This window comes from Mytilus galloprovincialis, chromosome 8 (assembly GCF_965363235.1).
Source record: "Mytilus galloprovincialis chromosome 8, xbMytGall1.hap1.1, whole genome shotgun sequence".
Classification (NCBI taxonomy): domain Eukaryota; kingdom Metazoa; phylum Mollusca; class Bivalvia; order Mytilida; family Mytilidae; genus Mytilus; species Mytilus galloprovincialis.
In genome coordinates this window covers 73656985-73772971 of record NC_134845.1, presented here as the reverse complement: position 1 = coordinate 73772971, position 115987 = coordinate 73656985, and the positions used below count along the sequence as shown (strand labels likewise).

At 32.2% G+C, this 115987-nt stretch overlaps 3 protein-coding genes and 3 long non-coding RNA genes across 12 annotated transcripts; 3 read left to right on the top strand and 3 right to left on the bottom strand.

Annotated features, from left to right (window-relative positions):
* Positions 1–15289: 15289 nt before the first annotated feature.
* LOC143042542 (sodium-dependent proline transporter-like) lies at positions 15290–71794 on the top strand. The gene is made up of 15 exons (XM_076214915.1): positions 15290–15628; positions 56586–56706; positions 60709–60840; positions 61170–61394; positions 62474–62633; positions 62804–62942; positions 64032–64166; positions 65366–65469; positions 66204–66328; positions 66754–66869; positions 67624–67755; positions 68783–68882; positions 69508–69617; positions 70574–70726; positions 71052–71794. The coding sequence occupies exons 1-15, from the start codon at positions 15614–15616 to the stop codon at positions 71247–71249; spliced, it is 1965 nt and encodes a 654-aa protein (XP_076071030.1). The 5' UTR covers positions 15290–15613; the 3' UTR covers positions 71250–71794.
* On the bottom strand, positions 16477–22053 carry LOC143042540 (uncharacterized). Of its 3 annotated transcripts, none has more exons than XR_012968039.1 (3): positions 21028–22053; positions 18275–18459; positions 16477–16866 (listed from the first exon to the last, which is right to left on the bottom strand). It is a non-coding gene; the product is annotated as an uncharacterized LOC143042540 (long non-coding RNA). The 3 variants fall into 3 exon arrangements; XR_012968037.1 differs by lacking the exon at positions 21028–22053 and adding an exon at positions 20489–20805; XR_012968038.1 differs by lacking the exon at positions 21028–22053 and adding an exon at positions 20518–20805.
* Positions 25753–28149, bottom strand: LOC143042925 (uncharacterized). Its single transcript, XM_076215432.1, has 3 exons — positions 27934–28149; positions 26373–27722; positions 25753–25785 (listed from the first exon to the last, which is right to left on the bottom strand). Exons 2-3 carry the CDS (start codon positions 27375–27377, stop codon positions 25753–25755), a joined length of 1038 nt encoding a protein of 345 aa, XP_076071547.1. The 5' UTR covers positions 27378–27722; positions 27934–28149.
* Positions 31726–37104, top strand: LOC143042539 (uncharacterized). The gene is made up of 3 exons (XR_012968036.1): positions 31726–32199; positions 35426–35513; positions 36389–37104. It is a non-coding gene; the product is annotated as an uncharacterized LOC143042539 (long non-coding RNA).
* On the bottom strand, positions 58072–81700 carry LOC143042543 (uncharacterized). The gene is made up of 3 exons (XR_012968040.1): positions 81559–81700; positions 70572–70682; positions 58072–58161 (listed from the first exon to the last, which is right to left on the bottom strand). It is a non-coding gene; the product is annotated as an uncharacterized LOC143042543 (long non-coding RNA).
* A 1454-nt stretch (positions 81701–83154) lies between these two features.
* LOC143042538 (sodium- and chloride-dependent glycine transporter 1-like) lies at positions 83155–114986 on the top strand. Of its 5 annotated transcripts, XM_076214910.1 has the most exons (16): positions 85462–85585; positions 88162–88194; positions 95377–95497; positions 95782–95913; positions 96349–96573; positions 96854–97019; positions 98843–98981; positions 102501–102635; positions 104732–104835; positions 105771–105895; positions 108628–108740; positions 109732–109863; positions 110501–110600; positions 110821–110930; positions 111989–112141; positions 113372–114986. In XM_076214910.1, exons 1-16 carry the CDS (start codon positions 85571–85573, stop codon positions 113573–113575), a joined length of 2007 nt encoding a protein of 668 aa, XP_076071025.1. In that variant the 5' UTR covers positions 85462–85570; the 3' UTR covers positions 113576–114986. The 5 variants fall into 5 exon arrangements, with proteins under 5 accessions (XP_076071029.1, XP_076071026.1, XP_076071028.1 ...); XM_076214914.1 differs by lacking the exons at positions 85462–85585; positions 88162–88194 and adding an exon at positions 83155–83225; XM_076214911.1 differs by lacking the exon at positions 88162–88194 and having other exon boundaries at positions 85430–85585.
* Positions 114987–115987: the final 1001 nt, after the last annotated feature.

The window sequence follows — 115987 nt, the reverse complement described above, 5'->3', positions numbered from 1 at the left end:
TTCAAATGGTGGTTATAAGAAACAATTACTGGCAATTGCCAAAAAGTTAAACTGAAAACTGAATAGCAAACAGGTCATACTAACAACAACAACAAACAAATAAACCAATAAACACGAACTAGCGAAAGTTGAAAAAATAGGAAAATAAACAGACAAGAAGCAAAACAAAACATGCATAGCAATCAGCAACAGAAAGAGAACAGGAAGAGATAAATATACATTTGATTAAAGAATTATGAATATCTCCACCCATTTGTCGGATGATTCAATATGAAGCATGACTGAAATGTAGTTATGGACTGTAATTGTTTGTTGGCTGATAAAAAGGAACAATGCTAGGTAAAATATAATCACTGTGATCACAGGATAGCATCATTTGACGAAACGCGCGTCTCACGTACATACAAAATTTAGTCCTGGTATCTATGATGAGTTTATTGATATACACTCTTTTCTCTTGATGAGTACTTGATATGTAAAATTAGTCTCATATAGAGTTATTAGAATTGTTGGAATCGAAGAGAAATGGTTCCAATAGAAATAGTTGAAATTCCACTAAACATGTTTAACCTAGTGTATTTTTGCGCTTGTCCCAATTCAGAAGCCTCTGACCTTTGTAAGTCTTATATGTTTTTTATTTTAATTCATTTATATGATTTTGTAGTATGACGTCCATTTTCAATGAACTAGTATGAAATAGACAAAAGGAAACGTCCATATCAAAAATCCAAAAAAGATGCAGAAAGGGGGTTTTCTGAGATGAAACTTGTTAAGAATGATTGCCGATCAAAATTGCGACCATCTATTATTCATAATATTTCATACTGAAGATAAAGCATCATTTGATCCGATCCTGGCTAATGAAATGCAGAACATTTCTAGACAGCGCTCCAGACGACCAAGCCAGTCACCATATGGTCGTCGTGGGGAGTGTGATGATGTTGAAGACAATGTTGACATTTTTCCTGTCCTTGGTCCAGATTTTGATAAAGAAAATCGTTGAGATTATCAAATCCTTTATCAAAATCAGAACCTCTCTTGTTTTTTTCTAACATATGTAAAAGAAAGCATGACAAAAGTAAACATCTATCATTTATATTAGTGTTTGTCAAATGAATGTCATTTTTGCAGGACCAGAAGATTTTGAGCAGGACCATTAGATTTTTCAGATCACGTGTCCGGCTGACCAGCACACAAAACAGCTAGCTTCAACCCCTGCTAGTACACATTTTTATTTAGGAACCAGCTGACGCCCACCTTCAGAATTTTCTGGCTGAGTCAATAACAACAAAGGCAGCACCTTCTCTAGATTAGGTATAGACATTTGTTGATGAGATTGAATATTTGTTTCTTGGTTGACACGAGAATATATTTACAAATATTTACATATAGTTCCCTACAGTATCATACATGTCATAGTATTTCATTTTTTCTGTTGTAATTTTGCAATTTCGGGACAATTTGTGAACCCGCACATAACCAGTTTGGTAAAAAGTAACCCCTTTCACAATTACCAAAGTACATTTCAATGCAATGAAAATTTAAAAAAAAATGTAATTTGAAAGGGAATTGCATTGTTGGAAAATTTTATTACTTCCTTCTTGACACATTTTGGTTGAAATACTGTTTGTACATGACAAATCCCGTCTGGCAGTTGTAACTTATGTATTGCATTCTGAACACGACTTGTTATTTTGTCTTCGATTGATGATAGGTCTAAATTGATTTTTTTAAAATTCCGATTTTGCTTGCGTTTTGTTGGCTGTTTTTCTCACACTGTAAATGGCCTGACCATTAAGTTTAACCGACGATTGGGCTCAATCAACAAGACTATCAGGTGCTGATAATTTATTCTCAAACCAATCTAACAAATGATAAAGAGCTGAAAAACAAATAAAATACAATTTTACAATGTGTTGAATTAATGTTTCTAGTGTATGAAATGTCCAAAATAATTGATTGCACAGTCCGTTGAATCCGAGAAAATGTTGTTCTTTCAAGAACGGTTACATTTCCAGTATTCCACGGAGAAAAGGTTCAAATATGTATAGAGTAATTTGAAGGCTTCAAATACAATGTTGTAAAGTTAACTCACTCTGTGGTTAGCCACGAATTGTGTCCAAGATGACGTTTGTCCTTAGAATGTTCTCCAGTACTGGTATGACCTTGCAATCTTCAGTTGTAGATACGTGTGAGAGAGGGAAAGGTAGCGACGATAAGATGTTTTAACGTTCTTATAAGGTTAAAGGTGAATAATCCTCCTAGACTGGAACACATACATAGATTTAGAATATAATCAAACGAACTATATAAATAACGGAACGGCGTAACAGAATACACACAGATAGGTTTTTTTTATGAAATTTGTAGTTATATACACGTGTTTTTTTTTTAGACAAAACCGATTACTTTTTGAAAGGTTTCCATGTATTTTGTTTTGAAGTGCAATGAGTATTGTCATTGATATCCGTCTTCCTTACACAACTTAGTGAGTTGTTTTTCTGTTTTTTTCTTTTGAGACCATACTATAACCTGGTGCAGGATAGCGGATACATGAGCGCATGTACCAGGTAATCTGCAAATAAGCCAAAACAATATCAGGGGGAATCGTTCTGAAACATGACAGGCAGATTTCTGGATGGGGTAGGGGCGTCCCCCTTATGAGGCATTATTTTATGATAAAAACATAGACATTTTTACACTTAAACTTTGGCTTGCAAAGGACCACACTCGCTCTCCACTCACACGGTATTTTTAAAATCCTTGGTGTTATAAATATTAACTAGAACACACCCGCGAAATCGCGTGTATATACAGCTTGTGAACTGTTGTAGGATGATTTTTTGTAAAATATATTATGTATCATATGGCGAATTTCATAAAAGGTATCAAAAGCCCTCTCCCTTTTTCCAAAGTCCGATATTTGTTTCCTTTCTGTTAAATTTAATTATGTTCGTGTTTCTGGCCTCAAACCACAATTATTCTTCTCCTTTGCTACAATGCATCTTTTGGTAAAAGTCATATTAAATTGAAAATTTGCACCGCTTCAAACATGAAATAAACATAACTGCTTATATATAGACCATTATTAGTCTAATAAAATATGCTTCTATGACAATCCATCAGAGCTTTTTCTTTTAAGAGCCTTATTAATATGCCAATGGTAGGATATGAATCTTGTATAAATGACTAAGACCGACTAAGGCTAATTTGAGGGGTTGTCGGATGGGTCCTGATCCTGAAATCCCGGGCTTTTAAACATGAAATCCCGAGATGCAGAATTTAAAGAAATTCATTTTCAGAAATCCAGAAATCGAAAAATATATTCCCGGATCTCGTAAGGACCAATTCCCGAATCCCGAGCTTAAAAACACCCGATCGCGACGTCCAGAAAAAGGTCATGCCTCCCTCTTATCTCTACCTATCTTTCATTTTTGCCAAATCACTACTTTCACTTTCAACAATAGTTTGTTATGCCCCATTTTTGGGCATTATGTTTTCTAGTCTGTGAATCCGTGCGTTCGTTCGTTCGCTCGTTCGTCCGTGCGTCCGTCTGTCCCGCTTCAGGTTAAAGTTTTTGGTCCAGGTAGTTTTTGATTAAGTTGAAGTCCGTAGTAAATATAGTGCCGATGTGGCATCCGTGTACTATGGACACTGATTCTTTTTTCCACGTTTTACTTATTCTAATATATATATGCAACTGGTATGACCCCTTAAATATTTAACATTTCAAAGAAAACAGTAGTCAGAATACAGAGAGACTCTATATATTAAAGCAGTATATAAACTCATCATAGATACCAGGACTAAATTTAGTATATACGCCAGACGCGCGTTTCGTCTACAAAAGACTCATCAGTGACGCTCGGATCCAAAAAAGTTACAAAGGCCAAATAAAGTACGAAGTTGAAGAGCATTGAGGACCAAAATTCCTTAAAGTTTTGCCAAATACAGCTAAGATAATCTATGCCTGAGGTAGAAAAGCCTTAGTTTTTCAAACAATTCAAAAATTTGTAAACAGTAAATTTATATTATATAACCATATCAATGACAATTCATGCCAGCACAAAAAGTGCTGACTACTGGGCTTCTGATACCCTCGGGGAAATAAATCTACACCAGCAGGGGCATCGACCCATATAATCGTTGTTTATAGTAGATAAACGCGAAAAAATAATTGTCCTCTCTAAGGAGGTATAATAGTTGTGGTTCTTGCGATCTAAACACCATGATATGGAGAACGCTCTGATTGGCTTATTTTTTATTTTTCATTTTTTTTTTCTATCATACGATTGGTTGTACTTGTGCATGTTTCAAATTGGAAGTCTGTCTATGACTAAAAGTCAATCTGATGACGGAATCATATCCGGACTCCTTTTTTGTCGTTTTTCTCCAAAATTAGCTCAATCTGAATAATCATAAAAATGGATGACAAATGCGACTATTCATGGTAACTATAGGACACAGAGGCATAATGATTAATTTATTGTGGAAGGTAGAGAAGTGACACACAAAATGAGGTCTTCTCGTTTAATAGTACAGATGCATGAGTGAACAGTTTACAGTTTACAGGTCGTATTAATTTTAAGCCGGATGGGGTAATACAGTTATATTCCCCTATCTGACTCATAGAATGTGTACACTTGTCAGATATAAAGCAGGTTTGAGCATTTCTCGAATAAAAAATTGTACGCATCTCTGCTTTTAGACAGGTTATATATCGGACATGAAGAGAAATTGTCAGAAAAAAAACTCTGGTTTTCAGAGGCTGGTCCAATAGTTTGAAAAAGATGACCCAAACTAGAAAACATCAGGAGTTTGCCCTCCTCTTTCCTTAAATCTAACTTCATGTAAAGTTCTTTTATCAACGTCTTAAGGAACATTTATTCTTCAAATTTGGGTATTAAACAAATTGCCTTTTTATTTATACAGGCCGGGGTTTGATGTTATCCGTTGGGAATTTTACATTATTAACATAATGAATTAAATTAGATAAATAGGGTTCAGTTCATTGATGCCCTTTTTGTTAGAGAATCTAAATTCATTGAGCTTTTGTGCGTATCATACTAGAAGTCATTCAGGGGGAAAATATGCATATCTATAAAACAGACTAACCAGCAGATTTACATATACCAGATCTTCTACAATATAAAATAAGGGAAATACGTTTCAAAGTTAATTTGCTTAACGATACTAATATAAAATAGTGATATATGAAGAACATGTTATATAACCGTGTTGTCAAATATTTCAGTTAAATAAAAACTATTTTTAGTGTCAATGTTTTTATCAGATAATAAAATATGCTAGCTGTCTATGTCTAAAATAGCTCAGAAATACGTGTTTATGTAGAACAATTGGTGTTATCCTAAAACAAAACAAAACTCAATACTATATGCACCCAAAATTAAGTAATTTTGTGTAAACATAATAAATTAACACTGATATCAAACTGCAAGTATTTCTTAATGATGTGATTTGTAAGAAGTTTTTCTATTAGACTATCATATTTTCCCACGTAATGACAGATAACGGAATAACAGAATAACGGAATGACAAAATGACGGAATGACAGAATGGCGGAATGACGAAGTGGGGAACAAGGGTAAAATAATATGACCCTGTGCTAAGTCGGAGGTGCCATGGAAATGAAAAACAAATCTAGTTTTAGCAGTACGATGCTGGCAACATTTTACACCTCAGCGGTAAAAATGTTGAAATTGGATTTGAAGTAATTTGCAACAATTAGATATATTTCTAAGATGAATTTGCAGATCTATAAAAGAGGCATGTCAGTTGGCGATCCATTTCAGGATGTTTGCATAATGAACTTAATAATTCCTTATTTTCTGTTCAAACACTTAATGATGTCTTTGCCTTACGTTTAATGATTAATAGCTGTGTATGCCTCGAGACTTTCAGTCAAACAGAAGTACTTAACCAGTATATAACATTTAAGTATACTAAAAATGTAATTTCATGCATGCAATGAAATATCTAAATAGTTCTTTAAAGTAATAACAGTTTTAAAGTCTTTAAAGCCTTTATCCATTCCGGATGCAAAAATTTCCCCGACAAATTAAGCTTTCGGGATGTAATCAGAACGGGTGTTCCCCTTTATATATCATTTAAATACCGTAACAATCTTATGTATACAAAAATAAATATAAATTGTTATTACTGTATTTTATTTCTAAACCATAACTTTTTAAAGTGATTCATAACTGTATGTACTTCGTAGTTATGATTTTTCTGTATATGAAAGCTGAACGACTATTCATTGTCTGATTAGTAGTAGTTGTTACATGAACCTTTGATGTCAAAAAAATTAAATGCTTTACTAGATTTATTCAAAAAAAAATATATTTCACTTTTAGCATTTCTTTATTTGTAGCTCTTCGTTGACACTATTCTTGTGATTATATAGAAAGACAGAACATACGAAAGTAATAAATTAACTTCAACAAAAACTGCATGACTGTTAAGATGGGTACTCATAAAGAATGTATAGTCTCTACTCAACTTTAAACTTTTCTGGGGTAACTTTTTACGGTTTAAAATCTGAAAATAACATGAATAAGTTGAAATTTTGTGATATCATCAACGAAGGAAACACTTGGTCGTTGATGTTAAAAGTATGCATTGCTTAAGTAACATTCCCAAGTTATGTCTCGATGACACAGATATTCCGTAATCTCAAGCCAATCATGATTTCGTCCGAAAAAAATTCAAGGAAAAAACTTGAACATGACAATTCCTTTATTTCAATACCGATTAATCAAGAATCGTTGCATGTGAGGAAAGGTTCCTCTTACGTTACCGTCTTTATTTTGAATTAACATGCATCTTCTTTGTTGAGTTTAGAGATACTTAATTGTATTTTACCCGATACGCTTATAATATATCAAGTTTGAAAGAAAAGAAAAACAATCGAAATCACATTGAACAACTCACTATGAAAAATTGAAATGATTTATCATTTCTTTTTAGGTATAAGAATTCCTTATCATTAGTTGCGTAAATCTAGAAAAATACTCAGACGCATCAAAAATGTTTTTTTTCTGGAAGAGTTGAATGTTTACTGATTAAGAATTTAGTTTAAAAAAACAAATTGCAATTTTTTTATCCGGGAAATGAGAGGTTTGGAATTTAATTATTCTGAATGGGGTTTGAACTTACTTTCAGTAACTGCGTTTTGTTTTTGTTTTTGTTATTGTATTCGTGTCTATTAGATGAGTAAAGTAAATTTCAATTGATTTTAATCATTTTTTTTTCTTTTGTTGGGCAGTAACACCACTGTCCTGAAATATTATTTATGGAAATTGTAATAAATTGGAAACAAACACGATGATTTCTTGTTCTTATTTTCTAGATATTTCTAAAAGGCAGCGTGCACATTAGCTTTTTTGCATTGAAACAGGTTTGATAGTTTTCATAAAAATTAAACGCGTGTATTTGTCGACTCTCTCTTGAATGAAATATTCAAAAAAAAAAACACCGTCATCGATTATTGTGGTTTTGGTTTTTATTTTTATTTTTTTTTTTTTGTTAGGGGGGAGGGAGAGGTAAATAAAAGCAACAGTAGTATACCGCTGTTCAAAAGTCATAAATCTATTGAGAGAAAACAAATCTGGGTTACAAATTAAAACTGAGAGAAATACATCAAATATAAGAGGAAAACAACGAAACAACAGATACACTAAAGAGCAACAACAACAAAAAAACAAACGACAATGTAAAACACACAGAAACGAAGTATTAGATAAGAATTGCCATTTTCCTGACTTGGTAAAATTTTAAGAAAAAAATGGTTGGTTTGACCTGGTTTTGTGGCAAGCCAAACTAGGTAAATTCTTCTAGATAACCTCGATGATAATTCAAGTGTATTCGTATTCGTTAAGCATATCTTTTAGAATATGGGCAGATTACCTTAGTTTTTTCTTAAAGATGAATTATTTGTAACAACTTAACTTTGACTTTTTCGATATATGTTCAAATAGGCAAAGGGAAGGAAGAGAGTTGTGAGAACTTGAAATTGGTTTACCCTGCCACATTTTGTGCCTATACCAATATAACTCACTCTATCTGGACCATGTGTAATTCGTTCTTGCTTGTGTTTTTAAACGCACAAGCTAAAATTAAAAAATGTTCATATATGTTACATTTTCCCTATGAAGAATACAATGTTTCACTTGACCTTCCCTATGCATGAAGGCAAAGTATTGTTGTATGCAGCTTGCCACTGGCGCATGTCCATACTCTAGTGAACGTAACGGGGACAGAAAATTTTTGATTTTGAATGTCTATAAAAATTATGCATTGTCGAAAGTTTGGAATAATTGAAGAAACTATAATACATAATTCATATTTCTTCATGTACACAATATTTTTAAAGATCAATACCAATCTCGCTTGATATATACGCAGCATTAAAATGGCTATAAACTAGTATTTCATTGAGAGGATTTAATAACTTATTTATATAATTTTCTTTATTTGTAATCGTTATTAAATACGTATAAATAACCAAAACTGTAAAAGGAATGAGCCTTTTAATACTTCAAGTTTAAAGGGGTCTTTTTGTCATTTTTATTAAAATTCAAGATTCTGTGCGCAAAGCTCGGTGTGTGAATAACAAATACATTTAACAAATCAAAATTGCATATGTATAGTTAGGAGCATTTTAACAGAATTATGATATATACATGATTAACATCATTAAGTGAATAATTAAATAAAAAAAGAGACAATAATTTATTTTTTTATTGATAGCACAATTATTCTTTAAACTGACAGAAAAAGGTAAAATCACAAAAATACTGAACTCTGAAGAAAATTCAAAACTGAAAGTTCCTAATCAAATGGCAAAATCAAAACCTCAAGCACAACAACGAATGGATAACAACTGTCATATTCCTGACTTGGTACAGGCATTTTCTTATGTAAAAAATAATGGATTAAACCTGGTTTTATAGCTAATTAAACCTTTCAATTGTATGACAGTCGCATTAATTTCCATTATATTGACAACGATGTGTGAACAAAACAAACAGACACAATAGGTAAAAATGTCAAAAATAAGAGTACTGCAGTCTACAATGTGTTATTATCTTAATCACTATATAAACAATTAAATATGCAACAAAGAAGTACAAAAAGTCATATAGCCATAGCACATTAGCAAAAATGAAAAACAAGAATACAATAATTTACAATAGCACAATAACACAATGACAAGATGTATAAGTACAGAGGCATGTCAAATGGCCATCACAAAAAACAGACTAAACAGTAAAAGTTATATCCATAAAGACAAAAAAAAATACTATAACACGTTATTAAGATGATAAACAACGTCAGTACCCATAATATTTACGTCAAGACCATCGTGTATTAATTGTGAAGTTGATACGGAATATTTATCAGCAAGGTTTTGGTACCTTCCGATAAACTTTGTTAGGAAAAGGACGAGACGTTCTTTGACATTACCTTGCTTTATCAACTTTCTGCTCAAACTCTGTATACGTTTTACAAAGTCTGCGTAAGAGCTGCAAGCTCTTAAATATCGAACAAGTTTGGAAACGTATATCCCATATGCAGGTGAAATTGGTATAATGCTACTAAGATGGGCGAGGGGGAAATTAATAATTTCAAAATTAAAATCGTCTCGTTTGTAAGAAACTATCGTGACTGCCCTGATCGTGTTCAAATACATGCAAGTTTTGTTCATTGAACCTCAAATGTGCATTCCCTTCTACGATATACTTAGTTCAATTGGAATCAAAAGGAAAATGTAGGGGACAAAATCATGAACACCGCTGCATGAGTTGACCCCAGATAAATAAACAAAAATCATTGTTAGTAACTGGCTAGCTTTTCTATTAGATTTCGACTAGTTGAACATTTGGCCAACTAGTCTAAGAGAATAAGTTCACGAATGATCCATATTTTCTATTAATCTGGCCATAATACTAAAATTTCACTACGAAAAAGTAATGATATTACTATTAAAGCATTAATACAAATTAACTGCATTTTGGCACATCATATTAAAAATGACTGTCCTTATTCATTTTGACATCTTGTTCTTCCTTTTCATTACGATCTGTTTGTTAATCGTTCCATAAACTAGTTATAACATTTCTTTTTTATTTTCTTAAAGTAATAGACATTTTGTAGACTTGTCATGTGACTTCCATTACCGCGTGACCAAAATCTAGGCATCGTCACTTCCAACACATATTGAGCAAATGGGCAAAAAAAGTTTAATTTTAAGCTGCACAAAATATTTGGGAAGTTAAAATCTAATAAGTTGTCACCCTACCTCAGTCGTACGGAAATCAAGATTACGTACTTGCGGAACATAAATTACTTCTATACTACCCTACAGAATGACGATTATGAAAGTGTTTTAATAGAGCAGGGATACATTCGCGCCTTTTATCTGGTAAATGACGTCATAAAGGCGTGCGAAATTGACGATCTTTTCCGGTGAAAGACATGATTCCAGAAATGACGTATTCTCTGTTTGTTGTGTTCACGCATTGTTGTTAATATAACGGAAAGTAAGAGGTTTAGCTATACAACGAGATTTAATCCACCATTTTCTATATAAGAACAATTGATGAGAAAAATTATACACAGGTTGATATCCTGTTGAAATAAAACAAAATAAATCCAACTCTTTATTTGATAAGGTAAAAATAGCCAAGTTGGTTTATGTCAATTGCTTACATGTTTTTACGGGCTTTAAAAGTTTAATATAGGTGCATAATTTAGGACTTCTTGTATCTTTACGTGAATATTTTAAAACTATAATATTAAGCTTCGAGATATGTTAAAATATCAAAGAATATTTACTAAATAAAACTTAAAAGAAAAAAATATATAAAATCAGAAAAAAGGGGGTCCTTTTCCTATTTCCTACGGACTGGATTATCTGTACTTTCGTCTAATACTTATGTCAAAAAATAGTTTATTAGGTTACTAAACATTTGCGGTCTATTTCTACATAAAATATAGATACTGTTCACTAAATAACCATCATATAGTCAGTTGTTATTTTTGTTGACAAATTTACCATCATATAATATACATCCTAAAGTTAGGACCCTCTTAAGACCATCTAATGACACCACAACGGGCGTTCTAAAGTTGGGACAATTTATATTACTTTTCCTACGTTACGATATTATTGATAAACCCACTAAGGACATAGACACGGCATTAGATGATGTAAAGAAATGTTCTAGGACTAAGAGCGTTTCGATGAACAGGCCCCGGGTTATTACCAAAAACAATACTAAGTATCATTGCGGATTACACTGAATTTAATATTCATTTATTTTTATGTCCTTTTATATAATTCAGCATTGTTTTGGATAAGTAGAAATCCAAGATCGGTGAATATATCAATACTTTATTACAAACAATAAGTCTTTCAAGTTAAACTCAAAATCTAGACGACGTTCATCATCTCTGTCATCACGGGGAAGCTTATAATAATAATTCAGCTAGTCATCTGATATAATAGTATTCTTCAGCTGTCGAACTACACCTGGTAATTTGTGTTAGAAATCCGGTTGTTAGACTTATTCAATATCGGAATCAGTATTTGAACTAACCTCATTTTCATGTATATGGGAATTATTCTTCTGTCTATTCTATTTTAACACTCAAATATGTTATAGCTTCGCATTGATATAATATAGTGTTATTAACTGGCTGTTTGTGTGTTGGCCCTGTTATAAATTCGGGGTAAGCTGTATTCAGAGCCTCGAACAGCTGACCTGGCTTTTCGCATTCACGTCCATGGATTATTTCTTTTTCAACTTTGTATGGTGTATTTTTTTTATTTCTCGTCCAAGTTCTTCATCTTATGCTACTAAAATTCCTTTTATCTAGCAAATATAAAGTAGCTGGGAAGAATAAACCAAACAGTTTTACTATTCTGATGATTGATCAACGGAAATGAACCAGTGTCAATAATGCGCATAATGATACGTTTAAATTTAAGCAAGGCGTAAGAAAATTGAAACCGGAAGTGAACGTCCCGTATTAGCCCCATGTGACAATACGGCTTTTACCGTATTGGCCACCGTATTGCCTCTGTCCGAAAAGCAATATTAAATCTAATTTATATCGACAGGTCAACGTCATCAGTATTGCGTATGCTGAATTATCCGTTTTAGGGCTGATTAAATCGTATCATTTAATAAGTTTTAAATATTTAATCTATTCTAATCATTATTGAATAGTGATCATCACAAAGCGAGCATGACTGCAGTTACGTGTTCAGATTTTCAATAGTCAAATATTTTATTTTGAAGATACTCATATGCATAACCATAACATCTTTAAAAAAGATGTAAAACACAACCTGCTGAACCATTGCGAAAAATTAAATTGAATTGAAACTTGCGCTAATTTTACATCAATATCGTTATTTCCAACTGCGCATGTGTTTGCTTCTTTTTGTAACAAACAGGATTTACTGTTTCATTTTCTCAATATGGAAAAGGAAAAGGTATGTATATTGAAATTGTATTCCTACAAAAGTTTAATACTGTTTTAAACATTGACAAAGTCAAATTGTATCAGCGAAAATATTATCATTAAATAAGATTTAGATATAATCAATATTATGATATTATAACGGATAAAAATAAGATAAACTTTTGCAAATTAGGGCTCATACTAAGTTGATCCTTTGTAATTCCAAAATATGTTAGATTCCAAAGTACACTAATTTATTTATATGGCAAATACTCTTCTTTAATTATAATGTATTATTGTTTATCACAAACAGATAACTTTTATGATCAACAAAACTATTAAAGATAACTTTTAACTTTTTTTTTCTTTAGAAATAGCTTCATTTCAGTCATAGGTGAGTGTCTTTTGTGAATGGAAATTTAAAGATAAAAAAAACGTGTTAAAATATTGTCCAATTACTTTATAAGTAAACAAGGTAATGCAGTATTGCTGTGCCAAAAGTGATTTAATCCTAACATCCCTTTTTAAGGTCATTTGCTCTAATAACTATGTATATTAATTTATTTTCAAAGCAATTGACAGAATATTGTCCGATTAAACCAACAAATACCTTTGTTGCAAGTGTTATGCCATTTAAGGGTGTTAACCTTTTTTTTATTTAGTTACCAGGTCTTCGATTCTTCAACAAATTATGATTTGGGTAAAGTAGTTCAAAGTATAGTGGATAAAAAGGGTGTCGTCATAGCTCTAAAGACTTACAATTTAAGTTACTTTCAAGAACGCTTGTCGCTTCTAATACTTTTCCTGCTTCTACATGTATTGTCTTAAAATAACAGTTACATCAAATCATTTAAGTTTCGATTATTTTGATATTGAAGTTGGTGTTAATGTTACTATAAGGAAAATTTCAAAATTATAAATGAAAGAAAGCAAGGTGCATTATTGAATCATATATATCAAATTCATAAAATAGTATACTTAGTTTAATATAGAAAATTAATATATTAACAAGTTAAGAAGTATCGTAGTTGGTAACTGTTATATGATAAAAACATCTCAAGATATTCACTTGCAATACAATTGGTCATCTATGCTAATATAAGATATGCTTGTTCTTATATTACAGAATGTACAAAACATGTAGGCTTGACATGGACAATTTTGTATACGCTGCTGAGTAATTTAACCGAAATTAATGCGAACAGTTATGTTAATATTACGTTTAATTCATGATTTAATATTTTAGTCAGATGCTTACATAAATTATATGCTACTGGAACACACATTTATGTATGATGTAAGATAAGTGAATCCTGTACTGTGTTTAGTGACATGAAAACTTCCTTCGTCATAGTGGAAAACTTCTTACATGAATGTTTACATGTACGATCACGTGTTTAAGTTGACCGGGTGTCTCACATCATAGTGGAAGGTAAAATAGCAACAAAAAAATAATCGGTGTTAATCTTTAATTCAACATTGAAATATTGAGACACTGGTATATTTAATTTAAGTAAAGAGCATTAAGTGATAGATGGTTCTTTAAAGTACAGAATATGTTTCATTAAAGTCATATGAAATGAGTTTGATGTTATCTTAACATTATCGAAATTATTAAACTAATTTCTGGATATATATACTGAAATAGTCTTGTATGCGCATATATTTTTTTTTACATCTATTGTGAATCTATAACGTATAATCGAACAAATAATATTTCATTCAGTGGTTCTTGGTACCAAGCTAATCAACTTTTGAGTTTGTTACCGATCAACACAAATCACTGTGAACATGATAAAACGTAGTGAATTGAAAGAGCCATGATTTTTTGTTCCATGTGTTCCCAATTTTTTTATAAAACTTTTTTTTCTTAACAGTTGTTTTGAAATGGATAAAGTGTGTTTAATTGTTTGTTAAGAAATAGATATTACTTTCCACCAATTAGTACACGTTTGCTTACATTATTTCATACCGTATTTCATTTCCACTCGCATTTTGGCTGTGCTGTGGTCGTATTTCTAACGGAAGGTTTGGTAGTGAAGGTAACTGCATACGGCAAAATATGTGAGAATAAGTGTACGGGAAGACAATTTACAGCAGTTCATCTATAACAATTGTTATGGTATAAAGCGTTTTCTATTACAAGAAAGTACGCGTATATGCGTATATTTGCTTTATAATAACACTTACTTAGCTATTCAAGTATATAAAACAGATTTACTTATGACTTTAACTTACCCATGATTATAAGGGATACGACTCAGATAGTTGGATTGTAGGGTAAATTTATTGTTTTTGTTTTGTAAGAAAAAAAGAATACAGTGACCGCAGTTTTTCTTTTATTCTCTGAAAGCACAGAACAAAAATTATTCTTTGATATTTAGATTTTAAATTGTATCGATTAGTTTTATCTCTATTCACAAAAAAAAAATTTTCAACTTTGTATGGTGTATTTTTTTTATTTCTCGTCCAAGTTCTTCATCTTATGCTATTAAAATTCCTTCTATCTAGAAAATATAAAGTAGCTGGGAAGAATAAACCAAACAGTTTTACTATTCTGATGATTGATCAACGGAAATGAACCAGTGTCAATAATGCGCATAATGATACGTTTAAATTTAAGCAAGGCGTAAGAAAATTGAAACCGGAAGTGAACGTCCCGTATTAGCCCCATGTGACAATACGGCTTTTACCGTATTGGCCACCGTATTGCCTCTGTCCGAAAAGCAATATTAAATCTAATTTATATCGACAGGTCAACGTCATCAGTATTGCGTATGCTGAATTATCCGTTTTAGGGCTGATTAAATCGTATCATTAAATAAGTTTTCAATATTTTATCCATTCTAATTATTATTGAATAGTGATCATCACAAAGCGAGCATGACTACAGTTACGTGTTCAGATTTTCAATTGTTAAATATTTTATTTTGAAGATACTCATGTGCATAACCATAACATCTTTAAAAAAGATGTAAAACACAACCTGCTGAACCATTGCGAAAAATTAAATTGAATTGAAACTTGCGCTAATTTTACATCAATATCGTTATTTCCAACTGCGCATGTGTTTGCTTCTTTCTGTAACAAACAGGATTTACTGTTTCATTTTCTCAATATGGAAAAGGAAAAGGTATGTATATTGAAATTGTATTCCTACAAAAGTTTAATACTGTTTTAAACATTGACAAAGTCAAATTGTATCAGCGAAAATATTATCATTAAATAAGATTGAGATATAACCAATATTATGATATTATAACGGATAAAAATAAGATAAACTTTTGCAAATTAGGGCTCATACTAAGTTAATCCTTTGTAATTCCAAAATATGTTAGATTCCAAAGTACACTGATCTATTTATATGGCAAATACTCTTCTTTTATTATAATGTATTATTAACACTGGACACTTTTAATTTGCAAAACACTCATTTGCAAATCCGCCGCCGCCTCAAACAAGAGCTACAATATCATGTATATAACCAAAATGTGCAGAATTACATGGGATTCAATAATTTCATTGGTTTTCTACAGTTACTTTCATATTTATTTTGCAATTTGAATTATAAAAACATGGGATTTTCAATATCCCATGGGACAGGGCAAAATCCCATGGGATTTACCATTATCCCATGGGATTTTGGTTAAATCCCATGGGATTTTTTTTTGTCCCATGGGATTATTGTAGTCCCATGGGATATTTGTTGTCCCATGGGACAAAAAAAATCCCATGGGATTTTTATTATCCCATGGGATTTTTAATATCCCATGGGACAAATTAAAATCCTATGGGATTCTAATTGTAAATATATAGATATGAATAAACAGTAATGTGTATGTTACAATGTATTCTATTTGGTAGTAAATTATTATAAGATGAATCTTTTTAATTGAATATCTTTTTTTCTTGGGAAATGTTAATTTAGCATATTGTTCTTTAACTGTTCAAAACTAAACTTTTAAACAACAAAGCAGATAATGTAAGTATCAATATATGTTTATTCATGAATTATAGAATACTTTCTTGAAACACAATTATTTGCCATTTGAAATCAATAAAAACTCTATTGTTAGGCTTAACATACTAGTAGCTATTTAAGTAAATCTATTTTTTTCACAATATCCCTCAACACAAAACATAAATAGTTTCTTATCATCCAGCATTGATTGATGGTATAGTCCACTTTTTGGACATTCAGCACAGAACTTTGACATTATTGTGGTTTCAATATTTTTTTGAATTTAAAAGAACTTCAAATCATTGACTGAGTGATGAAAATAATAACTGATCCAACTTTTTTCTTTGAATTTATTCTGGTCTTGTTTCTATGTTTTCTCCATTTATTTTAGGTGGTGAATTTCAATCCTTCTGAAAAAGAACCAATAAAATCTAAAGTAATGGATTATACAACATTGTTTTCATACATGTAGCAATAATATGATTTTCAATAAAAATAGCTATGCGGTATGGATTTTACTGATTGTTAAAGGTTGTCCAGTGTCATCAGTTGCTAACGGCCTACATCCTTTGGTCTCTGATGGAGGGTTGTCAAATTAGCAATATACCACATCTTCCTATTCTAATACCAATAACAATCAATTAATTTATTCTTCTTTATAAAATTTGGGTATTTTCCCAAGTTATATACATAATATATATATATACTGTAAATTCAGAATTAATGCAAGTTTTTTTTTATTGCGAAAAATGCAACGGAGTTGTAAACGCAATAATTTAAACTCATATTATGAAATATTTTATATGGATTAAACAGGATTTTTCAAAATCGTAAAATTTAAAATCACATTTAAGTCTAAAATGACAGAATCGCAATAATAAATGCACGCAATAATTTATGAATTTTACAGTATAAAGATCAATGTTAAAAGTTAAAACTTTAGACAACTATAATAACTTTCCATTATTCACAAGAATTTGCAATATATTATACAAAATGCAGACAACAGAAACAATATTTCTTTAAGCTTTTGAAGTTCAGACAGATTTCAATTTGTGTTTTATTTCAATGAAAAAATACCTTGAACATATTGGAAATTATAACATTGATACAAACAAAATATGTATGTTTTATCCTTTTTTTTTTGTGTTGTTGGCTTGCTGTCTCATTTTAATATACATTTAAACATACATCAATAATCTTCTTCTTTATTAAAAGTAAAAATAGGATATTTTTGATTTTGATATCCCAAAACATTATAGTTCTATCACATAACTTATTACCAAGTTCAAAAACACCAATGTGTTTGATATTAATTTTAAGACATGTATAAATGTTCCAGACCATATCAGTATTCGGATCTTACTTTTATGGTCCAGAACTTACAGTCCCACCATATGTGTACAGTCAGACCATTTAAGTATACTTGTACTGTCTGGTACCAGCTCAACCAAACCTGTGTTTTTATTTTAACTGCAATTAAACTTTTTGTATTAATCTATTAAAGATTTCAGTTATGTTGTTCTGTACTGTACATTTGTTTGTAATAAACTTGACCAACTTCTTAAAATTGGGCAGACTGTATGCGTACAGTCCAAATACTTGTTTGTTCTGGAACATAAACATGATTAACAAGCATTTGGCAGGATGTCATGCTAAAATCCCATTAATATTAGTACTAAATTTTGAGTATATACATGTAAATCCACAAGTTACTTACTGAAATTCATGGTGAACACTCACCAAAAACTTACAATTTAGAGGAAAGACTGGAAAGATGAATGCACTAACACTATCAAAACAGAGCATAAAACTTACCGAAAAACAAGATGTTTTACATTTATCCAGGAGCAGGATAATTGAAAAGTTGTTTTTTTCTTTCTCTGCTGTCCATCATAAAACCTTTGAATTCATTCATGCAAAATATGAAAATCTGCAAAGCTCAACTTATCCACATTTTGAATTTTGAACTGCATACTTGTCCTTTTCATCTTGCTGACAACCTAAACATAAAAAAATGATAAAAACATAATTCTAGATTGATTTTGTGTTTTTATTTTTGTTGGTACATGTACAAACAATTTTCCCAACTTTAAAACGAAAACATCATCACCAAAGAGGAGGTCATACTAACCTCCGAAATATTTAAACAAACCGAAATTATTACTTGATTAAGATCTTGTCGTAAATTAATGGCATAGATACTCTTATTTTTGAAAACTTGATGTCTATTGCATACTTATATTCCTTTGTACGAAAATCAAATCAAATATATTTTTACGAGAGTATGCATATTAAGATGGATTCCATGGACTTTAATGTAAGCATGATTAATTTTAAAGTCACTGACAGTTTTTCAGCTCTATGTGTACATTTTGAGAGAATCTTGCAATACTGTATATTCTGATATTCAGAACTTATTGTGAGGTTTTTATTAATACAACTGAAAGCTGTATCTCGTTTTCATTTCTGATACATATTTATGAGCTGAAGACCAGTGCCGAATTTTTCTCACTGCATTGAAGACCCATAGGTGACCTTCGGCCGTTGTCTGCTCTTTGATTGGGTTGTTGTCTCTTTGTCAAATTCCCAGTTTCCACTTCCCATTTTATATCATGTATGCTGATTTTTCTCAAATAACAATATTCAATCATGCAATTTTGTCTATTATTGAAAATACGATAAGCAAAAATAAATGCACAAAAAATTTAACATTGTTATATATATGTAAAAGACTTTTTTTTAAATTCAAAACAGTTGCCTACACTGTTAATTTGCTTGTTTGATTTCATATTTTTAAAGCCTTTATAGCTAGCTAGATGGTATGCCGGGGTGGATCCAGCCATTTTAAAAAGGGGGGTTCCCAACCCAAGACAAAGGGGATGATCCTATATTCATTTGATTTGTTTTATTGTCTCATACAAGAATATATATGGTTTGACGGTGGGGATCAGGGATCCTGAAATTTTTTCACCTAACCACTGGATGACAGGGGATCTCAACCATTTAAAAGTTTCTCAAACATGTGGGGGTGGGGGTGAACCCCATGGACTCTCCCTATATTTCCTTTGATTTGTTTTATTGTTCTATACAAGAATATATAAATATGGTTTAGGGGTGGGGATCTTGACCGTTTACTAGTTTTCAAACTAGAGGGGGTGGGACTTCACTTTTATTTTATTTCATTATTAATTTTATTGTCCCCGACAAGAATATATATGGTTTAGGGGTGGGGATCTGGATCGTTCACAAGATAATAGCACATTCTCAAATTGAACAGAGTGGGGTAACCCCAAAGACCTCCTTTTAATTTCATTTGATTTGTTTTATCGTCCCATTCAAGAATATATATGGTTTAGGGATGGCGGCCCGGGATCTGGACCGTTTACAAGATAATAGCATATTCTCAAATTGAAAGGGGTGGGGATTACCTCCCATGGACTCACCCTCCCTTCTTTCTTCCCCCCGAAATACCTTTTAATAAGCCCCAATGCACAGATAGTTCACAGTATTTTCCCTTAATTTACACTAAAGAATATACACTATACAGGTGTAATTTTTTTTTAAAAAGATAATACAACTGAAGACCACCATGACCACAGTGGTGGATCCAGAATTTTTCATAAGTGGGGCCCACCGACTGCCTAAGAGGGGTCTGCTCCTGCCATGACTCAGTGATTCCATATATAATCAAGCAATTCTTTTCCCAAACAGGGGGCCCTGAACTCCTGATTCCCCCTTTTTTTTTCCTCATTTCAATCACCCTGATATAAATTTAGTTTTATCACTTACAATAGGAATGGTTTGAATTCCCCAATAATTCTTATATACCATTAATATCAACATATTTCATTTTTGATAAATGAAAGGCAAAAGTTTTCTATGGGTAGAAATGGATAGTGGGAAGCTTTCAGATTCACACCATGCCGGTGGCTGTGTTCAAAGTGCTGGGTTTTTATGACCCTCGTTGTTTGCGGACTAACTATTTATGCCAGTGGTGGATAATAGTGTGCGTGCATTAATCTTCTATACCTTCTTTATCAATATATTCAAATACTGACGGCAAGTGTTGTAATGATGTATCAATGTCTTTTTGAAATCACCGTGCTATTTACATGTGGGATCGAGAATGCAGGGGAAGGAAACTTGTCAATTATGTTTATTTCTAAGCCAAAATAAAATGAGCCGCCGTAAAATTAACCTTGGGTAATAACAGTGCATGTAAGGCTCGTCTCGGAGGGGTGTCTTTTTTTCTGTCTTCTTTTTATGCCCCACCTACGATAGTAGAGGGGCATTATGTTTTCTGGTCTGTGCCTCCGTTCGTTCGTCCGTTCGTTCGTCCTGTTTCAGGTTAAAATTTTTGATCGAGGTAGTTTTTGATGAAGTTGAAGTCCAATCAACCTGAAACTTAGTATATATGTTCCTTATGGTATGATTTTTCTAATTTTAATGTCAAATTAGAGTTCTTACCCCAATTTCACGGTCCACTGAACATAGAAAATGATAGTGCGAGTGGGGCATCCGTGTACTGGGGACACATTCTTGTTTTAGTTATATTTTTAATAACTTACACTTTTTTCCATTATTCTCTTTCTTTCACTATTCTTTATTCCTTTTTTTTTCTTTGTCCTTTGTTCTCTATTCTGTTAATTAACATCCATACCCTCTTATGTGTATGTGGACTTACTGTAGTTTATTTTTTAGTTCTGGCAGAGATATTAGATACAATATATATGTCTCTGGTTCTGGTATTATGCGATAAGTCAATTTCTTTTTCATGCAGTGTCATGAAATATAATGGTTTTATGCATATCAGCCAAGATTGTGCGCAACATTTTAATAAACAATTCAACACTATATACACGTTATGTGAATTTTATTAAAATCGATGAAGAACATGAATTTGGCAGCTAGTGCCCCTTAAACAGGTAAAGTTCAATTAACAAATTCTGATCTACTGGCATTCAACACCAAATTACTTACTTGCTGTATATTGATAAATGTGATTGTATATTGTCAATACCTCAACATCGAGAATACGTCATGTGAGGTGTTGGTCGCTACGTTTGATACGGGGTCAAAGGTTGCGGCTTCGAGACAGAGAAAAACATCCAGGTAAAAAGTGTAGAATTTTGTTTTTGAAAATTTGAGTTGTAAATTTTCCTAAAAAGTACTTAATTCCGTTCATCTAATTGTAAATTTTCCAAAAAAAAGTACTTATTTCCGTTCATCTATTATGGGTATAAACTAAACTGAACAAGAAAAGTATTAGTAAACAGACAGAAAGTCCGACGTTGAATTAATTATTTTACAATTAATTGTTTAAATATATGAGAGAATGTTTTAGGCGAATTTTCTTTAATTACAGATAAATGTATTTTAGGTTCAGGAAATGATTTATTCTTCGGGTACGTCTAAACAACCGCTCAGGACCTCCTGAGTGCACTCAGGACATACAAAGTGCACTCAGGACCCATTACCGTAATCATATCTGCACACATGATGGATGTTTATATTCGTTATACGCTTCTTATTTTAGAGTTAAATTTTGGTAGAAGTTGAAATCGCAGGGGCGGATCCAGCCATTTTAAAAAGGGGGGGGGTCCTAACCCAGGGCAAAAAAAGGGGGGGTTCAACTACATGTCCCCATTCAAATGCATTGATCGGCCAAAAAAAGGGGGGTTCCAACCCCCCCCCCCCCCGGAACCCCCCTCCCCCCTCTGGATCCGCGCCTGAATCGAACTTAGATAGATATGTTAATTCTTATAAAATAATGAGGGCACGTGTCACTGATTACACAACTACTGAGCCATGAATTATCCAATCAACAAAATTGATTGGATTATCTTTATTGTTTTTTAGGAATTGTATTGTTTAGTTCAGTTTTACCTTTAACATGAATTTGCATATAGAAAAAATAAAACATATATCTCATTCGATGTGCTTTTTCAGTTTATTTTTCATGATGACGGGTAAATTAATTTGTTGTGTTTTGCAGTTCACGAATAAAGAAAATTATTTTATAGTTGCGTTTTTTTTTTCTGTAACAAGTTCGATTTTTGTTTTTCAGTGTGATTCTTTTCTCTATCTCTCTCTCTCTAAATCAAGTTTTTAAACAAACACAATGTTGACTGAATATCAAATTTTATTACATTTGTATATCTTTATTCTCAACAAACCATTATACAAGAGAAGACAATTATGTACAATATTCAGTTTAACCAAGTTGGTTTAACCTTAACGGAAATCTGTGCACGAAGACTTAGTCGTGGTTTGAACGGATTTCGTGTCAATAAACTGTCTTCGAAATAGTCTTTCTTTGTTAATGTTTGTGTCATTTTGGTCTTTTGTGGATAGTTGTCTCATTATCAATCATACCACATCTGTAATGGCCTGACCATTAAGTTTAACCGACGATTGGGCTCAAGCAACAAGACTATCAGGTGCTGATAATTTATTCTTAAACCAATCTAACAAATGGTAAAAAGCTGAAAAACAAATAAAATACAATTTTACAATGTGTTCAATTAATGTTATTATAACGAAATGTCAAAGGTAATTGATAGCACAGTCCGTTGAATGCGAGAAAATGTTGTACTTTCAAGAACAGATAAATTCCAGGTATTTCACGGAGAAAAGGTTCAATCATACGAAAGGCAATTTGAAGGCTTCAAAAACAATGTTGTAAAGTTAACTCACTCTGTGGTTAGCCACGAATTGTGTCCTAGATGACGTTTGTCCTTTGAAAAGTTCTCCAGAACTGCTATGACCTTGCAATGTCCAGTTTGAGAGAGGGAAAGGTAGCGACGGTACGATGTTTTAACGTTAAAGATGAATAATCCTCCTAGACTGGAACACATAAGTAGATTAAGAATATAATCAAACGAACTATATAAATTACAGAACGGTGTAACAGAATACTCCCCGTCTGATGTCTATCTGATATCACTTTTCCATAATTTTTTCGAATATGAATACAAGATTTACACAAATGAATTAATCCCAATATAAATTGAATATATACAGGTGAAATGTCCACTATTTCGTGTGAGAAATATCGGATCTAAACGATTTTTCACTATAAAAGTTCCTAATAAGTACGTTCCACGTGAAACTGGGTAGGCACAGTTTCTTGTCCTTTAGAAGAAGGGTGTCTCGGACGACATTGTTGTGTTCTGTAGAATGTTCTATTACTGCTGTATCGATAATGGGAACTGTTTTCTCCAACGTAGTTAGACGGCGATGACGATCGACGACAGATCGAAGTATAACAAGAGTTAGTAGTTGGTTGTCTTCCGATTTGGCGATATGACACATCTTTGTGAGTATCAGACGAAATTAGGCGTTTCGTCATAACGTTCAATCCTGCAGATCTAGTCGCTCTATCTGTAGAGTGGCGTCCTCTATGTTTGATCTTGTCGTAGTAATGTCCAAGAAAGGGTGTTACTCTGTGACGATGTCCAGATAAGACTACTGGTTCCTTTTCACTTATATTCAAGTCAGATTTGGCAATACTGCTTCCTCCTCGTAGTAGACGTTTCTCATGCAATGGCAGATTGAGATTGGCAATAGGTCCTTCTTTCGGAATAGGTTTGTGAATGCTATTGATTTCCTCTCCACGAACTTTAAGTTCTGTTGATTTCGGATTGAAACTTTCTTTATCTATAGATTTTTCTATAGAAGTCACAGATTTTGCTTTTAGTGACGCGAGTGATGTCCCTTTAGATGAATTTGTGCGTTTACCAGGCTTGGTACTAGGTCCTGTACATTCAAGGGATTGTATTGAATGCGATTTAGCGATCTTGGCATTCGAATGAAAGTTTTTGTCGTTAGACTGAACAACAATTGGATTATTGTCCTTAACGGCTATTTCCGGTCTTGAGGCAAGACGTTGTTTTGATTCCGTGATTGAAACGTAAGTTATCTTTGTGTTGACTTCAATAGGAGAAGTTTGCTTGTCAATGTATGTATTTCCAATTATGACCCAACCAAGTCTCAACTTTTGGGCAAATGGAGTTCGGGATGGTCCTAGGCGTTGTTCAAGGACGTGGTGTGCCTCTATAAGGTCCCTTCCAATAAGGAGAAGAATTTGACAACGTTCCTCTATTGGTGGAATGCTTCCTCTGAGTTCTTTCAGATGAGGATGATGCATTGCAACTTCAGGAGTAGGAATTTCGTCTCGATGATTGGGAATATTTTTACATTCAATTAATGTAGGCAGATCAAATTGTACGTCACTATGTACAGATTTTATGACGAAATCTTTTCCTCTTTTCCCGGAAGTAGCTACTCTGCCGGAGCATGTCGTAAGAGAGTAGTTTTCAGGTTTCTCCCGAACGTTAAACAGACTGAAGAATTCAGGCGAGGCAAGAGACCGGTTGCTTTGGTCGTCAATAATGGCGTACATCCTGATAATTTCGTTTGTCTTGTCCTTGTGGTACACGTCCACAGGTAATATCTTGGCACAAGATTTCTCGCTCTTATGATCTTTGTAGATCTCTGTGCAGATCGAACTTACAGAGGTTAACTTTGTTTCAGCTGACTCTGTCTGCTCCCCGCCGTAGGCTTGTCTGGGTGAGCTAAACTGGGAACTTTCAGATTGTTGTGGTCTAGTGATGTGAAGTGCTGTGGTATGTTGTTCACTTCCACACTCGTTACAACTGATACTTGCGTTGCAGTCCCGACTTCTGTGTGTGGTTGACTCACAACACTTGTAGCACACATTGTTTTGTCTTAACAGTTCCTTGCGTTCCTCGATTGGTTTGGCTCGGAATGCTCGGCATTCATTCAAGGTATGCTTTGTCTTGTGTAGGATACACAGATTTTGTTGTTGACTGCTGTCTTCAGTTTGCTGTTCAACAGCCGTCTTATGGACGTTGACTTTAGAGTACGTCTGAGGTGTGAACCTTGGCGTAGAGTCTTTTGTATTTGGTGTTACTTTTGATCCAAAGATGAACCCAGGATCGTTCTTAATTTTGCTCATTTCCCTGATGAAGGCAGAGAATTCTGTGAATGGCGGAAAGGCAACTTCATATTTGGACTTGTATCTTGAAGCCCTTGTTATCCACTTTTCTTGGAGTCCGTATGGTAGTTTTTCCACAATAGGATTTATACCGGACGAAGAATCGAAATAAGCAAGCAAACATCCCAGCTTGGGATTTTCCTTGTGATATTCGATTTCTGATAGAATATCAGACAAGTCATAAAGACGTGCGTTATCTTTGTTCGTCAAGGTAGGAAAATTGACGAGTTTACTCGTGATAGAGGCTTCCAACATTTCTGGAGCACCATATCGCTCATCCAGTCTTTGCCATAACCTCTGTAAGCCTCTAGTAGGGTTGTTGGCATTTGATGCCCTAATACTCATGGCATGTTTACCAGACTCTGGCCCTAGCCACTTTATCAGTAGGTCTATTTGTTCCGAGTCAGAAACTTGTAATTCGTCTATGACGTTTTTAAAGCTTGCTTTCCATGTATGGAAGGATTCTGCCCGATCGTTAAAGCTTGTTAATCGAGAGAAAAGCAGGTCCTTACGCAAGAGAAATCTAGTAATCTCCGATGTTGGGTTGATTTGTTGCTGGTGTGCAACAGGGATCTCTTCTATTACGCCTTGTTTTTGGTGTGAAACAGGGATCTCTTCTATAACGTCTTGTTTTGTGCTTAAGACAGGGATCGCTTCTTTACTACCCTGTTTTTGGTGTTCAGCAGGGATCTCATCTGAAAGGCCTAGTTTTTGTATGCCGGTTACTAATCCCAGATCTGGGATAAAGGTAACTTCCGGTGACTTATAATTGGAAGGCAAGACAGCAGATGTCTGTGACAGCAAGTTCTGTGCCACGGATGGCACGAACGCTGGTGCATCGTGACTCAGCTCGATCTTAACAGGAATTTGTTTTTTCCTTTGAGGTTCTGTTACTTCCTTTACAACAGTTGATACAGGAAGTTTATTGACGAAATCTTGCACGCGCTGGAGCGGGTTTTCCTTTTCGTCAGGGAGATCGCTATACGCTTGGCTATCATCGTATTCCAGGATACGAGCCTCGGCTTCTGCGGCTGCAGCTTCTCTCTGTGCTTCAAGAAGGTTAAATTTGGCTTTAAGTTGGGCCTTTTCTCGGCTTACTCGTGCGGCTTCTTGTTGCATTTGAGCCTTCCTGCGCATAGCCTCTTGTTCTAACTGAACTGTTCTCTGTGCGGCCTCCTGAGCGACTTCTTGTTCCATTTTTGCCTTTTTGTGTGATGCTTCCTGTTCCATTTCAATTTGTCTGAACAGGGCTTGTTCCTCTAACATTGCTTCCTGTTGTAGGATAATGGCATGTTTTTCTACAAAGGCTATTTTAGACTTGGCAGCCTCTGCCTTGGCACGCTTTCTCCGTGCTAGGCTTGACATGTCTGACACGTTAGAGCTACCACTGCGTGAGGTTTTCTTACCTTTTGAGGTCTTTGTTTTAGTGGATTTGGCCTTTGTTAGGGCGAGGCGATGCTCGTGTAGTTTTTCCATAACAAGTTCCACTTTGGACAGACGTAAATCCAAAGAGAGTTTACATGCATCAATTTCTTTTTGACTCTCCAATGTTCTGGTCCTTTTCAGAAATTCTAGGTATTCATCTGTGAGCCTACGATAATTATTGCAGGCTTTAACAAGTTTGTCCTGGACTGTTAGGAGTTGCTGGAGATCGTTAGGAGGCGTTGTTACTTCCAATAACTGGGATTCAATGTCTGCCCAGAGAGCCTCTAGTTCCTGACAGAACTTGTCACGTTTTTCAGTGAAAGCTCCTTGTCCTTTTTCCGTGAGGTCACGTACTCGCCTAGCCTCGGGAGTTTCATCTGACTGTGATGTATTAGACGGATTTTCTAATAGTTCAGGGACATCTCCTTCTTGGGGCTGAATCTCTTCTTGTTGTTCCTCATGACTGGGATCCATGTTGACTCAACGTTGTTAGTTTGCTGTCGAGTATACACAAGCTATGTAGTCCACTGTCAGTGTAAAGGTATGTAAGTTGCTACGTTGTCGTTCCTTGTCTGGATATGTAAAGACAGGTTGTCGTCAATTTACTGTACGTCAAGGGATGACGCGTACATGCAGGGCTCAACAGGTAGGTTGCTGTGTAGCTGTGGAGTGGCGTTATCTGTGAGACACAACAGGCAAGTTGTAGACTTTTTACTGTAATGGCCTGACCATTAAGTTTAACCGACGATTGGGCTCAAGCAACAAGACTATCAGGTGCTGATAATTTATTCTTAAACCAATCTAACAAATGGTAAAAAGCTGAAAAACAAATAAAATACAATTTTACAATGTGTTCAATTAATGTTATTATAACGAAATGTCAAAGGTAATTGATAGCACAGTCCGTTGAATGCGAGAAAATGTTGTACTTTCAAGAACAGATAAATTCCAGGTATTTCACGGAGAAAAGGTTCAATCATACGAAAGGCAATTTGAAGGCTTCAAAAACAATGTTGTAAAGTTAACTCACTCTGTGGTTAGCCACGAATTGTGTCCTAGATGACGTTTGTCCTTTGAAAAGTTCTCCAGAACTGCTATGACCTTGCAATGTCCAGTTTGAGAGAGGGAAAGGTAGCGACGGTACGATGTTTTAACGTTAAAGATGAATAATCCTCCTAGACTGGAACACATAAGTAGATTAAGAATATAATCAAACGAACTATATAAATTACAGAACGGTGTAACAGAATAACATCTTCTTTTTTAAAATTTCTCGCTACTACAATCTAACTTACATATTTTTTAGAAATAATTATACCCAAAATATCATAATTTTAAAAAAACGGAGACGAAAACGGAGACAAGTTCGTTTTCAGAATTTATTTTCGCATTGAAATTCGTTTCAGGCTTGTAAAACTGGACAAAACGACTTTAATTAGAGAAAAAAAACTTAATAAAAACGGATTTCTTAAAACATTCGTATAACTCAAAAATAAAATTCCTGGACAAGTTCGATAAAAATGAGAAATAACATCTAACTACATGTATATGAGTTTGATTGTTTGAAAAGTACGGCTTTTACCGTTTAGAACGGATTCCATATACAAAACTTTAATTAATATAAATTCTTTTAAAGTATGAACATTTATAATTATTTCCCTTTTCAAACTCGTGCAAAGAATTAATTACTGGTCCAGGACATGTAAATAAAATTAAGAATAAAACTTAAAAATTTATGGAACGAAATTTTAATAAAAGACGAAAATCTTAAAACATCGTGATATTCATTCTAGACGTCACAATATTACTTCCCGCATGGTCACACTGTACTAACAACACAATGTATAAAACAACAATAAAGATAATCCAATTATTTTTGTTGATTGGATAATTCATGGCTCAGTAGTTGTGTAATCAGTGACACGTGCCCTTATTATTTTCTAAGAATTACAAATTCTACCAAATTTAACTCTAAAATAAGAAGCGTATAAAGAATATATGCATCCATCCTGTGTGCGATGACTATAAAGGGTCCTGAGTGCACTTCGTATGTCATGAGTGCAATCAAGAGGTCCTTCAAGCGGTGTTTAGACGTACCGTTATTCTTCTGGAAGCTTCAATTTTTTCTTATCAATAACTTTTACACAAGGAGACATTTGTTTTTTTGACAGCATGAACCCCAGTTAATGAGCAAACACAAATTAAGAACGAAAATCGTTTACAATTAAATTTTATAGAAGGAAAAAAGGGGGGGGGGTAATAAATAAATTTTATTTACGCTCACATACTTTTAAACAGATTTGCATATGTAAGCTCTCTATAGTTAATGTTAAATTATTTCAGGAGTTTTGAAAAAAAGAATATTATATACAGTTTAATTTCGACTAAAATAGTGATTCTTTTTATAGATTTGGTACCTCAGTTTCGACTCAACATTTCATTTTGAATTGTTAGATGGCAAACTCTTTAGGCGAATATTGTATCTGTTCTTTATTTAATTATGGTGTTATTGGCGATAATATTCATTATAACAAGGCCTTGTACAAATCCTTGATTATAGAATGTTTGGTAATATAAAAAGACGAAAGTAGACAAACCCTAATTATGCAGGGTTTCACAAGTTGATCTCCAAGCGGCCCACATTTAACATATAATAAGATCTATATTTTTCAACGTTTTCAAAATGAAATAACTTGAATTGAAAATTTCCCAACTGTGAAAATTTGTTATTTCTAAACGTCTTTAATTATTATTTCGGAAAAAAAAATTATTTAGCATATTCATATATTTTCATAATTTTTTTCCGAGGAAACCTTTTTTTTGCAAAGTTTACTTCTATATGTTTTTAACCATCACCAGCGACTTATTCTCTGCCATCACCAATTAGTCCTAATTATTAAAGATCAATTGCCCAAATTCAAATGATGATTGGTATATCGTATTGAATATGACCATCGGTCATCCGTGACGTATCCCAAATAACGACGCATGCCGATAGATAGATCATAGTTTATTAATTAGCGTCTCGCAATTTAAATTTCATCAAGGGGACTTAATTAAACCAGTTACTATACAAATCTTGAAAAAAACGATGTACATGTACTTTTTAATATTTTTAAAACAAATTACGAAAACGTTTAGTGTAAAAATCACCGAATATAAATGTTTCTTTCTTGCAGGTTTTGGCATTTGTAAATAACATTAACGTTTTGGAATTCTAATGCAAAAGACAGTCGATTCAAACTGAAATAACTTCTTTAAAGATGGTTTGATTTTTTCAGAGACACATGTATTATATATGTCTCAATACATGTATTATATGTTTCTGATTTTATCAAAACAAAAATTACAAAATTATAAAATATGTTAGTTATCGAATGTATACCCTGAACTCTTACTATTATATATACATGTCCTAAGTTACTTAATGTCCTGTGTGCAACCAGGAGATCCTGAACGGTTTTTAAACGTACCATTATTTTATATGCATATATTCAAAGCTGTTCTTAATTATATGCATACTAGGTATCAGTGGCGGATCCAGGGGGAGGGTTTCGGGGGTTGGAACCACCCCTTTTTTTGAACGATCAATGTATTTGAATGGGGACATATGGTTGGAACCACCCCCTCCCCCTTTTGTCCTGGGTTGAGACCCCCTTCTTTTCAAATGGCTGGCTCCGCCGCAGAGGTATATTTATATATATATGTGTGTACCAGCCCCCCTCCTAAATCTTGGGAAACAAATGGTAGATTATATAGGGAATCACGGAAGCATGACTGGACGTGACCCCTCTAAGGCAGTCAATGAGTCCCCACTTATGAAAATTTCTGGATCAACCATTGCTTAGTTCTAGTTATCTTAGGTCCTAGTGTGAAATAATGCCAATAGGTCTTTTAAAACACATCTTTATTCATACATGTATATATACGTTTTCTCACGGATTTGTTCATGCAATATTGGAATTATGTTTACTCAATGCGCAATTACTGAACGGTTTATATTTGCTACTTTTCTTTTTAATTTCATATAATTATTTTTTGATTTTTTTTCTTCGAAAAATTAGTGGTGTTGAAATAGGGAATGGACACAGATACCTTATCACATTTAACCAAAGAAATGTTGTATAATGTCATCAATCTGTATTACACGTAGACAGGATGTTCTCTAGAAAACTATACGTTATACACACCCGAGAATACACGCACTGTCGTAATGGAAAATTACTGTATGTTATAGTTACCTGTAATCAGCTTTGCAACACCATGTCATGACAGTTCAAAAAGATTTTCTTCAAATCAAATTGGAATATTCATTTTTTCTGTAAAATTTAAAACTTTAAAAAGTAGACTTTGACAAAATTATGAAATAGAAAGAATTGAACAATTTAAAATAGTATTTTAACAAAGATTTAGATATAATTTTACAACGATCCTTAAAAAATAACCAAACAAACGTTGAATCAAACGATATGAACCTACGCAGTTTTATATTAAAATACTGACACACACCAGTTTGCCATCTCAGTATGCAAGGCAAGGGTGCTTGGTGAGGTGCTGGAACTTGATGTACATGTATCATTAAGTTAATACAGTTCTGTTAGTATTGACTGCCTTTTTACAGAGACTTTCTATTCTTACTGTTATCAGTTAGTATCTATAGACGGTTCCTGGCTTAGAATGATTCTCTGCTCAGCAAATGGTGCGTAATTAGCATTTGAATCAAATTTCTTGTAGAAGTAAAAAACACAAATTAATGTATTTGACAACTTTATTCAGGAGCACAGTCTATATTATCCGGCGTAAATAACTTAGAGATTTATGTGGAAGTTTACTCTGCTGCTCGATCTATGCTAATCGATGTTCCAGTATATTTCATATTTATATTTATTCGTGAGGCCTCGTCATCGTTTATATTCACTAAAAGCACAGTCGCCTAAATATTTTATATGGCGAAAAAATTGCGAAAATTGGGGGAAATAATATATTTTTAGTAGCATTATTATTTTAGAATCTTAAGAGGTTGCTTGCAAATTTAACTCTAAAATGAGAAGTGTATGACGATCTATAACGAATATATACATCCATCATGTGTGCAGATACGACGGCGACTATATAGGGTCTGCCATGAGTGCACTTTGTATGCCCTGCATGTGTGCACCCAGGAGGTCCTCCTGAGCGGTGTTTAGACGTACCGGGAAAATCTTATCTGATTCAGGATCAATTCATCGGTTACACTCCCCTGTCACCAGTGATTCTTTTTTGCTGACATTCTGAAAAAGTATTGTGTAGTCCCTGTGTAAGTGTTGACTCTCAACTTGCACATGTGATTTTTTAACACTCCCTGGACTTCTGCAAAAACAGAAAGTCACAGGACATTCCGACAAAAAGTCACAGGACAAAAAGTCAAACACATGTCAAACTCAGGCATAAAGTAACAAAGTTAATAGGACAAAAAGTCACAAACAATTTGTTGACAATTGATTGAATATAAATGAAAAAAAGATTTTGAAATATCTTCTTTTTATTACATATATTCATTTTTAATTTTAGGAAATTGTTCATAATATAAAAAGAAGATGTGGTATGATTGCCAATGAGACAACTGTCCACAAGAGACCAAAATGACACAGACATTAACAACTAGAGGTCTTTACGGCCTTCAACCATAAGCCAATATAAAGAAGGTATGGTATGATTGCCAATGAGACAACTGTCCACAAGAGACCAAAATGACACGGACATTAACAACCATAGGTCACCAAACAGCCTTCAACAATGAGCAAAGCCCAAGGTAAAGCCCATACCGCATAGTCAGCTGTAAAAGGCAATCATACTATATCTTTTTTTTTTATATTTACATGTTAAAAAATGCGTGCAAATGTAATCAAAAGCTGCACACAAACGTAATGATTTTTGTGCGCAAATGTAATGGTAATGTGCGCAAACCTAATGCACTGATTTATTTGTTTTTAATAAATTTTAATTTAAAGTTGCTACATCATGTTCATGTATAAAACTTCAAGAAAAATACAAAAAGAGTGTTTTTCTTGTTCAAAGAAAAATAATCTCAAAACTAAATTGTGACTTTTTGTCCTGTGACAGTGTGTGACTTTTTGACTGTGACTTTCTGTCCTGCATTCAGATTGAATAGGGGAGTTTGGTTGACCCCGCCTCCCTCTATCTGAGACTACTATCTCAGTGATGAGCTTTATGTTTCATGTACAAATGTATTGTGCTTGTCATATATATGTATTTCGGATAAAAGCTCTACAGACCTTTAATATGTTGTATTGTTATATGTATAACCGACAATAAATAAATAGCCCCTAACAAGTAAGAATTAGGTTACTTCTTTTTGTTTTGACATCTTGCATGGGTTTTTATAGCCCGTATTAAAATTATGCCCCCACTTTAAAAAAGGGGGGGGTATACTGTTTTACCCCTGTCTGTCCATCCATCCTTGCGTCAGTCAGTCCGTCCGATGAATATTTTTCGTCTCATTTTCCTTAGGAACTATAATAGAAGGATTTCTGAAATTTGGTTTCGGGGTTAAATAAGTCAGCTATACCGTGTGATGCATTTTCAGATTCATCACTCGACAACTTCCTGTTTTCCCAACACTTGTATGATTTTACACATGATAGCCAAGTTGAAAGTTGAAAACTAACAACCTAATTTATGTACAAAAAAATTGAAAAACAGATATGTTACACATAAACAAACGACAATCACTGAATTATCGGATCCTCACTTGGAACAGGCACAACCATAACAAATTGGCAGGGTATAAGGAACTTTGAAAATATTTAGTTTTTGTGGTTTGGTCAATTTTCCGGATACTGTAAGCAATAAGGCCCCTTTATTTAGTGAATGGAATAATTGTAAGATGCACATATCTGTCTGCCATATTTTATATGAACTTGACCTCATTTTCATGGTTCATTATCATGGTCAATGAAACACTGCATTGTTTTGTCAGTTTATCATATGTTTAAAGTTACAGGTAGATTATATTTGGTAGATATGAAACAATTGTAAGGTGTGCATGTCTGAATGGCAGATTCATATATAAACCATGACCGCATTTTATTGTTCTTTGGTCAATGATAAGTTTTCTTGGTTTTGTCATTTTATCAGGCCACATTTAAAAGAATGTCTGTTTCCCCTCCCCGGGTCTACCCTTTGTAAACAGACCAGGAAGGCAGGTTTTTTTTAGCTCACCTGACCTGAAAGGTCAAGTGAGCTTTTCTCATCACTTGGCGTTCGTCGTCTGTCGTCCTGCGTCCGTCGTCTGTAAACTTTTACAAAAATCTTCTCCTCTGAAACTACTTGGCCAAATTCTACCAAACTTGGCCACAATCATCCTTGGGGTATCTAGTTTAAAAAATGTGTGGCGTGACCTGTCAAACCAACCAAGATGGCCACCATGGCTAAAAATAGAACATAGGGGTAAAATGCAGTTTTTGGCTTATAACTCAAAAACCAAAGCATTTAGAGCAAATCTGACATGGGGTAAAATTGTTGATCAGGTCAAGATCTATCTGCCCTGAAATTTTCAGACGAATCGGACAACCTGTTGATGGGTTGCTGCCTGTGAAATGGTTATTTTAAGGAAATTTTGCAGTTTTTGGTTATTATCTTGAATACTATTATAGATAGAGATAACTGTAGACAGCAATAATGTTCAGCAAAGTAAGATCTACAAATAAGTCAGCATGATCAAAATTGTTAGAGGACCCCTTAAGGAGTTATTGCCCTTTATAGTCAATATTGAACAACTTTTCGTCATTTTTGTAACTTGTATAAAAATCATTTCTAAAACTACTTGGCCAAATTTAACCAAACTTGGCCACAATCATAATACTAGGGTACTTATTTAAAAAAAAAAGTGTCTAATGACCCCGGCTACCAACGAAGATGGCCGACATCAGTAAACACATTAACAGGTGAGCGACACAGGCTCTTGAGAGCCTCTAGTTTTTTTTAACTGGATGTGATTGTCATAGCATGGTCACATGAATGGTTTGACTTGTCCAGTCCAGGCCACTTATCAGTTGTTTGTGCTCAATTTGAGTGTATTTATTTAGATTATCAATCCTTCTGCTTTCAAGTGCTTTCAAGCACTTTCCAAAAATGGAAACAAATTATTTTCAGGAAAAAAATAATTTCGATTTTTTTGTGGAAAATAATTTTTTGACCCGGGCGCTTATTTTTGACCCGTGTGGGGGGAGGGGAAATAAACATTATTTTAATTTTGGCCTTAGATTTTTAAGCATAGGTCTACTTGTTGTATGGAATGACTACAAGGTATCATATAAAAAAGATGTCTGCCTGCCAAGGTTAATTTTACTGTGACCTCATATTCATAGAATAATGATAATATTCATGATATTGAACAGCAAGAATGATGAGTAAGTTGATGTTATATACAAATAAGACAAAATTTTCAGTTGCCTACTAATTATGTAATACATGTAGTAGTTATTTTTGTCATTAAATGATGTTTACCCTTTTATGTGTAGGGCAAGAACATGAAAGATAAAGGGGAAACTATAAACAGAAGAAATTATCAACAAAATAAGATTTACAGAGGTCAACAAAGCCTAAATGGTAAGTCCACTGTTATAAAAAATTTTGTCCTTGAATAATAATTAAATATTTATTAAAATAAGATGTGGTATGATGAAAGAGAAAACTATCCATCAGAGTTCAATTTAGTGGATGTAAGCATTGTAATTACTTATTAGAGGCCATTGATGACCTGTAAGTAATGAGAAAACCCATACCCTATACATGTTATAGTAATCTATAAAAGTCAACACTAACCAAATTTGAAACAGAGCATCAATTCAAACGTCAAATATACCAGACTAATTTATAAAAACAAAAAATTATGAAAAATAAAAATGACGGGTATGAACCAACATCAACCACTGAACTATGTACAAGCTCCTGATATTAGACAGGTATAATATGGCTGGGTTGATATAAAAATAAGAAACACTTAGCAGTCTGATTTCCAATGAGACATTTCTCCAATAGAGATCAAATGACATTTAAGGAGGCTCTAGGGTATAACAATTTCAGAAAAAAATTTTAATATTTTTTTTTCATAACTCAATTTATTTATATCTTTATCATATGGTACACCAAAGCATTCAAAACAATCAATTCGGTTTGGCCCCAGATGACTTTTAAAATGCATTTATCATTGAAAAAGCTCCAAATTATCTCCCTTTGGTGCAAAAAAGCCATTTTTTGGCATTAAAAATGTAATATCTTATTTAACTCATCGGTGGCCTATATTTTTTTATTATAATTTTAAATAAGCTGTACTTTAACTAAACTATTATAAAATTTAAGCGATTTCTGTAATTTAGTACTTGAATATTTAAATGAAAGTTTATCATATTAATCATAAACATGATAAAATAGCCATTTTATTGATCTCTTCACTGATAATTTTTGAGTTTGTGTATTTGTAGGTCAGAAATCTGGATTTTCATGGTCATCATTCACAGATCAATACTGAACGGAAAACTTAAAGCTGATATTTTTCTCCATAGTGCGACTTTTTTATTAATTTGAAATGGAACATGTTTTTTCCTACATTTATTTGAAAGAGGAAATTTCAACATGATGACTATAAACAAAAAGGAGTCATATCATCACGATCATTGATGCACAAGAACTTGATCATATAAATACAACAATGTAATTATCAATTGAAAGATGGAACGAATGAACAAGATATTAGAATGTTGTTGTCCAAATAAACTTGCTTTGTCTTCTCATTTGAATCTCTCCATTCAATAAAGATGTACAGAGGAAGATCTTTAAAGAACAGATTGAAAAAATGTTTTGTCTAAGAATTGCAGGAATATTCTAGTGAATGAAATTATTTATTGACTTCACTCTTATATAGTGGACTGAATAATTGTACATAGCAAGCTGTGAATAAAGAAAGCAAAAACTTGAACAAAAAGTGTTTATATTATAAATTTGCAATTATAAGCATACTATTATGTACACCACAAAGTTATATATAATTCAAATTGTTTGCCTATACAAGTATTGCAATGAACCTATAACAAAGAAAATCTTACCTCATGAAAAGAGTGAACTATTCAGTCAGAATATGAAATATTTTTTCAGTTCTATTTTTCATAATAGAATAAACAAGACAAAGATTTCAAAACAATATTTTTTCATTTATTTAGAAATTTCATCATTTTGTTTCAGTGAAAGGACTTTATTCTTTGACTGTAAAATATTATTATTATACATTCCAAAATAAGAATAATATTTATTGTCATATAAACAAATAAAAAACATGTTTGTGACAAAATTTTAAAAAAATTATATATATGTATATATAAAAAATATAAAAAACACTTGTATACATTTAAAACATTTTACTACCAAACAGCATTCATTGTAACATACACATAACTTTATATTTATATATATATATTTATAATTTTAATCCCATAGGATTTTATTTTGTCCCATGGGATATTAAAAATCCCATGGGATAATTATAGTCCCATGGGATTTTTTTTGTCCCATGGGACAACAAATATCCCATGGGACTACAATAATCCCATGGGACCAAAAAAAATCCCATGGGATTTAACCAAAATCCCATGGGATAATGGTAAATCCCATGGGATTTTGCCCTGTCCCATGGGATATTGAAAATCCCATGTTTTTATAATTCAAATTGCAAAATAAATATGAAAGTAACAGTATAAAACCAATGAAATTATTGAATCCCATGTAATTCCGCACATTTTGGTTATATACATGATATTGTAGCTCTTGTTTGAGGCGGCGGCGGATTTGCAAATGAGTGTTTTGCAAATTAAAAGTGTCCAGTGTTTATTGTTTATCACAAACAGATAACTTTTATGATCAACAAAACTATTAAAGATAACTTTTAACTATTTTTTTTTCTCTAGAAATAGCTTCATTTCAGTCATAGGTGAGTGCCTTTTGTGAATGGAAATTTAAAGATAAAACAAACGTATTAAAATATTGTCCAATTACTTTATAAGTAAACAAGGTAATGCAGTATTGCTGTGCCAAAAGTGATTTAATCCTAGCATCCCTTTTTAAGGTCATTTGCTCTAATAATTATGTATATTAATTTTTTTTCAAAGCAATTGACAGAACATTGTCCGATTAAACAACAAATACCTTTGTTGCAAGTGTTATGCCATTAAGGGTGTTAACCTTTTTTTTATTTAGTTACTAGGTCTTCGATTCTTCAACAAATTATGATTGTGGTAAAGTAGTTCAAAGTATAGAGTGTAAAAAGGGTGTCGTCATAGCTCTAAAGACTTACAATTTAAGTTACTTTCAAGAACGCTTGTCGCTTCTAATACTTTTCCTGCTTCTACATGTATTGTCTTAAAATAACAGTTACATAAAATCATTTAAGTTTCGATTATTTTGATATTGAAGTTGGTGTTAATGTTACTCTCAGGAAAATTTCAAAATTATAAATGAGAGAAAGCAAGGTGCATTATTGAATCATATATATCAAATTCATAAAATAGTATACTTAGTTTAATATAGAAAATCAATATATTAACAAGTTAAGAAGTACCGTAGTTGGTAACTGTTATATGATAAAAACATCTCAAGATATTCACTTGCAATACAATTGGTCATCTATGCTAATATAAGATATGCTTGTTCTTATATTACAGAATGTACAAAACACGTAGGCTTGACATGGACAATTTTGTATACGCTGCTGAGTAATTTAACCGAAATTAATGCGAGCAGTTATGTTAATATTACGTTTAATTCATGGTTTAATATTTTAGTCAGATGTTTACATAAATTATATGCTACTGGAACACACATTTATGTATGATGTAAGATAAGTGAATCCTGTACTGTGTTTAGTGACATGAAAACTTCCTTCGTCATAGTGGAAAACTTCTTACATGAATGTTTACATGTACGATCACGTGTTTAAGTTGACCGGGTGTCTCACATCATAGTGGAAGGTAAAATAGCAACAAAAAATAATCGGTATAAATCTTTAATTCAACATTGAAATATTGAGACACTGGTATATTTAATTTAAGTAAAGAGCATTATGTGATAGATGGTTCTTTCAAGTACAGAATATGTTTCATTAAAGTCATATGAAATGAGTTTGATGTTATCTTAACATTATCGAAATTATTAAACTAATTTATGGATATATATACTGAAATAGTCTTGTATGCGCATATATTTTTTTACATCTATTGCGAATCTATAACGTATAATCGAACAAATAATATTTCATTCAGTGGTTCTTGGTACCAAGCTAATCAACTTTTGAGTTTGTTACCGATCAACACAAATCACTGTGAACATGATAAAACGTAGTGAATTGAAAGAGCCATGATTTTTTGTTCCATGTGTTCCCAATTTTTTTATAAAACTTTTTTTTCTTAACAGTTGTTTTGAAATGGATAAAGTGTGTTTAATTGTTTGTTAAGAAATAGATATTACTTTCCACCAATTAGTACACGTTTGCTTACATTATTTCATACCGGATTTCATTTCCACTCGCATTTTGGCTGTGCTGTGGTCGTATTTCTAACGGAAGGTTTGGTAGTGAAGGTAACTGCATACGGCAAAATATGTGAGAATAAGTGTACGGGAAGACAATTTACAGCAGTTCATCTATAACAATTGTTATGGTATAAAGCGTTTTCTATTACAAGAAAGTACGCGTATATTTGTTTTATAGTAACACTTACTTAGCTATTCAAGTATATAAAACAGATTTACTTATGACTTTAACTTACCCATGATTATAAGGGAATACAACTCAGATAGTTGGATTGTAGGGTAAATTTATTGTTTTTGTTTTGTAAGAAAAAAAGAATACAGTGACCGCAGTTTTTCTTTTATTCTCTGAAAGCACAGAACAAAAATTATCCTTTGACATTTAGATTTTAAATTGTATCGTTTAGTTTTATCTCTATTCACAAAAAAATTCTTGTTACCATAACAACATCTGGCATTTTTTTCAACCAGTAGTCTTTACTATGGTACTATTCTATGGTACTTTAATCTTTACTAAACTTCGCAGTATCATAGGCTGTTGTGAGTAACATTATGGCTTGTACAACATTTTAGTTTGTTTAATAACATTTGATAAAATTATAGATAACAATGTATGGACGAATGCTTCAAATATGGTAAGTGTTGAGTAAAGAAAGGACATTCTTCACTAAGGTCAAAAATGTATTTGAAGTATTTGAAATTTTGTATAACAATCATGCTTTGTTAGTGATGACTGTCGATAAAAAAAAATGTTATCACTTTTTCTGTGTATAATCTACTTACTGAAAGTAGGTGGACATCCATATGGAGTTTATACCCTTTGAAATTTAATTGACTAATCATGCTAATGTAAACATACAAATCGCTTGCTTTTTGTTTTTGATTTTTTAAAGGCATATAAACAGGGACTTGTTTTATTTATATTTTTTAATTAATTCAGCAATCGATGTTAAAATCATTTCACATTATTTAAAATCTAGAAGTAAAAATAAATCAAAATTTATTTAAAAGGTAGAATATGATAAAATATGAAGTATGCATTTGCTATTACAAATTATAACTGTCGTTCATAAAAAAATAAGCTAAATAGTCTTGATAGAGTAAAATGGTACACTTTGAAATGATCAAAACTAAAGTGGTTTCTGTAGTTAACTGAGACATATCTTATCGAGAAAAACAATAAATGTTCACTTTATTAAAATGTTGCTATAATCATAAAAAATTGGCACAAATAGTGAGTTTTAAATGAGATGAAAGATAGGTTACAGGTTTGACTGTACTAAGGGGTTCTTTTTTGATTGTACATATCTATACGTTATCTTTTAGACTCTATATAGATATAGGAAGATGTGGTGTGAGTGCCAATGAGACAACTCTCCATACAAATAACAATTTAAAAAGTAAACCATTATAGGTTAAAGTACGGCCTTCAACACGGAGCCTTAGCTCACACCGAACAACAAGTTATAAAGAGCCCCAAAATTACTAGTGTAAAACCATTCAAACGGGAAATGTCGGGTTATGTGGCCTTTACTAAATTGAAACACGGTATTCTCTTGAATAAAACTGTCAGTATGATGACTGGAATGATTTATATCGTCATAACGTCCTTCAAATGATATATATATATATATATAAAATTAAATTTCAAAATGCTCTTAAAGTCCTTATATTCTCTACATTGTTCTCCAACTGGTTTCACATCTTTGTGATAATCATGGATCAAAGATGTGAAACCGGTTGGAGAACAATGTAGAGAATAAAAGGACTTTAAAAGCATTTTGAAATTTAATTAGGTCTTTCCACTTTTCTGTGGAAAGCCTATTGTATTTGTTCTGATTATTTTTTTTTTCTTCCGCCTAATTTTGTTCTTGCGATAAACATTTGTTTCGCAATATGTCGCTTAGATATTTTGTATATGATATCGAACAGTTTATGCGCTTTTGAAATTTACCCTGCGTAAACGAATACTTTTCTTTGTAGGAGTTATCTCCCCAAACACTGTTTTCCTTGTTATGGCATCTCCTTCGCAACCGTTAAAGATTATGACAAATTTATTTTACAAAATTGTTCGTTACATCCTCAGTAATTTTTGGCGTATTTGGATCGAAGCGATTCGAAGAAATTTTATAGGAGTTATCTATCTTTTCGGAATAAATTTGTCGGTATGTTTTTTTAACTCATAAACCGTTAACCGTATAACCCTGAAATGTTTTCATTTGAGTCCCCTGATTCCTAACTTAGAAAATTAGGTCAAGGTCAAAGGTCAAGGTCATATTTTAGATTTTCATATGTCTTTGATTTCCCTATAACTCTTGAACGGTTATAGATACAAAAAAATTAAGCAGTGAAAAATGCTTGGTCCTTCAAGGGGCAACTTTTTTTACATTATGACTATATTGATTTTACCATCATGTAAGGGACATAACTCCCATCGATGGTTTTTAAAGGGCCATTTTTAGGCAAAACTCTTAAACAAAAGGTCCTTGACCCATAGGGTCTTTTGCAATGACCTTGTGGAGCAATGACCTTGACGAAGGTTACAAGGTCAAAGGTCAAGGTCATCAAATCATGTGGTTTTGGCACTATTTAAACAGTTTTATGTGTGTTTGAATTTCAACCAACCAACCAACCAACCAACCAACCAACCAACCAACCAACCAACCAACCAACCAACCAATCAATCAATCAATCAATCAATCATGATCATGATCAATCAACCAATAATGATCATGATCAATCAATCAATCACGTTTCCGTCTCATGTGTTTCTTATAGGGTTCAACCAACCAACCAACCAATCAATCAATCAATCAATCAATCATGATCATGATCAACCAATCATGTTTCCGTCTCATGTGTTTAATATAGGGTCCAAGATCTTCTTTGTGTCTTTTTCCGTGTTTCAATTGACCCTATCCAATGTGTTTAACCAACCAACCAACCAACCAACCAACCAACCAACTAATCAATCAATCAATCAATCAATCAATCAATCATGATCATGATCAATCAATCATGTTTCCGTCTCATGTGTTTAATATAGGGTCCAAGATCTTCTTTGTTTCTTTTTCCGTGTTTCAATTGACCCTATCCAACGTGTTTAACCAACCAACCAACCAACTAACCAACTTATCAATCAATCAATCAATCAATCAATCAATCAATCTGTATGACTGTTTAATCATGACAGTTTATTGAAGGAACAAACTCTCAATTATTCAAGAAAAATTGAAATTTAATATTGTTCTTACGTCACTTCTGAAAAAAAATCCATATGTTCTCTGAAACTACAAGTACAATCGACCTCAAAATTTGCAGTCAGCAGGGCATACATGTACTAAACGTTTATAAAAAAACTTGGTGCAGATATCTCTCAAAGCTTTTCCTAGAGAAAAGAAATGGCAATGCCGTAAAAATAGCTTGCTAGGTCCGTAAATCTCAGTAAAAACCTACAATAAAATGTCCGCTCCGAGTTTGAAATACTAATCTGTGTTACAAACAGGTGCTGAAAAATGTACATTATCAGAAAATAATCAATAAATGTGTTTTAAAGTTACACCGGATCAATTAAATCCAAAACATGCACTGCTTGTGAACTGTCATCAAAATGTCAATTTCCTACAATGACAAAAGAAATTACATTGGGTTTATTCCGTCTCTATACATGTTGTCTGTTCAAAGTCCCCACCTAAAAAGAAATAAAAAGACTATCTTTTCGTTATTATAAACCCGTGTCACGTGATGTGGCGCGCGCGCTGTACCTAAAATAAAAGAAAAACTTTCCAAACTAAACATGAAACTTCTCCGGTAACAATAATATAGACCCCATACAGAAACAAACAAACAAACAAACAAACAAACAAACACCCCCCTCCACCCCCAATTCAATTAATTTTACAGGGGGAAAGACCCCCTACAATTGCTTTTTTAAAGCAATTGATTTATATTTTTATTTATATTTCTACTAGTGTGGACACAGAGTTCAATTTTTAGTATATATATATGTGTTTAGACGAGTTGTGTGTGTATATATATATACATAACTCGTCTAAACATCAACCCAACAATGTTAGATCTGTAAATTTGCTTTCGCAAATTTTTTGTTCTTACCTCGCCGGGATTCGATCCCATGCTACTGTGATCTGTTGTAGAGTTGTCACTGACTCAGACGTACTTATATATATATATATATATATATATATACGAGTCTAACTACGTTCAAACCTATGATTGCGTTGGATAAAAACCGCATTTTTTATACGTGTGCATGTAAAACAAATTTCGTTGTAGAAGGGTCTAAAAACAGCACAAACAACATTTTCCAAAAGACCAAAAAAGTGAAAAAGTATATTTAAACAAAACGCATTTGACTAACAGGTCGAACAACTGATGTTCTTTAACCCTGCTGACTGCCATTGGCGATTGCCAAATAAAATTGATCACAAGATGTAACAAAATGGATCTTAATATAAATTTAATACTAAACAGAAAAAAATTCACTTGTGGCCACGATGTTATGCCACAAACATACAGTGTCAATATTTTTTAGTACACCAGATCCGGATTTCGACAATAAATTCTCTTCAATGGTGTTAGGAATCGAAACGGTATTTGGAAGGCCATATAAAAAGTACCCTCATTTTTAGAAAAAGTACCCTCATTTTTAGAAAAACTACCCTCTTTTTTAGATAGACTCTTGAATTTTAAGAGTCAATATAGGATGAACGGATCATATAAACCGGAGGGAAAATATGATACAAGCCCAAACGAAAAATATAAACGAGTCTTAATTAAAAACTACGTTCAAACCTATGATTGCGTTGGATAAAAACCGCATTTTTTATACGTGTGCATGTAAAACAAATTTTGTTGTAGAATCGTCTAAAAACAGCACAAACAACATTTTCCAAAAGATCAAAAAAGTGAAAAAGTATATTTAAACAAAACGCATTTGACTAACAGGTCGAACAACTGATGTTCTTTAACCCTGCTGACTGCCATTGGCGATTGCCAAATAAAATTGATCACAACTCGTCTAAACATCAATCCAACAATGTTAGATCTGTAAATTTCTTTTTTCTTCCCTCGCCGAGATTCGAACCCATGCTACTAAAATATCGTGACACCAAATCGCCTGCACTGTATTCGGCGCGCTAGACCACACGGCAAACTTGGTTTCATAAAAATGAAGCTTTCGGTGGCCGGGTGTTACCTTTCCTCGTCAGTTTTAAAAAGTCGTAATACAGTACATGCTATATAAGGCATGAAAATTTTATAGTTACAGATCAGCTATATTATCTATACAAATTACTGTATACAGTCACAGAAATAATTATATTTATAAGTACGTCTAAACCAGTGACAACTCTACACCAGATGTATCCATCGGATCACCATCACTGATGGTGATACATGGCTGTGTACATTCTGTATATACAACTCGTCTAAACATCAACCCAACAATGTTAGATCTGTAAATTTGCTTTCGCAAATTTTTTGTTCTTCCCTCGCCGGGATATATATAAAATTATTAAAAGATCATAACGGTTTCAATTCATCACTTTTACTAGAACTTTCACTGCTTTCACAGATCTTCAGGTAATGTGATTTGTATATATATAAAACAATTAATTGAAGTTAACATTAGTATGACGTTAACAAATACAAGGGAGACTACTAATGTCATTTTAAGTCTATAAAATGTTACGTAAAAATTAGAATATCATTTATCACTTAATCCCGGGTTGAGAATGTTTATGAATAATTCTTCTTTCTTCCTCCGGAGAAAATCATTTTGACGATCGACCATATACAATGGAAATATTTTTAATCGTCCATTAGAACAACGATGGAAATGGTTGGTTTCCCTGAAGAGTGTTAAATCTTCATGGTTTTTTTGCTGTCTATGTAAAGTCATTCTAGTCCGCAGTTCATTTTTTGTCTCTCTAACATAGAATTCCTCACAATTTAAACATATGAGAGAATAGATGACATTTGAACTTTTACAAGACATATTTTGCTTAACAGTAAAACGCTTTCCATTTTTGAAATAAATTGAACTTTCTTCTATTAAATTTGGACAATTCATACATCGTTTATCGGTTCATTTTATTACAATTGGCAAAGTTTCATTAAGGGTGTATTCTTCTTACGTTTCAGTCTCGTTGAAATCTCATTCTTGAATTATTTCCAAAACATGTGATACAAGTAGAAAATATCAATGAATTTTAAAAATATTATATTCAAACATAACTCTGTGAAAAAATTGTGTATTTAAAATGAAGAGGGTTTTAAGTAGTCCAGTTTTCAAATTTTACGACCAATCAAGTCAGTATTTTTAGCTAAAGTTTTGAGAAAATGGGTGAGGGGTACAAAAAATGATTTTACAAGAATCATGTACATCTCATAACATTTTTGTCTTTTCAAATTTCTTAGATATATATTTTTTCAATCATTTATAAGAAAAAGTTGAATTAATATGCATTTTGTTCTTAAAAAACAAATTCACAAAATTGACAGCATGGTAAATTTTACACAAAAAAGCATCAACATATGATAAAACTTTCTTATATTAACACCTATCTATAGTTTTTTTTTTTAAAGTAAAATTTATTCAGATTGGTCCACTTCATCTTTAAAGAAAGTATGAAAAAAAGTTTAGTTGTGGAACTGTGATTTTTTTCACGATAACAGCCCAAAAATAGGTAAAAATCGATGAAAAATGAGAAAATCATCAAAAATGGGCATTTTCAAAGGGCCGTACCGTAGCAAAAAAAAAAAGAAGTGCACCACCATATAATTTTTTCTTAACCAATTATATTTTTACAGTCTTATAACCCAAAAATCAGGATAAGAAAAAAGTTTAATTCTAGTAATGTTTTGCTCCTCAGAGGTGTACATCCTTACAGACAAATTTTAAAGATGTTAAATATCGTTTCAGACTTTTCAACCGTCTTTTGCTGTTTATAATCTTCTTTTTCTGTAAGACTTTGTCCATTCTTTCACTTTTGTATAAATTCTTTCAATTTGTCGCATGAAAATAAATATGTCATAATCTCGCTTTTGACACATTCCCCATTTCCATTCTCAATTTTATTGTACCTTTGATACCTATTTTCAAGAATTTTTATTATGTCCATATGTAAATGCCAAATCAGATTTATGTTCTCAATACTGTCCACTTATTTGCTAGAGCTGTTGACCCCTTCTATATGTTTTGTACAGTTTATCATAAGCTGCGAAATTGCAATCTTGTCTTTGAAAATGTAATTTTTTCCATTGTTTCATGTGAATTTTCAATAATGTCTCAAAATTAATATTTAATAAAAAAAAACAATTTGTTGATTTAGGCAAATTGTGTTTCTCTGAACTCCGGAAATATTGTTCCCCACAAAACACAAAAACGTTCAGGAAATGTTCCAGGAACGTTTCTGTTTCGTTGTGAGAACGTTGTGATTAAACATTGTAGGAACGTAAAAGTGTGGACTACCAGTTACGTTGTAAGAACGTTATGATATAACGTTATGGAAAACCAACCTGGAACCTAAATAGAACCTTGTGTAACCAAACTGGAACCTTGATAGAACCTTGTATAACCAATCTGGAACCTTAATAGAACCTTGTGTAACCAATCAGAAACCTTTATAGAACCTTGTGTAACCAATCTGCAACCTACATATAATCATTTGTTACCAATCTGGAACCCAAATTTAACCTAGTCCCAGACAACATTTGTATGTTGGCACAACAATGGCCCAAAGTATCTACATTCATTGACTCAACGTTGTTTTTCTCTCCATCTTCCTGAACATGCATGAAAATTTTGCCACTGGACGTTTTAGCAAACAACAATCAATTAATCTTTCTCTCCAGGAATTGTACCCATATTTGAATGAATTAAACCAACATATCCATGTTACCTATTTTTCTTAAATAATGAATAAAAAGATATGATACCAATACATAATTTATTTTAGCTAGACAAGGCGCAAATTCTTAAAAGTTTAATTTTATGTATCTACACGTTGCAACATCAGATCTTGAATGAAAATTATAAAGTATATTCATGATGTTTCATTTCTGTAAATGTAAGTCACTTCATCAGGTTCATATGTAGTTATTTCCTAGTTCTGTAATTCACTTCTGACATCAGGTTCATACAGTTATTTCCTAGTTCTATAATTTCACTTCATCATGTTCATACGATTACTTCCTAGTTCTGTAATTCACTTCAACAGATTCATCCAATTATTTCCTTGTTCTGTAATTTCACTTCATCGGGTTCATACAGTTATTTTATAGTTATATAATTCACTTCATCAGGTTCATACAGTTATTTCCTAGTTCTGTAATTTCACTTCATAAGGTTCATACAGTTATTTCCTAGTTCTGTAATTTCACTTCATTCGGTTCATACAATTATTTCCTAGTTTTGTAATTCACTTCTTCATGTTCATACACTTACTGCCTAGTTCTGTAATTTCACTTCATTAGGTTTATACAGTTATTTCCTAGTTTTGTAATCTAACATGGGTTGTATTCACAAGAGTGTTCCTTTTGTTTTCTGCTACACTTTCATTTGGAACTTTTTTCTGAATATGTCTTTTGTTTAATTCTTATCCCGTGTAGCAAATCTTCATAAAAATTATTTTACTGCCTCTGTAATAAAGAAATGAACAAATGAGTACTCAGTGTATACTTCCTATGAATATAATAAATCCTAAAAGACTCTTGTTTAAAACTAGACTATACAATGCGATGCCATGGGGTTAATGCACTCATACCACATCTTTCAACATCTATTTAGATTGTTAGACTTCACTGTGCTAGCTAAGTTAAGCCGGAAAATTGAGGGTAGATATGGATACAGGAAACAGAACCATGTAAAAAAATGTTCTAACTAAATGAATAATTCTAGTAAAAAATCTAAATCAAATCTTAATACAACAGCATTATCGGTATTATAATATTTAACATTTTAATTATGCATATATCATCTATATATTTTCAAATTTCGAATCCGATGTGGCATTAAAGATTGCTATTATGTTCCTAACTTAAAATAATTTATTGTGCATTTTGTCCAATTCTTTTAAATTTGTATGACCTAAAAATAATTAAACAACATTCTGAAACAGTATATGTAACAAGGAAAATTCGAAAATACACTTTTCTATTGATAAGGGTTATAAATGCAATCTTCACATTTAACAAAGATTTCAGAAATAAAATAAGTTTTATTTGTGGTTAAAAAACATGTATTATTTGTCATTCATAATCATATACGTATATCAGAATGTTTAAAGTAACAATCAACTTACATGTTTCTTTCTCTTTAGATGATGCGATTTTCTCTTTTGTTTTCTTTGTTATCACTGCTTTCTTACAAATACACGACAGGAAATAGTCTCAAAAGTGACTATCCCATTACACTTAGATTTCCTATAACCTTAATTACCATAGCAACTATCTTTGAAATTTGTCTAACATCTGGTCAACATCATTCTATAGGTCAACCTTATCAGAATATGCTTGTTATCAAATATCATTATGTATTATACATGTTATAATTGCTACTTATGTTTCACAAATTAAAGTTGAATGAAAAAAGTTATAATAAATAATGAGAATAATAAATTTTAATCGAGCAATCTATATGTTTAAGGAATAAAAAAATATTTTGTTCTTAATGCAGTGTCGGTTTTTTAGTTTTAAAAACTATCAGCATTCACTTTCTGAAACAAAATAAAGGTTTGATTAACATGCAAAACGGCAAACATCTTACTTGCATTTTTTGCTATTAATTTGATTTTTGTTTTTGTTTTTTGGAAAGATTATTTTTTCAAAAAAATGAGGAACATAATTCGAACGTTTTAAGAATGTTAGTAAAGTAACGTTAAAAAGTAACTAATATGAAACGTTTCTACAACGTATCATTTGTAACATAACCAAACTGAAACTTCCACACAACGTTAAAACAAAACGTTCCTAGAACGTTGAATTGTAACGTTTCATTTTAACGTTCTCACAACGTTCGTGTAACGTTAAGGTCCGAAATAACCTTACAGGAACCAATCCACAACGTTCTTTGAACGTTATGTGTTTAGTGGGTCAGTCATATTTTTTTTTATTGTTTGCTTATGAAAAACCTAAAACCTAAGGCAAATGTTATTAGGAAGCAAAATTACAAAATACCGAACTCCGAGGAAAATCCTTAACCTGAGTAAAGTAATATCATGGATCCTACTTGATATTTAGTATTGAGAATGATTAAAGTACAAATCTTAATACTCCAATTCCAATTTGTTCTTTTTCATATATATCGTCCATGAATTTTATTGTGTTCCGGTTGATCCGTTTAAATGTATATATGTAGAAATCAAAAAGGTTTTTATTAACATATTGAGTGGTATTTAACATTTCAAGATTCTTTATTGAAGTTTTAAAATAGCAATGCTGATCTGATCAAAGGTGTTCTAATATTAAAATCATTTCACTCTGTACACGAAACATCCCTTTTAACAGTTTTCCTTTTCTCTTCTTTTTCTTGGTGTTTTTTTTTTTCTGTGGTTTCCTTTCTGTTTTCTTTATTTACCCTCTATCATATCTTTTCAAACATATTTTTACCATTTCTGATTCTTTATAACTAGATATTGCATTCAAAAATGACATATGGGGGTGAGGCAATTTACCACGTCTAATAAACAGTGTGAGTTGTGATACTTCCTTGAATATATTGTTGCGTGAACCCCTGAGGGTTCACGCATATTTGTTAGTTAGAAATATTGTCTATGAAGGAATATTCGGAAACTTTCTTATTGTTCATTCGGAACATTTGTTCTTCTTATCTGTATTAGCTTCCTGCAATTAAAAGCACCTCCATACGGGGTATTCAATATATTTAAAACATGGCAATACAGAACTTTACACTGATCGCAAACTCACTTTAATATATGCAATATAATAAAAATCTATATAGAAAAAACGAAATAGCTATCCATAAATATAATTTTTAAAGAATAATAATGATTCAAAACATGCACACATGTACCGCAGTCTTCCAAAAATTCATAAAATTAATTTAGAAATAATTAATGAGGCATTGCGAACTGGTCAACTAGTATGATACAATGTACATTAATTTATGTTCCTTACGACCGATCACCAATTGGTGTAGCTCTCCCACGAGATGGATTAAGATTGAGAAATTAATTGACCTAATATAAAATCATTGTTGAAGAGGCATAACTTTTGAATTCTAGATACACCAGATTTCATTAATAAGATAGAGTCACACAAGATGAAAAGGGAATGCATTCAAATTGCCTATGATGTAACGTAAATATACACAAATATGATCATTGTTAATTTAAAAGAAACGGTTATCAATGCAGTAGAATTAATTGATACACAAGAATATCCTTTAAAGATTAAAAAAAGGTTTAACTGCATTTGTTAAATTATTTCTTAGAAACAATGAATTTGGATTTAATGGACAGTTCTACAATCAAGTTATAAGACCGTCCATGGGTGGTATATTTTCACCATTATGCACATATCTGCATCATTCTGCAACTAATTACATAATAATTAATTATGTAATAATTATGTCATAATGAAATTATCGCAATTTGAAAGATTGGTCTTTCTTCTTTCTTTTGGTACCTCATTTATAAAATTTAAAGAAAGATGAGTGGAACTACATCAGTTTAAAGATGTCTGATTGGGGTTGAAAAATCTTTGTATTGTGCTACCTTAATAAATATCTCAGATAAGTTACAATGGAAAGAAAACATCAAATTACATTGTCAATAATATAGAGATGACAGTTTTATGGTCTTCACAGGCTAATTGAGCAAGCAAAGGATTTCATTAACATAGCGTATGACATTGACCCTCTACTTAAGTTCATATGATGAGCTAGTAGTTGGGGTACTTTTGAAAAGGAACCAATGCTGCAAAAAAAGTTAACTTTAAGCAAAAAAAACAACAAAATATTGTTAAATTTTTGAATTATGGGCAACACATATGTTAGCAAAAAAACGGTGTAAATTCTTGAGATTTATTCCGGATGTCGATTGAAGGAACAGCCATAATAATCGAATTATCTGCGACTGATGTGAACTATATTCTATTTAGTAAACTATATGCTCGGCAATGAGATAATAAGCTAACAAAAAAACAGGCTCCTGATTTCGGACAGGTTTATTAAGTATGTACATGTATAAGCAGCAAATTGAATGTATTAGCTGGATCCAAACCCATTTCTATTGTGGAACAGGGTTTTACGACATGCACAAAACAAATGATTAGCAAGCAGTGTTTGTCTTATTGGTAGAAATAAACATTCCACATTCTTTGAAACAAAATAATCGTACTTTAACGTGTAGAAGGAACAATTCTTCTGAAGATTCGGGGATGCGGACCACAGCTTGATCTGGTTTGTGAACTGAATTGAACGGAAACGACTGATGCCAAATGTGATGCGCTATAATATATCAAAGTAAATGAAAACCAAAAACTGAAAACAATATATAATTTAATCAACAGAGTACAACTTTTATTATGATATGCCAAAAGTAAGTAGAAATGGAACATTCCGAATGACTTCAAATTACCCGTACTAAGGAGGCATATAGTAAATGCACTAACCAATGGTTGGAAAGCTTGGCTTTCCTTGGTTGGACTGAAAGTCAGTCCTCAGAGGATTCAACATAATAATCTAAAACCGTTTATATAAAATATATAAGTTTCTCGCAGAAAGTAATCAAAAGTTTTGAGACGATGCAAATATTAAACTTTACAATAGAAATAAATATCTTTAACCAATGTACTCAAATAGTAAAAGCTATGTTTTTTAACAAATATGTACTGAATAAGTTCATGTAAATCATTAAATAAAGAAATATGAAATTTATAGTTTTAAACAAGGGAAATAATAATGCCATAATAGTCCTAACTGCCACAAACGTTTAATCCTGCTGCAAATGTTTGCACCTGTCCTTAGTCAGGAATCTGATGTGTACAGTAGTTGTCGTCTGTTTATGTAGTTCATACGTGTTTCTCGTTTCTCGTTTTTACATAGATTAGACCGTGAGTTTTTGCGTTAGAATGGTTTTATACTAGTAATATTTGGTGCCATTTATCGCTTGCTGTTCGGTGTGAGCCAGGGCTCTGTGTTAACTTGATGCCGTACCTTGACCTATAATTGTTTACTTTTATAAATTGTAACTTGGATGGAGAGTCGTCTCATTGGACCTCATACCACATCTTCCTATCTCTATTTTATATGGCTTTTTTTATAACGGAAAAGTAAATTAAAAGACTTAGGGACTTAGAAGAAATATTACCTCTACCAATAAGAACCCTAGAAGTGTCATCTATTGGTAGTAGTTTGACCTTTCACGTTGGTAAAAATTAATTTCGAAATAGAAACATTATGTATCTTTTCACTTTATATTTAACACCACTCTCAACATACCCAAATTGTCCTGATTTACAATAAAAAGAAAATATTATCCTAAACACACATGATAATGAAAACACTATAGACGACAACTACTGTACACATCAGATTCCTGACTAGAGATATAATTTACAATTCAGTTGAAATAAGAATTAGCGTTAAAAAAAGGTTCAAAGGTTCACGTATTGACTTTTAAAAAAAAAAAAAAACCCAACTTGTTTATCAAAATTAGAGTGATATAATCTTCAAATTTAAAAATGGCTTAGTTTTGCTTTTTAAAAACAAGAGTACGCGAACTTTCCTGTATAAAAAATCCTTCAATTGTCACAATTTTCCATCCATGATTACCGTTGATTTTTACCTACATAAAACAATCAAGTCAACACAGAAGTTCTGACTACTTGGCTGGTGATACCCTCGGGGAATAAAAAACTCCACCAGCAGTGGTTGTAAATAAATTCATCATAGATACCAGGATTGAAATTTTATATTTACGCCAGGCGCGCGTTTCGTCTACAAAAGACTCATCAGTGACGCTCGAATAAAAAAAATGTTAAAAAGGCCAAAAAAGTACGAAGTTGAAGAGCATTGAAGACCAGAAATTCCCAAAACTTTTGCAAATACTGCTAAGGTAATCTAATCCTGAGGTAGAAAAGCCTAAGTATATCAAAAATTCAAAGTTTTTTTAACAGTCAATTTATAAAAATGAACATTTCAATTGATAACTCAAGTCAACACAGAAGCACTGACTACTTGGCTGGTGATACCATCGGGGAATGAAAACTCCACCCGCAGTGGCATTGACCCAGTGGTTGTAAACAATTCATCATAGATACCAGGATTGAAATTTTATTTTTACGCCAGGCGCGCGTTTCGTCTACAAAAGACACATCAGTGACGCTCGAATCAAAAAATGTTAAAAAGGCCCAAAAAGTACGAAGTTGAAGAGCATTGAGGACAAAAAAATTCCTAAAACTTTTCCCTAATACAGTTATTCCAATGGGGAAAAATTCCACTGATACCTAATCTTTACATTGAAGATATTCCTTGCAACAAATATTTGCGGTCTTCGTAGGTTGCAAGGCACATTTCTGTTCAGATGTCCAACATACTCTTATTTTCCAGTATATATTCTGGCCCTTTCTTAATTGTTAAAGAACCTATCTTATTCATAATTCTAATATTACGTTATATTTTCGTCAACCCGTATAATCATAATGTATCTACCTTTAGCGCAAACGCAGTACTACACAAAAAACGGCTGTTCCGCGTTACGGTCAACTTATTTATACTGCCAGTTATTCTCAATTTTCGACATCAAAATCCCCAGTTTACAATGGCCAAGATTCAGATACAATATATTTATCTCTTTTTTTACAGCAAAATAAACAAATCAGTCCATTTCAAATTATTGTTCATGGTAAAATTTCATGAAACGAAAATTCCGCGAAAAATGTTATTGTCTTGGCATGGCAACGGAACAAGGTGACGTCATAAATATGTTTCCGTAAACAAAAATCAAATGTAAATAAAGCTTCTTGTACGCCTCAGAACGGATAAAATTACATTGGAAGAAAATATATAAGTGGAAAATACGATTGAAAAAAAAATCATTGAATTATATAATATTCCTAATATTATCAAAATTGGGTAAAACGGAACAGCCAAACCAGTGTCGTATGTATAGGGCTTTCACGGTTAGTAAAATTGCCGAATTTGTGCTATCAAAAATTGCTGGAAATTGAAGAGGCACTAGCTACGAGTAACGAACAAAATTGGAATATGATATCGTTTGGTTCAGTCATTGATAAAAGTGAATAAAGAAATACCAATTCGTTTTCAACAGCAAATTTGGGTCAATTTTGTAACAATAAAATATCATTGTTGAATTATTCACTTGCAATTGAACAATTCGAACTTATATGACCTTTCACTTAACCAACAAGCTACATTTAGGTTATGCATGCATAATTCGTGTTCAGCCATTAAAAGGAAAATAATGTCAACATTTTCACAATTTTCCCGTTTGAATGGTTTTACACTAGTACTTTTTGGGACCCTTTATAGCTTACTGTTCGGTGTGAGCCAACGCTCCGTGTTAAGTCCGTACCTTGACCTATAATAAATTACTTTTACAAATTGTTACTTGGATGGAGAGTTGTCTCATTGGCATTCATACCACGTTTTCTTATATCTATTGAAAGTGAAAAAGGTCAAACATTTCGTTGACTGATTTAACACAAAAGAAAATCATTCTTATACAGTTAAAATGTTAATTAATGTATTTTTTAAACCTTAAACATGAAATCAAACAGAACTTTCAAAATACAATCGCACGAGGTCGCAATCTTTTTATATTTATGTGTATGCTTATATCGGGTTATGTGATCGTCGGAAGTATTCGGAGGTCATCTTGATAGTTAATAAGTTAGCGTGTAGACTAGAATACACACGAAATTGTGATATATATTATCGAGTATATGCATTGTCAACTGTTTATTTAAGACGTATTGTAGTTTGTATATAGATTTTAGTATGTTATAAATCATATGCGAGAATTTGGCAGTTAGTACTCCTTTCAGAAAATTCATTACATAATTAAAGGATTTAAAATCTTTATAAATATGGTTAAACGTTCGATTTAAACTGACTTGGTTGTTATTGTATGTCAGCAACTAACGAAATGCATTTAAAATTTAATTTCAAAAATGGTATCTGTTATTGCATCGATTGCTGTATCATTGGATGACTGTAATGTACATTTATCTGAAGAACAATCTTGGGCCAGTTTTTTTAAATGTTCTACGACATGTTTTAATATATCACGTGTGATATTCACAAGAACTATTATAGGACAATCCTAGGTTACAACTTCGCCTGCAAATTTATTTTGTCTAATATTAATTTTTGAAAAGCATTAATTTAAAATAAAAGGGTTTTTCAGTTATTGAATAGAAACATCTGGTACAGAACAAATAACCAACACCACCCGTCGTACAACCCAAAGTTTAAGATAGGATTTTCGTTAAAAAATGAGTTTATCATGGCGATTCTTCATTTGTTTTACGATATGTATTATTAAAAATATTTTTTTTGTTAACAGAATCCCCATTTTTTATATATACGTAGAACATTAAAATTTCAAGGATTGCTAAAGTTGCTGTTGAAGATTTTTTATTTGAAATCATATATGGAAAACTGTACATGTTAAAGACAAAGATTTGCACAGTGCAAACTATTTCGTGTTCTTATAGGACAACTTTTCGTGAAGTCTTCAAGCAAAACGTAATTCGTGTCTAAAAGACCATTCCAAGTTTGAAATCTGTGCAATAAAATGTACTATACATTGCTTTTCGAGTCAAATCTATTCGATCTAATTCAATTCTTACAATACATTTAACAACCTCCACTCGTTCATTGTTTTCGAGGACTAGATCAACTACATGTACATATTCAGACATTTAGGTAAAGTCAAAATCCAGAAACGTGTTGACGCGAATGACTTAATACATTTGTAATTATTTTTTTAATGGGGTGGGGAGGATGGTTTCCATTGCAAGTCATTTTAAGTCATGTGTAGTCGAAAGGGTAAACAGACATACGACATCCTTTAGCTAGTCTAAACTTAATATTTGCAGGAGATATTAGAGCGTGGTAATTGGACTGGGCGACTGGACTTCATACTGTCCTGTATAGGATATTGTGTTGGATTGGGTAACGTTTGGAGGTTTCCATACCTTTGTTTTAGAAATGGCGGTGGTAAGTAAGAACATGTGTAGCGTTACTTAATAGTATGTAAAATTATGTAAATATAAAGAAATTGAGCTATTGCTTAATATGGAACAAAATGAAAAAAAGAAAAAAATATGGTAGAGTGCTTTTATAGGAGAAAAGAATAAAGAAATGATATAAACTATCTTAAGGATGTTTGCTTGTCATGTTTTGGAATTTTTGTCAGATTTTCGAAATCCTCTGGTTTTATCAATTTGAATGCCTTAAAAAAAATTTGCCCATGGACCCCCATTTTTCTTTTTATAAATCTGTTATATATATGATTATAAGCCATTGGTAAAAGTCTTATAAAATCTTATTTATTTTGTCAATAACTTTTGAGAACTTCAACTGGTCAATGATAAAGCTATGAAAAATCAAGAGAGAACATTTTCCCGCCAAAATTTTAATGGCTAATATCTCGAAAACAAGCATATGGACCCTATATTTTTTTGGCTTTTTTTTATTCAATTCATCTTCTATCAATATATACTAGTGTTATGGAAAGTTATTTATTTTGAAACTGAGCAGCGAACTTCCTTAATACAGAAACAAAAATACACAATGCCAGCCAATTTGGATCTATGGACCGAAAATAAGATACACAAATTAGTTGATCCAAAAGCAAGAATATAAAAGCATTATATAGGTAAACAGTATAAAACTTAACTCATGACAGACATATGGACAGAATTCGATTTAATATGGATATTGCTAGTGTTTAAAATGAGCTCAGGAAATAAATTTGAAAAAAAATAGAAATGGAGAGGATTTAAAAGGGAATGAAGTAAACTAAATAAATTTAAAAAAGGGAATTTTTCCGAAATATACCAAAGCTTGGAAAAACTTAACAATTGTTTATAACACTACCCGAACAGTCGATATTGATCCCCTGTTATGTAGATAGATAGATTAAAACTTTAAACAATTTTATTTTGAATAGAAAAAGAAAGTAACAATGTGAGCAAAATATTCTATAAAAAAGGCATAGTAAATAAAACTCTTAGGAATTCTTTAGAATGGGTCACCAAGTTTTCAAAATTTGTAATAGGTATTTTAATATTTATAAAAGCTGGCTATAAATAAGAATGCAATTGCATGAAGACATTTCAAAATAGAGGGAGGGTTGAGCGCTTACAATCATGTTTAACTTTACCACATTCTCCCGGAGCTCTTAATTTAGTGTTTTTCCTTTGTTGTTGTTCGTCTCGTTGTTTTATTCCTTTTTCATAAATAAGGGCCGTTGTTAATCTCTTTTGAATTGAATTGATTCATTGTTTGTCGCGTAGAGTCCTTTTACAGCTTACGGGGTTTACTCACTTTTGAAGCCAATACAGTACCTTTTAGTTGTTTATACTTTCGTCCTTTTATCTCCAGTAGGAAGTTGTCACACCGTCAGGCTACATCTCCTTGAAGATATATTTCGCCATCTTTGGCAACGATCTACAATCAAGATATTTTATGACATTGACCATAAAACTAAAGGGAACCTTTATTAACATCATTGTCCTGATTGTGCAAATATGTGTATTTGACACTTATATCTGTTTCTAAGGCCGTGTCCACATTGACCTAAACTCGGTGTTGTGTAAGTGTAACTCACACGTAAAATAAACAAAATTACGTTCCCATTGATAAAACATAATGTTTACATGTAGTGTAAATCATGTTTTGTCTACATGCAGTCGATACTCGATGTAGGCCTTGTGTAGATTAAGTGTACACAAAACTAGGCATTTAAAACATTAGTTTCACCGTGCATATTTAAGGAAGAAACGATGTTTTAATAAAATTGATATTTATAGCAATTATTTATGAAGTTCTTTACAGAAATATTTGTCTCAACTTAACCCCCTCTACTTGCCGACTTGTTTCTTTATTATTATGAGGTGACTTCATGCAGGAACTTCTTAGGAAGAAAGATAAGAAGTTAGCAATATCCTTTAACTCTACTTTCCGCTATATAGATGATGTTCTTTCACTAAACAATTCAAAATTTGGTGACTATGTGGAACGCATCTATCCCATCGAACTAGAGATAAAGGATACTACAGATACAGTTAAGTCGGCTTCATATCTTGACTTACATCTAGAAATTGACACTGAGGGTCGGTTGAAAACAAAACTTTACGACAAAAGAGATGATTTCAGCTTTCCAATTGTGAACTTTCCATTTCTAAGTAGCAACATTCCAGCAGCACCTGCATACGTGGTATATATCTCCCAATTGATACGATATTCCCGTGCTTGCATTTCCTATCATGATTTTCTTGATAGAGGGTTGCTGCTCACAAGGAAGCTATTAAACCAAGAGTTCCAAATGGTGAAGTTAAAATCATCCCTTCGTAAATTTTACGGACGCCATCACGAGTTGGTTGACCGTTATGGAATAACCGTTTCACAAATGATATCGGATATGTTCCTTACGTCGTAACTACAATTCCCTTCCCTTTAATGAATGTGACCTACCGAATAAGACTATTTACCGGATTAAAATTTTGTAATCACATAAGCAACACGACGGGTGCCACATGTGGAGCAGGATCTGCTTACCCTTCCGGAGCACCTGAGATCACCCCTAGTTTTTTGTGGGGTTCGTGTTGTTTATTCTTTAGTTTTCTATGTTGTGTCATGTTTACTATTGTTTTTCTGTGTCTTTTTCATTTTTAGCCATGGCGTTGTCAGTTTGTTTTAGATTTGTGAGTTTGACTGTCCCTTTAGTATCTTTCGTCCCTCTTTGATGTATTTATTTGTTTTCTTTAGAAATAAAACTTAACGTAGCTTTATTAAGCCCTTATCAAGACTCAAAGCAGCATCATTGCCGAACACATAATTCATTTGAAAATTAAGGTCTTTCCGAATCGACTTGACTTACACAGAAATATTTGCCATTGGTTTTTACTCAAACAACGATTCACTCATAAATGCATTACTTAAAAAGTGTGAGGCAAATGTTTTGTTTGTCTAGTATCTCGGATCCGTGAAATTACACTTAAAAAGTAAAAAAAAAACATTACCCCCTCCCTTTGCCAAATACTTCTTGGAGAAGAAATACCATTTGAACAAACAGAAAAGATAGAAATATAGTGATTCCTAGTATATCAATCCTTCTTCTTCGTCTGTAAGCATGTGTTGCAGCCTACGTTTTGTAATGCTTAATCGAGACATATTTAGTATCTTTAAACTACTGCAAATCATCAAAATTGCTTTCATAAAGAAGCAACCACTTAACTTCAAAAAAGAGGGGTGGGGATATTTTGTTTGTTTATCTGAGTCAGAATTTGGCCGCGCAAACGTTTTATTCCGGTTTTTTTTTCGATGCTGGTAATCAAATTTTTTTCTTCAACATTTAACACTATAATGTATAGGGAAACTCTTGATTCAGATTATTTTTTATCATCTGTAGAACCAGAACTGTTTTCTTTATCCAATTGTGGTTCGGAATATTTCCATCTCCCCTATTTAGAGTCAAATGGTCGTTCCCTTACTGCTAGAAAAGTTGTCCGAAAACGTTTCATTCAATTCTACGTTATGAACATTTAAATGACATAGAGTTTACAAATGTGAACAAATCTTATGTACAGGTAATTAAACAAGGTGTATAGATGTGAACAAATTTAATGTGAAACCAATGTCCAGTTCATTAAACTAATTGTAAACAAGTTTACTGTACATGGAATTTGGTGTGATCACGGCCTTATATGTGCAATTTTAAATCATTATAAACTCATCCAAAAATTTCATTCGCGTCTGTTTCTAGTTTTGAGTTTTTCCTGCAAAGCAATCCTTGTCATACTACCAAATTAAAAAAAAAAATGAAATATGTACAAGTATTACATCAAAAAACGTGATATAAAAGTACTGATGAAATTTTAAAGACCTTTTTAAACATTTCTATGGTAACTTAGATATAGATTTTTTCGCATTGACTTTGTTTAAGATTTCGTACTATTCGTTTCATTTCGTACAACTTATATGTATTTATTTAAGGTGCTTTCCTTATCCCGTATGCCATTATGCTGTTTATCGCAGGAATACCACTGTTCTTCCTGGAATTGTCACTTGGACAGTTCGCATCACAAGGTTGCATTACTGTGTGGGCTGTTAATCCAATGTTTATGGGTACGTGTGGAAGTAACTTCTAGTGACATATAGACGGTTTCATTATATCAACTTGATTTCCTTTGTCTATTCATTCTCATATTTAAATAGCTGGTCAAACAGGCAGGATCTTTGTTAGTAATGTTTAATTTGATTATGTTTTATTATACCTTACACTTATACTTACATGTGTGTCTTGAAATCTGATCGATCATAAGCAATTCTTTTCTTCAATTCTTTGAAGTTTGAGAATAAAATTATTTTGCGCGGCTCACATGATAAAACAATTGCCCGATTGAACATACAGTGTTGTAATAAGTGCAAAGGTTCAGTGTTTGTTTATTTTGCAGGAGTTGGATGGGCTATGGTTATGATCAGTGCTATAGTATCAGCATACTATAATATTATTATCATGTACTCAATATATTACATGATGGCGTCCTTTGTATCCTTGGATACACAGTTACCATGGACTAAATGTGATCCTGAATGGGCTTCAGAACTTTGTCGACATGATCCATATCCGGATTTTAAAACTATGACAAATGAAACATCTATTCACTTCGAAGCTATGAGTAAGATATATCCATATAAATTGCCATTTTTTAACTCGTTTCTCGGAGAAACTGAATACTTAGTAAAACATTCAATGTCTGTTTATTAATGAACAATATTGTGATATCGACAACACTGCCGAATTCAGTTACACATCTAATATCATGTATAAACATAAAAGTATCTATCTGCAAAGCAAAGATAACATTAGTTTACCAAAGTTAAACTTTCTTAAAAAACTATGAACTGATTCGCACTATCCTAATTTAATGTAATATGTGTGCATGTGGTTGTTGAACTAGTATTGGAAACCGCGTGGTATTTTTCGATATTGATTGATATAAAATGAATGTACTTTAAGAGTGTGTGTTATACACCCATGCTTTAAAATAAATTAAATTACTTGTTGAAAACTAAAACAATTATAAATAGACACGACTCTTGATGTGTCTATTTATAATAGTCTGGAGGTGTACCTAGATTGTCATAAATTATAAAATACAGATAATGCATTTTTGTAAACAATTGTATACAAACATTATTTAGCAAAGTAATCTTGCAAATTGCAGAGTAACAAAGCAAATAAACACGTATTAATAATTGATATTTTATATTGAATGTATCTGTGACATATATGCATAATAAAACGAACATGAATTAATAACAGTTGATCGGATCTGATATACACATAGTTAATTTTCCGACATTTGATATCTTATCCTGGACGAGAAAAGTCTGTAATTCTTTATCTCATTTAAGCCAATAGCTGTTGCTGTATCTCAGCCGCATCATTATGCAACCAATTAGAATCGATCATGGTATAAGTAATTAATTCAAGATGGCGTGTATTTCGACTGAAACTAATAGCTCCGCACCGTGATGCGAAGCAAAAAAGTGAAGAAAGGAAACTGATGACAAAATGAAAACTCGATTAGCCTTTGTTGTTTGTGCTATAATACCCTTACTGGGAAGTTTTCCAATTGGTTTCGGGAATTTTAATTTGTTGTTTAACTTATTTAAATATTGATTTTCACATTTGTCTGTTTTATCTATTTATAGTATTTGCAGTTATTAATATTGACAGTTGTTCTTCTCGTAGGACTAAAAAATAAACCTTGCCTACGGGGATTGTTACCAAACATATCTTCTGCAGTTGGTTTCAATGTGTCGATGATAGAGGACATACCTAATGATTTCTTGGTTTACAACACCACAAGCTGTGACTTGAAATTAAAAGTGCCTAGTGACGAATACTGGACGTAAGTGAAGACCTTTTTCGTTTATCTTTGCTAAAACAAACATTTCAGTTTTTGATTAAAAAAAAAATAATAAAACACAAAAAACATATATGTTCAAATTTGTGTCTATGATCTGAAATTTGTTTTTCTGTTTTCAAAACTCATAACAATATATTATTCCATATTTGTAGGCGATATGTGTTACGATTGCACGAGGCTGATGGTTTTGGTGATATGGGTGGTCTCAGTTTGAAACTGACATTATGCCTACTATTGGCATGGATAGTTATTTTCTTTTGCCTGATGAAAGGAATAAAATCATCTGGAAAGGTAATGATAAAATATGTTTCGTCCATATTTCTCGAAAAAGGTCGATGAGTTATTTTCTCTGTACCTTTTCTGAAATTGATTTATGATTTTCAATAAAAAGCACCTCATGTTATGTAATTGTAGATACTAGTATATATAATGCAAATAGACCGGTTTTAATCATACAAATCAAGAAAGCAATTACAACTAAGAAAACGCGATTATAACACCTTAACAACACAACCTTCGGAAACGGTGGAACGAAATTTAAGAAACTTAAGAATCCTGTTATCATGAAATTCTGGCACACAAATGCGACACAGTATGTGTTCTTATGATAATGCAGAATATGGCTGTTTTTGTTATTGCTTGTAAGACCAATGGAAAAACATGGGATCAATTACTATAACTAATAATTGGCCTTCAACAATAAAAACATATATCGTGTAGTACAATGTAAGCTATACACCGGAAGGCAAAATGTGAATCAATTCAATCGTAAAAAATAACGGCACGGGTTTCTACAGTATTATTAAGCAAAATATACTAAATATATGTATGGAAGGCAGCACCCAACGAAAACAGGATTACAGACTCAAGCTATGGATATACAGAAAAAGAAGGTGACGAGGTGAAACCCTCTAACATATAATTTTGCTAAAACGACACAGTACGTGAACAAAGTAAAAACACCAGTTGTGAAACAACTTGAATCATCAGATCGTTACCGTTAAACAAAGATAAAAACTAATACACAAGGATTCACATATCGATCTTGTGTGACGTTTTAGTTTTGTAAAGCGATGAAAAAATATGATGTAAGACTTACCTTAAATGTTCCAGTTTTATGAAGGAGACTGAACGCTACTTTTTAAATTTGAAAAACAACATCAATACTGGAAACTGGCATCAATACACTTTGGTGCACAGTTAATATTCACTAATTTACATTTTTAGTAAACAAAATAAATCAATTTTACAATGACTTCTTTCCTGAGAATTTTTATCAAGGAAAATGTTTTTTTTTTTTTTTCGATTATTAAGTAAGTTATATACATTTGTATTAATGATTATTAGTTACTCGTATACTCTGTAGTACCACCTTTGCAGGTCGTTTATTTCACAGCCACATTCCCATACATAATTTTGATTGCACTGCTAATCAGAGGGGTCACCTTAGATGGATATGAGAAAGGTATTAAATTCTACATGACAGCTGACTTTGAAAAGCTTAAAGAACCGAAGGTAACGTCATAGTCCACGATGACTAGTACTTCGGTACTGTTATGATTAAATTCATACATTTTACTATTAATTATGAGATTACATTTCTATTGTCTTATGCCAAACCTGAAACTGCCTAAACAAGATTGACAAAAGAATGTCTCAGATGTTCTTATTATACATGTAGTGGCGTAATCATATCTGATACCGTTGAATATATCTGTTTGGATTGTCGGATTGAATCTTCAATTCGATACTTGTACTTTCATTTTAGCACTTACTGTATCAATTTTCCTCTTTCTTGTTGTTAAGCAGTATGTTTTCATGATATATTGACAAGTGAGCAGTCATCTTCACAATACAGGTATTTTAAGAATTAAGGAGATTTGAATAAAAGTCGGAGATCAATTAAATGCTACATTTTAAAGAGGGAAGATCTTAGGTGCTCCAAAAGGGTAAGCAGACCCTGCTCCATGTGTGGCACCTTTAGTGTTGTCAAAGTTTAAAAAAAACTTTGTAACAAGTCTTATTCGGTAGGTCACATTCTAGTAAATCTTACAAGTATGGAATATATGCAACTTAAATGGCCTTTTTTCCGTTATACGACCTACGGATTTAACAAACAACAACATTTAATTCTTTACAGATTCCATAGTTGTATCATTTGCTTGAATCTTCATTTGTCGTCTGTGAGTTTTAATAGACTAACTGTTCATGATAGATTGTTCAATTGTTTTTAAAACGCACAATCATCATTCCAAGTATGTTTAATGATTCAACGTTAAATGAAGCAGTTTTTTGTAGATCAACTGTTTTAATCATAACTATTTATTTTATTTAGTATCATTTTTCTGTTTTAATTTTCAAAAAGTCTTTCAAAGATTTTTTTCTGTTATAAATATTTGTTATAGTTATCAATAGATTCGATTCAAGTGAACCTCTTCTTATATGTTCAGTATACAATTAAGTGTATATGTGTGGGATATTCATCCTGTGTTGTAGACCCATTAGTGGACTTCGGCTATTTGGTCGGGCTGTTGTCTCTTTGACACATTCCCCATTTCCAATCTCAGTTTTACTTTAAGTACCAAGAATGTATAGCAAGGGAAAGAAACGTTTTCAATAATTAAATGAAATTGCCTCTTTAACTGAATGATTTCTAGTTTTGCTTAATAGACGAATGCTCGAAAGTCATTGATATGTTTCTATTTTTTTCTAAGGTATGGGGAGATGCTGCTACACAGATCTTTTATTCATTAGGTCCGGCTTGGGGTGGACTCATGACGATGGCCAGCTACAACAAGTTTAAAAATAATACCGTTAGGTAAATACTTGTCACTTTAGCGTGAATGACGCTGATGCAAAATTATGGTTACTTGTCTTTTTCTGTAATATCATACATTTATTGATCACTTTGAAATATTGTGTAAGGAACAGTACATTAGACTTGATGACTTCACATTTCGGACAGTACAATGAATTGCATATTAACTTCATTTATATTAACTTACCAAATTTCAAAAGTTTAAATGTGTGTAACATGAATTTACAGGAAGGGAAAATAAGAAATAATTCCACCAAAATAGCTTCACACAGAAAAAATAAAATGAATGGCATTAGCATTGGGCCGCCATTTTAAAGAAACATTTTCACAAAAATCAAAAACTAAGAAGGAGCAATTATCTTAAATTTGTGTCATCTCATTTTTGTATTCTGTATTTAGTTCGTTCTGCAGATCTTGTAAAGTTATATTACATTAATAAAACGATAAATTCTACAGTGTCTAAATTTCAAAATTTATTGTACAGAAACATACTATCAGCATTTGTTAAAACATATTTATAATATCAGAAACTGGTGTATATTATTTATGTTAAATATTAGAAATATTCCATTGAAGTAGGATAAAGACTTCATAAAAGCCAAAAACACGATTATTCAAAAATATCAAACAACTGTTTAGATAGAATAACATCATTATAGTTATATCAGTGTGTATTAAAGTTTTATCAGTACATTAACATTTACAATTATATCAAACGTATTGTTATGTTTCAGGGATACATTTATTGTGGCGTTAACTAACTGTGGAACAAGCGTATTTGCTGGATTTGCAGTATTCTCTCTACTTGGATTCATGGCTACACAACTAAATAGAGAAGTTCAAGATGTTGTTGATGCTGGTATAGCTTTTGTTAAAAGTAACCTAGAATACTTTCGCTGGAAAATATTTTTGGCAGATTTTAATTTATCTGTTATTGTCCAAAACAGTAATATTTGCTCTATATTTAAATTATAAATAGTATAAACAATTTGGTGCAATCGAATCATTTTTCAAATTATCGATTATGAATCAGAATTATTCGTTTCAATTTAATTTTTGCATTCTGTTTATGCAAACACTTTAGAAAAAATCAGAGAAAATTTCGGTAGTATGTACGATTTTTAGTGTCATTAAACATCCATTGTAGATATTAAAGCATTAATTAATACTAGATACGAACTTCATTGTCAGTCGTCATCTGTAAGTTGTAAGCTTATCTGTTTACAAGCGTCAATTTAAAGCATAAAGCTACCTAAGCTTTCATTTTTTACTACATTTTTCCAGGTCCAGGCTTAGCTTTTATTGCATACCCAGAAGGAATCGCTAGAATGCCTTTTGCTCCTCAACTCTGGGCGTTTTTGTTTTTCTTCATGCTTTTTACACTGGGACTCGATAGTCAGGTTGGTTTGCTTACACAAAATTGTATTTTTTGAAATAATTTGTTGTTCTCTTATCCGATGATCATTTTGTTTTTAAAACATTCCGATTAGTTAGATATACAAAAACAATATTGCTGTGTTTGATGCGTTTTTTCAAAAGCAAAAAAATACGACGTTAGAGAAAAAAAAACATGGACTCTGTTGTTCCTACATTAAAGGAATAATATATTTCAATTTTTTGAAGAAAATGCAATAAGTGTAATGAAATGAGGTAGAAAGAATTACATTTTATTTAAAGACCATGTACATTTACAACACTCGACAAATGACGTAGACATATCTAAAGTTTACAAGAGTTTATTGATCATCGAAAAACTACTGTTGCCTCTCACGCATTATTTATGCTGAACTTTTTGAAACACTAAAAATTGGAAATATCTTCTCATGGGTAAATTAATGGTTGTATATAAATGAATATATTCACTGAATGTCGACTATTGATTTATTTTCTTTCAACTATCCAGTCAATTTTTATCTTGGTAGTTTAATTTTGACCTTTTGATCACAGAAGCAAAAACATTATACTTGCCAAAAAAAAGTAAAATCACAAATACTGAACTTAGAGGAAAATCAATTCGGAAAGTCCATAATCACATGGCAAAATCAAATAACAAACTATCCAAATGAAATGTTATATGTGCATATAAATTAATATCCCAAGAAACAGTCAAAATAGTAATCATGTTAAAATCTGATATGTAATTATTACCTGTAGTTTGCTATGATGGAGACAGTTATAAGTGGCTTTGTTGATACCTTTCCCTCCTTTCTGAGACCAAAGAAGGAATTGTTCACTCTATTCTGTTGTACCATTGGATTTCTAGCAGGACTGCCACAAGTAACAAAGGTATACACCCATGTTCATTATCATTGTTAGTGTATGACAGTTTGGCAACTACGTTGTTAATTTTTTTACTATACCGAGCGTCAGTAAAAGGGTGATACTTATGTGTATTTTAAAATAATAGAAATTCAAACGTCAGATGCTCTTCAGAAGTATACAAATACTTGTTAAACATCAGAAGTATAATCCAATAAGTTCCTACCTTAGTGAGAGCAAAAATCTAAAGTAATTACAAAATAATTCTAATATTCCTTAGTTAATCTGCTCTCTTTTTTAAAATTCACAATGAACTACTAATATGTGAAGTATAGATAAAAATGAGTTATAAAAAAGGCGAGAACGTCATATTTGGCGAAAAAAATAGCGGAGAATGTTTCGTTATGGATAATACAGAAAATGTTTTGTTAAAAAGGAAAAAAAATATAATAGTAACATAAACAGTTGTATTCACCAGATGCGCATTTTGACAATTGCTGCCTTTTCCGTTATGCTCGAGGCCAAAATATTTGAAAGTCGAAAACACGATTAAAACGTTGAAGAATTGATAAAACAAAAATTACTGAATTAAAGCCGAACCCGGACAATGGTTAAATCATATGAAAATAATGAAATTGATAATGAAGTCCGCAGCTAATGGTGTTAACAAATCTCAGTTATGTGTGTTCTCAATATTGCAGTTTCTCTAAAAGAAAGATTATATTTATACACGCACTAAAACCTTTAACAAGTCTTTCTGGGATTATTTAGTTAAATGGTCGCCATCGCACATATTAATTGGCTTTATTAATGTTTGATATTATAACCTACCACAGCCATTATAATTCTGAAAGATCACTCTTTTGTTATTTCTGTCGTTTTTATTGGTTTTGTCATGTTCCTGACTATAAAAGTGTGAGGAAAGTATATTTAACACTTTGTGCGGACTTTTTTGTTTACATTTCAATTGGTAGCTTATTCCATGCTCCGTAAGCATCCATGCTTATTTTTAAAGCAGATTTATTAAAACAATTGCCTGTATTATTTTCCTTAGGGTGGAATTTACTTATTAACGTTGGTTGATTGGTATGCTGGGAGTTACAATCTTATGATTGTTAGTATAGCTGAGATCGTCGGTGTGTGTTATATCTATGGTCAGTATGATTACCACATTGTTAATCCACAAATTGTGGACACAATATTTTCGTTTTGCTTTTTTTGGTCTTCGTATTTTTTAATACAAATACAATAGCATTTACTTTGGTCAATAATTAGAGGCATGCTTTTAAACCAGATTAAAACGGCTAGTTAAATACATGATAAACGTTATGAAATATTCAATCTAAATGAATTTTTCATAACTTGTGAAGTCCCCACAAAATACAAATCCTAAATTCTATAAAAAATAATAAATATTTCTTTCTCAAAATAATTTTAATTCGAAATATGCGTTATTACAGTAAGAAATCAATTATAGGTAGTCTAGAATATTCTTAAAAATGTATAAACTCCTAAACCATACTGACAAGTTACAATATATGTTCAGTTGAAGGGCAAGGTTATCATGAAAGAGAACAACATGGAACAAATGTGGATAGAGACTTTACTTATAAATAGTATACGAAAGACTAATTGAACTTTTACAATATTTAAATAAACGCATGGATATTTTTACTGTAACATTTTACCAATTTTGTTTAAGTTACAATATGTACAATCATGTTATTCCATACCAAATATATGATTATGTTCTATTAATTTATAAATTTTTGGTTGCAGGAGTAAATAACTTTCGTAAAGACATTGAGATGATGTTAGGAAAACAAAATATTATTCTTATGAGTTATTGGTATTGTACCTGGATGTTTGTTACACCTGTAGCTATTACAGTACGTTATGAAACATGTGTCTGTATGGTATCATTTTAGTTTGAGAATAATTGTGTCTTCTGTCTTTCAATAAAACTGTCTTTAATCAAAGAAGAAATTGACATACTGGCTCTCTTACTAAAACGGAAAACAAATTATACAATCAAGTTTTTATAAATATTGCCCCTATATATTGGAACATGGGGCCAGAGATACGATTTGATATTCCACGTTGTTCTTAACTTGTTTTACTATATACGAAGAAGTAGTCATCTCGTACCCACAACTTCTTCTTACAATGAATCTGTCATATAACCATTAATTCCGTACATAGTTTGAATTTTCTAATTGTTTTTTCTAACCGGGTAATAAGGGTATTTTTATGCAGCAACACAATGAATTTTTCGTGCTCTTGATATTGTTTTTGTTCATTGTTTACCAATAGTTAATAGTTGCTATCTCATTTGGTCTCTGGCAGAAAGGGGTCTCATTGACTTATCATAATACATAGCTTTATTCTTATCTATACTCTATAGCCTTCAGATACCGATGCAATACATATATCATGTATAAGCGGCTGTAATTTACATGCTTTAATATAATAGTAATAGAAACATCTTTATTTTCAAATGTTGTACAAGTTGAAACCATTTTAAGCAATATTTTGTACTTGTTATAACATGTACGAGATACTCAATAAACTTTTGTACATGTTATGACTTTCAGTTTTGCCCTTTACAAACTATAACTTTTACAATATTTCTGAATAATTTCTCATTAAAAACTTGAATGAGTCTGAAAATAAATCCAAAAATAAATGTGCATCAAATTTGCTAAGTTCGGCGAACATCTATATCGGATTTGTGCCTAATTCATTTAATTTGTCAGTCAAGATTATGGAGGATTCCCATGATATCTTACATACCATAAGCTTGGTGTACTAAGGGTAAACTAGATTATTATTGTTTTACTTACAGTTCATCGTATTTATGTCAGCCCTAAGTTATGCTCCAGCTAGTTATGGAGGTTACGAATTTCCAGGTTATGCACAGGCTCTAGGATGGTTGATGTCATTGTCTCCAGTAGCTGTAATAATAGTTATAATGATCGCACAGATAATACGTAAAGGGGTAGGTCAAATAAATATCGATACAAAATGTATTTTTTTCAGATCAAGACTATTTTGATGTATATGGGATATACTACATTACAGTCTTTATATAAAAAAGGAAAAGAACGAAGTTTTCTCAATATCATCAATAACATTCAACTTACTTCCAGTTTTTTTTTAATACTGAATTTCATGATTTTGTTTTGTGCTTTTTTCTACTTGTTATAGAATTTTAAAATATATTTCACTCCTTCTATAACCAATAAAGCAATAGGATCATTTTCCCGATTCATTTCAAAACTTTCAAAATGTTGCCTGATTTATTTTTTTCTTTCTAATTTCAGTTTCCAGCAGCAGTGAAAACTGAGCCCAATTGGGGTCCAGCTTTAGATGAACACAGAGCTTTAGATCCCCTTAGATATGAACCAATACGGCGAGGAACATTCAAAATAAATGGTGATGTTCAAGAAGTTAACGGCCATAATAATATTACCTTCATTGGAGATGAGAAAACAAAATACACACCACATGTGTCAGACTAATTTCAATAAAACATCAAGGATTAAACCAGTCAATAATGGAAACATACAGGATATAATAACGTTATATAAAAAGATATCTTAATCAACGGAGTTTTCATAAACCGTTGTATGCTTTAGTATAGCATTATGCTTAAAACAGTTACATAATATCATAATAAATACTCAACAATGGACTCGACCACGACAGTGTTGTACAGTTTTACGAATATTTACGTATTGGTACCTTTTTTACAGAATTTACTATCTGGCCCACAAATTATGTCCTTATCTATGCTTTGGTATATACATTATATGAACAAGACAATACATTTATACATTATGTAACTCATCTTCGAAAATTATGTTTTATCCAACATGTCTAAATATTTTGAATGCGTACCTTAGTTGAATTCAGTCACGTGAATTATTTTTTTCTTCGTTTTTATTATATACGTACGATTTCTGTTTTTTTTTTCTGTTTAATAATAAAAAAAACAAATAAAAGCAAAAGAGTAAAAAATGAAATTGCTGTATTTTATATTACAAATAAAGTTGATTTTATATTATTTATTGTTGCCTGATTATTTTTATGAACATTTGTCCTTACCAAGTTTTATTGTTATCTTAATACTTTTTAAAGTAGCTGTAACAAACCAAACGTACACATATAGAAAAAAAACTCTAAACCACGAATGAAATTCGGCATTTTATAATCTAAATATATCATGCACTACAGTACGAACTGTTCTAGCACAATTAAACAAATGCACATATGTTGTCTTTAAAATATGTTTCTTTAATATTTGAAGTCTTCTTTACCACGTTTGAGTTGGAACCCCGCCGAGGGAAGATTTAACATTGTTGTGCTGATATATAGAGTAATATAATATGTGTTTTTTTAACCGTGTATCAACTTCACCGGTGATCCGAGGGACGGATCTGTCGTAGAAAGCTGATTATTTATAGTTCAGTCCAGGTTACCGAGTGGTCTACAGTTTGCACACAGTGTTGTTCTTTTCGATGTTGTTTCAATATCTCAATAGTATTAGCTCAAATCCCGTCGGCAAAAATTTCCTTCCGCAATTTTTTCACAAAAAAAAAGAGAGAGAGGGGTTAAGATTCTTTACGATAGATAATTTAGCTGATCTGTAAAAATTCCATCTTCAAGCCTTATATATCATGTACTGTGTTACGAGGCTAGATTGAAACTGACGAGAAAAGATAAAACCCAGCCACTATAAGTTTTGATATACAGTACATATTGTAGAGTTGTCTAGTGCTTCGGGAATAGTGCAAGGCGATTTGGTGCCACGATGTATCTGTAGCATTAGTACGAATTCCGCCCAGAAAAGAACAAAAACATTTGCTTCCGCAAATTTACAGATCTAATATTGTTGGGTTGATGTTTAGACATTAAATTATAAATATGTAAATCTGAAAAAACCAACAGTGTTAGAATTAGATTTTTCTGCCTACAAACGTTTGTCCGTCCCTCAGCAGGATTAGACCTTGCACCTTTGATACACTACAGTACCAATTTAATAATACTGTTGGATATTTAGATGATATACATATGGACTCTCAATAATGACGATTCAGTTGTAAAATAAAGAGATTATCCTGTTCAACTAATTTTAAATACTAGTCAAGCTAATACTGACAATAAACACTGTCCTTTCCTTGATCTTGGTATTAATATCATTAACGGGAAGTTTGATACAAAAAATTCTGATAAAAGAGATGATATTCATTTCTTATTGTTAATTATCCATCTTTAGATGGTGTCGTTCCCTTGTCACCATCTTATGGTGTTTTTACATCTGAACTTATACGATTTGCTCGTGTAAGCAACAACGTATTATATTTTAGCGAAAGAACTTTATGTATAACTGAAAATTATTACCCCAGGTTTTTCGGTATCACAAACTTGTCAAAACATCTACTTAATTTTATCATCGATATAAGGATATCATTCTTAAATATAAATCATCATGCAGACATCTTATACGTTTAGGTATTTCAAATTTCTAATCTTTAAAGGAAATAGTTATTACAAAAAACAAAAAAAATCACCTCAAAAGCTAACAATACCTTTAAACAGGAGGGATATAGTTACGATACTGTTGTCAGATTAACAAGAACCACGGAACTACATGCTCCTGGCTCTAGGTTGCACTTTGTAAATACAGCTGTTTCTGACAACACGCCTCTTATGGGGAGAAATTGAATATTCATAGAAAATTAATTTTGTTTACATACTGGTTCTTTCCAGTTATGCTCTCTGTGTTCCATATCGCAGAGACAGTACTGGAGAATGTTACCAGTAAATAAACACGTGCATATTGTTTACATTGAAATCTGTGGTAACCTTTCATTCGAGGTAGGGGTAGTTAAGAAAATTAGTGTAAGTTTAAACTCTGAGAAGTTCAGGGCATATAAACGTTGAAAATATGCCGCACATCCCTATATTTTGACCTTTGAAAAAAATTGTGGTGCAAATGAGCTTTCAATTCTTGGATAAGATTTTTGTCAAAACTTCATAGTAAAAGTGGTACAGTTTTAGCCGTAAAAGGAGTTCCTATGGGAAATTGCATTGTCAATATTTACAGAAATGCAACCTATATAGGGTAAAAAAGGGGAACATTCAGAATTTAACCAAATTTGCTTTATTTCACAAATTTTAAAGAAATTAACTCAAATATGAAGTTTTATAAATATTTAATGAAGATTGATAGAATCCTGGGCCTTAGATATGATGACTCAGCATAAATTCACAGTTTACAGTATGCATATTTTACTTAAAGTCCTGGATACAAAATTAATTCATAACATTTGCATATTTGTAGGTTAAATTGTTAAAAAGTGCTTATATTTACTCTTCGCGGTCATTGAAACTCATAGATCCTTCCTGAATATTATTTATGGAGTATTTGTGTCCTTTCGATAACCCAAAATTAAGCCGCAACACCTAATTCTTCTTTTTTGTCACCACGGCATAACAAATACAAGCTAGAAAAACAAAAATATATCTCAAGAAAACTTACAATAGTGTGTTCTATCCTGAATATGTACTAAATATTTCAAATTGCTAGAAACAGCAGAATGATTTAGGAAATTTGAGGACCCAGGGGCAAAAAACATAGAAAATTGCCTACCCCCTGGGTCATAAAACAAATAATTTAACTTGTAAATGCTATGATTTGATGATTTTAAAGTTCTTGATATAGAAAACAGTAACTATGCTTGGAAGTTATGCAAAAATCAGATGTTAGCAGTCATCTCTACAACATTTGAAGTGAATTTATATCTCAGACTGGTATCTGCATACATACAACTATTGCAAATATGGCTTTGTTTGAACACTTCTAGTATATATAGTAGCTAAATTGTGTCAGATATATGGTTACAGATGATACTGTTGTGACAAGAATTCTAAATTGACCATTTCAGGCAGAAAATGTGTTCTTTAATTGACAAATAGGCATACAGTAAGATGTGGACTGGAGACAGAGGCTGGATTGGATACTTTACATAATCTTGAATGTTGTGATGATTGACTGCTAAACATTACATTTATAATATTCTGATATGCTTTCAATATGTTATCAAAACAGTTATTAACAGGTTCTATGCATTTTTTATCAGAAAATATGCAAATAGGGTAAGCTGACAATAATTAAAGTCTTGTTTTCAAATTCTTAAAAAAATGAAACAGGGGAGGGGGTATAAAATGTATAGTAAAGAAAAACTTAGAGTATACACAGTGATTTCTTAAAGACTATAATTCTGATAAATGAGTATTAATGTGAGAAAAACTGATTTTAGAGAGTTTTCTATTTGAATAAATGTCTGTATAGGTTGCACTTTGTAAATACAGCTGTTTCTGACAACACGCCTCTTTTGGGGAGAAATTGAATATTCATAGAAAATTAATTTTGTTTACATACTGGTTCCCAGTTATGCTCTCTGTGTTCCATATCGAAGAGACAGAACTGGGGAATGTTACCAGTAAATAAACAGGTGCATATTGTTTACATTGAAATTTGTGGTAACCTTTCATTCGAGGTAGAAGAAGTTAAGAAAATTAGTGTAAGTTTAAACTCTGAGAAGTTCAGGGCATATAAACGTTGAAAATATGCCGCACAGCCCTATATTTTGACCTTTGAAAAAAATTGTGGTGCAAATGAACTTTCAATTCTAGGATAAGATTTTTGTCAAAACTTCATAGTAAAAGTGGTACAGTTTTAGCCGTAAAAGGAGTTCCTATGGGAAATTGCATTGTCAATATTTACAGAAATGTAACCTCTAGGTACATAAAGAATGCGGTAGAGTTATGGTTTGGGAAGGGTTGACATGTTTACTGGCGCCAAATCCTCCCACTACCAACAGAAGAACCATCTATAAAAAAACGACAGATGGATATGTCAGGGAACTATTTACTTCATTCAACAAAAAATTACCCAAAGTACAGATCTGAGAGTACTCTTAGTTACTGAAAGCTAGTTCAAAGACAATAACAATTTATACAAAAATCATGTATATAAGACTAAAATATCACTCAGCTCATGCGCAGTATAGAATATTAATGGATTTGGTGTAAAGATGATATAAACTTTACCTTGTGCAACGCCAAAATAAAAGGTATCGGAAGATTGTAGAACTGTACAACAATAATATTTAGTATGGTTCTGTTCAACTGATAACAAAATCAATATTTATTGCTAATAAAACAATATTCAAAGATTGGATTACAGTGTTAAATTCTAACCTTTTAGAAACATTTTAGATAAGTTCATCCGTTTTTAAGTACAATGTATGGTGATGCTCTCTTGTTATACTTCTCTGTTTGTCATCGTGAAATATTGTTTTTGTTAGAATGAAGAACGTGGTATGCGTATCTAGTAAACTAGTAATTATGTAATCTTATTGTTGATTATTGTTCAGGAACACCAAAAAAAATCTTATATCTAATGCTAGGTTTAAATTATGTTAAATATAATGCAAGGCCGAAATATGATATATCATTACGTAATATATTTTTGAATGCTTTCTTTAGATTCAAACTGCACTTTAAAGTTATTTGATATTTGATGTACTTATAATTGCCCAAATTTTAAATACTCTTTATGTTATAATTGTAAAACAAATATGCATTTTTCCTAAATACATTAATGCGCATGCGCATTAGTTGACAAATTCATGTTTACCTATTTGGCTTAGATTCTCTTATTTGATTTATAACATACTCAAACATATATTTCAATTACAAAAAGTATAAAATAAACAACTAAAAATGGATTGAAACGATAATATGTATCAGCATTGTGTGTGTATTTTTGTCTAGACGTAATCCAACTAACAACGAGACTACACCCGAAGATTGCCGACGATTATATAATACCCGATAAAAACATATAGAAATAGAAATAGAAAGTGATCACGTACAATTTGATTTTTCTAGGTCTGTTTAATTTAATTTCACAATATAGGTTAAAAGTATGTTAATCATCGTTTTCGCTTGTATAAAATAAAATAAATTGCGTATCGAATCTGTTAACCAATTATTTTTTTTTTCTTTTTCACTTTCAATGTTGACATTTTTTTCCCTTTTGATAGCTTAATACATGCGTAACCAATCTCTTTACCTAAGGAGTTGAATTGAAGGATTCATTAAAGTCAATTTATTTAAGTGAATAATTCATCAACGATGTTTCTTAGTCTTTTTTGGCAAAATTGAATCAAACTGGAGGCTAATATCGAATTTTTATTTCACTATTTCCCTTTCATTAATGATTGAACAAAAACAAATCATATTTCAATTTTTTTTTATCATCTCCCCTTTATAGAATGCCAAACATTTAGGCCAATTAAGTTCAAAAATAAATGTCAATCTAACATGGCAATAATTCACATTTTCTGACATGCACTAATGTAAATTACATGTAAAATAATAAATGTTAATGAATACATGCATACGATACATAACTAAAAGCAGGCATAATTACATATTACCATCGTTATCTCATTTTCCAATGGGACAGCCCTTTTATCAATCAATGTAGAACTGAAATGCTTTATCGTTACAGAAAATTCAAATGTTCCCCAAATATAACAATTTTTGTCATAAAATTGTTGGTGAAATACAAGCGAAATATTTTCGTAAATACCATTTTTGTGGAATCAAAAGTGTTTGAACGTAAATAACGTTGACTAGAAATTATCATTAAAATAGTTTACTTGAAGTTAAAAAAAAGTTTTATGTTATATCAGAGACATATAATACTATATGTCTCTATCAGAGACATATAATACTATATGTCTCTGGTTATATACATACATGTACGATTGGTGTAGACATGTTTTTTCTCGGCACCTGCATTATCAAAATGCTCTTTCAAAAATAATTTCCTTTCGATGTTCTCAAATTGACTTAGCCTTTTCTTTCGTTAGAAAGATAAATACGCTAGATATACTTACTGCATGTGTGGTCAGATGATTAAAACAGTACCGTGTACTATTATTGGCACCAATTGCGACCTTTTGATAGCAGAATTGATCATGTACTGTTGTGGGTCATAGTTTAAGACAAAAAGCAGCAATTATTTGTCTAAATTCCATTTTATTGATAAATTCAACAAACCCTGTCGCTATCTTGATAATATTTTTTTTTTTTTAAATAATCAAGGATTCTCTGAGTCTGCGTCAGAAATGTTCCTTTGGTAAACATAAGAAAATATATCCAAACTCGTTCGATATGCCCATGTCATTCGTTTCGTGATGATTTCAATGAGCGTAATCTATGTTTTACTTCAGAAATCTGTACAAAAAACTATACCTGATTACTTCAAAAATAAAGCTACACCTGTTATTTCTTATACTTACACCAAGTCTATTGCATCCAAGATTTTTCAACCATAAGAGGGTTTTAGAGGCCGTTAACCTCAAAGATATGAAATCCAAGCCTCTGGATTGCTCATGTGCATCGTCACAATACAATTATAGTCCAGCTGGTCATGTTATTACTGGTGACTTTGGCATCGTTACCAATGAACATCAAGAGAGTTGTTAGCCAAAGGGACCAAAATATAGAATTCCCCAGACCATCAACTGGAAAAGGAACTTCAGTTTACTGATGGATGCAGTTGATGACTATGCAAGAAAATGGGTAAAGCGCAAACCAGATGAAGCAGAACTGGACACTTTGTCTGAATGGATCAAAGCTATTCGATCGTGCCTTCAGAAGCGCATTCAAAAGAAACGATGTACTATGAGCACAAGAGTTACTTTCCCTTTCAAGAATCCGGATGTTGTGGCTTTATCCTGTTTGCATGACAAATATGTTTTGTTCCTGCAGATAAAGACTCTAATAATATTGTCTTCATATGTAAAACCATTATTTGCAATGTCTCACAACAGAGCTTGGAATAAATAAAACAACTGGTAATCCTACATATTCCTATCATTTACCAAGGACGAGATTTTACAAAATCACAAATCTTTTTTAGTATCAACATCAAGGAAAATGAAGAAAATTTACCATCATTATAGATACCAAAACTACACAAAGCTCCATATAAAGAACGATACATAGCTGGATCAACAAAATGTTCGACTAAACATCTTTCTAAAATGCTTTGTACAGTTAAAGATGGGCTTCAAAAATATTGTGACGAGATATATTCTACCAGTGGTGTTAACCAGATATGGATTCTCAAAAATTCGAAAGATCTGCTGCTTAATCTTCGATCACAATCTTTGCAATTTTGCAGCAACATAAAGACTTTTGATTTTTCTACCCTTTACACTACTATTGCCCATGCTCAGTTGAAAGACCGACTCCACCGGTATTCAAATGGGTACTAATTGTGCACCCCTTCTAGTCGATTTGTTTTTGTACTCATATGAAGCAGAATCCATTCAAACCCTTCTAAAAGACAAACAGAAAAAGTACCTTGCGTAATTCTTTAATTTCACTTTCCGATATATTGATGATGTCCTATCACTTAATAACCCATATTTCAGCCAATACTTGCATCTCATATATCCCTGTGAACTTGCAATTAAGGATACTACTGATACTAGAAGGACTGCTTCATACCTTGATCTTTTCCTCAATATTGACACAGATGGACGACTTCACACGAAAATCTATGATAAACGGGACGATTTCAACTTCCCAATTATCAATTTCCCATTTATCAGCAGCAAAATACCCTCTGTCCCTTCGTATGGTGTTTACATATCTCAATTAATACGTTATTCCCGTGTATGTTCACACTATAAGGACTTCATATACAGGAGTGTGCTCCTAACGCAGAAACTGCTCCAACAAAGTTATGAGGAGGACAAATTAAAAATAACACTCCGTAAATTTTACGGACACCATCACGAATTGGTTGACCCATACGATGTATCTTTGTCCAAACTAACTTTGGACATTTTTACCACGTTTTAGATTATGGTTTGTCATTACGTCGCCTGATCTGTTTATTACCGAACGTGACTTATTCCCGAATGTGACTGTTTTGCTGAGTGTGAATTCGTATTGTTTTAAGACGTGGCACGGTACTTTTCCTTCCCAAATTAATTTGTTGGGTTTTGATGTTGTGTTTGTTGTTGTCATCGGATTTTGTCAAATGTCTTAACGTTTGTAATTGTAAATCTTTTTTTTTTTTCCTGTTGTACTCGTGTGTTGTGTAACTACTCATCCAGTTCATTTGTTAGATATAATTTTGGATCGACGAAATTTACACGATAAATTTTGTTTGCAGTTAGATCAAAAGAAACACCCACAAAGCTAAATAATACAATTAATTATCTAATTACTACTACAATTAAATATTAATTAGTATAATTTTCACTGCTATTAATACAAGTTAGATAAGTCATACAAAGCTAATCTTGAATTTCATTCAAATTCGTTCTTATTTTTTTTGGAACACGTTTTAGAAATTTAAATATGACGTGGCTGTGTGCGTTGCATTAACTATGGTTAACAGGGCTGTGATTTTGTAAGGTATTCGTTTTTATTTTATAGCTAGTCACTACTTCAGTTTAATCATGTTTATCTATTATATTGTCATTTCATAAAATTTACTGTTTGCAAAACTATGTAATATTCTTGATAAAAATGATGTTTTTGTCCCAAGCGGATAACCCTGGTCTCACAACTTTTTGGAACTTTTGGTCCTCGGCGATCTTCAACTTTGTAATTGTTATGGCTTTCAAACTTTTTACATCTGACCATAGTTTTGTGTTAACGTAGCGCGCGTAGGGCGTATAAATATATTTTTTAACCTGTTAAATTTTGATGGCTATTATTCGTTTGCTTCTCTGTCTTATATTTTCTTCCATTTATCTGTTTATTTATTGTAACCCTGTCGTGAAATGTTGTCATTGTAATGTATAATTAACAGTGCCATTACAGTGGGAGGTTTGGCATGCCACAAAACCAGGTTCAACCCACTATCTTTTTCATAAAATGCCCTGTACAAGTCAGGAAAATGGCAATTGTTACATTATAGTTCGTTTCTGTGTGTGTTACATTTCGGTGTTGTTTCTCTGTTGTGTCGTAGTTCTCTTATATTTGATACGTTTCCCTCAGTTTTAGTTTGTAACCCGGATTTGTTTTTTCTCTATCGATTTTTGAATTTTGAACAGCAGTATACTACTGTTGCCTTTATTTACTATAGTATTAATGTATGGACTTTTTCATATTCGCCCTGTAACATGCCCTAGATATTAATAATGGCTAAGGATTGTTGTAATGGCCCCGAGGCCATTATTAATATCAAGGACATGTTACAGGGCCAATATGAAAAAGGTCCATATATTGATACTTTTATAAACCAACTAAGGCAACTTTTCTGTATTGGACCTGTTATAGATTCGTGGTTAGGTTTATTTGGATTCGAGACGCAAAGACTGTTCAGTGTTCTTGAATGAAGTTGCCTTAGTTGTCTGTACTCAGAGTAAATTTTGAGGTGAAAATACGGCCATTTTAGTCATAGGGTCCACATGAACCTTAATTAATGCATGAACTATTATCATAAGATTCACATGAAACCTGTTCACGCAAGTTTCAAATATATGCTCGTTTGATGTGAAAATCAGGCGATATTAATATTAATTCATATGAGTGAAATTCCATGTACAGGACGAAATAAAATTAGGTTCATGTGGACCCTATGGCTAAAATGGCCGTATTTTCACCTCAAAATTTACTCTGAGTACAGACAAATCTGCGCATCTGTAAAAAAATTCAGGCATAGCATGCCCTAGATAAATAAATTTCAAATATGTTTTATGTTTTAGAAAAATAAAAACTTACCAGGATTTTGCCGTGCACTTTTTTTTTCGTTCCTCCAGAAGGTGCCAAAATAAACTAAGTTGAGAAACAGGTTTGAGAACTTCCCCACAGGTAATAATTGAAGTGAGCTGTATTGCTTGACATGGACATGAGATGGACAATAGATACCTACCTGACAATAATTGGTTATTCAAACTGTGTACCTGAGTGGACCATATCAAGGTAAACTCAACTGTTTGTTGATTTTATCATCCTCTCCAGGGACGAAAAAAAGTGTACGGCAAAATCCAGTTAAGTTATGAATTTTCTAAATCATACATTGCATTTGAATTCTATTTATCTAGGGCATGCTTTGCCTTAAAACTTTTCCAGATGCACAGGTTTGCCTGTACTCAGAGTAAATTTTGAGGTGAAAATACGGCCATTTTAGCCATAGGGTCCACATGAACCTTAACGATCCTTAACGATAGTCGACAGGGGAAATGAAAATAAAATATACTCATTCAGATCCCGACACATATTTTTTTCTCCATTTCTCTGAGAAGGAATAACGTTATATTCCGTACACCATAACGTCACACGTTTTTGGTCAAAATCTAGGCCTATCGATCAACTTTGAAGCCATTTATTTCAAAAACAAGGATGGTGACATATGAGTTTCTATACATGTATGGATTCACTATGCAATCCTGGATATTATGTTAGTTTTTTGTTTTTCTCCGTATATAAGAAAATAGCCATCCATTCGAAAATCTAAAAAGGTAAGCCGAAAAAAAGATATTTCCCCTATATACCTTAGTAAATTTGTCGCCAAAATTGACGTTTTCCTATGAAAATCACAAAAAAACAAAAATGGTGACCCCCATTTTTTATCACATATTCCGATGTATCTCGATTCAAAGTACACGTATGCCAAAAAATTTGGAAATCGGGAGATATGGCATTCGGTATCGTGTTACCTTAATCAATTTTTCTTATATTTAAACTAGAGCTCCGTGCATCATTATGAGTCTTAAAATAGAGAAAGGAAATTTGGAATGTGTCAAAGCGACAACAACCCGACAATAAGGCAGACAACAGCCGAAGGCCACCAATGGGTCTTCAATGAAGCGAGAAACTCCCACACCCGGGGGCGTCCTTCAGCTGGCCCCTTAAAAAATATGTCTACTAGTTCAGTGATAATGGACGTCATACTAAATTCCGAATTATACACAAGAAACTAAAATTAAAAATCATACAAGACTAACAAAGGCCAGAGGCTCCTGACTTGGGACAGGCGCAAAATTGCGGCGGGGTTAAACATGTTTATGAGCTCTCAACTCTCCCCCTTTACCTCTAGCCAATGTAGAAAAGTAAACGCATAACAATACGCACATTAAAATGCAGTTGAAATTTACCGTATGTATTTATTCCTGATATCTAAAACACGTGGTTATGTTGCTTATCCACGTGTATATTCACGTGTAATTGTTTATTTACTTTAATAAACATTGACCATTGGTCCGAATTGGACCTTTAACTTAATATGTATGCTAAATTTTGAGTTTAAAGTTTCAACTTATGTTGCATGCATTTCAAAAGCGGGAAAAGTGATCTTTGTTTATCATACTACAATATACAATCATTTGCAGCTTAGTTTTCAGTGCAGCTAAACCACCCTCCCACCAATAGTTAGGAATAAGGAGAATGTATGTACTTTTCGTTTTTTTTTTGTTTTTTTTTTTGTATACTGACTGTTTCTGTTTTGTCTTTGTAGATATTTCAACATGGCAGAGGCCAGTGAAGATGTCTTATCTCTTTTTAACTGGCGAGCTTATCCCATAATGATATGGTGTTTTTATTTATTTACTAGCCTAAATGTTGTGGATCAAATACTTTATGTTCGTTTGAGGATCAAATGAGAACATAACGCATTTTATTTTAGGGAATAATGAATATAACCATTTGGGATTCCGTAAAAAATGACCGAAACACTAAATAAAGATAAAATGATTGACTGGTGTCTAGAAATACGGATTATCCCTTGGTCTTCTTCCGACCGACAGAAACAGGTTGGGAACAACCCCCAAAATGAGGGATATCCCTTAGACAAGGGGTCATTTTACTGTTGTAGAAAAGAAATCAAAGTACTGAAGTACTGAACATCGGATGAACACAAGTTCTTGTCTATGGTCAAAAGCACTTGTCTCAGAAAAAAATTCACATATCTCTTTACCTGAAACTGAGATTAATGTACAGAAAATTATTTTTTTCTGAAACAAGTTTGTGTGTGGATGACGAATAAATGACAGGAAATTCATCTTCATCGTAATAACTGTTATGTTGTAGTGATACAAATCAGTATACACTGATTTATTGTTATATATTATATTAAAATAACAGTTACATGTATATATGATTTCCATCCATTTGTATACCATTATATAAGAAGCGCTTCATTCTAAAAATGTGCGCACGGTCAACGCTTTTACAACCCTATGAAGTTACAAAAAGAAGCATTCAATACTTATAATTACATTTTTTTAGCTATGATCATGAAAACACCTCAAGGTCATCGCGATGTAAAAAGAAAAACTTAGATATCTTCAATGGGGGGAAATTCATTATATTTGGACCATCTTTTCGAAAAGAGAGATCAAATTATTTTTAATAACAAAGTCGATATAAAAATGTAAGTCCATGAATATTACAAAATTCGTGGACATGTTTTGACCATATAATACCAGATAGATGTATGGTTCTTTGGGGAAAGTTCCTTCAAATAATATAAACATAACATTTTGCTCATTTGTACTAAAAAGTGTTTTTTTACAACAAACAAAAATTATCACTTGAAATGTACCCCTCATAAAAGGGATAGTCATTACATTGAGAGGTTACCTCTCATTTAAGGGTTTCTAACCAACCTGAGTAATACCAGAGGCGGATTAAGAGGGGTTTTCAGTGGGCCCGGTCCTCCCTTTTGTGGGAAATTTTGGTTGATTATATAGGGAATCACTGAAACATGACTGGAGCGGTCCCCTCTTAGGCAGTCAGTGGGTCCCCTCTTATGAAAAATACTGCATCCGCCACTGAATACCACGTCCGATAACTCGTGAAGAGAGAGTGCCACGTACCTGCACGTTAGAAAACCTTTGAAATAATCATCTGAGGGGTCTGCAAACTTTATGTTCCTATCCAACAAACATATCCTAATTCTCAAGTACATGCAGCAGTCCATATTTCCCGCTCTTTATTCTTGTTCTGGACATGCGTGATATATTTGCCACTGGACGTAAATCAAACAACAATCAATCGAGTAATGTGTTGAAGGGCTACACCAATCGATTAATGTGTTGAAGGGCTACACACCAATTGATTACTGTGTTGTAGGGCTACGTCAATCGATTAATGTGTTGAAGGGCTACACCAATTAATATGATATAGATTGCCTTGATATTTAAACAGTTGTTGTTAATGGCTGTTCCTGTCAAAGTTTATTTCACTGACAGTGTTTCAAATTGCATCGCCTTTTATTCACATTTATAACTTTCTGATTATTTCTGAATATTTTGTGAAAAGGGTCTTTTTTCCAGAATTGTATTTCATATACATTCATTATATCAATGTGGTTAGTTAATAACTTGAATAGTATGTGCGACATTTGCCAGAAGTTTTTAAATTACGCCTTCAACTGAATACACAAAACTATTAAAATTATTGCTCAATAAATTTGACAGATAAATGTCATAAATATAGAAAACAAACGATAAAAACATGTCTTTGTTAAAGTATATAACTTTTGGTGTTTCTATCCTGTACGCTCCTTTTAAATAAACGTCATCTCTTTATAAGCCAATACATATATCTTTATTATGTTGTCACCTTGTTTTTGGACCTGTAAAACCAGGTACAAAAGATGAAAACTTTCCGTCAAATCATTGAACCTTATCCAATCACGTGACAACTCTACACATGAAAATTAAAACTTGTTATGAGTGACAAAATTTGAGTGAAACAATAAAGAATAACGGATTTTTGGTAAAGAAAAATCATGGGGAAGGAAGCGGTAAGTCATACAAAGTTTATTGTCGTAATTCTATCAGTTTAGTACTGACATACTACATATTATATCAAATTTATGTAAAAACAATTGTAATTAATTATAATATAAAAAAAAGTTAAATTGCAATAAAGTTTGTTTTATGAAAAAGATAAAACAAACAAAATTCCTACAAGATTAAAAGTTATTTTAAAATACAAGAAGTTATAATTATAGATAAAAATAGAATGATTTTTTTTCAATAGAAAATTTAAGGTCAATAGAAAAAAAAACCGGTTTGAATTTAAATTTAAAAATCATTTTGGTGTAAGAGTAATCTGTTACAGTTACAATGTAATCTATCATGGATATAAACTTATTTGGTTCATCAACAGGCACGCATTTTATATGTTTCTAGTAAGATATATGCAAACGTTGATTAAAACTGTTTGATTGCGACTTTTGCTGCACAATGATTACCAAAATTTCCACTCCCCGGGCAGATTTTGTAGAGCAGAACAGAGTGGCTCGAGTGTAATGTGATACATCATTATTGTTTCCCTTTAACAATTGATTAATCGTCTCGTTTCTGCCAAAGAACAAACACGAGCTCATGTACATGTATGTTAGGTATGAACTTCTAACAACTGGTTTATTATTGTAAGAGGAAATGCAAAATGGATCTGTATTCATCTATTTAAGGTCAAACGAAAACAGTCGCTTACTTTATTTCTTAAGGAAATTTTTTAGGGTATTTGACCTCTTGGTAGCTACACCGTATATCCTCAAGTTTCATAGGTTTGCTCTGCTTTATGGAAAATTTTTATAAATAAAAGACATAGAATAAAAATAAAAAAGTTTGTCGTTTGTAAATTTAAAAATAATTTCCATTCAAAAAAGTATTTTTCTCTATCCTTCAATATCGCGGAATACTGACACTTTGAGTCATGGATAAATGAGAACTATGCAGGTATTTAACTTATTAACCACATAGAACACAGTGCACTTTGATATGGAAAACATAATTACGTAATAAAAAAAATGAAAACTTTCATTAAGCTTAGTGACAGTTTGAATAAATGAAATGAACCTATTCATATTAAGACTTATATTCAAACATAATTTGCTTTTGCGCTCTGGTCCATACTAAAATGCATAATACTGTAAAATGTTTTATAACATTGAATATCATATGAAATTGGAAAGTACCCACGCGTGTACTTTATCCTTTTCGTTATTGTACAGAGTTTCACGAATATTTTTGAATGTAAAGAAGATAAAAATATTCTGTTCAGGTACATTGTATCAAAAGGATCGCATTACTAAGCTAATATGTGTGTATGTGTTTCTATAAACTTATAGGCTCTGATTTACTTTGGAAGGAGTCGAAGTAAAATTACATATATAAACGAAATGATGGCTAAACAAACCAAAATCATAAAATATGTTTGTTTTTCATCTAACGCCTCAAAATCATGTCGGCAAGAATACGCCCGAGGGATACCGAAAATTCGTGAACCGGAAAAGAACAAACAAGTTCAAAACTTAATCTGTATTCATTGATTATTTACAGAATACACAAATCTACGAACGCCTTATTAATAGCTTATAAGGTATACATACCTAGTATGTGTGAACAAAATTATACAGCCATTAAATTCATATTTGCACACACAAGTTTTAAACTGAGCTCAGTGTTGCTATCTATTAAAAAAGATTCGATAAGCAGCTAACCAAAATCTGCATTAAATTAAAAAATTGAATTTCACATTTCGATTCCACGAATTGTTGCAGTAATTAAATATTTGCTATTGAATCTAGATTTCAAAACCGGATCCGTCGCTAAATGAAAAACTGTTGAGAGTGATGGTTACTATATTCTTAATCTGGTTACTGAAACTACTGAGTACACGAACTACTTTTTGCTTCATTTGATTTGCATTTCTAGATCAGCCTTGATCAGGAAAATTGTGAACGAAAGTTGTGAACAAAATGTGAAGTTTGATGACAACTTAGTTCTATCTCTTACAAAATTAAAAAATTACAAATTTGACACCAGATAAAAACAAATACTAGTATTTAGTTACTAGCCCTTCAAACACTATAACAGGCAAGAAAAATTTATTCCTGTATAATGATATCACCAAATCATAGGCATGGGATACTTAAATATTTATATACTTTAAATATGAAACTTGTAAATGCCTTATATACATTGTAGCTGAAATCGTTCACAAAAAAAGTATTTAAATTTTAATTTGCATTCGTTGTAAATATATGTATGTACAAATGTATCAATTTATTCTCATCTGTTTTCATACCACTAATGTGATAATATGTATTGTAACGAAAACATAGCTAATCATACATTGATGACGGATTAATGCTATCAGAAAAGTATGTGATTTTCATATGCCATAAAACAGATTTATTTCACCATTTTCACACGAACGATATCCAGATAAAATTTATAATTTTCCCCAATGCTGATTTCTGTCAATCGTCAAAGCCATAAAGCAAATATATTTAATGTTCCCCTCAAAATCTGCCAGCTTTCGTTTAGTCATTGTGATATAGGTTTGTTTTTTATACACAAAAAATAGGAAGCTGAAAAAGCGGATGTCTACAACGACCAGGTGAGAATTGCACCAGCAGACTTTTTAATGCTATTTATTTTTGTATATTAACATGATGATCTTTTCACTATATGTTTAATAGATTTAGCAAAGCTTGAGTTGTTAAGTAGCAATACACATTTCCCTACAGAATTGAATAAATATCAATCGTCGCGGGGGTATCCAATCTTTCAGACGCACCCATTTCGAGTTGTAATTCAACATACAGTAACTGTTGCAACTGTTTACTAAATCAAATGTTGCTACATAACTATATTCAAGCCTACGGCGGAGTCAAGTCATCCACTGTGTCTGCTGGTAAAATGACACTGGTAACTAATAAGATTTATGAAATGTAAACATTGTACATTAAAAATGTAACAGTTAAAGAAAAAACGAACTAATATAAATAACTTGTAAGAGCTAATTATTTACGATCACATTCGACACAACAAAGTTTTAAAGTCACTGAAATTACGTTGATTCGGATTTCCTATCAAATATTACTTAATCGTCATCCTGATTAATGGAATGGGATTTGTGATCATCCGAATCAAATCAAAGTACTTATCACATTATTATTCTTCGTAATCCGCGTCTGATCGGAATAAAAATAGGATTCCAATGCCCTGTTTAAGGAAAGTGTTTATGTATAATTATAAAAGAATTGATTTCATAAGCTCTTTAAAGTGACCGAAAGTTATACCACTAGACATACCACCTTTTTGCAGTGGCTGTCTAAAGTTTTCGCCCTTCTGCAGAAACTTTCAAGTTGTTTTGATGTTTGATTTGTTATTGTTCTTAAATGGCATGAACTATTTGACACTGGATGTTATACAAGGAAATCTTCAATTTATTCGTTCTTTGTGTTTTCAAATATTGAACCAAGCATGCCAAAGTCTCGGGTGTTATTAATAAACGTCATGAAGGGGGCTATTTCGTAACGAAGAAGAGTAATTTTGAAAACTATGACATAAACTATGATGAATAAGTGCATTATTTTTCGCACGTATTGTGTATGTAAAAAATAATCTTAACACTAGGAAAATATATGCTTATATTAACAAGTTATGAGATGATTTATTTACTACATTTTTCTCCTTTACTTCATAATTATTCGTTTCAATTCGATGCACATCAAAGAAATGTACTCCTGTGTTTTCTGAATGTATAAAAGTTTTATTTCATAAGTAAGTGTATTCTGGCCTAATGGTATTTCAGTCTTATATCAATTTAATGAACAAGTTTTTAAAAGTTTTATATTGTGAAAATATTTCTTTAATGTCAGTCAAATCAAGTTCAAATTTGACTGGTGAAGTTGTAACTGGCTGGTTCGGATTAAATTAAACTCGCTACACAATGCATTCTTTTCAATTCTTTTGAGGTATATACATTGTTGTATTGAATGTATTATAAAACTAAAATTTAATGACTTTGGGAATATCTTTAAATTTGAAACTAGATGACATAACGGTATATAGTGAATAGGTTAAGTTCATGATTTAATGATACGTTGACCTTGTTAATGTCTAACAGGTATCGTAAATGCCTATGAAGTATTGTTAATACCTGTCGTCACAATACACAATTTTCTTTTCTTTTGTGTGACAGTTGAAGGCTGCGAGACACGGTGCATTACGTTTGCGCGCATTACCACTACATTTGCGCGCAAAAATCATTACGTTTGTGCGCAGCTTTTGATTACAATTGCGCGCATTTTTTTGACAGGTAAACCCAGGTAAAATACAGGTAATAATACTTATTTATTTATAATTTGTTCAATTATTTACCCTGCTCACCAACGATGAGGTGGAAGTGGGATTTCGAGCAAGATAATTCCGTTTTATTTTGCACAAGCACTAAATCCTAGAAATCTATACAGATAAAATTGTTAAAATGCTTAAACATAGCTAATCTTAAAAAAGGTAAAGGTATAATTGATAAATTCATTACTTCACATGTTGTTACGTGCCGAAACTCCATGTTTGTGCCTTGGTGTAACTTTAAAAAAATAACTTAAATTATTTACTAATTTTAAAAACGATCACTTTTCATTGAAACACTTTTTATTCTGAAACATTCGCAATGAAGTTACATGTGTGTCTTAAGCTATACTACGGAGTTTATAATGCTCACTTTAAAATTTGTTTTATAATTTTATATGAACAAATTATAATTTGAATTAAGAAATATTTTCAAAATTAATAATTGATAGTCATGTTTATTATGAACATGAAAAATATATATAGTCAATTGTAATTTAATTTAAATTTTTACCTGAATTTACCTGTAAAATGAATGCGCGCAAATGTAATCAAAAGCTGCGCGCAAACGTAAAACATTTTAATCCCCAAATGCGCGCAAACGTAGTGCGCCCTCGAGACAAGAGCTTTCATTTCCTTTTCACCCAAAACATAAAGTTTATATATAAACGACCCTCATAAACGATTGCAGCGGTACCGCTTGATATTAAAACCGCATTTACATTGTAACTTTTATTTAACATTCGATTTCTAAATCGTGTGCCAAAATAGCGATACTGTTAGGAGGTCCTATATTTTAAAACGACATTAATGTGTTGGTCGCGTTATTTGTACATGTGTTGGACTATAGTGCTTGATGCTTTCAATCGAAGGTCGATTGCTACACTTTCCTGGTACTTTGGTTGCCTCCACAAATAAACACTGATTGGTAGGATATTTCCAATTGAAATTTAAGTAGCCTAAACACCAACAATATGTTTCTGTCGGTTTTTTTTTCCTTCTTACTTTTTTTTAGGATTTGAGAAATTCAACATTTTAATTTCATGATGATGGTTGAGCATAATACGATAAATGATAATAATTATAGATATATAAAGCCCAATAGAACGTAAGTTTGAAAAGTTTTCCTTTATTTTCATTTATCGAGAAAATAATTTCTGAAACCAATATATTTTCATAATGTTGTAAGAAAAGTCGCGGTCAAAACGACACGGGACTAAAATTCACAAAATGTATTTTTTATAGAACTATTATATACTTATTTATAAAAGCGGCAACTTTGTCAACAAAATGTCTTCTTAGTTTTATTTTTTTCACTAATTTATAAAACAAATGGGCTCGGTACTTGATTGGCTTTATCATGTTTATGGTGCCAAGAAATATACCCTTTGCATGGTTAAAATTCAATAATTTTTCATTTATCAAGGCTCATAACAATTTTCTCAGCTGTAAAATTAATGTATTTTTCTCAGCTGTAAAATTAATGTATTTAATAAAGAATAATTGTTCCAGTAACTTTTTCAAACCATTTTTAAAGCAATATTTGTGACTTTTATTTCCTCTGACTTTTTGTCAGCTTATCATATTTGTCAGTTATATAGGAATAAAATAGAAATCTCATGGTTTAAGATTCGAGTATATTGCACCAGAGACATATACATTTGTAATCTATCGCTCTGATTTCACGTACCGCTTGACAGGTTATTAATATATCTTTCTATGTTTGAAATGTGTTTACTTATGAAATGCTTTATTGAATAGCTTTTAATATTTTAAAATGTTAGTGCATATTACTAGTACATCAAGTGTATATACTTTGGAGATATTTAGTTCTACTTACGTTGATAATATCACCATGCGTGAAGTTCAAATTTTGCTGGTTTTTTAATTCTTGAAATTTATCTACCGAGGAGATGTTTTCTCCTGATAAATTGAATCCATAAAAAATAAGAATTAATCAAATTTTAAACAAATCTTTCAAAGACAAAAATCAACAAAATAAAGGTATTTTCACAGTAAACTTTTCCTGAATAATTCAAAACTTGATATCCATACAAATAACCAGTCAATTCTGAATCTTTATTGGCATAATTTGGACTTTGTCACATATTTATATAGTTTATACGATTTATAGATCAATAACCATTAGAATATAAAGAACACAATGTAAGTATATCCGCTTTCTATTTATAGTTCGTGTGACTGTGTTATAAAAGAAGCAACATTTTATTAAACAATTCCACTTTAACTGGGCTGCGTTCAATATCGTAGCTGCTACGTAGTGCTACGTAGATTTTGACTATTGAACGTGTAGTTATAGACTAGCTGCTACATAGATATTGATAGCAGCTACGTACAGCTGCTACGATATTGAACTTTAACCAAGAGTTCTTTTTTTTTTGTATAATTGATAATCAATCAACTATTGCTTATTTCGTGATTATCGTTACACTTTTCATCAAATTTTGGTACGATTGATAAATAGCCATTACATTTTGTTCATCTGTGGGGTTTGGTCAACCGACCAAATTTCAGAGCATTATACCTTACGAATACAATCTTTTAATCATGTCGGGTGTTCGCTTTTCTTCTATCCGTTTGACGTCACGAAAAGTTAAAATGGTGTTCAATGCATAAGTTCCGGGTAAATAAATCATAAAATGAAGAAAAAACAAATGCCACAAACTTGTAGATTTTAATTAACTAATGGTATCAACTCGTTGCGATGAATGTCGTTAAAATAAATGCGTGTTTTAATAAACAAACAAATATACCATATACATGTACTTATATACTTATATGTATATAAATGAATTTCACTGAAAACTGATCTTTACTTTTAGGAGAAACTAGTTTTATACAATTAGGGTCAATACCATAATTGGCGGACACTATCTTAAGCTTTAAATTGTACATCTTAGTTATAACCAAACGAAACCTGCTTCATTTAACGGGTGGTTTAAATTTAAGCAAATTATTCTAAATGGTGTACTCGAAGTTAATCCGTGTTTTAGTAAGTCAGCATCGGAATTCGGTTTTACGTGGTTCCCGGCTACGTCGTACAATTTAAGTTTTTTTAGCCTTCTTTTGAAAAAAGGTTTTGTTAGATTTGAAAATTGGTAAACAACTACATGTACTTTCTCTGATTTACTCGTATATTCTTGGAAGACATCCTTCCCTTTGTTGTTATTGCCTTGCCGATTTTTTTTATTAATTCAGTTCTGAGTTTTGGTATCAAAACTAATTTAAGAACTAGAGATAAACGATACAACAGCCACAGTTAAGTCTGCTTCATATCTTGACTAACATCTATAAATTGACATTGAGAGTCGGTCTTTACAACAAAAAAGTAATTTCAGATTCCCCATTGCGAACTTTCCATTTCTATGTAAAAAGAAATCATAATTTTATGATATATGGTGAAAAAATTGAAATAGTTGATTCCTACTGCTACCTTGGTGTACTTTTCAATTACAACGGTAGCTTTTGTACTGCACGAAAAAAACTTCTTAATCAGGGACAGAAGTCTTTGTATGCTCTATACCGAAAAATAGAAAATATATGTATTCCCGTCGATTTGCAGCTAAAACTGTTTCACTTATTGGTTAGTCCTGTTTGATTATATGCTTCAGAGGTATGGGGATTTGAAAATAAAGAAAGCATTGAAAAAAATACACCTTCAATTTTGCAAAAACATTTTGAAATTAAGAAGCAGTACACCAAATCATATGGTGTATGGGGAACTCGGAAGATTCCCTTTGGAAACCATTGTTAAACGTAGAATGGTGTTGTTTTGGAATAACTTATTATCGGAAAATAACAAGTTATCTTCCATTGTGTATAAATTAATGCTCAAATTACATTTTCAAAACCCCACAAAATTTAAATGGATTACGTACGTTAAATCCATATTTGACGAAAATGGAATTAGTTTTATTTGGCAAAATCAACTTCCATTGGATAAACTGGGATTAAAGAACATAATTTCACAAAAACTGAATGACCAATTCACCCAACATTGGTTTTCACAAATGAACAACTCTTCAAGAGGTGCATTTTATTCATTTTATAAAGATGAATTTCGTTTGGAAACCTATTTGATAAAGTTGAAGCTGTGTGACAGGATTTATATGGCAAAACTCAGATGTTCAAATTTAAAAATTCCTGTAGAAACGTGAAGATGGTCCGGAATTCCAAAAAAATGCACGAATTTGTCATCTCTGTGGAAATGGAATAAGAGATGAATTTCATTATCTTTTTAAATGTCAAAAACAAGAAATAAAACTGCTTAGAACTAGATATATACCACAATATTATACTGCAAATCCAACGGAGTACGAATTGAAACAGCTTTTAACATTTTGTCATGTAGTCTAAGAACTTTACAAAAACTTAGCAATATTTTTAAAAATTCTTACACGATACTTGTGATTTATGTTAGTCTGTTTTGAGTTGAATGTTATGGTAGTTTGTAAATTGACATTTTGCCATATTTTACCATGTATGTAGCATTATGTTTAGTGTGAATGTATTGAGTATAAACATGTGTATACGTGTATATATGATGTCCTCTTGTACACCTATGTGTCTGAGGTTTATTAATAAAGTATTGTCTATTGTCTAGTAAATCAAGAGTTTTAAATGTTGAATTTGAAATCATCCCTTCGTAAATTTTACAGAAGCCACCACGTAGTTGGGTGACCGTTACGGAATATCCGTTTCACAGATGATGTCGGATATGTTCCTTATGTCGTAATTACAATCCAGTTTCCTTTCCACAAATGTAACCCACCGAATTTTACTATTTACCGGGTTTGTAATAACAAGAGCAACACGACTGGTGCCACATATTGAGCAGGATCTGCTTACCCTATGTTGTGCCATGTCGTTTTTCTGTTTGTCTAATTTACATTTTTAGCCATGGCGTCAATTGATTTTTTCATCTATGAGTTTGAATGTCCCTCTGGTTTCGTTCGCCCCGCTTTTAAGAAAGTCTTACTTCTTCCGATTTTATTTTTTTATAAAATAGATGATTAAAAATATAAAATATTCAGGTTCTTTGTTGTTCTAATATTATATGACACATGTTAAAGATAACAATGACATACACATATATAAAGACACACTTTGTGGTTTTAATGATAATGATAATTTATGTTTTTTTTTTCTGAATATAGAAATAAAATTAAAAAACACTTAATATATCAATGAAAATTCGTTCATTGGAATTGTTGCAAAAATATCTGTTTGGTAAATTTTTTTATATGACTTGCAACTAATGCAATTTACAACAGCGCACGCTTCGCATATATAGTTTTAACCCAATAATACTTACCGTAGAGAGTCTTACAGCTGGTATTTTCTAAAAGTTAATGTTTATTGGAATGGTTTATATATATATATATATGTATTATATCTTTTTGCATTAATGTTTGTGTAGGAGATAATTGAACGTGGTAATTGGACTGGGCGACTAGATTTTATACTGTCATGTATAGGCTATGCTGTAGGACTGGGCAATGTCTGGAGATTTCCATATCTCTGTTTCAGAAATGGAGGCGGTGAGTACAACAATAGAAAATTAAAAAAAATGGAGATATTAACAGTACTATAATAATAGTTAAAAATAATTTTCAAATGACTGCAAGTTGTCTTTAAACGAGAAGCATGTATCCGTATTATCAAGAATATTAAAACACTCAGATGAAGGTACCTAAATTAAATAAGTACTAATGTTGATTATTTATAAATCATTATATTTTCATTATTTTTCAAACTTGAAAGACCAATGTATAAGTATGTTGTATATTTAATATGCAGCATGATTGTATTTACTGTATTGCAGGTGCATTTCTTATTCCATATGCTATTATGTTGTTTATCGCTGGAATTCCTTTGTTTTTCTTTGAATTGTCATTTGGGCAGTTTGCTTCTCAAGGACCAATTACAGTTTGGGCTGCAAATCCAATGTTCATGGGTAAGTTCTACGCTATTAAAGTAACCACCGTTTACTGAATTGTTCACTTTTTTAAACATAAGTAATATATTTATTTGTTTTTTACTATAAAACATGTGTATACCAACCTAACAAAGAACAACAGTTACCTCAAATCGACCTTAACTGACTTGGTTAATGTAATTATTACATGTATACACGTACATGCTTTGGTTTGGTTCTTGTGAATATAACTAGAGATAACAGACGTTGTACAGTTTTGTTCTTTTATTTGTTCGTCTCTCTTACTACTGTGCTTTTCAAGATACTATAGAAACTCTTTTTAAAAACGCTTAATTTGTATTTATTCTTAGGTATACATCTTAGATAATTAGATACATTTGATTTTCTATGATTGGTTTATGTATTTATGAGATGTTTATTTGGCTGTGTTGCATAATTTGTTTGTGTTTTTAGGTGTTGGATGGGCCATGGTTATGATTAGTGCCATGGTTTCAGCATACTATAATGTCATTATTATGTACGCTATATACTACATGATGGTGTCTTTCGTCAACTTGGATACAAAGTTACCATGGGCAGAATGCGATCCTGAATGGGCAACTAATCTTTGTCGACAAGAGGCTTATCCAAACTTTGCTTCTATGACAAATGATTCAGAAATTAAAAAAGAAGCTTTCAGTAAGTTATATAAATTTACAAACAGTCTGTTCATCCAGTTTCACTAAATAATTGAATCAATTCTTAATATATCAACCAGGAACCTATTTTACTAACTAACAAATGAGTGCGTCGCACAGGCACTCAAGGTGGTGTTATATAAAGGTATATAAGGAGGGGGGATTCTGAGACGAGTGACTGCGGTGCGTCGTCAATAATTTGTATTGGTAATATTTTTTTGTTTGTTATTTTAAGTTGTATAAGATTACATTACATTATAAAAGCTTTGTATTTTTTATAGGATTAAAGGACACAATGTGTTTGGAAAAACTGTTACCAAACATCTCCGATGCAGCAGGTGCCATTCCAGCATATGCAACAATAATGGACATACCTAGTAATCTCCTGGTTCATAACACGTCATCATGTGATTTAGACCTCAAGGTGCCTAGTGATGAGTATTGGACGTGAGTACAATTAATTCATTCAAGCAGAAGTCCACAGCTATACTTAACTATTTAGAATAAATGAGTTCTAGTCCTTTAATAACTTCATACTCAGAAACGTAAGGTTGCGAACAAGGAAAATATACAACTTTATGAGAGTTAACTGACATTATTATTGCTGATTCTAAAAAAAAAAACGTTCTACTGGCTTTTCTTGGAATAAATTATAGAAATATTTAACAGATATTATTAATCGCCTGACAACGTGTTTTCTGGAATACATTGTGACCATCATGTTGTATGCTTAGCCCGGTGCTTAGCGCCTTAAGGGGACAATACACAAAACCCTTTTAAAGCGTCAAAACAAATATAGACATCCTAAACATCAAAATACTTCTAGACTCACGTTTTATATGTCAAAGTTAAGTAAAGTATGTTTAAATATTTACACATCACTTAAAAAGAAGCTATTAAATTTAACTTTCAACGCCGTAACGAACAACACCCTGTTCTTATTGATTATATCAAAGCCTAATAATTACAAGTTGTACATTTAAATCGTTTGCATGGTTGGTATAATTTTACTGAGTAGGAAAAATGACATATCTGTCACACATAAGACCCCTTTTATTTGAATATATAAAATAAAAAAAAACAAAAATGAGAAATAAATTAGATAGAGTTTTGTTTTATTTTGAGTGAAGAGTATATATTTTGCACATATAAAGGTTTTGCAATGTAAAGTTAACATTTCTTGTTATATGTTGATTAAGATTCAAAACTATGTTCTTTCTACATCTTATTTCATATTACAAGTTTGAATTTTTACGGTTACTATGTATTGTATACACCTCGAGAGCGTTATCCCGAATGGATGTACAAAATGTATTTAATTCACACCAAAAATAGTGTTGTCAATGCAGAACGATAAGTTAAATGATTTAAGGGAGAGGGTGGTCTTAAGGGAGAGGGTGGTCTTTAGGGAGAGGGTGGTCTTTAGGGAGAGAGTGGTCTTTAGGGAGAGAGTGGTCTTTAGGGAGAGGGTGGTCTTTAGGGAGAGAGCGGTCTTTAGGGAGAGGAGGTCTTAAGGGAGAGGGTGGTCTTTAGGGAGAGGGTGGTCTTTAGGGAGAGAGTGGTCTTTAGGGAGAGGGGGTCTCTCTGGTCTTTAGGGAGAGGGTGGTCTTTAGGGAGAGGGGTCTCTCTGGTCTTTAGGGAGAGGAGGTCTTTAGGGAGAGGGTGGTCTTTAGGGAGAGAGGGTGGTCTTTAGGGAGAGAGAGGGTGGTCTTTAGGGAGAGAGAGGGTGGTCTTTAGGGAGAGGGTGGTCTGTAGGGAGAGGGGGTCTTAAGGGAGAGGGTGGTCTTTAGGGAGAGGGTGGTCTTTAGGGAGAGGGGGTCTTAAGGGAGAGGGTGGTCTTTAGGGAGAGGAGGTCTTTAGGGAGAGGGTGGTCTTTAGGGAGAGGGGTCTCTCTGGTCTTTAGGGAGAGGAGGTCTTTAGGGAGAGGGGGTCTTTAGGGAGAGGGGGCCGGGTCTTTAGGGAGAGGGTGGTCTTTCAGCGATTAGTTTAAATTATTTAAGGGAGAGGGTGGTCTTTCAGCGATTAGTTTAAATGATATAAGGGAGAGGGTGGTCTTTCAGCGTTTAGTTTAAATGATTTAAGGGAGAGGGTGGTCTTTCAGCGATTAGTTTAAATGATTTAAGGGAGCGGGGGGTCTTTCAGTGATTCAATCATGTTATTGAAAAGCATGATAAATGCAGGGTATCCAATTTCATTAAACGACATCTTTGTGTAAGCATTAAAGAAACTTCAAATGAATGTTTTAATAGCTGCTATTTTTCTTTCCACAGACGATTTGTTTTACGTCTCCACGAATCTGATGGTTTTGATGCGATTGGCGGTCTCAGTCTTAAGCTGACTATCTGTTTATTTTTAGCATGGATTATAATTTTCTTCTGTCTCATGAAAGGAGTTAAATCATCTGGCAAGGTAAACGCTACGAAATATAGTTATTTAAATATGTCTGTTAACTTTAATTATCCATGAAAATGTAAACAAGTAAAAAATGTTTTACTTCCAGTACGGTTATGATTGCCAATTGTAAGCTGTCATTAGACAAAAAAAATATCGCTATATTTAGTCAGAATTTGTAAACTTTTATCTATAAGTATGCATTCCTTTATGTATGTTGATACTCAAACGATAATGCATGCTATATCAACAATGTCATTACGATATTAAGTACATATAAACAGTCATTACGGCGAGAGTTTCATAAGCAATCACTAGGCTTTTTTTATGAAGTCACTAGGCTGAGTGCTATATAAACAGTCGCTAGGGTGAGAGTTTCATCAACAATCACTAGGCTGTGTGTTTTATCAACAGTCACTAGGCTGAGTGTGATATAAACAGTCGCTAGGGTGAGAGTTTCCTCAACAATCATTAGGCTGTGTGTTTTATCAACAGTCACTAGGCTGAGTGTTATATAAACAGACGCTAGGGTGAGAGTTTCCTCAACAATCATTAGGCTATGTGTTTTATCAACAGTCACTTGGCTGAGTGTTATATAAACAGTCTCTAGGGTGAGCGTTTCATTAACAATCACTCGGCTGTGTGCTTTATCAACATTCACTAGGCTGAGTTTTATATCAACATTCACTAGGCTGAGTTTTATATCAACATTCACTAGGCTGAGTTTTATATCAACAGTCGCTAGGGTGAGAGTTTCCTCAACAATCACTAGGCTGTGTGCTTTATCAACATTCACTAGGCTGAGTGTTATATAAACAGTCGCTAGGGTGAGAATTTCATTAACAATCACTAGGCTGTGTGTTTTATCACAATATGATCGTATCATTTATCGATTTAGCAATAGAAGTGTCAAAATAATTATTAAAAGAGGGACGAAAGATACCAAAGGGACAGTCAAACTCATAAATCTAAAACAAACTGACAACGCCATGGCTAAAAATGAAAAAGACAAACAGAAAAACAATAGTATACATGACACAACATAGAAAACTAAAGAATAAACAACACGAACCCCACCAAAAACTAGGGGTGATCTCAGGTGCTCCGGAAGGGTAAGCAGATCCTGCTCCACATGTGGCACCCGTCGTGTTGCTTATATTAAATGATCAAATGCAGTTGCAATATTGTTGAAATCCATGGAAAGTGGTCTTTTTCATAATAAAAATTAGTTAGATGACTTGAAAATGGAAATGTGTTGCAATTGTTTAACTGTTGTATTTTAAAATTATTAATGTAAAAACCTTTTTATTAAACATTTTGCGTGTTTCTATTACCAAAGGTTCAAGCAAGTATATATGTAATGGATGTCATTGAATCATTTTGAAAAAAGTGATATGTTGGGAATTTACAATGAGACGTCACAGTCTAAACAGTAGTAGCTGGGAATTTCTAATGAGTTATAAGAATGACACCTAACAATTTAATTTACATTATAGATGACAGATAATACAGATCGGCATGTGGTTTAATAACTATATATAGGATGTCTTCCTAGGGCTCATACTATAAATATAATGTCTTTCTAATCATAGGGCTCATTACAAGCATATCAATCGAGTTACATAAACAGGCAACATATTTATGGTACACACATAACAGACAATTCATAATAATTGTCAGTTCATTCAGTATACAAAGGAGGATAACTCCTATTAGACATGAGATATTGATAACTGTAATACCATATGTATATAAATAATTACTCTGAATATCAGCAGAGACATATATATACACATATATATGTCTCTGATATCAGCACACCATGAAGATAATTATAAATATAAAAAGTAGTGAATAAAAGGACTTTACGAGAAATATGAACTTATATAGCTGACTATGCGGTATGGGCTTTGCTCATTGTTGAAGGTGACCTATAGTTGTTAATTTATTTGTCATGTTGGTCTTTTGTGGAGAGTTGTCTCAAAGGCAATCATACCACATCTTCTTTTTTTATACTTTATATTTTTAAAATCTTTTTATATTTCTACTAGTTTTGAAGCATAATTCAATTTAAAGTACATGATATTTTTTTTCACAGATATTTTGCCCTTCTTGTTTCAAATAAAGAATTAAGATAATCACTGAATTCCGATATACATTGCATGTCATCATTTGACATTATCCATATCAATTTTTTTTTATCTTTATTCAATTTCCTTGAGTTATGATTCTCAAATTATTATATAGAGGGCATGTAAGTAAGAAATGAACTTCATCTTCAGCCATGTTGATATAGTAAAACTTGCATATTTTATCCTGACGAGGTAATACAACCATTTTTCCTTGACTATCAAACATTCTCGAGAACTTTCTCAACGGCCTCTTGCAATTCTGAGACTGATGACTAAGTCTATATATTTTACAATGGTGACTTCAATGAATACTCCAAATCGTTTTCGCTAAAAATTCATTTAAACAATAAACTTGAATGGAAATAGGGATGTGTCAATGAGGCAACAACCCGACCAAAGAGCAGAAAACAGCCACCAATGGCCCTACAATACAGCGAGAAAATCCCGTACCGGAGGTGTGCTTCGTCTTACCCCTAAACAAAAATGTGTACTAGTTCAGTGATGATTGACGTCATATTAAACTCCGAAATATATAAATGAAACTAATATGAAAAAAAATCATACAAGACTATCACAGACCAGAGGCTCCAGACTTGGGACATGCGTTAAAATTCGGCGGAATTAGACAAAGTCATGGTTTTGCTTCATGTGAACATCTATAATCTGCTATAATTGAACAATTTTGCGTAAACATTTTTTACAATATTTACACTATACCCTATCTCTTACCGAAGCATAGACTTTGCTATTGCTTTATTTGAGAAAACCTATTTTGTATCGGCAAAACTCCTTTTTACAACTTATTTAAACTAAGTTTTGTTCACAATCTTAACTATGGTATGCTATTGTCGATTTCGTGTTTTTATTAGAATCATTTTGGGATTAACCTTACCCAAGCGTTGTCATGGTAATTGCTATACTTTGTATCCACAAACTTAATTCTCATTTATAATTTGTTGTCAACTGTTTTATAAGATCCCTCTCAAACTTAAACATTATAACAATAATAAGAAGATAACAAGACTATTTGGAGATTTGAAGGCTTCAATTGGCGATTTTATTTAGGTCTTAAATCGATTTGACACTAAATTTCATTGCAATTGAATAGACAAACTCTCGAGTCAATCATACATTCCAAAATAATGCAAATAACGCCTGAGCTTGCACGCATTATTTCAGGCAAGCAATCTTAAATGTGTTGCCTTGAAATTTGTAGCTTTTTCCAATCGAAATGAACGTTACAAAAGGTTTTGAGATGGAAAGAGTGTGCTTGCCAATGGATAGTTTGTGAATTTAACTTCAAGACTGACGGGGATACCAGAACACTCAAATTGTAATAATTTTAGAATCTTTTAGGAATTCTAGAAACTATTGAATATAAACAATAATAACTTTTATTTTTCAGGTTGTGTATTTCACGGCAACCTTCCCCTATCTTATATTGATTGCACTGTTGATAAGAGGACTTACTCTTGAAGGACACGAGAAAGGTGTTGAATTTTATATGACAGCGGATTGGGATAAACTTAAGGACCCAAAGGTAACGCATGACATAAACTTAAGGACCCAAAGGTAACGCATGACATAAACTTAAGGACCCAAAGGTAACACATTACATAAACTAAAGAACCCAAAGGTAAAGCCGGACATAAACTAAAAGACCCAAAGGTAACGCCGGACATAAACTAAAGGACCCAAATGTAACCCCTGACATAAACTAAAGGACCAAAAGATAAAGCCGGACATAAACTAAAAGAACCAAAGGTAACGCCGGACATAAACTAAAAGAACCAAAGGTAACGCCGGACATAAACTAAAAGACCCAAAGGTAAAGCCGGACATAAACTAAAGGACCAAAAGGTAAAGCCGGACATAAACTAAAAGAACCAAAGGTAACGCCGGACATAAACTAAAAGAACCAAAGGTAACGCCGGACATAAACTAAAGGACCCAAAGGTAACGTATGACATAAACTAAAGGACCCAAAGGTAACGTATGACATAAACTAAAGGACCAAAAGGTAAAGCCGGACATAAACTAAAAGAACCAAAGGTAACGCCGGACATAAACTAAAAGAACCAAAGGTAAAGCCGGACATAAACTAAAAGAACCAAAGGTAACGCCGGACATAAACTAAAGGACCCAAAATGGAACACCTGACATAAACTAAAGGACCCAAAGGTAACGTATGACATAAACTAAAGGACCCAAAGGTAAAGCCGGACATAAACTAAAAGACCCAAAGGTAACACCGGACATAAACAAAAGGACCAAAAGGTAAAGCCTGACATAAACTAAAGGACCCAAAGGTAACGCATTACATAAACTAAAGAACCCAAAGGTAAAGCCGGGCATAAACTAAAAGACCCAAAGGTAACGCATGACATAAACTTAAGGACCCAAAGGTAACGCCTGACATAAACTTGATGACCCAAAGGTAAAGCCTAACATAAACATAAGGACCCAAAGGTAAAGCCGGACATAAACTAAAGAACTCAAAGATAACGCCTGACATAAACTCAAGGACCAAAAGGTAAAGCCTGACATAAACTAAAGGACCCATAGGTAAAGCCTGACATAAACTAAAGGACCAAAGGTAACGCCTGACAAATGAGTTGTTTGTGCAAAAGGATGTCTTATGTTACAATACAAATAACAGTTTATACTTGTCGTTTCATTTGAATAAAAGGGGTATACGTCAGTGACACAACATACATACTAGAGGCAAATAAACTCATTATAGTTACAAGAATTAACATGTTGTTCACGAAGTCAGACGCGCGTTGAAGAGAATTAAGGACCCAAAATTCCGAAATGTTTTGCCTATGACAGATAATGTAAACTATCCGTAGTAAATTGAAAAGTTAAAAGTTATGTAAAACAATTAATTTATGATTATGAACATATCACTGATGAGTCGTGTCAACATAGAAGTGCTGACTTCAACATGGGTTAGTCATATCCTCGAGGAGGACACCTCATGATATACCCGGTACTAACGGGGAGGACAAACATAGTCATTTAATACTTAATAATTTCCATTCAAAATAGTATTTTTTTCTATCCTGTAATATCACAGAATACTGACACCTTGTCATGGCTAAATGAGAATTATGCAGGTATTTTACTTATTAACCACACAAAACACAGTGCACTCTATATGTAAAACATAATTATGTAACAAAAAAAAATGAAAACTTTCATTGAGCTTAGTGACAGTTTGAATAAATGAAATGAACCTATTCATAAGACTTATATTCAAACTTAATTTGCTTTGGAGCTCTGGTCCATACTAAAATGCATAATACTGTAAAATGTTTTATAACAGATAAACATTGAATATCATATGAAATTGGAAAGTACCCACGCGTGTACTTAATCCATTTTGTTATTGTACAGAGTTTCACGAATATTTTTGAATGTAAAGAGGATAAAAATATTCTGTTCAGGTACATTGTATCAAAAGGATCGCATTACTAAGCTAATATGTGTGTATGTGTTTCTATAAACTTATAGGCTCTGACTTACTTTGATAACATTATATTGATTTCTCGAATAAAAAAAGATCCATTCGTTATCAAGATGAACAATAAGCAAGTTAAAATCATTTTGATCATAAAACACACATTATTACAGGTATGGGGAGATGCTGCCACACAGATCTTTTACTCTCTAGGCCCGGCATGGGGTGGACTTCTTACAATGTCAAGCTATAACAGATTTAAAAACAACACTGTCAGGTAATAAGAAAATCTTCTTTGTAGTATTTTTATTCCCCACATAAAGGCGTTTTATTGTGCGTCCGTTCGTCCGTCCGTCTGTCCTGCTTCAGGTTAAAGTCATGATTTTGTCAAGGTAGTTTTTAATGAAGTTGGAAGTCAATCAACTTGAAACTTAGAACACATGAATCCTATGATATGACCTTTCTGATTTTAATGCCGAATTTGAGTTTTTACCCTAATTATACGGTCCACTGAACACAGTAAATGATAGTGTGAGTGGGACATTCGTGTACTTTGGACACATTCTTGTTTATGTTACTTGTAAAACAACTTGTAAAACAACTTCTATGTTGTTCAGTATAATGGAATCACAACCAAGTTATTGATCGAGGGAGACTGGGACGAAAGATAACAAGGGTAAATTGATTCAAGACGTGCATGTATAAGTCACAGTGAAACTTTAAAATTACAACTCCATATAAAATCACGAAAAACGACGAAAACACAAACAAGTCAAGAGAACACTCAATAGAAAAATTAAGCTAGGCAACACGAACCGGAGTACAAACCATGGTTGATATTCGGAAGGATACGCAGATCCTGATCCACACGTGGCACCTGTCATCTTGTTCTTTGTTAGTAGACGGACGGGAGTACACATTCGATGATAAAACCTCTGTCGATGATGTTATAATCAAAGGAAAAAGGACGGAATTCAGGTTGAAATTTTTGTTGAAAAACGTATGTTGTCTGAAAAAAATGTTTATTTGAATTTCACAAAATTGCAAAAAAGACGATTAAAGTAATGTTTATTTGTTTTTCTCTAATAAACACATTGAAATCAAATTATTACCCTTTTGCATGCAAAGAAGACAAATAAATATTTAAGCTTTCTCAACTTGGCCAATTTGAATGGGAATTTATTAAATTATCCTATTTAAATTATATTTTAGAGACACCTTTATAGTATCAATCATTAATTGTGGAACCAGTGTGTTTGCTGGGTTTGCTGTATTTTCTCTCCTTGGATTTATGGCCACTCAGCTGAACAGGGATGTTAAGGATGTTGTTGAAGCAGGTAACGTATTGCACGTGTTAATGACAAATTATATAAATCTGAATCTACCATAATTCCTACCAAAGAATATTCACCAAAATGAGAAACATTGTAAAATATCTGTGAAAATTAAATATTTTTTTCATAATTAGTATTTCATATCTAAGAAATGTGAACATTTGTTTAAAACGAGAAATGACACTTATTTCAATGTGATAACACCATAAGAGAAAAAAAACTAGTAGACGTTTAAAGTGTTTAACCCCGCCTCATTCTGTGTGTATTTGCCTGTTTCAAGTCAGGAGCCTGTAATTCGTTGCTGTGTTACATATTTGTTTTTCGTTCATTTTGTTTGTTCATTAATTAGGCCGTCAGTTTTCTCGTTTGAATTGTTATACATTCGTAATTTCGGGGCCTTTAGAGCTGATTATGCGGTATAGGTTTTGCTCATTGTTGAAGGCTTTATGTTGACCTACAGTTATAATTTCTGTGTCTCTTGTGAAGAGTTGTCTCAGTAGCAATCATACCACATCTTCTTTTTATATTTGGAAGGTAAACTCTCGGCCTGTGGAAATGAACCAGTTCCCAAACATTTATTAGAGCTGTGAATTGATTAATCAGCAATAAAATCTGACCCCATGACTAAGTTTTTAAAATACAATAGATATATCAACGACAACCACTGAGGTGACTCCAGACTCAAGTTTCTTTTATATCATCTTACACTTAAGATGTTGAAATCTTCTTAGTAGCTTTCATTTAGCAGTGTCATAAACAGTTTTAGAACAAATACCGCACAGTGCTTTTATACAATAAAATAATATAAGTTATGGGATTTAGACCGTCATTTAGGTGAAGGTAGTTTTACATGTTATATACTACCTTTGATATACTGGTATCCAATTGCTATTACGGAATTGTTATGTTTGGTTTTGATTATGAAAATGTTCGGGTTTGTCATTTCAGAGTTGTGGGAGTTTTTAAAGTAATATTTGACGCAATAATCATATTTTTAGCTTATTTTTTTTCATTTTATTATGGAAGCGTATTAGGGACATAGAAAAAATAAAATTGGCAGTGACCTTTTTTTCAAAGTCGAAATTGACATTTCAAATCTTAAAATTTCGATTTTAACTTATCTTGAAATTTTTACTTTCTAAAATCTTGAAATTTTCAAACTCGAAATTTCGACTTTTTCTAAACTCGAAATTTTGACTTTTTTAAACTTCCTCAGTATTTATACGTTAACTTTGCGATTATCACATTCACAGTCATTTATATCAGCAGGCGGAGAGCCATATACATCATAAGCTTGATAAGCATATTTTAATAAACTAAAATCATTTTCAAGAGGTTATTTTAGATAGAATATCTTGTTTTTTTGCCGAAGAATAAATAAAATATGTTTCACGTTCAAATACATATTTCAAGTCTGGACTTCAGATATGTGTATGAAGACAACCCCGTTATTCCGACACACCTATATTACGACATGCTTTTATTCAACAGTCTAATATATAAAGGCAAGGGTTAATACTTGTGTCATAAGAATGCTAACTTGTAGAGAATGTTCAAGAAAAGAGAACCAACATTTCAAAATTCAAAAACTAGAAAACTGAGCATTGGTCGTCCTGAATATGCATGACATTTTTGGCTACTTGATTTGGCTACTTGATTTACCATTGTTTAAATAAGGCAAAGTCAGTGACTTGCTATTGGGAAATCAAACAGGCCTTTGAAACTGTGATGCCAAATGACAGTGTCGTGGAAACTGAAACATGGAATATGGGGAAACATTTTTTTTCTGTCAACATGCATGTTCTTTCCGAATGAAACTCTTGAATATTAAATGCTAACCATATCTTAATTTAAGAACAAAACCAATTTCTGAATATAAATTGCCAAAATGTGTGGATGACGCTTTAATAATTTGCGTCCATGTCTACTCCTTCTAAAATAATAACTGTGTTTGAATACCAACATCAAAGTTTTAAAATTACTTAGAAAAGTCAAAATTTCGAGATTTCAAAAGCCAAGATTTTAACTTTAAAATAAAAATTTCGAGATTTTAAAAGATGAAATTTTGAGTCCAAAGTGGAAATTTCGAGTTAAAAAAAAGTCGAAATTTTGAGTTTAAAAAAAGGCGAAATTTTGAGTTTAAAAAAAGGCGAAATTTGAGTTTAAATTTCGAGTTTAAAAAATGTCGAAATTTTTAGTTTAAAATAAAAGGAATTTCGAGTTTTAAAAAAGTCGAAATTTTTAGTTTAAAGTCGAAATTTCAAGATTTTAGAAAGTCAAAAATTCAAGTTTAAGTCAAAATTTCGAGATTTGAAAAGTCAAAATTTCAAGTTATAGTCAACATTTCGAGATTTGAAATGTCAAGACTTTGAAAAAAAAATTCACTGCCAATTTTATTTTTACTATGTCCCTCATACGCTTCCGTATTTTATAAACTTCTAATTAACTCTTCCTGAATGTTTCATTTTATTTTTGCATCATTAATAAGGGCGTGTCATGTGCTCTTGGACCAGTTGCTCATTTTGGTTATGTGTGTTGATGGGTTGCTGTTCCATTGACGTACATGTCTACAACCAACATCTCCTTCATCAATATGGTTTTATTGACGTACATGTGTACAATTAACATCTCCTTCATCCATATGCTACAATTCTTACCTTATATCAACCCACACACGAGTCAAGTACTGAACAAATCGCTACCATTTGCTGTATGTCTGCTTTATTGATTTCCAGGTCCTGGGCTAGCCTTCATTGCATACCCAGAAGGAATAGCTAGAATGCCCGTAGCTCCGCTTTGGGCTTTTCTATTCTTCTTCATGATCTTTACACTTGGACTTGACAGTCAGGTTAGTAGTAAACAGTAATATTAAGTATTAATAGAAATAAATTTACTGTTCAACCAGACATTGATTATTTATAATCTTTCCATAGACACTTCTCATCTGAAAACGACATAATCTGATATGCGAAAAATGTTCTACTAAAAACTAAACAAATTTATCTACAATCTGATATAAAAGACTGCAATCGCAAAATGTACGTTTAAAAATACATTACATCTCTATATGCTTTAAACTGATTTAACTTGAAAACGAGTACATGGACCACACTTTGTTAAAATAGCATTAGGTTTGATTATGTATGAAGATTATTTGTACCAATTTTAATGAGAGAGTCAATAATATTTTTTTTAAATTTGATAAATATAACGCCAAAAAATGCGTTAATTTCCTAAAACCTTGAAATTTTGTTAAAAAATAATTAGTTCCATAGAACAGTTGTACATATTAAGAGCATATTCGTACGTAATCAAACTTACTGTCATTTTAGAAAAAGAGGGGTACATGAACTCGTTTAATCAGTCTGAATGATAAAAATCAGTCGACATTGCATCTTTTCTCGTTATGTGGCAGTAAAACCTCGCAAAAAATAACAATTTACGTTGTCAACATCATTACCTCTTCTGTAACTGTATCGTATGCCCTTAACTGTTTCAAAGATCAATACATCTAACGAACCATGATAAACTGATGTCCTCACATCCATTGATATCATTTCAAGGCTCTCTCTATATTTGAAGTTTGAAGTCTGTATCAATTATTCGAAAATCGGGCAGCTGATATAGGGCATAATAAGGATAGGGAGCTAACTGTATCCTCTTTCTTCATTAAAGCTTATTCAGTGGCTAAATAGATGTTTAAGAAAAATGGTTTTAGAAAGTGAATATATATCACAAAAAAAAACTGGTATAAAAATTTGCATGCAAAAAAGCCGACAATTTTATCAACAAATGCATGTAAAGAAGACTCCAAACTAAATATGTGGAATCCTTTTCAGTTTGCTATGATGGAGACGGTTATAAGTGGTTTTGTTGATGCCTTCCCAACCTTCCTCAGACCAAAGAAACAAATGTTTACTTTGTTTTGCTGTCTAATTGGGTTTTTAGTAGGATTGCCGCAAGTTGCAAAGGTATGTATGGAAATATAGTCTTACAGAAGAGTTAGAGTTAGAATTTTGCACTTGATATTAACATATATACTGATGGGGTGATGCATTCCCAATTGTGAACTTTCCATCTATGTAGCAACATTCTACGGAAGATATATCTCCCAGTTGATATATTCCAGGGCTTGTACTATTATTAAGACTAACAAAGGCCAGAGGCTCCTGACTTGGGACAGGCGTAAAAATGTTAAACATGTTTTTGTGAGATCCCAACCCTCCCCATATACCTCTAGTCAATGTATGATAAAGAAACTCGCAGCAATACGCACAGTAAAACTCAGTTTAAAAGAAGTCCGAGTCCGTTGACACAAAAAGTAAGAAAAGAAACTAAGCCTATTTTGTCTGTTTCGGTTGCTCACCCTTTTTTGTCAACATAACGGATTTATTAACTGTCATACAAGTGAAAAGTTTGGCTAGCTCTAAAACCAGTTTTATCTAGCCGTATTTTTCGGAAAATGCCTGTACAAGGTCTGGAGTATGACAGTTGTTTCCACTCGTTTCATTGGTGGATAATGTTTGAGTTTGTCAGTTTTTATTAACTTCCCATTTTGGATTTATCTTTGTATTCTGTAATTTAGTTTTACCTGTTTGTATATTGTAGGGTGGTATCTACTTGTTGACATTAGTTGACTGGTATGCAGGAAGTTACAACCTTATGCTTGTTAGTATGGCGGAATTAATTGGTATATGCTACATTTATGGTAAGTTTACTGTGAAATAAAGTTTCATATCGTATTTTTTTAAAGTATTTTCGATTACATCTCTAAATTACACAAGTAGCAATCGATTTTATTTATCTTTTTCTAATAATAATCATTTTAATATAACTGACTTGGAATTTATTTGTCTAAAAATTCAAAACAAAGAAATGATTGTGTATTGTAGGTCACATATAACAATTTCTTTATATAACTATTATAGGAGTAAACAACTTTAGAAGAGATATTGAGATGATGTTAGGAAAACAGCACCCGGCTTTCTGGATTTATTGGTATTGTACCTGGTGCTTTATAACTCCGGTTTCTATTGGGGTATGTACTTTTCAAATATCTTTTTAATTTATACCAAGAGAGCATACTACTACTTATTAAAAGTTAACTTGAAAAGAAATGTACGTATCTCTGTCAAACTATTCAACAAGGTTCCATACTAAAACAAGGAATGTTATAATTGATTTCATTACCGTTTAAGAATTGTAGAACAGAAAGATGCCAAAAGCAAATATTGATCTAGTTTGCGGACAATAAGTTTTTTATAAGCATAGAAATTGTACCACAAGGAAGAATGGATTGTATTTTCGGGTTATTATTGTATCTGTTTAAAAATAAGGGACCAACAACAAACAAACAATTTTTTGAAACTTTGTTTGAAATGGTTATTTCTGTCTTATTTCAATGACATTTAATCATGAAATCTTTATTATGCTGAATCTTACCGTATATTTAGAATTGATTTTGAGTGGTGTTACCAGCGGGTTCAAATTATTGGGTGCAGCATTAACTTTGATTAATTTTTTTGTTTGATAATTGTATGTTTACATTTAGAGTTTCATCTCTTATAATATTTAAGCTTAGATTTTAGTCTTATCTCTGAGGTGTCAGACATGCTTATGAGAAGCAGTCGTTTTAATTTTGAATGTTACCAAGAAATTTGCTGATTCTTTTGGTTGAATATTCCATTGAAAACCAAACTAGGAATTAAATCATGTATATATATATTTGGGATATAGGAATATAAGAGGTTTAATAAAGTCCAATTTCAAGGTGTTCTGTTCCGTGATTGCATTAAGTCAGAAACGTATGCTGTGTCACATGTTTAATCATTATCCAAATTCAGAACTGTATCAAGCTGGACTGGAGTGTCAACACTTTCCCCCAACTATACGGCGTTCGACCTCCACGGTCCCATCAAAATGCAACTGACGATTTATGTATTTCTTTGAAACATTGAATTCGGTAAATTAAATTATTAAATTGACATAATACAATGTAATTAGAACATTTTGGAAGTAAGAATGTATATCTTGCCTTTTTTCGTACCATTCATGCTAAAACCTTTTTAGTTTTTAATTATTGATTTTATTTTTTAGTTCATCGTTATCATGTCAGCAATTAACTATTCGCCAGCCTACTATGGTGATTATGAATTCCCAGGCTATGCTCAAGCTATGGGATGGTTAATGGTGTGTTCTCCACTGGCTCTTATAATTATCGTAATGATTGCACAGATAATCAGAAAAGGGGTATGTATAAGATCACTTAGCAATGTTGATAGAACTGTCAACAACAACGTACCCTCCTATATACCCCACTTCTCACTGTATTTGTTATCTTTCCAAATTACCTCTTGTTAGGCTTCGTTCGGCGTAAGATATAGGTGCCGATCTATGCATTTTAGATCAAGTTGAATTTAAACAACATGTATAGCCTATTTTATTTCCTGTGGTCTTCAAGGCTTTTCCATTTCAAAGATTTTACTATCTTTGTTACACTGCCAGGTGTGCGGTCTGGCTGCTCTTTTCTGCACTTGTTCGAGTGACTTTATTTTTTTTAAGACTACAAATCTTGTCAGGTATTCAAAATAAGTACTGACTTCAATAACATAATGTTTAGTTCTTTTGTTCACTAACACTAGAGGTAGAAGTCATGCAGTAAACAATGCTAGTTCTATCTGGGAGAGTATTAAAATGTCATACTGTGATTGAAAACTTGTCTACTTCTGTAATTTATGTATTGATAGGAAGAAAATATCTGTTCTTGTACTATTTTTCATCACCTAGAAGTTCATTAATGAATATGAATGTCATTTGTAATGACGGGATATTTTTCTTGATGAATAAAAATAAATATTAGTGTGCTGTTCATTTCTTATGGGCCGGAACGATACTTTTTTCAAAAGATCCTGAGACAACTAATTTGATTGCAAATATCACATGAGTGTTTGACGTAAATTTTATTGTTAATTTCAACATAGTTTTCCTGATTTGTACTGGATAGTCATGTAAAATCTTATCTTTGAAGGTTTTGGCACAGCATACACGGCATTAGTACGCAAAAAGATCATTTGATTTGAAGTCAAACACACTTCAATTTATCTCTTATATGCTTCTTGAGTTGCTGAGATGTAGCAAATATCAATTTCAAAGATAGGTGGAAGATCAAACCACCCGCATTGAAACTAGCTCACTATCATTAAACTAGAAGAATGCCAATTAATTCCACAGCTCAATGCATAATTTTATGTCTTTTCATTTACCTTAAGTGTTTTAAATTTAATCAAAAAACGTTTGCAACTGATCACTTTTCATGTAAAAATATTTTGTAAACACATATCTATTAATTATTCTTTATCCCTTCGACAATTATCAGTACCATGACTCTTACTGCATATCAACTCTCTTCTGTGATTCGAAGACCGATAACCTCTCTTGTTCCTGAGAACGTTTTTAATCGGGATTTTTTTCCACTTTCAGTTATCAGGAGCAGTACAGAGTGAACCACATTGGGGTCCAGCTTTAGATGAAGACCGAGCTTTAGATCCAATGAGATACAGACCACTTAGGGAGAACAAGATCCCACCAAACGGCCATTATAATGATAATGAGGGTCAAACAAATATAGCCTATCTTGGTGATGAAAAAGTTAAATATGTAGCAACTGAATCTAACAGAATGTAAGAATAAGTAGAGTCACAACTCTAAAACTAATGTATAAGAAATACTATTATAACAAAATAGATTGGTTTTATTTTTCATATTTTATTTATATATTTTCTTTTGTATATTTCCATTTTTATCATTTGTATGTAGTTAAGAAAGAGGAACTATTTTATTTTCTATATTTCCATTTTATCATTTTAAGAAAGAATTGAGCCAAACTTTTTTTTTGGTGTAGATCCTTTCAATCTCTTATTTGGCAAAAAAAGATATTCATCGAGTAAAATCTATACACGAACATAATTATGATTTTAAAATAACCTAATTGGCACCTTTTTGTGCATTTCATGATTTTTAAGGGGTTTTATTTTTTTGGGTGCCCTTCAATTATTATTAGATGAAAATAAGTTTATTTTGATATTTTTTTGATATATTTTAGTATCATTGGAATGTTTATTTGAAACGTATAATATGTTGAATTCCTTCCTCAGGTGAACTACACATGTACAAACTGTTAGTGCAATATGTTATTATTTTATTGCAAGAACATAACAATACTATATCACTTCTTTATAACTTTGAGGACTACATTCAATAATTTATAATTTCTAGCTTTGAATATGAAATATTTGGAAATGAATAGATATAATTTATGATAACTGATATTTTTATTTTTTTTAAAGTCTGGATAGTTGTCGTCAATGTGTCATCAACGAAACACATTCCGGATCAATACACACAAAACTGTATTAAGTAAAATTATAAAAAAAAACTGTCATGCTTCATAGCTAAGAAATGTTTACATTTATTAATAGTAGCTGTTATGATTGTTCAGAAAAGTCCTCAATAAGTATTTTGTAAAATGTACCCATTACTTTTGTCTATATTAGACTACATATATTATTTTTTTTAGATTCCAATTGTTTGAACTATCAATTTAAGGTTTTGAACTCAATATATATAATACTTAGACGTATTCAAATGACAGAATTATAACACATCAAATTTATTGAGATTACAGTTATGCTGAAAGTGTGCAATAAATTTCAAATAGACAATGATTAGAACGAAAATTGAAGTCATATAAATGTAATGAAAAATTACAGCTAATAAAAAATGAAATTCCAAATCCTTCAACTTTAAAAAGGGTATATTAACTGTGCTAGTGTTAATCTTATACGTGTTGGTTTTTAATGGTAAAATCTATTGACAATATTGTTGTAAAATGAATTTCCAAACCTATTAACAATGATGAAAGCCTTGAAAAGAATGCATATGGAAACGCATTGTTTATAAAAAGCACTGTAAATCCATTACCTAAGTAAAAGTATGAAGGAGAGTTGATTATTTTTAACTATATTTTATTTTGTAGTCTAATGCATATATATTTTTAAGAAAACTTACTTTTGCAAATAAATCATTTTTTTATTGACATTGTTTTATTTGCCTAGTTCTGTCAACACTTGAGCATCATTATATGAGTATACGTCAGTAAACCAGCAAACCTTGACAAAATTACAGTATATCTGGTCTGACACGAAATACAATGGATACGTCAGTAAACCAGCAAACCTTGACAAAATTACAGTATATATGGTCTGACACGAAATACAATGGAAACACCCAGTATATGTACATGTAACTATTTATAAAAGTGATCAAATCTTTTAAAGGCAGATAGAGCATTAGCCAGCACTGAATGTTTAAATTTCCTGCTTATAAAATTTCATTTATGTTTAACATAAAGCGTATTTTAAATGCTTTTCAAAATTATGAATGTTCCAAGATGGCTTTGACTGATAGTTTGACAAATTGCGAAAAATAGTTTAATATGTATTGCATAAATTAATAAAAAGTGACCCAAAGTAAGGCAAACTTTTTAAAGAGTTTGTCTTTCAGGTACGATTTAATTCATGCAAGGATGTCAAATAAGTATCAATAATTATCAAAGGTACCAGGATTATAATTTAGTACGCCAGACGCGCGTTTCGTCTACATAAGACTCATCAGTGACGCTCAAATCAAAATATTAATGAAGCCAAAGAAGTACAAAGTTGAAGAGCATTGCGGATCCAAAATTCCAAAAAGTTGTGCCAAATACGACTAAGGTAATCTATGCCTGGGATAAGAAAATCCTTAGTTTTTCGAAAAATTCAAAGATTTGTAAACAGGAAATTTATAAAAATGACCACATTATTAATATTCATGTCTTGGCTGGTGATACCCTCGGGGACGAAACGTCCACCAGCAGTAGCTTCGACCCAGTGGTGTAAATAGTTATCAAAGGTACCAGGATTATAATTTAGTACGCCAGACGCGCGTTTCGTCTACATAAGACTCATCAGTGACGCTCAAATCAAAATATTTATGAAGCCAAACAAGAACAAAGTTGAAGAGCATTGATGATCCAAAATTCAAAAAGGTGTGCCAAAT

Coding starts and splice junctions, on each gene's coding strand:
- LOC143042542 (XM_076214915.1), top strand. Junction 60,841..61,169: donor TGTTAATCCAATGTTTATGG/GTACGTGTGGAA, acceptor TTTATTTTGCAG/GAGTTGGATGGGCTATGGTT. Junction 64,167..65,365: donor AAAAGCTTAAAGAACCGAAG/GTAACGTCATAG, acceptor TTTTTTTCTAAG/GTATGGGGAGATGCTGCTAC.
- LOC143042925 (XM_076215432.1), bottom strand. CDS start 27,377: ATGGATCCCAGTCATGAGGAACAACAAGAAGAGATTCAGCCCCAAGAA. Junction 25,786..26,372: donor TATCAACTGTTGTAAAGGAA/GTAACAGAACCT, acceptor CAACCCTACTAG/AGGCTTACAGAGGTTATGGC.
- LOC143042538 (XM_076214910.1), top strand. Junction 95,914..96,348: donor TGCAAATCCAATGTTCATGG/GTAAGTTCTACG, acceptor TTGTGTTTTTAG/GTGTTGGATGGGCCATGGTT. Junction 102,636..104,731: donor ATAAACTTAAGGACCCAAAG/GTAACGCATGAC, acceptor ACATTATTACAG/GTATGGGGAGATGCTGCCAC.